Source organism: Phyllostomus discolor, chromosome 1 (assembly GCF_004126475.2).
Source record: "Phyllostomus discolor isolate MPI-MPIP mPhyDis1 chromosome 1, mPhyDis1.pri.v3, whole genome shotgun sequence".
Taxonomy (NCBI): domain Eukaryota; kingdom Metazoa; phylum Chordata; class Mammalia; order Chiroptera; family Phyllostomidae; genus Phyllostomus; species Phyllostomus discolor.
Genome location: NC_040903.2, coordinates 468,494 through 604,888, shown reverse-complemented (window position 1 = coordinate 604,888; position 136,395 = coordinate 468,494). Strand labels below are relative to the sequence as shown.

At 68.1% G+C, this 136,395-nt stretch overlaps 3 protein-coding genes across 5 annotated transcripts; 1 reads left to right on the top strand and 2 right to left on the bottom strand.

Moving 5' to 3' along the window:
• Window positions 1–70,421: 70,421 nt before the first annotated feature.
• NKX1-1 (NK1 homeobox 1) lies at window positions 70,422–73,920 on the top strand. The gene is made up of 2 exons (XM_028503771.2): window positions 70,422–70,884; window positions 72,839–73,920. The coding sequence occupies exons 1-2, from the start codon at window positions 70,422–70,424 to the stop codon at window positions 73,699–73,701; spliced, it is 1,326 nt and encodes a 441-aa protein (XP_028359572.1). The 3' UTR covers window positions 73,702–73,920.
• Window positions 73,921–81,693: 7,773 nt separating this feature from the next.
• UVSSA (UV stimulated scaffold protein A) lies at window positions 81,694–103,470 on the bottom strand. Of its 2 annotated transcripts, XM_028503856.2 has the most exons (14): window positions 103,332–103,470; window positions 102,516–102,615; window positions 101,078–101,408; window positions 99,928–100,048; window positions 98,872–99,234; window positions 97,868–97,980; window positions 97,652–97,780; window positions 92,005–92,110; window positions 87,428–87,572; window positions 86,923–87,048; window positions 86,257–86,440; window positions 85,705–85,816; window positions 83,186–83,360; window positions 81,694–81,889 (listed from the first exon to the last, which is right to left on the bottom strand). In XM_028503856.2, exons 1-14 carry the CDS (start codon window positions 103,390–103,392, stop codon window positions 81,796–81,798), a joined length of 2,160 nt encoding a protein of 719 aa, XP_028359657.2. In that variant the 5' UTR covers window positions 103,393–103,470; the 3' UTR covers window positions 81,694–81,795. The 2 variants fall into 2 exon arrangements, with proteins under 2 accessions (XP_028359657.2, XP_035873809.1); XM_036017916.1 differs by lacking the exon at window positions 97,652–97,780.
• Window positions 103,471–109,573: 6,103 nt separating this feature from the next.
• Window positions 109,574–127,431, bottom strand: MAEA (macrophage erythroblast attacher, E3 ubiquitin ligase). 2 transcript variants are annotated; one of them, XM_028503850.1, is made up of 10 exons: window positions 127,245–127,431; window positions 119,576–119,758; window positions 117,516–117,719; window positions 116,343–116,465; window positions 115,679–115,792; window positions 113,518–113,594; window positions 112,637–112,745; window positions 111,133–111,266; window positions 110,337–110,532; window positions 109,574–110,219 (listed from the first exon to the last, which is right to left on the bottom strand). In XM_028503850.1, the coding sequence occupies exons 1-10, from the start codon at window positions 127,311–127,313 to the stop codon at window positions 110,124–110,126; spliced, it is 1,305 nt and encodes a 434-aa protein (XP_028359651.1). In that variant the 5' UTR covers window positions 127,314–127,431; the 3' UTR covers window positions 109,574–110,123. The 2 variants fall into 2 exon arrangements, with proteins under 2 accessions (XP_028359651.1, XP_028359652.1); XM_028503851.2 differs by lacking the exon at window positions 115,679–115,792 and having other exon boundaries at window positions 127,245–127,374.
• Between the last annotated feature and the right edge of the window lie 8,964 nt (window positions 127,432–136,395).

The window sequence follows — 136,395 nt, the reverse complement described above, 5'->3', positions numbered from 1 at the left end:
AAGTCGTCACAGGGACACGCTGGCCACTCGCGCCTGCTGCGGCTGCGTCCCCGCAAAGTCCGCTCTGATTGATGGCCTCACGCGCCTCGGGCCGGAGGCCCACGGCGCCTGCCTTCGAGAGCAGCTCCGAGAAGCCGAGAAGCCGGGGCTCTGCTCGCTCTCGGCCCAGGCCTCCGCCCACCCCCGACCCCGTTGCCCTGGGCGCCGAGTTCCCGGGACGCCAGGGCTGACAGTCGGGCCAGGTGTGCCGGGGCGGGTGGCTCCGTTTCTGCGCGGACAGAGTGTGGAAGTGCTTTCCGGGTCTGGGAAGGAGCCGGCACAGGTGTGTGTGGGGCCGCCCACCCTCCACCAGCTGCGTCCGCGGGGGTGGGGCGAGGGCCAGGCGCCCCCCAGCCCCACCCCCGCTTCTCAGCCCCCAAGACCGCGAGCGCGGCGAGGCCGCCGGGAGTTCAGCAGCAGTGCGCCGTGGGCACGCCGGGCCAGGGGGCCGAGCGCCTCTGCCCCCGGGCCGTGTTCGGATGTGCTGGGCCTCCGGGCGCGCCTGCGGGGTCCAGGCTGGGGCCACGCAGGGAGCCTCGGGAGACACGGGCGTCACAGCAGCCCCGCGTGGGAGGGAGACCGAGCCTCACCCGGCCCAGTCGTCTGTCGCGGGGCACGCCGCCATTTCCGGGGCACGCCGCCATTTCCTGCGCCCGCCCGGCACCGGGAGCCGCGGGGCCGTGAGCTGCGTCCCCCCAGAGCTGGCCGTGTGGGGCTGCCCCAGTGGAGGGGTGCGGTGTCCCGGTGTCCCGGAGCCCCCGGAGCCGCCCCCGCCTCACCCGGGCCGTTCGCAGCAGGGAGCGTTTGCAGGACGGCTCGTTTGGGGTCGAAAAGGAAAAGGCCTGGGGAGGCGAGGGGTCCGCTCTGAGAATTTCCAAGTCGTCTCGAGGACACGAGCTTCTTGAGGAGAAGAAGCAGGAGCTTGTGTTACGAAGCAGAAGGTCACGGGCTGTCAGCCTGGGAGTGGGCCAGGGAGGCTCCGTAATGTCCCCACGGTGTCCGGGAGGGTGACAGAGGAGCGGATGGGCCCCGTCCCCTTCGCAGCCCGGGCTGGGTGGCTCCCTGGGCAGCCCCCGGGGCCTGCAGCGGCCCCATGTCCGTCCGCACGGGAGCCCACGGACGCACAGCCCAGAGTGTGTTTGCCCCTGGGGACGACCTTCCCCAGAATGGGGCAGCCACCTCCCTGCACCCATGCTGGGGTGCCACTGGCGGGGGTAAAACTGTGACCCCCCACCCCCCGGTCAGGCAGAACACTCACCCGGGGCCAGGACACAGGTGTGGCCACAGGGGACCATCCTGGGGCTGGGGCACAGGGTCTGGAGGCCACCAGGCCAGTCTGGTCCTGGGTGACTGTCACCAGCAGGCCAGGAGCAGGCCCCTGCGTGGGGACCACAGCACTGGCCACACCGAACGTGGCGGGTGCTGGTGGGAGGGCATCGTGGGGCCACGCAGCCCCATGGGGCATGGGGGGCACCTGCCCAGGCCGTCGCCCTCTGCACCCCGTCCCCACAGTTGGGTGAGGACTAGTCCGTGGTCAGGTGGCTGGCCTGACGGCGGGGGCGCCACCCCCTCACTGTGCTGGTCTGGGGGGAGCCACAGCTGGGCGGGTGGGTGGCTTGACCCCAGGAAACTCGTCTCCGGACCCCAGGGGCTGACGCGGGAGCCGGGTGGGTGGGCCACCCCCCCCCCCAAGGGTAGTGAGGAGGTCTGGCCCCGCCTCTCCCCCGGGTCCTGGTGGCGGCACCCTGGCCGTCCTGGGCTTGTAGGCGCCTGTCCTTGGTCCCTGTGCCTCTGCATGCAGGTGTCCCCTCCCCGTGAGGACACCACAGTGCTGGCTTGGGGGCTCTCCCTAATGGCCTCATCTTTGCTCGATCACCGGCCCAGACCCTGTTTCCAAATAAGGTCACGTAAGGCATCGGGGTGTCAGCACTTTGGGGGGTACAACCCTCAACCCACCACAGATGCCATTCCAAGTTTTTAAAAACATTTTATTGTGAACTGATTGGACAGAAGGTTTAAAGAGCGTGGGGACATTCCATGCACCCCTCGCCCCATCCCCCACCTGACACCTGTGTGAGTACCTGCGGACGGACGCCTGAGAGAGGCTGCGGTTCAGGCAGCTGAACCTCGGACCTCCCTCGGGTCCCTGCCGGTGTCCTGCGTGGGGCAGGCCCTCAGACCTGCCTCATCCTTCGTGACCTTGAGTCGTTTGAAGGTCAAGTGTTGTGTAGAGTGCCCCACGATTTGGGCTGGTCCAACATTTCCTAATGACTGGCCGTCCATCCTTCCATGTACCCACCCACGCACCCACCCATTCTCTCATCCTTCCCCCCACCCACCCACTCATCCACTCACCCACACATCTTTCCTTCTACCCATCCACTCACTCATCCATGCGCCCACTAATCCCTTCACCTGCCTACCCATCGGTCCAACCACACACCCACCCTCCTGCCGCCTGGGTCTGGGGGGAGTCAGCCTCTCCCGCTAGGTGCCCCTGGTCCAGCTGGAACACACAGGCGTGGGGCCCAGTGGGGTGGGAGTGGGTGTGGGGGGGCCTGGCCCACATCCCAGGCCTGAAGCAAGCACAAGTGCGTTTGCCCCATTTGGTTGTGTCACTTGTCACAAGAGGGTCCTGCACAAAGCCCAAACAGGAAGCACTGTGGGAAGAAATGACGTCATCCGGGTCTAAAGAGCTGGATTTTGCCAACGGGAGGAAGAGGAGAAAAGCAGCCCCGGGGAGAGGCCTGCGGAGGTGAGCCAGCCTGAGGTGCGTTCGGGAGGGCGGGGCCAGGTACCCGGTGATGGGGGCAGGGCGAGTGGCCGGCAGCCCAGGACTCGGTGGGGTGGGTTCGGAGCCTCCTCCGGAGGGCGGGGGCCGGGGCAGCCGCGGGCTCCTGCTCCGGGGAGCTGAGAAGACTCGCGGGGAGAGGCTCGCAGAGGGAGCCCAGTGCGGGCAGAGAGGTGAGGGGCCCACAGGTGAGGGGGCAGAGTCAGTCAGCGGAGAGAGGGTGGGGCTGGCCACAGGTGGGGAGGGGAGGGAGGATGGGACTTAACCCCGCCCCTCCTGTCGCGCCCCGCCCCGCCAGGGGCCCGGCCTGTAGGCCCCGCCCTCTTGGCGGCCCAGAGCCCCGCCCCCTCTCCTGCTGTTGCTCCCGCGCAAGCTGCCCTCGAACTGGGCAGCAGCACTGCCCCCAGCAACCACAGGTGGCCCACGGCCCGTCGGTGGCTGCAAGTGTGGCTGTCCCCGCAGGGGCCTGGGACTCAGCCGCGACGGGAACGAAGCACTGACTCCCGCTGCCGATGGATGAACCTTGAACCTGGAAGACACTCCGGCTGGTCAGGCGAAAGGCACCCCAAGCACCCGGGGTGTGGCCTGACACTGTGGGAACCGGGGACAGGCAAACCCCCGGGGCGGAGGGTCACGGGAGGGAGGCGCGTGTGGCGGCTGCTGGCGGGAGCGGAGGGATGTGGGTCAGAGAGGGCGGGGCGCGCTGAGTGTGCGGAGCGTAGGTGGAGGCGGTCCGTTTTCAGGTGCGCCGATGGTCGAATTAAAAAGCAAAGAAGTGGCCCTGGCTTCTGTGGCTCAGTGGATTTAGTGTCGGCCTGCGAACCAAAGAGTCGCAGGTTCGAATCCCAGCCAGGGAACAGGCCTGGGTTGTGGGTCAGGTCCCCAGTAGGGGTGCTAGAGAGGCAACCACACATCGATGTTTCTCCCCCTTTCTTTCTCCCTCCCCTCCCCCCCTAAAAATACATAGATAAAATCTTTTTTAAAAAGGGCCCGCAGGAGGCGTGGGCTGAGGACGGCTGTGTACACTCTGTCCTGGTCTTGGGCAGGGCCGGCTGTCCCAGGTGACTCTGGGTGCCCCTCCTGTGGCCTGTACCCCCTGGGGTCGGGGTGGCTGAGCTTTAACTGTATCTTCCCCCCAGTGAGGGGGAGGGCTGTGGAGTTAAGGGGCCTGGGTGCAGCCAACCGCCCTTAGGGAGCACCCCTGCCCAGCTGCCCAGCTGACAGGGCCCTCTGGCCTGAGCGGCTGCCACACCCACAGAGACACAGTCAGGGTCCGAGTGACCTTGGACCCAGGTCTGGCAGGCTGGACACAGACCCCCAGCGGTGGCCCATAGTCAGGGGTTGTGGCCCTTGCAGTGCAAGCCACAGACCCCCAGTGTCCTGCTGGCAGGACCCTCAGCATATCAGGGAACTCAGATGGACCCCAGGCTACTTCCTTTGTGGGTAACCTGCAGGAAGGACCCCCAAATCCATCAGGGCAGAGGAGTGGGGCTGCCCTGCCAGCAGGGCGTGCCGGGACATGGGGCGGGTGGGGCATCCAGGCCCAGGGGGAGCCCCACAGCGGCAGTGGGGTGACAGGGGGGGTCCTGTACACGCACTGCCTCCGCCAGCATGGTGGGTCTGCCCCCACACCGAGGTGCCCCTGCAGCTCGTCCCTGTCCTCCCAGGGACAACAGGGATCCTTTGTTGCGGGGTGCGGCGGGGCTGGGGACAGCCCCTTCACGAGTCCTGGGTTGGTGGCCAGGCGGGGGAGGGGGCTCGGGGAGCCCGAGACTCAGTTTCCACAGGTGAAAAAGGCAGATTGCCAGCGTGGCCCACTCTTGCAAATTTGTTTTGGTGGTGAAAGGAGAGAGGGGTGAGGCTGTGCGGGGCCAGCTGCTGCTCCCTGTCAGCCAGCGCTCACCCCGGTGGCAGCAGGTGGGGAACCGGGGCCCCAGGTCTGTGTGCAGGAGGCCAGATGGCGCCACACGGGGCCAGGATGCACCCCCTGGGCCGCCAGGGTCTCCTGGCTGCACAGCGGCGTTGACCCTCCCCTGCCTGTAGGCCAGGGAGAAGGGACAACCGGGGGACCTCTGCAGGGAGCAGGGCTGCCTCTGCTGGAGGCTCCAGGCTGGGCGCTCCAGGAGAGATGGGCCAGGGGGCGCGGGCCGGGGCTGCCTGTGGCTGCCCTGTGCCGCCCGCCCGCCCGGCGCGGAAGCCTGGAGGCAGGAGGGATAATGGGCCGCCCGGAAGCCTTCCTGGGCCGGTCCCGGGCTGGCCTCCCGTGCCCCCCGCCGCGTAATGGAGCTCTGACGGGACTGAGCCCGCGCTGAGCTAATCGAAGCTGAAAAGGTGGAATCAGCGTGCGTCGTATCCTCTTGCCGCCTTCATCAATCCCGCTAACTGGGTTTGAGCGGCGCGCGGCGAACGCCGGGGAAGGGAAATTAATATGTAGGACATCTGAGGCCTGACGGCCGCGGGGCCGCCCCGGGCGCTCGGGCAGGGCGGCCTCCGGGCCTCGCCGCCGCGCCACCCTGGCCTGGGGAGGCCACCGCCTGTGCCCCCACCCTGCTCATCAATTCAATTACTGGGGCTGATACATATTCAGGCCGCAGGCCGAAGGGGGGGGGAGAGGCCAGACAAAGGCGTCTGTATTTACCCAATAATAAGTTTCATTTGGAGTCGGTTTGAAAACAATCCCCCGTCACATTTGTCCCTGTCAGATCACATTATTCACAAATGAAGTTCACAAAGTATCAATTCAATTTCAATGAGGCGCCGCGGCAGGGCTCCGCGCGCCGGGAGGCGCTGGGGGGGAGGGGGCTAGGGCGCACGGCGGCAGAGGTAATCACAGGCGGGCGCCACGGCAACACTTTCCATTTCACCCCTTTCGTGCACATCTGTTCCTGGATAATCCCATTTTCTACACTTCCAAATCACTGGAGACGCGCGCGCGGGCGGGGGCGGTGCTCCGGGCGCTGGCCAGCCTCCCGCCCTCCTCCTCGGCCTGCAGCGCTCCCAGGGGCCCTAGCACAGCTTCCACCTTCAGGCAGCCCCACCTGTATCCACCCTCCGGGAGCCCCGCCCCTTACCTGAGCCCAGCCCAGCCTCCTTGGTAGACTGTGGGGTGGCGGGGGCGGGGGCGGCGCCAAGGATGCCTCAGCTTCCCGCAGGCAGTTCTCCGCCCCACCCTGCGAAGCCGACAAGGCCCTTACCTGCCCCCAGCCTAGATGTGCCCGTCCAGGCCACGCCCCTCCGCCCCAGCCCCAGCCCCAGCCTCCCCGGAGACCCTCCAGGCCCCTTGGCCCGCCCATCTCCTGCCCCTCCCCGCCTCTGGGGAGATGCATGGCCCCTCCTCACAATCCCGAAGCCCACTGGGCGCTCCCTGGGGCTCAGGGCGGTGGGTGAGCCCTGGTCTGGTCGGCCTCGGCTCCAAGTGCCCGCATGTGGAGTCAGGTTCTGCCCTCCACAGCCCACGGGGTCTGGCAAAGGAGGCAGCCACCACTCCCGAGAGACTGGCCACACAACATGCCTCCGGGCCTGGGTCCCCGGGTCTTCGCCCGAGCCCCAAACAAACGAGCCCCAGGGGGCTCTGTGAGCCAGATGTCAGAGACCTGCGCAGGACCTAGGACTAAGACCTCCAGAGCCTGGGGCCCGGAGCTGGTGGTGGGCGGGGCCAGGAGCCGGTGGGCAGGGCCAGGAGGGATAAGTGGGAACCGAGTGGGAGGGTGGAGCCAGGGTGGGAGGGTGGAGCCAGGGCGGGTGGGCGGGGCCAGGAGGGATAAGTAGGAACAGGGTGGGAGGGTGGAGCCAGGGTGGGAGGGCGGGGCCAGGGGAGACCTGACTGCCGCCCTGTAGGGCAGCTCCGGGCCACGCCTGGGGGCTGTGATGCCCACGCGGGGCTCCTCTGAGGCTTCTGGCTGCAGGCCAGGGTCTCGCAGGGCAGGAAGGAGGGGAGCTGGCCCCCGGCCTGCAAACTCCTGCAGCTGGCACACTGTGCGTGCTGGCCAGGCATTCAGGGGCTTGTGCGCTGCGGGCGGACAGACGCCAGCCCGTGTGTGGCACTCGTGTGCCCTGTGCTCTTCACGGCAGCCCTCGCGGACGGCCGGCACCCGGAGCGGCTGCAGCGGGGGCTGGGTCCCCGCAGGGCTGGCAGCGCTCTCTGCCTTCCCGCCTTGGACATTAGCTCCCTGCCGGGCGAGGAATGGCTTCATGCTCCGGAATCGGAGGCGCGCGGCAAGCACGCTGATTGATTTTACACTCGGAGGGCCCCGGGGCTGGGGCCGGCCACCTGTGGGACGTGGGGCTCCGGGACCTCGTCCCTCTGTGTCTCTGTCTGTGGGCGGGGCCGGGTCTCAGAATGAGGAGGGCCTCCCTGTTCTTTCCTCAGTGTTTTCAGCAAGAGCTGCACGTCTCTTCGCTTCCGCAGTGTGTCCACCTTGCCACGCCGAGAGCCCAGGAGGTTCCGGGAACTGAGCCTGGGGAGGGTCCTGGGGAGTCAGGGGCTGCTGGACACAGCCCCTCAGCACCTGCCAGCAGGTGCTCATGAGAGGCGGGCCTGGCTGCCTGCACTGAGTGGAGGCCGGGTGCGTCCCTCTGGGGGTGCACACAGGCCTGGGGTCCCAGCAGCCCCTCCCTCACCAGAATCCCACCGGGCGCGGGAGCGTGAGGAATGGGGTTCCAGGAGACATTCTGCACGATCTCCAGTGGGCGGTGGTGGCAGGCAGGACCCCAAGCACCCGTCTAAGGTGCTGGGACTGGGTGATGGGGGGTGGAGCAGAGGCCCTGACGCTCGCTGGCCTGGCTCAACGCCGGCGACGCTCTGGGCCTTGGCCCTGTGGCCCTGGCGGCTGCCCCATCACCCTCCCTTTTGCTTCCTTTCTGGGTTCTCCTGGCGACGCATCCTCAGGGAGGGGGGCCAGCAGCCCCCAGAGAGGCCTGGGCAGACGCTCTCCCTGCTTCCCCCGCCCCAGCCGGACCGTCACTGGCACTCGGCTCCTTGATATATGAGCCCGGGGCCCGAGAGTGCTGTAAAATGAGGGATCGTGATGGGCTTTAAAGTGATTACGGTGACGCCCCGGGAGCAGAGTGCGTGGTCCTGGCAGTCCATTTACTGCTGAAAAACCGCGCCGCCCCAGGCGCTGCCGAGCCGTGGCGGAGGAAAGGCCGGGCCGGGCCGGGCCGAGGCCTCCGTCCAGGGGCGCTGAGCAGAAGTGATGCGCGGCTTGGTCCCTGTCATCTTTTCTGGGGGGGGGAAACGGCATTTCTTCAAACCAGAGGAGGCCAGAACACACGGTGAAGCCTGCCTCACCAGTGCGGGGGCCTCCAGCCGGGCCTGGAGTGAGCACGGGCCCCACGCACGCACGTGTGTGCACAGTGCGCCTGTGCGTTCACACATGTCCACACTTGCACAGACGCAGAGCACACACACGAACACACAAGTGCACGTGGCCCAAGCCCCGCCTTCCCGCCCTGAGGAGGACACCCAGCGAATCCCCCGTCTGACTGAGCACGCCCTGCCCCTGCCGCACACACCTGGGCCGGGGCTCACACCTGGGGCAGCCGGCAGACCCACGCCGGGGAGGCCGGCTGGGGTCCCTCCAGGCCTGTGCTCCCTGGTGCAGGCACCTTGGGGCCTCCCGGCGTCCTGGGGTCCTCAACACTCTTCCACGTGCTCAGCAGCACCGAGAACAATCCCTCCCCTTTCCAAAAGCCTGGGGCTCCATGCGGGGCCCCGAGTGCTCTCTGCTGGGGAGTGGAGACCCCACCCATCAGGGGTGATGCAGTGGGTCCTGCCCCCCAGGCCTCTGCTTAGGCGCTGGGCCCCGGGGACACAGCCACGGGGAGAGGCTGCTGGGCTCACAGCCACCGGCAGTGGGGCTGCCGGGGGGGTGGGAGGGGGCCGCAGAAGGTGCAGTTCAGGAGGCTTCCTGGAGGCGGTGGCACAGAGCTGGCCCCAGTGCTTGCTCCGCAGGCCCGCCCCCCTGCGTTGGTCTGTGCTCCCACTGGGCAGTTTGCCCCGAGGCCGGGAAACAGTGCGGCTGCTCCTCAATTCCAGGCACCAAGAAATGGGGTGGGGGCAGGGCAGCCCTGGAGGGTCCGGGCCTGTTGCCCTGCCCCACCTGCTGCACTGGACCAGGACAAGGCCACGGAGCTGCCAGGGCCAGCCGGGTCCTGGGCCGTCCTGGCCTGTGTGCCCGCTGGACACCGGCAACGTGGAGATGTATCGAATTCAGCTTAGCAACCCAGGCATGAATGCCGGCCTTTAAAGAGAAACTTATCTGTAATTAAAATCATGCACAAGTTTTAGAAAGAGTCTGTTTACAACTGGGGAGAAAGCTGATTGTGAAAATGAATAGGCTTCCGTTGGGGCCGCGTGTGTTTAATTCAGAAATAAATCCCCCCGCGGGAGGCGCCGCCGCCTCTCCCTCCGGGCTTCTGGGCCGGCGGCCGCGTGGCGCGGCGGCTGGTGTCGGCGACGCCGACCTTATCGGGCTGCCATCGCAGGCGCAGGCCGGCCTCGGGCTCCCGGGTGGCTGGAGAAGTTGCCGCAAATTCCGCTCCTCCGCGCGCGAGCAATAAATTAGCCCAGTTACAATCAGGACGCGCCGGTTCCCGGCTTACGCTTCCTGCGAGCAGATGGCGGCCTCGGCGCGCCCGATGCAGGCGGCGTCCGTCAGCAGCCTCGGGATTTAGGGGCAGGAACGGTCCCTGCGGAAGAGACGCCGCCCAGACGCGGCGGCAATAAGACGTGATTTACGCCCACGCGGCGGCCGCGCGGTGATTTAGGACTCAGGCGGCTGCCGCCTGTTAATTGGAAGAGCGGCTAATGGATAATCTGGGGCGGCCGCATGAGGAGCCTGTCCAGCCGCCACATCTGCATGACCCTCCCCGCCGTTCTTCTGGCCGTGCCGGACGCCCGGCTGGTGGGAATTGAACTGTTTCCCTGGTATTGATTGCAATTAAGAGCACGAACATGAGCCCGAAGATATGGGGTTCGGGGCAGGAGCATTCGCCCCGACCTGCCCCTGTCTCTGGACTGGCAGGAGCCCTGTCCTTCCTGTCTCCCTGGTGAGCACCCCAGGGAGAGCCACCCCAGACCCCATGGTCCACTGTGGGCAGGGTGGCCTGGGGGTGGGGCTGCTGCAGGGCACAGGGGCTGCCGCTCCAGGTCCCCACCCAGTGGGTGTCCAGCAGGGGCGCCTGGTTGCTTCACCGGGGACACACGGGCTTGTCCACACGACCAGGGGCCTCGGAGCGTGTGGAGCACAGAGGTGGTGGGTGCTGTGGGGCAGCGCACGGGCCCCGCTGTCACCGGGGCCTGGTCGAGAGCCAGCTGGTCAGAGCCAGCCTGCGGCGAGGTGCAGTCAGTGGGGCCTGCGAGGCAACACCGTGACCCCAGCTCCCTCTGGGTGTGTCCCACAGACCGGGGGGTGGTGGGCTTCCCCTGCTCCAGCACTCGGACCCTCTCGGCTGGCACCCCATCTCCCTCTGTCCTCCTGGGTGTCCCAGCCCCGACCCTGTGACCCTGTCCCTGGGGCCGGCGTGTCCAAGGGCCTTGCTGTGATAGCAGCTGTTCAGCAGGAGCCACGTTTGTGGCTGTGCCTCCACCCCGCCCCCACCGCCCCCGAGTGCTCCTCAGTGATGAGTGCTGTGGTCCAGGTCCCGGGCCTCTGGCTGGCACATCCCTGTATTCCTGGGCCTGTCCCCACTCCACCACCCCTCCTGGCAGGTGCAGCTGTCTCCGCACGTGTCCAAGGCAGGTCTGCCGCTGCTACACGTGGCTGGTGACCCCTGACTGCAGGGTGGGGTGGCCCAGACGGGGCTGGGAAGGCAGCGCCCACCCGTGGATTGTCCCAGATTTGCAGGTGGGGGCAGCCCCCTGCCTGACGCCCCTGGGGCCTGACGGCCACTGCTCTCCAGCCTGTGGCTTTCATGGCCTTTGCCCTTGTCAGCTCCTGCTGACCCCACAGCCCATCCTGCCTGTCACGAGGCCACTGCAGTCCCCTGTCCCCTAGGAAGGACCAGTCTGTGGCTGCTGGTGTCTGAGCACTAGGGGGCAGCGTGGCAGCAAGACCATGGCAGGGGGCGGAACACACGGCAGCCCCTTGACCCCCAGGCCCTGACCGGGGCTTCTCGGACCCCACCCGACCTTGTGTGCCGTGATCTGGCCCCTGACTGAGCTCCCCAGTAGGGCCAGGAACAGTAAATGGGCACTTCCTGTCGCCCAAACCTCGACACACACACCCACCATGACCTGGAGGTGCTGGGAGGTGACTGGGCCCGAGGCACAGCTGGCCCAGTGACCCCGTTGTCCACTTCCAACTTCTTCCCCAGAGACAGGACTTTGACCCCAGGCCACGCCCTCTCAGGGGTGGCCTCTGCCCTCATCCTGCCCATGGGCATCGAGCAGGGAGTCACCTGGCAGGCAGTGGCCACCTCTATTGGTTTTATGGCCACAGAGAAACACACAGTCATTTTCAGGCGAATTAAAGGGGCGAATGTGGCAGGGAAGGATCCCTGTGGCCTCAAGGGGACACGTCACTTCTCAAACAAGAGTCCGAAAGCAGCGGCCTCGGAGGACGTCCCTCCAGGGAGGACGGACACCCGGGAGGGCAGGACACCCACACCCTGCGCTGGCAGTGTGCAGGCGCTCAGAGGGATGGCGCTCCCTGGTCCGCAGCAAAGACACACAGTTCCACCCAAAGCACCACAGGCAGGACAGGCGGCCGGTCGGGGAGCGTCTGAGCATACGGCCAGGTGCTCGGAACCGGAAGCGGGTGGGACGCGGTGTCCTGTGAGGTCGCCTGTGTGTACCTGCGGGACTGGGACCCCTCCGAGCAGGGCTTTCTGACTTTGCAAGGCACAGCCTTTCCTGAACGTCAGATATTCACGATTACAGGGGCCGGTGGCAAGCCTGCTGTGCAGCGCTGGCCTACTTCCAGGGTGTGGGTGCAGGGTGTGGGTACTCTTCCCGAGGTGACCTGGAGCACCAACTAGACGCCATCAACACAGACAGGGAGCGATGGTAGAGCGAGCTCTCCCTGGCCCCAGCACTGGGCTCCTGCCTCCGGCAGGGAGCAGCCGGGACCCCGTAAACCACTGGTGCCGCGTGGATCGTCCGAGCAGGTTGGACAACGACCTGGGGTGACTACAGAGCCAAACCTAGCGCGCTCCCGGCAGGTCCCGCCCCGGAGCACGTCACGGCAGCACAGGCGGGCGTTTACTGGAGACACGCACTCGGACAGCGGAGCAGCGCCGCCCGCGGTGGCGCCAAAGCAGAAGGTCCGCGGGGGCCGCCAGCCCCAGGAATCCCACCCAAGGAGAGAGTCTCCGGATGAGCGGAGCGATCGCTCGCCCACGCAGCTCCATGGCTCGGCTTCCGGAGCTCGGTGCTGAGCGCAGCAGGTGGACGCAGGCCCTCCCTGGGTTTCCCTTGGTGGGCGTGTCCCCGGCGGCTGAGCGAGGCGCGCGCTCGGAAGTCAGGGGGGTGGCCTCCTCCGGAGGCGGGGCCAGCGGGCTGCTGACGTGCTGTGGCCGGGCCCGGAGGGGGACGCACGCACACACGCACGCACGCACACACGCACGCGTCATGTCGTGTGACTCGGTGGCACGTTCACGTTCTACGCGCCTGTCTGCACGTGCGCTCCGGGGGAAAGTCCGGGTGTTCGACACGTTGCGGAGATTTCAACACGCCCACGCCCACCACTCAAGCGGGAAACGAAGAGGGCAGTTCCATTCGCGACCGCAAAGGCAGAGCCGCACACTCGGGGACGACCTTGACCGCCGTGTATGGAAAACAGCAAAGCTCGCCTGGGAGCGGCCGAGGAAGACGCAGCGGAAAGACCCTCACGTCCAGGTCCTGGAAGAGCAAGGCTCGTTCGGCGACAGCAGTCCCCAAAGTGGTTTACAGATTCCGCGCGACGCTACCCAAACTCCAGCACGTGTCCCTACGGAAATGAGGAAGCGCATCCTAGATCTCGAGGGACCGGAGTAGCCAAAATAATCCTGAAACAGAGCAAAACCGGAGGCCTCACCTCCTGGTTTCAAGACTGTCCACGCAGCCCAGGGTGGCCCTGGCGTAAGGGTGGCGCGGAGACCCCGGGAGGGAACAGCCCGTCCAGAGGCGAACACTTGTGTGCGGTCACGTGACTTCCAACAAGGACGCCGCGGCCACTCAGTGGGACGGTGCTGGGAACCGGGATTCCTCTGCAGGGGAAGAGGGTGGACCCTTACCTAGTGCCACATGCAAAAAAATGACCTCAACATGGGTGGAGGAGCTACATGTGAAACCCCAATCAATCAGACCCTTAGACGAAAACATGGGGCAAATGTTCACGCCATCGGATCCGGCCGAGACTTCCTGGATATGCCACCGAAGACACAGGCACCAAAGGAAAAACAGGCAAATTGGGCCTCGTGAAAACCTCAACCTTTTGTGCCTCGAAGGGCACAGAATGGGAGAATATATTTGCAAGGGGCACCCTTGAAATTATCTTTGGAGGGTGTGCCAGCGTAGCACAGGCTTCCCCTGCCTGCACTACAGGCGAGTGTTCCAGAAACCTGTCTGCACCAGTGTACCAGCTGGTGCTGTTGTGAGAGGCTGCGTTCGGCTTCAGTGAATTGTTCTGAAGACTCAGTGTGTTTGCCTGTTTCAGGATGGGGGGTTTACAAGTGCGCCTGCCCACACGGTGCTGAGTGTTCAACGGTTTTTGACCGAAAGGGCTGAACCCCAGTGCCCCTCCCTCCCTATTCACCCGATCTCGCCTCAAGCAACTCTTTTCTGTTGTTGTTTCCCTGGATGAAGAAAGTTCTCAAAGGGAAACGTTTTGCCAATGTGGATGAGGTGAACCAAAACGGCAGAAGCACTAAAAGGCATCAACATTGACGAGTTCGAAACCCTTCTGAGCAGCGGGAAAAGCACCTCGATAGGTGCATTGCACCCAGTGGAGAGTTCTTTGAAGATGACTGAAGTTTAAACATATAAGAGTAAATGCACCATTTTTTATGAATAAATTCTGTCTTGGGGGGATCCCCCCTCACATCCGATAAGGGGTTAATGTCCCGAACACACAGAGAATTCCCAGACCCAAACAACTCGATTACAACGGGCCAAGGGTCTGAAAAGACGTGTCCTCAAAGGTGGTTTCTGAATGAGCAGCAAGCCCAGCAGAGGATGCTCAGCATCCCGGTCATCGGGGACACAAGTCAAAACCTCAGGGCGGGCCCCCTCCTGCCGGTCAGAACAGCGGCCATCGGAAGGACAAGACACCGTTGGTGTCACGAGGACGGAGAAGCGGGCGCCCCGGGCGCGGCACAGACGTGGGTGTGGTGTCACCCTCGGGGTCTGGGAGGCGGGCGAGGGGCCAGCGGATAACAAAGGGGTGGCTTCAGCCCAAACTGCAGAGGTCCCGAGGGAGACACCCTGAGGGACCCCCACGTCCCGCCCCGGGGGGCTGCTGTGTGCAGGCCGGGTGCAGCCGTGGGAGCCGGCCTCCAGGGCGGGCGGCAGGCTGCAGACAGAGGGCGCGGCCTGAGGAGGAGCAGCGAGAAGGCTCCCGCCCGGGGCCTGGCGAGGACGCCCCTGCGAGGGACGGGCTGCCGGCCTCTTCCTTCGCCGACCGGGGCAGAGGCCTGGACGGGGTCCCACGGGGAGGGCTGCCAGCTGTCCGCCGCTGGGTAGCTGGCCCACTGGCCAGCGCCGCCCTCCACAGGGAGTCCGGGTGACCTTGCGGCTGGGCCAGCATGGGTTTAGGTGGGCAGTGCCAGGCCTGGGGGCACAGGGCTGGCGCATCTGCCTCTGGGTCCAGCTCTGCGGCCGCCTCTCACGTCTCCCACACCAGCCTCCTCCCTGCCATCCGCCACAGGACCCTGACCTGTAACCCCGTTACCTCCTCCATCCTCTGTCCCCTCATGTAGCACCCGCCCCCACCATGGTCTCCCTGGCCCTTACCCTGTCCTCTGTGATTCTGTCGCTAAATCCTGCCTCGCTCTAGGTTCCCTGTCATGGCCCCTTCCTCCAGGGAGCCCACCAGGTGGTCTCTGGCAGCCCATCTGGAAGCTCTTTGCTCCCTCAGCCTCACTGAGCTCGGGACAGGGAGGAGGTCCCAGGAGTCTGGCCGGTGCAGAGAAACGGTTGAATCGGACCCCCAAGACGTGAGCTCCTTGCAGGAAGCGAGAGTGAGCCCTGGCATTGGTCCAGGCCCACGTGCGGCGGGGAGAGGGGCAGAGCCTGGCTGCCCTGGAGACTCCTGGGCCCAACGCTTTGGGAGGGGCTGGCGCAGTGCCCCAGGCCGAGGGTGCAAGGAAGAACAGGGAGACCGGGACACGATGGTCCACGATGGGGAGACCAGGGCCTTGCTTATGTGGGGCTGGGGCCGCCCTCAGCCAGGGCTCGCAGGTGAGGAAGGACAGGGTGCCGGCGGTTCTCCCTGGGGAGGAGGAGCTGCCCCTGCTGATTGGTGGAAACTGCAGCCCCGCCCCCTTGCCGAGGCTTCCCCTGGCCCATGAGGTCGGTGGACAGGTGGGCTCAGGGTCTCCCCCAGGACCAGGGTCTGGGGGCCCTGCTTCTCTCCGCTCTCCCTCTCTGCTGGACCTGAGGGCCTTGGGGGCCGCTGGGGGTGGAGGTATCTTCGCAGACGGTGGACCCAAACGTGTCTCTGGGCCCCGGGCCCCGGGCCCCAGTGGTGGCCGTTGGCTTGGGCAGGGACACTCGGGGCAGGGCTGCGTCCTGGGGTCCAGACCCCCTCCCGCCTCTCCTGATGCAGTGTCCACCCTTGCCATAGTGGCCCCTAGGGCCAGGGCCTGGGCCTCCTCCTGCCGGGCACCCATGGGGTCAGGTGGGCTCCCCGTGGACAGACAGGCGAGGCACACTGGAGGGGCTGCGTGGCCCCCACCCCGGGGGGCGCATTCTGGCACCGGCACTGGCCCTGCGTTAACTTTTAATTTAGAGTCTCCCGGCAAAGCACAATGGACTTTCGACATACAAATATTAAAAATTAAATTTCCCGAGTTCATTATCTGATAATTAGAACTAAATAACATCTTAACTGAGAGGCCAGCCCACACAGATCAAGTCAGTTCCATTTAAGATTCCATTAGAGCGGTGTCGAGGCGGTAAGTAATGGACCATAAAATTTAATTTGGAAATGATCTCGCCGTGATGGAGCGATAGCGCTCACAAAGGAGGCGGCGGCCGGCCCGCGGGCGGGTGCGGCGGGCGCGGCGCGCAGGGGCCGAGCCGCTGCCCGGAGGAACCCGTGCTCAGCGCCGGCGCCTCCCTTCCCCGACGCTGCGGCATCTGAAAGTCAGAACTTGCCGGCGCAGCTCCGTGTGATCACCAAGATCCCCTTACTGCGGTCTCTCTGCCCACGCGGGAAGGAGAGGCCGCCGGGGCGTCTCCCAGCTCGTTTACGGGTGAGGTGGTCCGTGCCCATCATCACTCGGCGACTCCGTCCGCCGCCTGGAGGCCGCCGCCTGGAGGCCGCCGCCCTGCGGCCCTGGCGGCGGAAGGAGCAAGTGTGCGCCCCGGCGGCTGGGGGAGGAGAGGGCACCTCCGGGACTGTGTGAAATTCGGACTGGCCTGGCGTCCCCCCCAACCCGGGCGGTCACGCCTCAGGGGACCCAGGCACGGGGTCTGCTGCGGCAAGCGGCTCGGCCACCATTTCACCAGAGGTGTCCTCTGGCTGCCCAGCCACCCCGCCACCCCCAGGCCCCAGGCCCGAGAGGGAGGGATCCAGGCTGCACGCAGGCTGGGCAGTCTCCCCGAAGAGTGACCACAGACAGGGGGCGTGGGGCGCCAAACACCAACAGCCCTTTGGTGGGACTCGCAACGGGGTGACCCCGCAGTCAGTCACGTGGAGCTGAACCCTGACCCCTGTCACGGGCTGTGTCCTTCCTCCACTCGCCCTTCCTGTCCCAGCAGGCTTCTGAGGGCGTGGGCAAGGCTCCGGGGCGGGGGGAGGAGGAGCGGGCAGCGGTGGAGGCCACGGGGCCCTGCTGGCGTCCAGGCCAGGCCTGGGGCTCCCTTCTGTGGGGATCGTCGGGGTCCTGGGTCCCAGCTCAGCCACGCTGACCGCCGCTGTCTGTCACCGCGGCTCCGCAGGCGCCTGCTCTAGAGGAACACCGCCCCTCCCCCACGTGACCCCGTGCTGTGGGTGCTTCGGATGGGGGGTGGCCACCCCCAGATGCTGCCGTCCTGGCCCCTCAGACACCAGGACGGATGCGGGAAGGTCACTGTGGCGAGAAGCGGCCACGAGAGTCGTGAGGTTCCCAGTCGCCCAGGCTTTTGGGGCTGCAGGCTGGGGGGTGGTGGGGGGACTCCCAGCCTCAGGGACCCCCGGGGTGAGCACAGCGGCAAGGGTGAGGGGGCCAGGGAGGCTCCCCTGATCCCGGCCTCTCTCCACCACCAGGCCCAGCTGTGGCCGGGTGGGCAGCAGCCCCCCTGCCTGCCAGGCCCCAGAAACTGTCTAAAATTAATTCCTGTCCCTGGCAGGCTCAGGTGACCCACGGAGGTGCGGGGCCTCCCTGGCTCTCCAGGCAGCCGGCTCCGCGCCTTATCTCGCCAGCACCCTCATTTGTTACTTGGCGCTGCATACACCCACTCCCATTATTTCTGTGGCTCTGGCACTAACAGCCCTGCCCCTAATGAAAGCCGCTTTAGTGGAGGGTGGCCGCGCTGACCCGCCGGAGATTAGCTGTGTGCGCTGTTATTGCTACATGTGTAATTGTATAATTGATTTTAAAATTTACTCCGGGGTCCCCACATCATAAAGGAAGCAGCCCATTAGGGGGAGAAATATAATTAATATATCTCTACCATTTCTACCCCAGGGAGGGAGCAAGGCGCTGGGGAGGGGCCGCTGGGCGGGGGCCGGGGCCCACCGCTGCCTTGTCCAGGGGCCGGGTCTGCATCTTGGGTTTGGGGAGGGGTCCTGCACGGGCCTCCCCTCCCCTCTCTTCAGGAGTCCCCCCTGGGGCTGCCCCACAACTGGCTCCCAGGTGGACCTGGGGCTTGAGCGCATGTGGCTGCCTCATGGAGACCGAGTAGGGTGGGGGGGGCGGGGCACCTGGGCCCCCTCCAGCAAGCAGGGGCCGCCAGAGCGGGTGGGAACCACAGCTACTTCCAGGGAGCCGCTGTCGCGCACTGAGGTCCCGCCCCTGGCTGGCCCTCTGCCCCCCCCACCTCAAGCCTATGCTGGGGCCGCCCCCACAGGCCCGGTGACCCTGCCCCCTGCTGAGTTTCATTCTGGGGCTCCTCAGGGGGCCTCCTGCTCCGGGCGCCTAAGGGTGGGGGGGGGACAAGGGTGTACACAGGAGACTGCTCTGGAGCCCCGGACGGACCCTGGGGCGGAGTCTGGTTCCGAGACCACCCTGCTCCACCTCCCGCAGACCCAGGTCTCTGCCGTCAGGGCTCCACCACGGGTGCAGACCCCTGGGGCCACCCTGCTTGCCCCCTGCCCTGCCTGGACCCTGCACACCATGCGGAGGGGCCGCCCCCCCGCCCCCCAAGCCTGCACCCCTGCAGCCTTCACGAGTGATCCAGACGAGCAGGCGCCAGCAGGCTGGGTCGTGGCAGACACAGGGGAGCTGGAGGCATGGCCCCAGGTAGGGTGAGAGGGGGCTGGGGGAGGGGGCTGGCCTGGCTCCAAGCCCAGGACCCTACAGGCCCCAGGGGCCCCAGTTCTGTTCTTTTCTATTCAGACACCGGTGCCGAGGTGGGACTCACGCACCCTTTCAAAGGCTCACACACCTCGGTGACTTTCAGGAGGGTCGGCGTGCGGCCTGCACCACGGTCAGGTCCAGAGCATTGTTCTCACCCAAGACAGCAGCCCTGCCCCCTCCGGCCCTCGCCCCCCAGGGGACGGGAACCCCCACACCGGGACCCCACCCAGCCCCTTGCTGGGCAGGCTGCCTCGGCCCTCATCTCACCCCAGGGCTCCGGGCGGGGGGACTCGCCAGATGAGCCTGGGAATGGCACGTTCCCAGGACACTGACGGGACGGAGGCTGCGCAGCCTGGGAAGACGCATGGGCAGAGGGCGCCAGCCCGTCAGCCGCTCACTCACGGAGACGGAGAGGCGCCGCGAGAGATTGTTCTGCGTAAAAAATGGGCCGGCGACTTGCAAATATGTTTTTAGAAGCAATTTTATTACGAACTGTCCCATCGGGCAGCGCCTGGGAAATTATGGGATGCTTTGTTCATTCCTCAGAGACCCAGGCTGCCGCGGGGGACGGGAGGGGGAACTTCCCCAGAGGAGGGGGAGGGCCGGCCAGGTGTGCGGGGGCTCCTCTGGGGCTGGGGACCCTCACGGCCAGGGGCCAGGCGGGTGTGACTGGGCTCTGGGTCCCTGGCAAACCCTCCTCTTGGGTGGGGGACAGGGTGTGGGCCGGCCCTGTGGGCAGGGAATGGCCCAGCTGTCAGTAGGCCCCAGGGCAGCACATGGCACCTCGACTGTTGGGGCCTGACCTGTTCCCGTCCACCAGCCAGACCTCTGCCCAGAAACGCCGGGCCTCTGGCCTCCGGAGGAGTGGAAGGAGGAGGGGGTCATTGTCCACAGCTCACGGAGACTTTGGGGGCACGCAGGCCCTGTGGTGAGAGGCGGACACAAGAACCCATTACCACCATCACCACCACCATCTTCACCACCACCACCACCACCACCATCATCACCACCACCACCACCACCGTCACCACCATCATCACTGTTTTCACCACCGTCACCACCACCACCATCTTCACCACCACCATCACCACCACCACATCATTGATTTCACCACCACAACCATCACCACCACCACCATCACCACCACCACCACCACCACCACCACCACCACCACCACCTTCTCTTCCTGGCCCACGGCACTGCTCACAGCTGCGGTCTGAATCAGCCCAGCCCAACAGGACGAGGACAGGTTGGCCTCACACCGGTTGGAGCAGCCAGCTGGGGCCACCCAGCCGGCAGAGGGCAAAGCCGGGGCTGGAGGCCAAGTCTGTCCAAGTCCAGTTGCAAGATAGCTGTCCGCTGGCCCACCATCCCCACAGGGCTCTTTGGCTCGGGGGTGAAGGGAAGGGCCGTGCAGCTCCACTCAGGGCAGAGAGGTGGGGAGGGTGGGCTTGGCGGGGGGCTTCCTTCCCAGGCTCCCCCAGAGCTCCAGAGCACCGCCGCCCGACTCCACCGCAGCAGCCCGGCTCTGGGAGCAGGGGCCTGAGCAGCTGCAGCGCCCATGGGCTCTCTTCGTCCGGATGTCCTGGCTTCAACACGCTCACTGTTCGGGTCCAGTGATGCCGATGGTGCCACCGCCGCGGCCAGGGAGAGAGGTTGGCAGGGCGTACGGTCCGAGGCAGGAACTCGGGGAGGAAGAGGGAGAGGGACCGTTCCGGCCTTGTCTCTGTGCCTGGGAGGGGCCTGGGACTCCGTTCCTGTGCGGGGCCGGTCCACCAGGCCTGGGGACTCGGTGCTACCAGGGGCGCCTGGCTCCCTCAGCGGGCGCCCGTGTCAGCTCAGCCTCACCCCGGCCTCCCGGGCCCGGGAGCACGGGCTCCCGTGGGGCAGCCCTCACACTCCCAGCCGGGACCGGGCCGACAGACTGGACAGATGAGTGTTTTCCTCCCAGGGGCTGAAACAGCCGTGGTGGCCAGTGGGGGCTGGGCCCCAGGGTGGACCCCCCCCCCCACCCCCCCGCTGCCAGCATGCTCCAGGCTCCAGGGTGAGGCCTGGGGTATGCGGCCCCCTGGCACGGTGCAGCTGGACTTAATCCCCGTGGAGGGGCAGGTGGCGGAGTGACCGTGTGTGGTGCAGTGCGAAGGCCCCCGTCACTGTCTCCACGTCTCCGGGCTCCAGTGCCTGGTCCGGGCTCCGGTGGCTCAGGAGCTGTGGCCGCTGTGACCCCCCTGAGCACCCCCACCCAGCGCGGCCCCACCCCGCCCTTAGCCCCCTGCTGTCTCCTGGAGCACCATCTGAGGTCACGGCATTTCCGCTCCTCCCAGACCCTGGAGGCCTGATGGCCGCGTGAAAGCGACTCCCACCTCGTGCCCTTTAACCGGGCCTCTCGCTGATAACACTTCATTAACCCGCCCAGGAGAGAGATCAAATGAAGAGCGCGTCCCGAGGCGGCCACGGGCATCCGCGCCGTCATTCCAATTAACCGCCGGCCAGAGGGCTGCACGGCGAGGGCTTCTCCATGCCAGTCCCCTGCGCCGGCCGCGCGCCCGCTGACCCACTGCCCTCCCGCCTGGGCGGCCCCTCTCAGGGTCCCACACGCGTGGGCCCCTCAAGGCCGATAAGACTGCCCATTAAAGGAGCCGCTTGCTTGCAATTAACGGCTTTATTTAGGGCTTTTTTTCCCCTTCGAAGAGCAATTACATTTCCGCAGCCTTTGGAGGAGCAAACGACCTGGAGCGAGGCACCTTATAAATCAGGCTGGGGGGCGGCTCCCGCTGTGGCAGGTGCCCGGCGGACATGCCGCGCCCTCCCCGCCGCTGTGCCCGGGGAAGCCGCCATCGCTGGCCCTGCCCTGGGCGGCCTGGGCTGGTCGGTTCCTGGCCGGTTCCGAGCAGCGGCGTCCAGAGCCACCCGCCCCTCCCTTCCTGACCCTCCCCTCCCCTCCCCCGCGCCCCCTTCCAGCTCCCAGTGCCCCTTCCCTGAGCTCCCTCCCACTCCCCCCGCCCCCCCGCCCCCTAGAGCTCAGCGGAGGCGCAGGGGTGGGGAGTAGGTGGGGAGAAGACCTCCCCCCCAGGACGCATTCCAGCCGGGGCCTGGGCGCCCTGGGGCCCGTCCACACGGTCTGGTTCCCTCCGTGAGGACGTCAGGGCAGCAAGGCCGCGACGGCTCATGGGGACAGTTCCCGTCCGGGCTGCGGACAGGGGTCAGCAACTAGGGGTGGTGATAGTTATACAACCTGTGATATACGAAAGAATCTCAGCGCTGCACGCTTTAAAACGGCGAGTTTTATGTTACATGAATTATATCTCAATTTTTTTAAAACAGGGAAAACAACATCTCCTACAACTTAATACTAAGAAGACAAACAACCCAATTAAAAATGGGCGAAAGATTTGAGTGGGCATTTTTTTTTTCACCAAAGAAGATGCAGGGATGGCAAATGAGCCCAAGAGAAGATCCCCCCGCCCCCCCATCCGGCTCCCCCCGCCCACCGCGGTCCTCGGGGATGCGCAGGTCCAGGGCACGCCGGAGCCCGCACGCCGGGGAGGCGGAGGAACGTCAGAAGGCGGAGGAACGTCAGAAGGCGGAGGAACGTCAGAAGGCGGAGGCGCAGGGCGTGGGCAGTTCTCCCCGCCCGGGGCTCTGGCAGCAGTGGCTCACGGCTGGGCTGATCCTGCAAAAACGCGCCTGCAGACCCAGCCACTCCGCTCGGAGCTGTTTGCCCAGGAGAGGAGCGCTCGTCCGCACGGACACTTGTGCACGACTAGGCATGCGCCGCCGTATCACCCGTGCCATTGCGCCCATCCGCCTGTCCCCTGCGCACCGTGGGTGGCCCTCGGCGGGAATAAGGCGCACCTGGTCCTCACAGCCGCCACCTGGGTTGCTCTCAAGGTGGTGGTGCCGAGGGGAAGGGTCAGAGGGGAGATGCGTTTGTGTGAAATGCCAGAAAGGGCAGTAACCTGCAGTGGCCCTCGGGCTGGGGCGGCCGGGGACGGGGCGGGCTGCAGGGGCGGACAGCTGACCCTGCCGCGTGGCCCCATGAGACCCGATGCGGTCACCCTGTGCAGTTTGTTGTGGGCCAGCCTGCAGCCTGCCTGGGGCCATCTCTGCCCGAGTCCCTGGACGGCTGGCCACTGGGCCTCCGCAGAAGGCCCGGCCTTCTCCCACCAGAGCCCCCAGACCACTAGCTGCCAGGCGCCCAGGGAAGCGCCGCACACCCTGAAGGTGTGGGCAGCAGACCCCGGAGGAGGGTGGGAGGACGCAGGGAGGCGGGAGCAGGCAGGCCGGCCCTGGTGGCATCACATTCCCACCGGACTCCTGGCTGTGGGGTCTGACTGTCTGTCCTTCCTCCAGTGCCAGCGACTCAGTGCGGGGCTGGCTCCGAGCCTCAGCTGGAACCTGGGCAAAGCCGCTGCCACCAGAGGGCGGAGTCCTGTGGACCTCAAGGTGCCCCAGCGGTGCCCCCACGCGGGTTGGGTGGAGAGGGAGACCCGGAGGCCCTGAGCAGGGGCCCTAAATGGAGCCCCTTCCTCCTCCACCCCATCTGCCCAGCACCCACCCACCGGGAAGGGGCACAGAGGTGGAACCTGGGCGAGCGCCCCGGGGTGGGCCCGCTGGGTGGGCCCGCCTGCGCCCGCCAGGCTGCCCCCCCCCCAGCTGCCCACCCAGTGCGCCCGGATGGAGAACCGAGACACAGAGTGTGGAGAATCGGACTGACAGCGCCACACGGGGAGCTTGTTGAATGAGCGGGCGGCCAGCTCCGAGGGAAATTTACATTTATATAGAACATTTCACTGGGGCCGCAGCGGGCAGGCCCTGGCCCGCAGCCACCCCACCCGGCCCGCCAGCCGCTGGAGACACTGCTCGCTTGGAGCCTGGCAGGGCCCGTGGGCAGAGCAGGGGCCACCAGCCCAGGCTGGGCCTGGGATGGGGTAAAGTGACCCCAGCAAGCCCCCAGGCCCTTCGCCCGCCCCCCCCCCCAGGCCAGCCTAGCCACAGCCCTGACCCCCAACTGCCCCGGGGGTGTGCCCTTTCCTCGCTCGAGGCCTGGGTGCATGACACGCTGGCCCGTCCAGCCAGGGCGGGGGGTCCGGGGGAGGAGGCCCTGGAGAAGCCAAGCCCACGGGGCCCCGATCTGGGACTTCAGCCTCCTGGACAGAGAGACCAGGTTCTGGTGTTTCCGCCTCGGGCCGTGGGGCTGGGCTCCGGGCCGAGCTGACTGAGAGGGGTCTCCGCAGTGAAGAGCAGACAAGCGACCCTTTTTTTAAAGAATAATTTTATTTTTATTTTTTTTAAAGATTGTATCTACCTACCTTTAGAGAGGGAAGGGAGGGAGAAAGAGAGAGAGAGAGAAACATCAATGTGCGGTTGCTGGGGGCCATGGCCTGCAACCCAGGCATGTGCCCTGACTGGGAATCGAACCTGCGATGCTTTGGTTCGCCAGCCAGGGTGACAAGCAACCCTTTTGACAGGTCCTGTGGCTCTGGCCTGGGAAGACTCAAGGGAAACCGGCTCAGTAATGACACGCTGTGGCGAGGGGCTGAGGTGAGAGGGCAGGCGGGCTGGCCGGGGAGGAGCGTGGAGAGACAGCCCCCAGGGACGGGCTCCGTGGGGTGCAGGCGCGGGGAGAGAAGGCCCAGGGCCAGCGGGACGACAAGACAGTGTTTCGGCTCCCCAGCGGGGGGTGGGGGTGGCTCAAACTGGGCAGACTGAGCCTCAAGTTCACTAGCGCCTGGGCGTCGGGCCCAGGCAGCAGCCACAGGTGAGGCCGAGGCATAGGACGGTGGGAACAGCTGCAGGTGACCTGTCAGGGCAGGGTGCCGGAGGTGCCGACCCGGTGCAGGTGTGGTGCTGGTGACGGTTTCCGCCGGCTCCTCACACAGCCTGGCACAGGATCTCGGGGGGATAAAAGGCTACTGTCCACGGAGAAAAGCTCTTAAAAATGAAAAAGACCAGCCACATCGTGGGAGACAACACAGCCACGGAAGCTGCTTCTGAGACTCAGGGGGCTGTGTTCTGGGGCGATACCAGCCCCCCAGCTGTGGGGCGTCTGGGGGGCAAGGCGGCCCCTCCTAGCCAGGTTTCCTGGAGGGTGGTCACTGGGCCTCTGCTTTGCATGGGGACTCAGGGGGCCTTTGGCAGGAAGCTGTCCCTCCCTGGGAGCCAGCCCTGCTCCTGAGGGTGGCCCCAGGCATGGGGAGGCACCCCGGCCAGCTCTGCGAGCTCTGCAGATGTTTTAAACAAAACCCACTGCACTGGACCAAGAGAAGAGGGAGCCTGCGCACCTCTGGGCCTGGCGCCCGGGGGATGTCCATCCATTTCTCCAGGACGGGGCCACTAGTGCCCCCCAGAGGGCACAGGGCACACGTGCATCACCTCCCAGAACAACTTCGGGGGAGGCGCTAGGAGGCGCGCGGTACTGACCCAGAAGCACGTGGCGTTTACAGTCTGTACCTGGAGGGAGAGGGTGGAGGGCGGGTCCTGCCTGGCCGTGTCCTCTTGAAGAGGCAGAACCTGGGGTCCTACCAGCCCCCCAGGGCCCAGATGGGAGAAGTGGGGAAAAAAAGAGGGGTTGTCCTAAAACGTGATCCTGGGACCGTCCCATGAACCCCACCAGGCCCAGCGGGGCCCTCGTCTGACCCCCCTGGGTGAACAGGTGGAGCCGCAGGCACCTCGGGGAGCAGCAGCCGCCTCCCCCACGGGCCCTGCTCGATTTTTGTGCCGCCTTCGCGTTATCAATCTCCCTGCTCCTTTCAAGACAAATGCGGCGTCAGGCCGGGCGCCCGGACCCCCATTCATCACCATTTAATGTGTATTAAAGCACACTCACCTCTGATTGCGAAAACAAACACAAAAGCTGCGCCCATCACGGGCAGCAACAGGCGGGGCAGGCGGCTGTGGTAGGCGCGGGCTCCCCTCTCGCAGCCTCGCCGCCCACGGCCGCCGCGGCGCCAGCACGTGGGGGGTGTGCCCCATCCTCAGGCCGCCTGTCCCCGACTCTGTGCCCTAACCAGGTACAGAGAGGACACGGAGGCACAGAGGGGCGTGTGGCCAGCCAGTGAGCCCCGCAGAGACCGGCGCCCCGTGCACACCCCCGGCAGCGCCCCGCTGGACACCTGCCCCAGCCGACCAGGGCTGTCTGCTGAGGCCGTGCTGATACGGGTGTCCGGGTTTAGGGACCTTTGTGCAGCGGGGCCACCAGCTCGGCGCAGAGCGCCGCCAGCCCCGAGACCCGTGCCTCACGTTAGGGGTGGGGAAACGTAGGCACGTCGTGACGGAGCTGCGTCGGAGCCTGGGCGCTTCCGCCCGGAGAAACGCGCGGGGTCCCGGGAGACCTGGACACCCAGGTGTGAGTTTCAGCGGGAGGCCGCGGGGCGAGCAGAACCCTTCGGCTGGCGCAGACTCGCTGCGGCGGCCGGTAAACGGGGGGTGCTGTCAGGGTGGCCAGCGGTGGAGCCAGGAGCCTGGGACGCGGCCAGTACCGCACCCCCCCCCCCCCCCCAACACACAGGTGGAGAGACCGAGGCCTCAGGACAGCGACAGCCCCGGTCCCTGGTCCCAGGCTACCCCCACCCCCCAGTCTCTGCCACCATCTCTGCCGCCCTGTGCACTCCCCCTCCCATCCCATAATAAGCCCGAGCCCCTGGGGGTGGAGCCCCGTGGCAGCCCCGGCAGTGGGGGCTGCGGGGACGCGGTGGGAGGGGCAGGGTGCGGGCTCGGGCCACTAAATCAGTCCACGCCTGTCACCAGTCGGGGCTGCGGGAGCCGCCCGAGCGGAAATAACAAATGGCTGTCATTGTGGAGCCAAAACCTGTGATTATAATTATCACATCCTCGGTGACCTTGCGTAAACTTTAATCCCTCTCCAATGGAGCATTTAAATAGCCTTCGCCGCGCACCGCAGAGCCCCCGCTGCCCGCGCGCCCCCGGCGGCTCCCAGGGGGCAGGGCCGCCTCCGGAACTCCCGCCTGCATCGGCTCTCACTGCTCTGGGCGGGAGCTGGGGCTGCTGCGGACCCACCCTGGCTCCCCGCCCTCACAGAGGCCAGTGGGAGGGGGTACTCTGTGTCCTGGGGCCGTCGCTGGAGACAGGAAGTCACAGGACAACCTGCCTGAGGCGGGGGCACCAGAGGAAGCCTGGGGGACGGCCTGAGACGGGATCCCCAGGAGTGGGGACCAGCTCGGTGGGGCCAGGGGCGGCGGGGGAGGGGGCACGGCACACCCACGAGGAAGCAGGACAGGGTTAGGAGGAAAGCCGGCACCCCACCAACCCTGGCCTGCCCTGGAGAGGGGACGAGTGTGGGGGGCAGATGTGTGAGTGGAGGACCTCACGTGCACACATGCACAGTAACACATGTGCACAGGCATGCGAGCACACACCGATGCACACTTGCACGGGCATGTGCGAGCACACGTGTGTACAAATTCACCTGCATTCACACGTGTTTGTGCTCATGTACCCGCCCATGCACACCCATGTGCATGCACAGTCATGCTGGTCACGCTGGCTCTTTGGGACAAACCGGATGTGGTAGCTCAGTTCTGGGTGGACAGGGGGCCGTCCGGGGTGGGGGGAAGCATGCGGACACAGTGGGGAGCAGGGTTGGGGGCCGCCGTCAGTGGGTGGGGAGGCAGTGAGGGGACTTGCGGGCCCGGGACTGAGCCCCGAGAAGCCCCCGTGGGAGGAGGCGGGTGGCCAGGAGGGGAGCACACTCCGGGTAGGGAGGGCCAGGCTGGAGGGGGTGTGTCCCAGGGGTCAGAGGCCATGAGGCAGGATGTGGGGGTGGCAGAGGAGGTCTTGCAGGACAGGGCTGAGCAGTGACCCCCTAGGTCAGGGGTTGCCGCAGGGGCTGGCGGGAGGGGGTGGTGCCGGTGGAGACCACCCTCCTCAGGGGACAGGGGCGGCGGGGGAGGGGTGAGGCCCCTGCAGGAGGGTCCATGTCACCGGCACAGGGAAGGACGTGGCTCTGGGAGTGGGGAGGGTGGGGAGGGCGGCTGGAAGGTGGCCTGAGAGCTGGACTCGGTGCAGACCACCAGGCGCCGGCCCGTCGGGATGCTGAGGGGGCCGTGTGGGCGCTGGAGGGCCTCGGGCGCCTGGGTGAGCGAGAGTGGCCCCCTGGGGTGCACAGGGCTGATGCTGCTGGGGGGGGCAGTCTCGCCGGCCCCGCCCTCCTCAGCCGGGCCTCAGTTTCCCCACCAGCCCCTGTGGGGTGGGGCCTCGGAGTCCAGCTGTGACGAGCAGGGACATGCCTCCGGTTCGAGGGCCGGGACCTCAATTACCACCGCAGACGCGGAAATGTCAGTGGTGTCTGCCGCGCCAGCCGCAGAGCTCGGGCGGCCGCCCGGCCCGGAACGAGTCTCTCGGAAATCCCATAATTGCCGCTGCCACCCGGTCACCCTTGACCGGCGTCTCCACTCCCAGGTGCCGCGAGGCCCTCCCCCTCCACGCCCTCCCCTGCCCCTGGGGACTGCGTGCAGCAGCTCTGGGGCAGCAGGTCCACGGGGCCGACACCCCCTCTCCGCAGGGATGCGGTGGGGCCGGCCTGCACACAGTAGGGCGCCATGCCAGTCAGTTCTCCCCATCACCCCACATGGTTCTGGAGCCTCTGAAACTTCCCTGGAGAAACCAAGGGGGGGAGGTGACAGGAGGGGTCACCACAGGGGCGGTGACCCCAGAGGGCAGAGGCGCCGGCACCGGGGCTGGAAGGTGAGCGTGTTTGGCGCTGGGGACCCTGGAGAGCGGCCGTCACGGGCATGTGCATGACAGCCAGGCTGTGTCCCCTCCCTCACGGCCTGCCCTCGCCCCCGGGTGCCACACGGATGCCTGCACCCCAGGGCCGGGCGTGGGCAGGGGGCTGTGCCCAGCGGCTGGGGGCGGAGAGGCCCTGACAGGAGATGGAACACCCACGTCGCAGGCTTGGGGGACAGGGACGGGGGCAACCCAGCAGGCCCAGACAGGGGTCGCCCACCCTTCCTTCTCCCAACCCACCCACAGTCACCCGCCCTCCCCTCATGCACCATGGACTCGCTTTCCATCCACTCGTCCCCCCTCCACTCACCCATTCCAGGGGGTGTACCCACCCACCCCTTCAGAGTCCCTCCCTCCCGTGCACCCCCACCCCCACGCCCCATCCATCTCCGTACGTCTGAGCGGCCATCCCCCGGCCACCATTGATGTGTCAACTGCCCACCCACCTGGTTCATCTGTCAGTCCGCTGGCCCTTCTGTGTGACAGCCTGGCGCCTGAGAGCTGGCGTGGCCCTCCCTGGGCGCCCCTGCCACCCTGGGTCGCCTACACATGCGTGGGGGCAGGTGTGCAGGTGGCTGCAGGTCGCCCCGTTTCTCAGTGAGTGAATGGGTACGGACGGCAGCTGGGATGTGCAGGCGGGTTAGGGAGAGAAGAGGCTGGGGGGAGGGGAGTGATCCTGAAGCAACAGTTTTGACTGAGAGAGAGAGGAAGCAGGTTTGCTAGGCCGTGCGGAGAAGCCCCTCGAAGTTGTGGTCACAGGTTTGTCCATCCAAGTGGTCGGCCCGGCTGTGTGTTTGTGTGTGGCTGCGTTCACTGCTGGAGTGTGTCCACACATTGACCCGTTTATCGTCCACCCACCATCATCCACCCACCCACCATCCACCACCCACCATGGACCACCCACCCACCATCCACCTGTCCATCCATCCATCATCCATCCATCCCCCATCCATCCATCCATCCACCATCCACCACCCACCATGGACCATCCACCCACCATCCACCCACCATCCATCCCCCACCCACCATCCACCACCCACCATGGACCATCCACCCACCATCCACCCACCATCCATCCCCCACCCATCCATCCATCATCCATCCATCCATCCATCCCCCATCCATCCATCCACCCACATCCATCCACCATCCATCCACCATCCATCCACCATCCACCCACCACCCACCATCCACCATCCATCCACCATCCATCCATCCACCCACATCCATCCACCATCCATCCATCCATCCACCATCCATCCACCATCCATCCACCATCCACCCACCATCCATCCATCCATCCATCCATCCATCTATCCACCATCCACCATCCATCCACCCATCCACCATCCATCCACCCATCCACCATCCATCCATCCACCCATCCATCTGTCCATCCATCCATCCACCCACCATCCATCCGTCCATCCACCATCTACCCACCATCCATCCACCATCCACCCACCCTCCACCCATCCATCCACAATCCGTCCATCTGTCCATCTCCCCTAACCCTGTGCATCCTCACATCCACCCCACGTCCATCCATCCGTCCATCCACTTACCCTCCCTCCTACCCACCCTCCCTCCCTCCCAGTCACAGCTGCCTCGCCCACTGTCCCTCCTTGGGAATGGTCTGAGAAGCGGGACGCTGTTCTCAGCCGCAAAGAGGGTGGAAGTCCAGGGAGAAGAGCGGGAGAAGCCTGTGAGCAGGGCGGCGGCCTCTCTGCCCCCCTGCAGCGGCTGGAGCTCGAAGCCCCGCCCCCCCGGCCCCCCTCCCCCCCCACCTTGCACGCTCGCTCAGGCGGCATCCCGGCGGGCCCCGAGCGGGGCAGCGAGTGGGCCCCTCCCTTCTCCCCACCCCCCTCTGGGGTCTCCCCTGTTCCAGACCAGACTCCACCCCACGCACGCACGCCTCATGATCGGTAGAAAGGGGAGACAAGGTGAGAGCCGCCCGGTCTTGACGGTGCGGTGCCGCGAGGCTCGGGCAGGCCTGGAGCCCCCGGCAGCTCACGCACGGCTCACGTGCACCCACACACTCACCCGTTTGTCATCCAGCCAACCGTCCGGCAGTCAGTGGCCCTTGGGAGGCCGGGCTGCCTCCGGCCGGGGGTAGAGGTGCGGGCCGGGCGCAGCCCCAGCACGGGGCGTCTGTCTGCACATGCGTGACCAGGGCCGGCACTCCACGCTCTCCCCTCCCCGGTCTGCTCCGAGCTCTGCGCCCGCTTGACCGACTCGTGTGGAGTTCAGAGGGCGAGGCCGCGCTCGCCGGGGTGTCTTCCCAGCTCCAGGCCTCCTGGAGGCCCAGCGACGGTGGCCGTGTGGGCCCGGACCCTCCCCTCAGTGGCCCCTGCTGCCCCTTCCGGGTGTGAGCACCACACAAGGTGAGCCCAGAGCTGGGGGCTCCGGCAGTCCTCCCGCTGTCCTGGGGGGACGGCCACCCGCTGACCACCACATCCTGCCCCAGGCCCAGGCTCCGTGGAGAGGGTGGTCAGAGGCATGTGGACACGGGGGCTTGCTCAGCAGGGCCCCGGCCCCGCCCCGGCCCCAGAGACACCCAGCCCCCCTCAGCCAGCCTGGGAGACACCATGCGCTGCCCTCCAAGGACAGGTCTCCCTGGGACCGAGAACCCCAGGCGGGCCGTCGGCCAAAGCCTCAGGGCGGCCCAGGCGGGGATCCCTGCACCTGGGGATCCCTGCATCCGGGACAGCGGGTGCCTCGCTCCCGTAGGGGCACCGCCCTTTGTCGGTGGCGCCATTCCATCTCCCAGGCTTCCGACTCTGGTGTCCCGACAGTCCCCGTCCAGTTGTCCACTCCCCTCGCCCACACCTAGGGGGGCCTGCCGCCAGCGCAGTCCCCTGGGCTGGCACCCCCCATGTGGCTGTGCCCCCGTGGGGGGTCCACAGGGCACCCCAGCGCCCAGAGAGGCCATTCTGAGTGAACCACTGTGGGGGTAGTTCTCGGGGACGGTCCCCCTGCCGGACACGGAAGCAGGACAGCCCCTGACCCCCACTGCCCCTCGCGGTGGCTGTCCCTGCAGGGCCCCTCACTGGCTCCCACCACAGCCCCTGCGGGAGAGACCTGTCTCCTGGCAACAGGAACGGAGGTTCCGGTCCCAGCCGAACAGCACCCAGCAGCGCCCGCCCTGCGCCCGCCCCCGCCCTGGGGCAAGGAGAGGCAGAAGCCGAGAGGCAGCCTTGTGGCAGCGCTGGGGGCGCTGGGGCCTGTGGAGTGGAGCTTTCTGAGGCCATGGGTGGGGTCAGGGGAGGCCTCCTGGAAGGAGGGACCTCCTGGGGCATAGGCGGCCCTGGGCCGGGAGAAGGCAGAGTGGCCGTTCCGTGCACCGTGCGCCCCTCCCCCACGTCCCCGCGGGACTCCCTGCTCCGGAAGACCTTCCTGGGAGTCAGGCCCTGTGTCCACGAGGCACCAGCTGGCCTCCACCCCTGGAGCTCTCCGGGTAGGCTGCCACCTTTAGGTGGAGAAAGGACCTGCCCCCCCCCCCCCGTACCCACCCCCCGACCTTGAACAGGGCAGGGTGGAGGGCAGAGTCCAGGAGAACCAGCACCCACAGGGTCCCTGGCGTGATGCCTCGGTGCCCCTGCCCCACCTGAGCAGAAGTCCCACCCCCAGGGCTCCTTGGGGACCCCCGACAGGCCCCCGCGTGGAGGGGCAGGAGCCCTCGGGGGAAGGCGGGCTGGGGTGCATGCCAGCCCAGGCAGGGGGCTCGGTGGGCAGAAGCCCGCTGCAGGCCCAGGGCCCTCCTTACAGTCCAGTCGCGCTCAGTTGCGCTCGGCTGCCGCGGGGAAGGCGACGCAGCCGCACGGGGAGGCAGCGCGGGACACAGAATAAATCTCGTAATGAAATTACTCTCCCAGCCCGACACCCTCTGCATGTGCAATGCGGCTCCGGCTTGCCAGTGAGACAAGGGAGGGCCCGTTGGAGAGCCCGGCCCCGCGGGCGCCCCCTGCAGGGCTCCCTCGGGAAGTGCGGACGGGCAATGGGGACAGTGTGGAGCCCGCCCCAAGGCCAGTTCTGCCGCAGCCTCCCGGCGGCCACAGGCGGGGCGGGGGACCTGCAGGATAAGGACAGGCCAAGGCCCCGCACCTGGCAGATCAGGCGTCTCAGAGGGGCTGGGCCCCAGATCCCAGCCCCCAGCCGTGAGTGACGGAGCCGGGGCTGCTGTGGCATGGAGGACCCCCTTGGAGAGGGAGGCAGGGAGAAAGGGAGGAGGTGGGTTCAGTTCTTCACTCCGCCGGTACCCTCCCTCGTTGCTCCATTTGACTTCATCCCCCTCTGCCTGAATTCCAGTGCCGCCTCTACAGCCTGCCTCTAACTCCCACGGGCTGGGCCAATCACACTCCTGATCCTGGAAGAAGGGGCGGGGCCTTGATCAGAGGAGCCTGCTTCCAGGGGGGACAGTGAGAGGCCAGCAAGGCCCAGAGACAGAGAATGTGGCCCAGGCTCCTGACGCTGCAAGTGACGGGGACCCCAACTCACAAAGCAGCGAGGGGAATGCTCGCTACGTAGCCAAAGGGGCCAAGGATACCTGCTTCAGGCACGGTTTGATCCAGCAGCTCAAAGGGCATGAGTGAATAGCAGGTTTCCCCTGCCCTTTGGGCTGCCTCCAGGGGCCTTTCAGAGGGAGGGCTGAAGTGGGGAGGCCCGGCTTCACCCCCGTTGTTGAGTTGCTGGGGCCTGCGATGGGCCCCACAGGGCACAGAGGGCTGGGCAGAGGGCAAGTCCAGCCTGAGTTGTGCAGTGGCACTGCTGATGGGCCGAATCTCCCTGCTCCCAGCTGCATGGGGCCAGCAGGAGGGAGTGAGGCTGCCCTTTGAGACCACAAGGTCACGGGAGCCAAACCTTTGGGAGGTCAGGGGTCGTGTGGCAGGTGGACGATGGGGCCCCGTCCCTGGCAGCGGCTTGCTGCTGGTGCCCACAGGCCACTCAGCCTCACTGGGCCTCAGTTTCCCCTCAGCAGAGCACACCCCTGTCAGGGTGTAAGATGGAGGGCATGGACCAGCTCCTGGGAACCAGCAGGGGTCCCGGGTGAGCCGTGGGGGTGGGTCATGGTGGCCCAGAACCCAGCCGTACTTGGGCTGGGGGCACTCTGAGCCGGACCCTCCTCAGGCCCTCGGCATCCCCACACAGCCAGGACACAGCCTCCAGCAGCTGGACGAAGCTCGCTTGGGCCCTGCGTGGCCACGTGGACCAGAGCCACAGGCTGACCTGTCCATTGAAGGAGACCCCTGGGCTCGCTGGTGGCCGGGGGAGACCCCCAGTCTGCTCCCCCATGCCAGCTCCCAGCCGCCCAGGGGGAGCCGTGAGCCCAGACCCTCGCTCGGGAACTCCTGCGCAAGTTCATTACCTTCTGCGACACGATAAGCCCGCCTTGCTGCAGGAGGGACAGGCCTGCGCGATTATGAATCACCGGGTGCGCTCGCGCGTCCGTCTCCCCGGAACCGGGCGGGAGAAGTTAATTATTCCTGTGGGCCCAGATAGGGCACGGCACCATCCACGCGCCCGGCCGGGGTCCGAGCCCCGGGCGCCCCCAGGCCCAGCCCCCAGGGACCGCCCCGCCCCGCCCCGCCCCCCGGCACCCCGCTAGGGGAACAGGTTAGTGGGAATCGGCCCCGCGGAGGGGAGTGGGCGGGGCGCGGCTCTCTGAGTGGCCGGCGGGGCCATCAGTAACCTGAAGGGAGCTCAGCAATCTTTTTCTCCCCCAATTGCCCACCGCAGCCTATATTACAAATACATAAATCATAATGTTTCAACAAAAGCAAAATTTAATTTTCTCCTTTCAGCTGTTATCTGGGCCGGGTGGTATATGGCAGGCTCCGCCGGGCTCATTCATTACCGCCGCTGAATGGATAATGGCAGCCCCGGCGATTGTAGCCAGCTTTGTTCGGGCTCTGAATGTGCGCGCGGCCCGCGGCGGCCCAATCTCCCCGCATCTGTAATAGATACACAGGACTCTATTATTCCTTGCCAGAGCAAAATTAAATAGTTGCGTGTGTGCGCGCGGGCGGGGGCCGGGGCTGCCGGAGGTGGGAGGGGGTCTCCCGAGGAGGCCTGCGGGCCACCGCCGCCGCCGCCGCCGCGCCTCCCCCGCCCCACAAAGGGCCCTCGCCTGCCGCGCGCGTGGGCAGCCGGGGTGCAGGCAGGGGGGGGGGGGGCTGCCCTCTCGAACTGCAGGCACGCGGGGAGCAGTTTTGGCTCCAAAGTCGGGACCCAGCCCCCATCTCCCGGCCTGGCGCGCGCCCACACCCACCGGGACGGGCCCATTTCGCAGACCCGGGTCCCAGGGCCGGAGCTGCGTGGGTCAGTGCTGACATCCAGGTCGGGGCCTCTCTTGGGCCTCTGGGAGCACAGCCTGCCGGGGTGGGGGTGTCACAGGCTTCCTGGCCCTGGGGCTCAGGGTCCCTGAGACGAGAGGGGGCCTCTCACACCTGCCCACCTGCGATCGGCCACACCCCTCCCTGACGGGGGAGCCGCCCCCACCTTGCAGCTGGCAGACACACACCCATCTCTCCAGGATGGTCCCCCCACCCATGTCCACATCGTGGGGTTTTCAGGGGCTGCTCTGGTCCCCCTGTCCTGGGGAGCCAGCAGGTCACTGGCCTGAAGTCCCTGGTGAGGAGCCCACTCCTTGCCCCAGGAGCCAGAGTACTGACTACACCCATGCCCAGCACGGGTCCAGGGCCCCCCCGGGAGTCCCAGCACCCAGCACCCAGCTCCTTCCTGCAAGTGCCCAGGTGGCTGGGGAGCAGGGGCGGGAAGACCTGCTGAGAACCCTCAGAAGGGGATTCCCGAGACCCTTTCTGAACAGATTATTGCTGTTTCCCCGGGGGCTGTGCCTTCCCCAGTCCCTCCTCCCACAGCAGCCACACCCCCAGGGCAGCCGCTGGGGCGGGGGTGGGGTCCTGGGGGAGCCCCCTCTGCCCTGCGCAGCCTCCTGCCCACCCTGCCCAGGGAGGGGGGTGCTGGCCGCCTGAAGCCACCGGAGGAAGGGTGCAGGCTGCAGGGGCTCCCACTCGTGCAGCGGGCACTCCCTGCCGTGTTCCCCGCGGGGACCTGCAGCAACCCTGGGAAAGCGGGGACGGTGCAAAGGTCAGGCAGCAGGCGGCTCCCCGTTTAACCTTCGAGAGGAGTCTCCCTCCTGCCCACCACGGCGTCCAGAGAAGGGGCCCTGGCCAGTGTCTGAGCGGCAGCCGTGGGTGCTGAGGATGCAGCACCCACAGACCCTGGAGCTGAGGACCCCCCCCCCCCAGGGGCAGGACCACCCTGCCCGACGTCCAGAGCTGAGGCCCTGATGGCCCGGGTGAGGCCCGGCCTCCCCTGTTGCTGGGTCGCCCTCACTGTAGGGCCCTGGCTGACCATCGGCTCTGGCCACAGGGAGGGGGGAGTGCAGGGCCCTCACCACCCCCCTCAGCCAGCTGCACAGCCCCAGGAGAGGGAGAAGCCCCTGGGGGTGGAGCCTGAGCGGCCCCCGTTTCCAGTCACGTCCCTCCAACCTTCCCACTTTGCCCCTGAACGACCCCTGAACTTTGCCCCTGAACAACCCCTGAGCCAGTTGATTAAGCTTCTGGTCACATTTGGCTGTTAGAGCTCAGTCCGGCTCAGGCCTCCGTCACAAACCCGGTTTCTGGTTTGTCCCGCTGCCCAGGGCAGAGCTGAGTGGGTTCTCCCCTCCCCCAGCTCCCTTGTCAGTCACCCCACTTCCTCACTGAGCACCTACTGTGCCGCCTGGCACTTCACCGGGCACGGAAGGGGCAGCAGGGAGCGGGGGTGACCAGCCCACCCACACGGGGCTGGCGTCCCAGGCCCAGGATGACCGACGCTCGTGGCCACGGAGGAACCTTGAAGTGAGAAGGTGAGGCCGGCTGGGGGAGGCAGCAGGGAGGGGACTGCAAGGGGGGGAGGGAGGGAGCAGCACTCCCAGCAGAGGGAGCAGCCAGTGCAAAGGCCCTGAGGCCAGCACCGCGTGCTTGGCTTGGGACCGTGAGGAGACCAAGTGTCAGACAGGGGCGAGGGGGCCAAGGCCGTGGGAGGGCTCTGGCCTGCCTGCCGTGGAAGGAAGCTCCCGGGAGGTTTGAGGGGGCAAGAGGGCCTGCTGTGTGTGTTGAAGGGGCGACCAGCGTGGGGGGCGGGCTTCCAGAGCCTGGGTGCAGAGAACAGTCCCCCTGGTGAGCGGCTGAGAGGTGATGGGCTGTGTGTGGGGGGAGGGGGGGCACGGTCGGCTCCTGAGTGGGCTGTGGGCAGAGCACGAGAGAGGCATTGGGATGGCTCAAGGTCGAGACCCGAGTGGCTGGGAGGGGCGGGACAGCAGCCACTGGATTCCTCGATGGTGACGTTCTCTCGGGCGCCCAGGCAGAGATGGAGCCGCCGTGGCAGAGACGGAAGGAAGTGAGGGCGTCACCGTGTGCAGGTGGGGTCCAGGCACGTGAACTGAGAACTCACCGGGGGCCTGAGGGGGTGAGAGTGGAGTAGCCTGGACCAGGCAGGTGGCCACCAAGGGTGAGAGGAAGCTGCCGAGGGGTGAGGAGTGTCCCCCAAGGAAGGAGGGGTGCTGGGGGTGGGGGAGGAACCTCGGTTGTAACACACAGAGGCCCCTGGGGACTTAGGGAGAGTGAGTTCAGGGGCACAGGGGGGAAGGAAACCCGAGTGAGTGGATTTAAAAGGAATAGGGGTCCCAGCTGGTGTGGTTCAGTGAATCAAGCACCGGCCTGTGAGCGGAGAGGTCGGCGGTTTGATTCCCAGTCACGGCACATGCCTGGGTCCCCTGTAGGGGGCGCGCGAGAGGCAGCTGATCAACGTTTCTCTCCCCCTGTCTCCGTCCCTTCCCCACTCTCTAAAAGTAAATAAATACACAAATAAATAAAGCGACGTTGGAGCGGAGCACAGACGGCGGGACCGTCTGGTGGCCCGCCTTAGGAAGTCTCCCAGAAGACTCCCGGCCGAGATGCGTGGGGCGCGGGGCAGGGGGCACAGAGCTCTCGAGGGGTGGGGAAAGGAACAGGATTTCAAGCAATAAGGACCAAACGTCCCCAGATTTGGTGGGAGCTATAAGCCGACAGGCCCGAAAAGCTCAGCCCCGAGCGCATGTCATCAAGAGTGGCGCTAGAGGGAAAGTCGAGCCTCAGCCAGCGGGAAAACGCACTGGGAGCGAAGGCGCGAAGCGGCGGCTCCTCCCGGAAAGAGTGGCCGGAAGAGCGGGAGCCACGTCTCCACCGAGGGGAAGAGGAGACGCCGCCCCGGAGCTCCCCGGAGCTCCCCCGCGGTGCAGACGGCTCTCGGACCCGAGCGGAGCGAGCGGATCCGCGCTGCCACGCGCTGGGGAGGCTGGCCGACTCCCGCCGCCGGGGAGCCGCATGGGACCCGCGAATTGACGGCGCCTCCCGGGCGGAAGGAGGGCGAGGCCGGGTCTGCGAAGGAACCGGGGGCACCGGAAACGGTGGCTGTGGCCGCGCCCGTGACCGCTCCCAGCGAAGCTCCAGAAATGCCCCCGCCAGCGACTTTTGCGACAGGTCTCCGTAGGGTGCGTGGCACGGGCTGCGCACAGCGCAGACACCGGGCCCAGGGGGCCGGGCAGGGTCCTTGCTGGCTGGGAAAGTATTTGGGTCGTGCAGAGGGCTCTGGAGGGCACCCGCTGGAGCAAGACCGCGAGGAACGCTCGCTAATAAACAAGACAAGGGGACGACGGAGTCCTAGCGGTATCCCGGGACAGGCGGAAGGCAGCAGAGGAGGGGCGGCGACGGACCCCGCGCAGCCGCCTTGCGTCACAGTCGGTGCGCGGGAAACGCAGAGGCTGCCGGGCCCACAGAACCACCGAGTCCCGGCGCTCCCGACACGGGCCCGCCGTGAACGGAACAACGCAGATGGAGGGTCGCGGGTGGGAAGGATAAGGAGACCACACGAGAGCGGGAGGGGCCGCGGCAGCGCCTGGCAAAGCGGCTCCCGGAGCCGGGCGTCACCAGGGCGAAGCGGCCGTTGCCTGCCATGAAAGTCGGTCGGGGAGAACACGGCGGGGCGCTCCTGCCTGTGTGGCACCTGACTCCACGGCTGCAGGACGCACGGAGCAGGCCCTGCGGCCTCCCGGGCACGCGCGGGCCGATCCACCGGCGGCCGGACAGGCAGAGGGGAGGCAGCCCGGCTGCGGGAGGCTGGGCGGCCAGCGGCGAAGTGGCCGGTAGCACAATCCAGCGTCTTCCAGTGCACGGGACTGTGTCCCGAAAGTCCGCGTTCTGGGCTGTAAAACCGTCTCCGTGAATGTGAAAGAATTTGGGTCATGCAAGGGATGTCACCTGACCACCGTGGAACTAAACTGAGAACAAAACCAGAAAGGCGCCTAGAGAATTCCTAAGTATTTGGAAACTAGAAAACGTGTTTCTGAATATCCTCTGAGCCACAGGACCAATCAAAATGGGAATAGTAACGTGTCTTTAATTGTGTGAAGACAAAAATGTGACAGAAAGGCCGGATGGAGCGATAGGGCGCCCAGCACCCCCGGCAGAGCAAAACAAACCAGAGGCCCTGCCTCAGCGCCCCAGCTGCCCGGAGGAGCCGGGGGGTGGGGGGCGGGGAATAGAACTCAAAGTGAAAAGAAGAAAGAGCAACACTTGCGGGAGCTCAGTAGGCTGGCAGGACCTCGCTCGGGAGCAAGGTTCAGCTGCGTCTTGGCAAACCAGCAACAGGAAGCGAAATCACGGCGTTTCCGCCGCCTTCGCCGCGGGGCCTCCCAGCCGTGACCGTACCCAGCTCTGCGGCAGCGACGCCTGTGGCCTCCCTCCCGTCCCGGCCTGGTTCCACGTGGTGGGTGTGCCCTGGCCGCAAGGAGTGACCTTCCCACCGAAACGCGGAGTGTGAGGGTGGGGCCGTGGATGGAGGGGTGCCGGCCCAGACCCCCTGGACCCGGTGAGGTGAGGCTGCCCGAGGGCTCTGTCCTGGGGGCACCAGGAGTCGCTGGCGGGGCCCCAGAGGGGGAACAAGGTCAGGTCGCCTTTCCGGCAGGAGTCTGTGTCCCGGCCGAGGGAGGGTAGGCCCCAGGAGTGGGGGCAGGGGGAGACCCTGACACCCGGGAGGCAGGAAGGACCCCAGTGGCAGGTCCGAGCCTGGGCCAGGCTCCCCAGAGGAGGAAGGGGGGAGGGGAGGGCCCGAGTCAGTGCTGGGCTTGCGTTTGGGGTGTCTGGGAGGCCACAGGTGGAGGCCCCAGATGGACGGTGGGTCTCGGCCGGGGGTGACGTCTCCTCGGCTGGTGGCAGGGCCCAGCCGGCCCAGAGAACACTGGGAGAGGACAGGCCAGCCAGGAACCCATGGGTGGCAGTCCTCGAGCCCCGGGAGGACAGTGAGGGTGTCCCTGGACATCCCCACCCTCCTCTGCAGGGCTGGCCGCCGCCCTGATGAAGCTGTGGTCCCATCTCCATGGCGGTTCGAGCCCCGTGGAGCCATGTCCAGAGCAGGCAGGTCAGGTAGGGCCCAGCTGGGATTTCTGGGGCGCGCGACCTGAGCGGGGTGGGGGGCTTCCTGGCCTGGCTCGCCTGCCCGACGTCCAGCCGGGACCCCGGGGCATTTCTGGAGGACATAGCAGGTGCCCCCTCAGCGGGCCCACGGGCCCGGGAGACGGTCCAGGGGGTGGCCGGGCGGGGAGGCCGCCGGAGCAGGAGGGTTGCCGAGTGGCACCGGGAGGCAGCCTGGCGCCGCACTTTTAATTTGTGACTAATTTGTTGCACAATGAGGTTGCAATTTTCTAATTGTGATTGCCATTTTAATTTTACTCATGGTTGTGCAGCCAACAGTGTATAGTCCGGTAATTAAAATTAATTGTACCTTCACCTGCATATTTCTATTAGGCTGCTAAATTTACTCTGAAAGCTCAATGGCTTTGTTCCCTGAAAGGTGCCACGCTCATTCCTGCCACACTTGGTGAGTGCCCACCGCAGGGGCCGGGCTCTGCCGGCCCTCCGCCCGGCCAGCCGGGCGGCCGAGATCGGGGGCTTCCCGGGGCTTACGGACCTAACAGTCACCGAGCCACCGGTGACTAGCTGGCCCCAGTTGCATGTGGGGATTCCAGGGGAAGTTTTGGGAACCCACGTGGGCTTTCTGCGCCACGTGAAGCCCACAGATGCCTCTCACGGTGCGTGCCGGACACCCGGTCCCCAGCGTGGGCGTCCCGGAGGCCTTGGAGCCGGGGCAGGGAGGCCCCCTCTGGACTCCAGGTGCCAGACCTCGGCATCAGGGGTCACCAGGCAGGCCCCCTTCCCAGCAGCCTCCAGGGGTCTCCTGTGCCCGTCGGGGGCGACCCCGCCCTGGCTGCACCCTGACAGCACAGGCTCAGCCCCTCAGACGCACCCTCCCGGGACCCCAGGCCCATGTCTGTCTGGGAAGGGCCGCCGGGGCGGAGCCGAGAGTCTTCAGTCTGACTGAGCGGGAGGTCGTTGCCCCGCTGTCCCCCTCCCGGAGGCCACACTCCGTCCCCGGAGGGTCAGCTGCTGTCCTTCCTCTCCTGTGAGGAGCACATGGACCCTGCCTGGGCCGGGAGGAAAGGGGAACACCCGGTCGGCACCTGCTCGGTGGTCCCGTGAAGGAGTGCCTCTCTGCCCCCACCCTCTCACTGCCCATCCCTCCCTCCCTCTGTCTGTCTGTCCACCCACCATCCCCCATCCCCCCACCCCTCCCTCCAGCGCCCCCTCCCCCGCCCCCCACCCTGTGGGCGGGAGTGCCTGCCCCGAGTCAGCCCCGGGCACAGACCAGGGGCAGCCCCGGGAGGACAGCCGAGGCCCCCAGGCTGTTTGCATCCTCGGGGAGCACAGCGGGGGTTGGGTCACAGACCTGTGTTAGGTGGCAGGTCCTGCTGGTGGCACTGGGGGGGACAGCTCGGGGGAGGGGCTGTGCCGGGATCTGGGAGAGCCTCCCGGAGCAGAGGCCGGGGGCGGGGCGGGGCGGCTGGCCTCTCTGGCGGGTGGGACAGGCCCCGGCTGCCCCCACGCGCCCCCCACGCCGACTGCCAGGGTGTGTCCTAGCTGACGACGTGGCCAGTCCCCCTGCTCCACACGTGACGGGGCTCCGGTCTCCCGTGGCCCAAGGCCAGCCCTCAACGAGGCCCTTGGGGCCCCAGCAGCTCTGGCCTCCCCCGCACAACCCGCACCCTCCACCTGACGCCCCCCGCTCCTCCGTCCCGGCCTCGGCCTCCCCTGTCCTTGCCCCAGTTCTCACCTACGGGTCTTCTCCCCCAGGAAGCCCCCCCCGGCAGCTCCGCAGGGTAGCAGTGCCCGCGGCGCAGGCCTCTGAGAGGGAGCAGCTGGCAGGAACTCCCACCCCTGGCCACCCCCGCCCCCCGCAGGAAGCCCTGCCCCAGGGCTCTGTCCCTGTCCCGGCAGCGTGGCCCCTTCCGTGGCCCGGCGCTGCCCCCCAGGGCCCACCTCAGCTGCACACATGCTACCCCCACAGCCAGCCCCCTCTCCCCACAGCCCAGACCTGCACTCCAGCCCCTCCATGCCCCTGGCACTCAGGCTGCAAGGCAGGGTGCCCCCTGAGCCTGTCCCTCGCCCTCCGCCCTGCGCCTCCAAGGCCAACTCGGGGGCCTTTAGTCCGCACACCTGGCGGGGCCCCGGCGCTCTTGCTGGGTCGGCGGAGGGCTCCCTCTGCACGGTCTCCTGCCGCCCCAGCCCCACCGCCCCGCCGCCCCCCTCTGCAGCCAGAGGGGTCTCAGCAGGAGCCAGCTAGGCCTGTCCCCCACTCCCTGTCTCACTGCTCTGAGGTCCCGCCTCCCCCCACCGGCCCACTCTGGCGCAGGACCTCTGGGGCAGCCCCTTCTGTGGGGCCAGTGCCCCGGGGCGGGAGCAGGGGCCCCCGGGGGATACACACACGGAGCACCTCACGTGAGCCCCCACTGCTGTGGGCGCTGGGGGCCTGGAGGGGCAGGGCCGGTCTACTGGGGAGACACAGTGGCTGCTGGGGACAGAGAGCTGGGGTGGGGGTCTCCGGGCAGGGGGGTCTCCGGACAAGGGGGCCTCCTGCCCATGAAGTGGGGGAGGAGCCAGGATATGGGGGGGGGGCTGGAGACCTGGTCTGGGGCATCTGCAGGGAGTCCATCTGGGCAGCCAGGGCCTGGGCCGGAGGAGCAGCATGAGAGGGCAGGCGCCGGCCGGGAGAGGGCGTAAGCTGACCAGGCCCCTGGCTTCTGTGCGGGAATAGTGTGGGGCGAAGAGCAACTCGGGGTTAAATGGGGTTAAACAGGCCGCTGACCAGAGAGCAGCCCCAGAGAGACCCTGGGTGGAGCCAGGAGGCGCTGCTGGCAACAGCTGGGGCCTGGTGGGCAGGGCCCCCGGGCTGGGGCTGGGGGGAGGGGGAGGCCGAACTGGGGAGCCCTGAGGACAGGAGGCGCCACGGGCCTTGGGGGCTGGAGCCTGGAGCTCCAGAAGGGGCCCCAGAACCCGTCCCGGCACCCCAACACCTGCAGGTCATGCCTTGGACTCTGGCCAGGGGCAGGCTGGCCGCCCCTCACCATCACCACCGAGGTCCCCAGAGCAGCCTGGGGCCTCATCCTGCGCCCCTCCCTACCCCCCTCTAGCCCCGCCCCCCAGGGCACAGCCAGCCGGGGCCCAGTGGGATGCGGGGACCGCTGACGCCCGTCAGACCCGATAAGGGCACGGGCCCCGCCGACCCTGCGAGTGCATTAATCTTCCCCAAATTAAAATCTGCCGCGCGGCATTTAAGACCGAGGCCACCACGGTTCAGCGCGGTGTGACCGCCGGTTCTGATAGCCGCGGCGTGGGAGGGGCCGACGGAGATGGATGGCCGGGGCTGAGGGGACACAGGCCGCCCTCGCTGCCCCTTCCCCCAGCCGGTCTGGTGGCCTCGCGCCTGGGGGGACCCTGTGGGGGTCCGGGGCGGCAGAGGGCCTGCCCAGCCAGCCGGCGCCCCCCGGCCCCCCCCCCAGTGGCTCAGCGCCCCGGTGCGTCCGGACACACTGGTGGCCGAGTTGGGAAGGAGGCTGTGGCTGTCCCCTTCGCCGGGTGGCCTCTCCCAGCAGCGTGGCCCAAGCACTTGTCCTGAGCGCAGGCGGCTCTGGGCCGGGGCCCCTCAGGGGTCTCTTCCCCCTGGGTCCAGGCCCTGGGAAGGGGGGGCCGGCTCAGCATCCCAGGCCCAGGCCCAGGCATGCACCCGCCCTGCGGCCCCCAGCACAGCTCGGCAGCCTCCCGTCTGGGTGAGGTGAGCCGGGTGCTGGTCCCAGGGGGCCAGGGCCTGGCAGGGCCCCCGGCGGGCAGCCTGCTGGGAAACCCCCAGGCTTTGCCTGACCCTGGTCACGGGGACCCGCCTCTCCTCCCAGCTGGCCCCGCCCTTACCTCAAGGTCAGGTCAGAGCCCCTCCTCCACGGAGCCCCCCTCTTGGCCCCCGGAGCCCAGCACCCACCGACCCATAGTGGCCCTTCCCCGTTGCCCCTGCTGTCCTCCACCCACAGCGGCCTTGGCCTTGGCCAGACCCTCCAGGTGCTGCGTCAGCCCCTTCAGCATCAAGGCCGGGCTGGTGGGAGCTTCTTCAAGTGCAGGGCGAGGCCCGGGGGCAGGTGGCAGGTGGCGCACCCCACCTCCAGAGGAGGCGGAAGCCCTGGCCTGGAGTCTGGCCGCGGGTCTGAGAGAACCATCCCTGAGGGCTTCCTGGAGGAGGGGGCTGGGAGGGACTGGCCTGGGCATGGTGCAGAGGCACGAGCCCTGAGTAGGGCTAGCGAGGGGAGGCGGTGCCAGTGCCAGGCCGGGATGGGGCCCCGGGGGGGACCCAGGATGCGGGCGGACCTGGCAAGGCCCCCAGAGGCAGCCGGCATCCGGCCAGCAGGCGTGTCGTGGGCGGCTTCCCCCTTTCCCGACCGAGTTCAGGCCAGCGAGACGCACAGCAGCATCGCCCGCCGGCCGCCGCCTCCCCGAGCAGCCATGAAATTGATATTTAAAACTAATTGTACGGCGCCCTCGGGGCAGCCGGACAGCGGCCACGTGCATCCCATCTCGCCTTGGGCCCTGTCCGTGACCCCGGCTGGGAGATTAGGGGGCTGAGGCATCGGGGCTTATCTCCAGTGGACAGTGGTGCCCCGCCCCCGCCGGCCGGCTGCAGGCCCCTCTCCCGGCCGCCCGCCCGCGGCACCGCGCTGCCCCTTCCGCGGAGAGTGGCCCTCGATCTCATAACATCCAATTACCAGCCCGACCGCGGTCCGGCGCTCGGATCAAATCGCTCAGTCGCCGTGAGGAGCCTGAGCAGGTCAATCTCAGCCGGTTAGACACGGTGTCCGCCGCCAGGCCGCCCGCCCCGCAGAGGGCGGGGGTCCGAGCTGCCCTGGTCTGAGGGTGCGGGGCGTGGGCTCAGGGCCGGGGCCTCCAGGAGGGTCCCTGGGGCTGCCCAGTGGCTCCCCAGCCGCTCCGCCATCCAGCCACAGCGGCCTCCCCCCAGGGTCCCCGTCCACCCAGAGCCCGGGGTTGCAGCTCACATGCCGAGAGTCTGCGAGTGCGGTCAGTCAGGATGAGGCCGCGCGTGAGCCGGCCTGGCCCTCCGTCCAGGGACGGCGTCATCGTGAGGAGAGAGAAGGCACCTGCAGGGAGCAGGTGGCCGTGCGAAGACAAGGTGTTGGCCGGAAGGAGCACCACGGACGACCGTTGGCCCCCCGGCAGCGGGAGGGGCAGGCGGGGCGTCCCCAGGGCCACCAGAGTGGCCGAGGCCCGGCCGACGCCTGAGTCCAGACCCTGCGAGAGCCGTCTGCCGTCACCCCGCCGGGTGCTGGCACTCGTCATGGAGGCCGCGGGAGTCAGATGGTGCGTGGGCCAGGGAGCTCAGGTCCTGCACCTCCCGCTCCCAGGCCCCCCCCCCGTTCCTCCCGTGGCCCACCTGCTCCCCACACCCTGCTGTTCTGGGGCCCCTGCCGGCGCCCCACCTCCTGGCACAGCCACCTCCTCTGCCCAGCCTTGGTCCCAGCCATGTCACCGAGCACACGCTGTGCCCCGAGGGGCCCCCCGTGCCGGGGGTCTCTGCAGAACCAGGCAGCGGGGCTCCCTGGAGCCCCTCCTACCTGCTGCTGCGCCTCAGGGACCTGGGGCCCCACACCTGCCCCCTCAGCAGCTGCCCCTGTCTGGAGAGGACGCGGGGCAGAGGGCACAGTGCTGAGGGCACAGTGCTAAGGGCCAGACGCAGACCGGCCACACCTCAGCCCCTCCGAGCCTCAGGGTCTGCGGCTGTGCGGTGGGCGGCCTGCAGTTCACCACCCAGTGAGCGCGGGGCAGGAGGGCGCAGTAACTGCCCCTGGCCGCCAGGCACCTGGCCACCCGAAATGCCCACCCACGGGGGCTGCTGGGAGGATTAAGTGAGGAGACGGGAGGAAGCCCCCTCAGCCCGGCCCCTGCTCCCAGCCCCGGCCGGCACTCAGCGGACACCCTCCCCAGGCCCGGGGGTGGCCGCCCCCCCGGGGCCTCCTGCGGGGCCCTGCAGCCTCAGCCTGTGGTGGACAGCGCCACCGGCACCTGTGCGCTGCTGTCCCCCTGCCCCTGGGCCCCACGTGGGGGGTCACGCACTGCCCTGGCCCACAGGCCTCGGTGTCCACCCAGACAGCGAGTGGCTCACAGCTGATCATACCACCAGGTTGTTAAAGCTCTGCAGCCGTTTAGCTGAGTGGCAACCCTGTGAGGGCAGCGAGGCGGGCATCACCGCCGTCACCACCGTCACTACCGTCACCACCATCATCACCACCATCACCACCATCATCACCACCATCACCACCATCATCACCATCCTCACCACCATCACCATCCTCATCATCGCCACCATCCTTGCCACCAACCTCCTCACCATCACCACCACCACCATGGCCATCACCATCCTCACCATCACCCTCACCATCATCACCACCATCACCACCATCATCATCCTCACCATCAGCTCCTTAACTGTCTCTTCATCGTCTTCACTGTCCCCATCGTCATCCAGGATCTGTTTCTAGCTGCAGAGTCCAAGGTTGGCAACGTCAGACGACTTGCCCAAAGCCCCCCGCCCCGTGGACGGAGGAGCCTCAAACCGGCCCGGCCTCCAACATGCCGGGCGCCCCCGTCCCAGGCGGAGCGCCCCCACAGCCGTGCCGTGGCCGGCCCCCCGCCGCCCTCCCGGGGCCCGGCTTGCTGACCCCTGGCCAGCGCCACTCGGGACGCCCGTCCCCTGCTCACGCCCTCAGCCGTGCCCTGCGAGACCAGAGGACCCCGTCCCATAATGCCCAATAAATAACCTGGATTTAATTGAATTAATATCGACAGCGTGTAATTGCTCCTTGCTGCTCCAGCCCGCCGCGGAGGGGCGGCGGGGGGGCAGCGCGGGGAGGTTATTGCTTTAAAAAAATGCCCTCAGCCCCGAGCAGCGACTCGGCCGTATTATTATAGGAGTAATGAGGGCGGCTGATTTGATCTCTCCTTCCACAATAGGGCAGCAGGGCCGCTCCATAAACAGCCAAAGTCCTTTGTCCCTGTGGGCTGTTTGTGGGTAATTAAAATCAATAGGGTCTTCCTCCCAGACCTCCTTAGCTGCTCCAGCGCAGGGCCGGCTGCCGGGCGTCAGGCAGGCGCACGCACGCGGTCCAGCGAGAGCCCTCCTGGTTGGGGCCCTTCCTGCGAGCCCGGGAGCCGGGAGCTGTGCAGCAGGGCAGCAGGTGGGCCCCGGGAGCTGGTGGCGAGGCCGGTGTTGATGACACGGCCCCGAAACCAGGGGTCCCCCAGCTGGGGGGCTTCCTTGGGCTCGGGGCCGATAGGAGGCTCAGGAGGGTGCTCGGCGCTCCGGCCCAGACACCTGCCTCCCCCGTGCCGCGTGCCTTTTACGGGCCCATGAGTGCTCTCAGGGCCTCCGTTCCCCTCCTGGCACCTGCCTGGCAGTCCCCACGTACCCTGTGCCCGTCCCACACGCCCACGCCCGGGCACACGCTTCCCCCCCACCCAGGCGCGCACACGTCTGTGGTTTGAGGCTGAGGGGCAGCCACCCCATGGATTCGCCTGTGGACTCGCCCTGCCCCCATTCTTCAGTCCTGCTCCGGGCAGTGGCCTGGTCGCTGGGCAGAGAGCGGCGCTGCCTCTGGGCGCCTGTGCTGCGGGAGTGGCCGTGGCTCCCCGGGGCCGAGCTGGCACATCAGAGGGAGCGACTGCCCAGTCCAGCGTGGGGGCAACTCGGCCACTCGGACAGGGCGGGAGTGAGGAGCTCGCTGGCGGCAGTGGTGGCGGAGGCCAGGTGCCCCGGCCCCTCTCCGGACGGAGGCTCCGACGGGTCCTGGAGGTTGAGGAGGGCGTGTGGGCGGGCAGGGGTGGGCCGATGCCCCAGGGTGGGGGGCATGCAGAGTAGGGGTCACCCCAGGGTTGGGGGTGCACAGGCTGCTGGCCACTTGGATGGGAGCTGGCTCTGTGCTGTCCATCTCGTTTCCCTGACTCAGGGGAGCCTTCAGGTCAGGCTGGCTCCAGGGCACCGCCCTTGCGCTTGCTGCCTGTGAGCTCGCTGTGGGGGGCCCCTTAGGCATCTGTCCACCAAGCACAGCTGCTGTTGCGGGGAGGGACCCGGACACAGAGGGAGCCCGCTCTCTGCAGAGAACCCCCTGGGGTTCTAGAAACTTCCTCCTGCAAAGCCCGTCCAACCTGAACCCCGGGCCCACTCCGGCAGCCCCTCACCCAGGCTGTGCAGCCCAGTCCCTGCCCTCCGGGAGCCGGAAGTCCGCTGGGGAGCAGGGCCGCGGGCAGAGACAGCGCCGGTGGAGGCGGACAGCGGCCCGGGACCAGCGGGCAGGGGGAGGAGGGGCCAGAGGTGACGCTGAGCTGTGGCCCCGAAGGCCCAGAGGCCAGAGTGCCGCTGAGGTCTGCACGGCCAGAGCAGGAGGAGCCCCGGGGAGAGGAGGGGGCGGGTCCAGCCGGGGAGGGCTCCATGGGCCCATCTCCTGGCCGATGCCTGAACCCACCGGCCCGTGGAAGTCGGGGTCCCGTAGCACAGGGTGGGCTGACGCAGTGGCCCCGCAGGGACCCCCGGGAATCACTGCCCGGCCCCCCGCCGGCTCCCAGGCCTCCCTGCGGCAAGCCGGCTTGGGCCCCACACAAGTGTTTGGAACAAGGACAGAGACACGTGTGGGACAGCGACGAGAACACGGCTCACGATCGCCAGACACGGCCCAGAAAACCAGCACGAACACGGCCCCGACACACAGCCACCGGCACCGCCCACAACCAGCACAACCGGCCACCGGCACACGGACCGCCCGCCGCCTGGCACCACAGCTGCCAGTGTACAAACGCTCACACACACACGAGCACACGTGTGCCCTCACACACATGCACACCCGAGTGCACGCACAGGAGCACACACTTGCTCGCGCTCACGCTCAGCCCGCTGCCACTGCGTCGTGTGCAGGAGCCGCACTCACGCCCCCACCCCCCCGATGCCGGCCGGCGCATGGATGGTGGGGAGACGCCCGGGCTGGCCGCGCACAGACAGGCCACCCTGGGCGGGAGACGTGGGCAGTGCCGGGTCGTGCGTGGAGGCTCATCCCCCTGACCACCCAGATGGCCCTCCCTAAAGCTGGGGGCCCACACGCCGGGGGGTCCTGGGCCCAGCTATGTCCCTCTGTCTACACAGGCTGCTCTGAGGCACAGTCACCTGCCCCCCCAGCACAGGCCAGGGCCACGCCTCCTGCACGGGGATTAGCCACGCGGCGGACTCACCCTCCTCCCCTCTCCTGGCACAGGCCTCGTGCCAGGTGCTGGGCTGGGTGGCTGCTCTCACACCGCCGCCCCTGGGGGGGCCACCTGTCCCTGCCTCTGTGGCTCCTCTGCTGACCCCCAGCTGCCCTGCAACAGGGGCTTCGCAGCCCCTCCCTCCATGCCCAGGGCTGGGAGCACCCCCGTCCCCTCGCTCCCAGGACTGGAGCCTCCAGAGCTTTCCGTCCTCCTGACACCAGTTAGGGGGCTGCCCCCCCGGGGCGGCTCCCCCGGGCTGCAGAGGTCTTGAGCACCCAGGGGGGTCCCCCAGAGCCAGCTGGGGCCCAGGCCTGTCCAGCAGGTGCCTGCCCAGGTGCTGGGCCAGCCTGGGTGCGGCCTCCCGGGAGCAGACGTCCTTTTCCCCCATCCTTGAACTCCAGGACGGTCTCGGACGAAGCCCGGTGGGCCCAGGGGCAGCCGCCAAGGTGTCCGCTGGGCGCGCCCCAGACCGGCCGCCCCAGACCAGCCGCCCCGTGTGTGTTCTCCAGGGCCCGGGGCAGATGGGCCGGACGGGGGCAGCTGGTCTGGGGGCAGCTGACCCTGCCGGCCAGCTGCCCTGGAGGTTTCCCGAGCTGGCCCCCCCCTACCCCCCGGGAGCCGAGCCCCGCCCGGTCGGGCCAGCGCGGCGAGGGGGGCGGCCGCCCTCATGCTTTATCCCCTGACAGTATCCATCTCTCCAAATTGATTTTTGATATCCATAGTGACCTGGAAGGGAGACGTGGCGATCACTCTCGGAAAGTGGAAAACAATATTATCGCCACAAATATGAATTACTGGCCGCCAGGTTAAATCTGCTGCTCGGTGAATTATGTGACCCCGGCGCTCCTGTAATTCCTGGGAGTTTTATGGAGTCGGGAGAGGCCTGTGGACGCTGACAAGCACTTAACCGCCAGAGCCGGCCCCCAACAACTCGCGGGGCGCTTGATTTAGCCGCGGGGCACCGCCGCGGGCGGCTCCGTTCTGCCTGGGGAGCCGGGATGACGGGCGGGCGCCGCTGGGGTCACGGACCTCATTTGTCGGTGCTGTCGTCACTCTCGGGGCTGCGGACGCGCATGCCCTGCCGGAGCGGGCAGCGCCGGGCCGTGCTCGGTGCTCCGGGGCCTGGGCGGGCACCTGCCCTGTGGAGGGGCCGGTGGGGAGCAGCGTGGGGCAGGCCGAGTGGCTGCACGCCCTGCGGGGGGGGAGGGCCCAGGGAGGGTCACAGCGCGAGGCCAGCGGCGTGTCCTCCAGACCCAGAGGGTGAGGGCGGGGGGTGGGGCGGAGGCTCGGGGCTGCACCCTGTTCTCAGGCACCTCTGACCCCTCGGGGGGGGGGCAGGGTGGGGGGCGGGGAGGGTCAGTCCGGGAGCTGGTTTGGGGGAAGTCCTTGGTGGCACCCTGCTCCTCCACACAGGCGCCTCGGGCCGGCCCGGCCCTGCCCTGGACCGGGGTCTGGGCACAGGGGCGCTGAGGGACCCCCAGGCCGAGCTGCCAGGGCCCTGGCCTGTGGGAGGTGCCCCTCCAGGAGGCCTCGGCCGCTCCCCAGGGACCTGCTGGCCCGGGTCCCTGCACGGAAGGGCCTGGAAAGCGGCTTCCAGTGGGATGTCAGCCTTTGCCCCTGTAGCCCTGGGTGGCCCCAGCCTTCGACGGCCCTGGGGGACACGCTGGAAGCAGCCGGCTGAGGTCTCTGCAGTCCCCAGAAGTCGGTGCCTCGGTCCCAGGACACCGAGGGGGTGGCCCTCAGTCCTGGGCCCCCTCCAGCTGCCCACAGGGTGTGGGGAACTCAGCGGCCATTGCAGCTGCAGGTGTGGGTCCCAGGAGGCCACGGCAGGGTCAGGGGTCCGGCCTGGAGCTGCTGCCGCCGCTGTCCCCCTGCATCGGAGGGAGGGCCGGAGCCGGCCGCACAGTGTGGGGGGGGGGGGCTGAGGCTGCAGAGCAGGACGGGACGGGGTGCCCGCTGAGCGGGACCAACAACACAAATGTCATTTAATTTACATGACAAAGTGGCACCATTATTGCGAGCTGACAGAATGCCGCTGGGGCAATTTCCGAAAATTATTTAAACAATGTAATGAGTTAAATGTCAGTGCTGGCTAATTATGTTTATGCTAATTGTTAATTAGCCCTATAATGGAGACAGTCTTAATTAACAATAGTTACGAGTGCGGGGGGTGGGCTCCCTGAGCGCCGCCCGCCCACTCCAGACCCCGGCCTGTCAGCCGCCTCTGGCGGGAGCCCAGGCGGCCCTGGCCCTGGGCCTGCCTGCCAGCCGCCCACCCGGAGCAGGAGGCCGCCGCCCGCCTCCCCACCTGCCCGCCTCCGCCCCTTCCCGCCGCCTCTGCAGGTCTTGCCCACAACCTGCTGGGAGGAACCCAGTCCCCCACCCCCCATCGGGCTCTGTCCACTGCCCTCGGGACAGCCAGGAGGGCCCCTGCTCACCCCCTCAGGGAGCCTCCCCTCCAGAGTGTGCATGTCGGAGGGTCTCCTGGCTGGAGGGCCAGGCGGCAGGGGTCCTGTGGGACCCGCTCCTGGGGAGCGAGGAGAAGCCCCAGCCCTGCCCAGGCTTCTGCTCGGACGTCTGGGCAACCGGGCGGGAAGGGGGCTCGGCCACTCCCATGGCCGTGGGGGCAGGGCTGCTGGGCTGCCCCCCACCCCGACCAGGGTCAATGGGGCCCCTGGGGCTGACACTGGGCCAGGGCATGTGGTGGGCAGCCAGGGGTTGCCGTCCTGACGGTGGGACCAACCCTGAGACTCGCATTGTCACCTGTGCCTTGTGACCTCCGCCAGGTCACCCTGTCCCTGAGCCCGAGAAGGCCGACTTCCTTCCTGCATGTGGATGCGCCACGGCCCTGGACTAGGGACCGGGTCCGAAGACAGCAGCCAGAACACGAGGAACCCCCAGGCAGAGCCGTGTCCCCACCCGTCCGGCTGCAGGGCGGACACCGGGGTGGGGGGGTCACCAGCCTCTGGTTTGACTGGACGGGGCCAGGCCTGCGGCGGCTGAGGCCTCGGTGGGGGCAGCAAAGCAGCGGGAGGCAACATCTCCTCTGGCCACACCCCCGCCCCCCCCACCCCTCTGCTTCCCTCCCCCTCGCCCCGCATGTCCCACACACACGGGCGCTCACTCCGCCCGAGCAGGGCTGCACTCCAGTCGCCAGGCCTGGCGCCCCGGCTCCGGAGGAGACGACACCCCGACCAGGGCTCGCTGGCCCCCGGAGGGTGCGGGGCTCCCCCTCAAAGACGAGGCGAAGCAACACGAGGGGCGGCCAGACCAGGACAGAGCCGGCCCTGACAACGTGAGGCAGAGACGGAGGCTCAGACAGACAGACGGAGACTGAGAGACAGAATAAACAGAGGCAGAAGGACCTTGGCCAGGAAAATGTTGCCACAGAAGAGACAAACATGTGAGCAAACAGTTCTCTACAAAAAGCAACGGATCGCCCTGGCAGGTGTGGCTCAGTGGACTGCGCACCGGCCTGCGAACCAGAGTCTCCAGTTCGATTCCCAGTCGGGGCACACACCTGGGTTGCAGGCCAGGTCCCCAGCAGGGGGCGTGCGAGAGGCAACCACACATAGGTGTTTTTCTCTCTGTCTTTCTTCCTCCTTTCTCCTCTCTAAAAATAAATAAATACCTCTCTAGGGACTTCTGGAGGTGTAGGTAGACACACTGTGTCTCCTCGCACGACCAAAAGAAGGACAACGACAAATTTAAAAACAAAAAACAACCAGAACTGACAGAAAATCCAACTATGGGAGCCCGACAACCAAGGAGTTAAAGAAGGAACATTCACTCAGACCAGTGGGAGGGGTGGGGAAGGGCAGCCGGGTGGAGAGGGCGTGCAGCGAGGCAGAGGCTGGAGGACCCGGGGGAGGACCTGGTGAGGCAGCAGCCGGTGGACCTGGCGGTCCCACGCTCACACGCAGATAAACCAGGAGGAACAACTGGGGAGCAAGACAGACCCACAACCCAGGGCTCCAGCACCAGGAAATGAAGCCTCAAACCTCTGACTGAAAACACCTGTGGGGGTGGAGGTGGGAGAAACTCCCAGCCACACAGGTGAGCTCATTGGAGAGACCCACAGGGTTCTAGAATGTACACAAACCCGCCCACCTGGGAATCAGCACCAGGAGGGCCCAATTTGCTTGTGGGCAGCAGGGGAAGTTGCTGAAACTGGCCGAGAGCAGAGCAAGCACCACTGTTCCCTCTCAGACCCCTCCCCCACATACGGCGTCACAACACAGAAATGTGGGTTGCCCCACCTGGCGAACACCTAAGGCTCTGCCCCTTACTACATAACAGGTGGGCTGAGACAAAAAAAAAAAAAAGTCCCAAATGAAAGAATAGATCAAAACTCCAGAAAGACATAGAGATAGCCAACCTATCAGATGCAGAGTTCAAAACACGGGTAATCAGGATGCTCACAGAACTGGCTGAGTATGGTCCCCAAACAGAGGAAAAAGTGAAGGCAATGCTAAGTGAAATAAAGGAAAATGCACAGGGAACCAACAGTGATGGGAAGGAAACTGGGACTCAAATCAACGGTGTGGGACCAGAAGGAAGAAATAAACATTCAACCAGAGCAGAATGAAGAAACAAGAATTTAAAAATAGGAGGAGAGGCTTAGGAACCTCCAGGACATCTTTAAACGTTCCAACATCCGAGTCATAGGGGTGCCAGAGGAAGAAGAGGAAGAGCAAGAAACTGAAAACTTATTTGAACAAATAATGAAGGAGAAATTCCCCCATTCTGGCAAAGGAAATAGACTTCCAGGAAGTCCGGGAAGCTCAGAGAGTCCCAAAGAAGTTGGACCCAAGAAGGAACACACCAAGGCACATCATTATTAAGTTACCCAAGATCAAAGCCAGGGAGAGAATCTTAAAAGCAGCAAGAGAAAAGGGAACAGTTACCTACAAAGGAGTTCCCATCAGATTGTCAGCTGACTTCTCAAAAGAGACCTTGCAGGAAAGGAAGGGCTGGAAAGAAGTATTCCAGGTCATGAAAGGCCAGGACCTACATCCAAGATTGCTCTGTCCAGCAAAGCCTTCATTTAGAATGGAAGGGCAGATAAAGTGCTTCTCAGATAAGGTCAAGTTCAAGGAGTTCATTATCACCCAGCCCTTATTACATGAAATGTTAAAGAGACTTCTCTGAGAAAAAGAAGATAAAAAATATGAATAGTAAAGTGACAACACACACAACTACCAACAACTGAACCTAAAACAAAAACAAAAACAAAACGAACTAAGCAAACAACTAGAACAGGAACAGAATCACAGAAATGGAGATCACCTGGAGGGTTATTAGTAGGGCAGGGGGAGGGGGGAAGGTACAGGGAATAAGGAGCACAAATAATAGGTAGAAAATAGACGGGAGGAGGGTAAGAATAGTGTGGGAAATGTAGAAGCCAAAGAACTTACATGTATGACCCGTGGACATGAACTGAAGGGGGGAATGTGGGTGGGAGGAGGATGCAGGGCGGAGGGGAATAAACGGGGGGAAATGGGACAACTTTAATAGTACAACCAATAAAATGTATTTAAAAAATAAATGTAACACAATAGGGAAACTGAAAATAAAATGATGGGAAAAAACAAATAAAATATAAATAAATAAATAAATAAATTTTTAGAATAAGCAATGGATTTGCAGATAAAATGGCCTTTGGGAGGGTGACTGGAGAATTCAAAATGGAAATACAGAAGTCAAGAAATAAGCCCCGGCTGCTGCGGCTCAGTGGACTGAGTGCCAGCCTGAGAGCCAAAGGGTGGCCAGTTCAATTCCCAGTCAGGGCACATGCCCGGGTGGTGGGCCAGGTCCCCAGTAGGGGGCACATGAGAGGCAACCAAACCTAGATGTTTCTCTCCCTCTCTTTGTCCCTCCCTTCCCCTCTCTCTAAAAGTAAAATAAATAAAATCTTTTTTAAAAACTCAAGAAATAAACGAGACCCCAGAAAGAAATGACGGGAGCTGTCGGGTCTCAGGGAAGACGGGAGGGAGAAGGCTAGGAGCGTCACAGCTGCTGCCCGACAGGTCCGGGCAGCGAGGGGTGTGTCGGGGGCGGCGAGGGGGCCGGCCACGCACAGACGCGGCCGGGGCGTGGGGGCTGCTTCTGAGAAAACCCACGGAGTGAGCAGGGGGGGAGCGCGAGAGCTGCTGGTGGGAGAGACAAGTGGAGGACACCCACCACACGCCCAGCGGGCGCCGCCGGGGGCCGAGCCAAACCCACACGGCGAGACAAAAATTCCAAGGAGTTTTTACGCTCCAAGAAACTGCTGCTGGAGAAACCGGCCTTTGAAAGCCCACCCTGGTTCCTAGAAAAAACTGACACCGGTCAGTCAGCACCGAGAAACTGGACTTGAAAAGGAAGGCCCGTGGCTTCTAAGGCAAAAAGGGAAAAGAAACAACCAGGTCGCCTCCTGGGGGGGCGGGGGGAAGCCGCCGAGGCCAGAGCCACCATCCGACGTCGCCAGGCCGCGCAGGCATCGCCCCAGACGCCCCGGAAGACGGGGCACCCAGAAACGGCCGCTCTGAAGCGCCGACGCCCTTTCGGGGGCAGCGAGTGCCCCCAGGCTCGGTCCCCTGAGCCCGGGAGGGGCCGACCGAATCCCACCCCAAACCTCGGAGAGAGGCGCCGAGCACGTGGGGAAGGACCGGGGGACCTTCCGCAGCCTCTGCCCCTCCCCGAGGGAGGCGGGGAGGGTGTCTGCCCACGGGGACGGCGCCTCCTGTCCGGCTGGGCGGGTCACGGTGGGGAACAAACAGGACCATCCCGGGGACGAGTGTGACGAAGGGGACGATGGTGGTGAAGGTGGTGGTGGTAGTGGTGATGGTGGTGAAGGTGATGATGACGATGGTGGTGATGATGATGAAGGTGACAGTGATGAAGGTGATGGTGGTGATGATGGTGGTGACAATGATGATGGTGGTGAAGGTGATGATGATGGTGGTGATGATGAAGGTGAAGGTGATGATGGTGGTAATGATGGTGGTGATGATGAAGATGACAGTGATGATGATGAAGGTGACAGTGATGAAGGTGACAGTGATGATGATGAAGGTGACAGTGATGAAGGTGAAGGTGATGATGATGGTGGTGATGATGAAGGTGAAGGTGATGATGGTGATGGTAATGATGGTGGTGATGATGAAGATGACAGTGATGATGATGAAGGTGACAGTGATGAAGGTGACAGTGATGATGGGGGCACCGTCGCCGGGCAGGACGCAGACGAAGAGCCAAACCCGCAGCTGCGGGGGCGGTGAGGAGTGTGAGTCTCACACGCAGCGTGAGGACGTCATCTGCCCAAACGCTGTTCATCCGGTGATTCTTCCTCCGACAGAGGTGGCGCGAACCGCCCCTCCCTGCCCCCCCGGAGGTGCAATGACAGGGGCCGCACCCCGCCCCCACCTCCCTGGGCTCGGGCTCTCCCCACACAGTGGGCCGGGCTGTGTTGAGGGTGAGGGTGGTCGGGTTTCTTGGGGGCACGCAGGAGGGCTGGGTGGGCGGGTGCAGAGGGCGGAGGGCCAGGCGGGGTGGTCCCCTCCACAGGGCTCTCAGCCTGGGTCCCTCCCCGCCGGCGCGGGCCCGGCTCCGAGGGCGGGCGGCTTCGTCGGACAAACGCACTCACACAGTCCAGGGTGGGCAGGGCCGTCCACCCTGGTGCCTGGAGAGGAACTGGGGACGCGGTTGCCCTGGTGAGAACACCCAGGGCTCCAGTGGCCCCGAGACCTCCACCCGAGGCCCCTGGGAGCTGCAGGGGTGCCTCTGTGGAGGCCGGTGTCCCGGCCCACCTGCACCAGTCGGGTGGGGCCATTAGGCCCCCGATTCCAGCTGTGGGAGGCCTGCGACCCCACCTCAGCCAGCCAGAGCCGAACATGGGCAGCGGTCAGGGAGGACACGGCTTGTGAATCGCACCGTCGGAGCAGGCCCACCTGCCGGCCAGTGCCACTGCGGCAGGCTGCGGTGGGGGCCAGATCCTGGCTACCACACCCGGGGTCCCCCTCGGGCCAAGCACCCACTTCCGTTCGCTCGTTCTTCAGGGCGGTGCCCAGCCCACACTGGGGGGTTGGGGGGCTGCCCCGCCTCGCAGGAGCCCCTGTTGCTCTCGTCCGCCCCTGGGGCCCCCCCAGACACACCCGGAGCCCCTGCAGGGGGCTGGGGCTGGCTCCCGGGTGCTAGGTCCCTGCCCCTCCCACACGGTGCTCTGGTCTCCCCGCCCCCTCCACCCCCCAGCCCAGGAGGCAGGTTTGGGACGGGTGTGGCCTCAGCTCTGAGACCCCACTGGGCCCAGGAAGCTTCTAGAACTGAGCGTCCCTGGGTGCCCCTCCCTCCTGCCAGGGTGGGCCGGGTGTCGGGCTCAGCCCTGCCCCCGGACTGCGGGCCTCGTGTGCACAGGCGGCTCCGTGACCCTGGCAGTGACGGTTCTGAGCTCGTGCGGCAGGTCGGGTGCGCCCAGCCCCCGGCGCAGGACTCGGAGCAGGAGGCCAGCAGCGCACGGGGCCTGCCCCCGACCTCGGGGGCCACGACACCCCCGGCCGGGCTTCCCGCCGCCCCTGCCCTCCGAGCAGAGCCCCCCCCCCACGTGCCCCCCTGCGTCTGTGGCGGCCACCCTGAGCCCCCGGCCCCTGCCTCCCGCATCCAGGCTGCGGTGTGGGCGTTGGGCTCACTCACGGGGAGCAGGCCCCTGGTGGAGGCCGGGGTCTTTGGTAAGCCCCACCCCCACCCCATCCGGGCAAAGCCCGAAGTCCCACTCGGGGCTCTGACCCAGCTCCCTGCAGCCAGCGGGCCCCCGGCCCCCGGCCCCTCCAGGGGACACCCCACACACACACACACACAGCTCTCCCAGGCTTCCGGAGGACACCGCGACCCGGACCGCCGCCCGCCCCCACCTGGTGATGTGTGCACAAGGTGCTCCCCTCGCCGGGCGGCCCTCCGGGGGGGGCCCCCAGCCCCAGCACAGCCATCAGGAGGGGCATCACGGCCACCCTCCTGGCCGCCACCTGTGGAGGACCCAGCTCTCTGGGCCCCTGCTTGGGCGCCCAGACTGACCCAGGGCTGGCCTGACAGGAGGGCGGGAGGCCGGACGCAGGCCCGGAGGCCTGGGGAGCTGCTGGCCGGCTCAGCGGGCAGGAGGTGGCGGGAGGGCCGTGTTTCCCCCTCACTCTGACAGTCACTTGCAGCCTCGAAGGGGACTCAGAGCCCCCATAGAGCCGCGGCCCTGTCCCCGGGGCCTTGTCCGACCCTGGGGCCTGGGACGAAAATGCCGTGTGGGTGGGGCCTCCCATTCCCGTCTCCCCGGCTGGACAGAGACATCCCGCACAGGCAGCCAGGCAGCCCACCCATGGGTGCTGGTTCCCGGGGGTGCGTGCCCTGCCCTCTGCCCTGGGTGGGCGGAGCCAAATCCCAGGGCCCCAGACACCCAGAGGCCTTGCGCCCCAGGGAGTCCCTGGTGCCGGCAGCCAGAGCGGCTGGGCTCTCTGGGGCCGCAGGGAGCCGCCGTCTGCCCAGACCACGCAGGGGCACGCCCGGCGGGCTGCAGGGAGGCCCCTGGGTGCCGTCCCACAGGAGGGCTGGGTGGTCCCTCCCCCTCAACGAGCCATTTGTTCTGCACGGCGACCGTGATGGGGCACCCGACCTGGGCCCGACGCGCCCCACGGGCAGGTGCTGGTGCAAGGGGCCCCATCTGTCACGGGTGGAGGGAGCCCAGGCCTCCGGGAAGGGCAGCGTCTAGCAGGAGGTCAGGCTGTCCCTCAGGGGGAGGAGCCGAGTGGCCACTGGGGACATGGGGGGACAGTGAGGCCACAGAGAGGCGGGGGGGAGGGGCCTGACTCACCTGCATCCCAGCAGGAGGGGAGGCCGGCTGGGCTGGGACTCGGGGGGGGGGGGGGGGGGGGGGAGGGTGGGCGGCAGGGGCGCCCAGGGACACTCGGGCACCATCTGCAGCTCGGAGCAGGACCAGGGCGTCCGGCCTGGAGGTGACGTGTGGGGGCGGGGCGGACGGCTGTCAGGGGACCCGGGAGTCTGTCTGGGTGGGCAGCTGGGAGGAGGCTCTGGGCTGCAGGACACCCAGGGGGCCTGATCCGTGAGCCATGGGGGTGCGTGGGCCCGGAGCCCCGGGAAGCGGTCGGCCCCGGGAAGTCGGCAGGTGGAGGAGGGCGGAGACGGGCAGGAGTGGGGGCCCCAGACGCTGGGGTTGGAGGAGGAACGCCCCACCCGCAGCCCGAGTCGCCACAAAAGGGCCGGCAGCGCCCGGGGGCAGGAAGACAGCCCCAGGCCCCAGGCTCAGACCCTCCTGGAGCGCAGTCCCTGAGTGGGGCCCACCCCAACCCCGGGTCACCCCTGAGCACTGGGGCTACCGCCCCGGGCCCCCCATCCCCCCGTGGGTCCTGGCCACCCCGGCTGGAGGCTGCCCAGGCTGCGCCGGGCCCTGGAGGGAACAGACCCAGAGCCAGGGGCCTGCGAGGGGCTGGGCATGTGCTGGCCCGTCTGCTGCGTGTGCACTCGGGCCTGGCCCGTCGCCAGGGGCTGCTCGGGGCCCCAGGCCTTGGCCGGGAGCCCAGCAGAGGCTCTGCCACTGCAGGGGGTGGCCACACCACCCACAGACCGCTGGCCGCACAGGACTGACGTGTCCCCATCGACTCCACGTGGCCTCCCCATCAGTCAGGCCTTCGTCCTGACCTCTGTCAGTCACTGTCCCTCCTGTGACCGTTGCAAAACCGGAGCCACGCGCCCCCACCTCGCTGTGGGCTCAGGACCCCGTGGGCCCCTCCCCTGTCCTGCAGCCCCCAAGGCTCCGAGGCACAGACGCCGTGTGCGGCGGGAGCACGGACAAGGTCTGGCTGGGAGCCGGCGGCAGGCTCTGGGAGACCCCCCAAACGAAGACCCTGGGAGAGCCAGCGCGGGGTCCTTGGGGGGCCTGCGGAAAACAACACCTTTGCCCTGAACAGAGGGCCCGGGAGGACCCCGAGTCCCTTGGCCCCGCCCTGCACACCTGCGGGTTCCCTCCGTCCACACCCGGAACGGGTCCGTCAGCAGAGCAGGCCCGCGGCCTGGACAGCGCAGGGCCGGCTGTGCGGGGCCGGGCCCAGGGCTGTGTCCAGGTGGCCACGGTTCCAGCGCCCGGGCAGGTCACGCCTGGTGGTTCAGGGGCAGCTCTGTGTGGGGACGCGGGCAGCCGGTGGCTGCCGCTACACTGGGCTCCCCACTGCGCCAGGCCAGCACCCTCGCCCCCACGCCCCCCCCCTCCCGGGGTCGCCTGTGCACGGAGAGACTCGTTCCCCGGGTTTCCCTCCCGCCTGCGGGTGACCTGCTCCCCGTCGGGGCCCCTCAGGGGACGGGACTCACCCCTGCCCAGCCCCCGCAGGGCCGCACCTGGGTGCCGGATCCCATCCGCTTTACAGTCACAGACGTCTGGGCGGAGTCCCTCTTTTCCTGCTCATTTCTTCACAGCGCCTGCGAGGGCTGAAGAGAACGCTCCAGGCCCTGCCCAGGGGCTCGGGACGGACGAGGGTTCGGTCGGGGCACCAGCACCGTGGGGGCTCTCGCACACCCGGGGCCCGGGGGTCGGCACGGTGCCGGGCGAGCCGCGGGTCCCATGGGGGGTCTCGGGGACCCAGGAAACGCTCTGGACCCGGAGCAGACAGAACCCAGAACCACGGCAACCGAAAGCGCGTGTGTGGGGGGGGGCGGCCACGCAGCACGAGGGGGGCCACAGAGCGTTGCCTGGCAGGTCGGGAGAGAAGAAAGGTCACGCCAACACCTGAGCTTCCCTCTCGGGAGACGGGGCAACCGGGCCCGAGGGGGGGGGGCGGCAGAGCCGCGGCCCGGTTGAGACCAAAACCCAACCCCCAGAGGAGGTCGGCGACGCCAGGGGCTGGCTCTTCGGAAAAGGCCGTGGGACGGTGACTCTCCGGTCAGCTGACAAAGAAAAAAGGCGAGAGAGAGAGAAGGCGCGAATCCCAGCGACGGGGTTTGGGGGGGTCTGTCAGTGAAGCCCACGGGCCGGGGAGGGCGGCTCCGGGCACAGACCGGCCACCGCGCGGGGAGGGCCGGCCCCCGGGCTGCGAGGCGCACCCGAGCCCACCCGGGAGGAGCTGGCGGCCGCTGCCCCTCTGGAGCCCGAGGCAGCGGCGTCCACACTAGCGACCTCCCCAAGGGGAGCTCCAGCCCAGGAGTTCCGCGGGCAAACTCCACGCCAGCTCCGAGAGGGTGGGAGAGCTCACCCTTCCCAGCTCCTTTTCCTCCCCGGCTGCAGATGGACAGAACGGGGTGCACGGTGCTAGCCGGGCCCTGGTGGAGCCCCTCACACGCAGAACGGGGACGCCGTGACCGAGCGGGGTCCGCTCAGGCTGCCGAGCGCTCAGCATGGCCACGCCGTGGCTGCTGCCCCACCCGCAGGAGCACTCGGACGGCCGCCGCTCTCGGGGGAGGACCAGATGCAACGCCCGTCCGTGTGTGACAAAAACTCCCCCCAAAAAACCAAACTAGAAACAGGAGGTGACATCCTGAGCCCCGAGCCCCGGGCCGAGCCGTGGGGGACAGTGACTTGGTCCACACACGGCGTCAGCCCACCTGTTTCCTCTGGGTCTGCTCTCCCCCCCCCACTACCCCCCACCCCCCGCCTGTTCTTTAACCCCAAACACTTGCAGGACTTGACCTGGGAGGATGCGGGGAGGTGGCAGGCGAGGCGCTGGGCACGTCGCCGCGGGCGACGGCAGACTCCCAGCGCCGGGGCCTGGAGCCAACCTCGCCCGGCCGCGTCCGTGTGGGTTGGAAACCGCTCCTAAGAAAGGGGGTTTCCGCTCCCTCACAGCTGAGTAGCCCGGAGCCGGGCAAGGGACAAGGGCCACGGGCGGGCCCTAAAAAATAAAAACCGCGTGGCCGGGGTTCACGTGGGAGCATTTTCCTAGGCAGACGCCCACAGGACCCCAGCGACCCCCCCGCCTGGGGGACCCTGTGCCTCCTTCCGCCCACAGGGTGGGGGGGGGGCGTGAAGCATCGGGCACGGACGAGCCCCTCGAGGTGCCCAGTCCAGAGTCACCGGAGCCGCGTGGCCGTGACCCGGGCCTCAGGCTGCCGTGTGCGCGGCCGTGACAGCTGGGGGCCGTCTGCCTCGTCCCGGCACAGCCTCCGACGGGACGGGGGGGGCTGGGGGGGAGGCGGTGCCACAGAAAACCGGGTGAGGGGCCGGGCGGACGGGCGGCCCACCCCATGCTGTGGGATACGGGCGTGTTCTGGCTTCTTTGCACTTTTGCACGACACGGACTGCCCCACCATCAGGAAGACGTGGCCCGGGGGCACTAATGGGGGTCCGTCCCGTGAGCCGCCATGGGGCAGGGGGGGTGGGAGCCCAGGGTCCCCCCCCGCCGACGCCGGGCTCCCCCAGGCTTCCCTGCACACGGCACCCTGAGCTGTGCCCAGACCCTGAGTCTCGGCCGCTGGGCGGGCAGTGACCCCACACCCACCTGGGAAGGGCCCGGAGGCCTCGGGGGCGGCTGGTTGGCGAGGCGGCACCAGGTGCCCCCGAGCGTCACGCCCACGAGCGCATCAGCACCCCGGCGTCCAGCAGCCCCCGGGAACACGGCCGTCTCCGCCGGCCCGTGCCAGAGGCGACACTTCCCTTCTCGGACACGTTCTGTCCTCGGGGAAGGAAACCAGCACCGCCCGCGGGGAAGGCGGGAGCGACGGCTGGTGTCCTCCGACCGCATCAGCGCGGTTTAACCGCTCTCTGCCCCGGGGCCACTTCAGACCGGGGCTCCCGCCTGCACCCCTCGCCCCACCAGCGCGCCCGCCGAGCCCCCAGCACGGGTGCGGCCGGGAAGTGCACGAACCACCAGGAAAACTCCGCTCCTGGCCGTGGTCTGGGGTCCACAAGCCCCATTGGGGTCCGAGTTCATGCATTTTTAACGGGAACCGTCTCCGGGAGGAGAGGCGTGGCCTCCTGCCCGGGCAGCGGGGGGGGGGGGGCCCGAGTCCCCCCGGGCTCACTCAGGGTCCGTGGCTCCCACTCGGGGTCGGGGACAGCGCAGGGCGCCCCTCCCAGAGCCCAGGTCCGGCGCGGCGTCTGGGGCAGCCCGTGCTCACTGGGGAGAAGCGGCCCGGGTGGAGTCGGAAGTTTCCGTCCGGCTCCGTGACCCCCTGGACCACAGCCGCTGCCTGGGGCGCAGACCCAGCGCCCGGGCCTCCCGCTCACCCCCGTGAGGGGGCACTGCCACTGACTCCCACAGCGCCGGGGCCGCAGGGAGGGGCCCGCCAGGAGCTGGTGCAATCAGTGTTCATCTTCCCCCGGGGCAGGGGGCCAGGCCCTGGGGACACGGGGACCAGAGGGGGCCACGTGGGCGAAGGCCTGGGAGCTGGCTTGCAGGGAAGGGGGGGGGCACCCGGGCTGGAGAGGCCTCAGGACATCCGGAGAGGCCGAGGTCCCCCAGTGTCGAGGGCCCCAAGACCACCAGGCAGGCAGACAGCTCGCAGCCACCGCCGGCCAGCTCCAGGCCACCCTGAGCACTGAGGCCCACCTGCCGGCCCTCTGTCCCCGGTGGTGGGGGAGGGGCTGCCCCCCAAGTGCTGCCTCCTGCAGCAGGACCTGGGAGCGGCTGCCAGGGTCGGCGTGCCCACCCACGCCTGGGCGGCCCTCACCCCAGGCCACGCTGGCGTCGTGTGCTGGCCGACGACCGCTCTGGCCGGCCACCAGCAAGTGAGCCAACTGTGTGCCTGGGGATAGTCCCAGGGGACAGTCCCAGAGGACCGGCTGAGACAGGCCCCCGGGGAGGAGCCGCTGGAGCAGAGCAATGGGCGTCTGTGGCGGGGGGGGGGATGTGCCCAGGACACGGGGACAGAGGGGCGGCCGGGGCGAGGGCCGCGGGCAGGAGCCGGCCGGGCTGACATCACAGAGGCGGGCAGGCCGCCTGGCGGGGGTGCGGCCAGCCCAGGGGGAGGCGGGGGCTCTCAGACCCGAGCCACAGGCTTGGGTTTCATCCTCTGCGTGGGGGGACGCTGGAGGGGCATGAGGGGGGGCCTGGGAGGCCTGGGCAGCGGGGACCCCCACTTCAGACAGAGGAGGGGAAGCAGGTCGGGTGGGTCAGAACGGGCACCGGGCGCCCAGCGGGACGGGCACACTCCCTGCCGCCCCCAGCTGCACAGCAGGCCCCGCCTGGACCCACAGGCCCCACTCCCTCCCGGGCGGCCGCCGCAGGGCCGGGCCGGGGCCCATGCTGGTGGGCGGGCGGGCAGCCGGGTCCCGGGCCTGCTCGCCAGGCCTCTCGGCACCTGTCCCCAGATTAGATTTCTCCTTTCTCATTACCGCCGTAATAGGTCCTTCAGACCTCATTCCAGCCCGAGATACTATCTGACCCGTATAATTAATTAATTATAGCCCAAATATTATAGATTATTAAAAATAGCATAACTAATAGTGTAATATCTCAAGCTGTCGACTTTAATAGTCAACATTGTCTTCGCCGTGCTTATCAGCCCGGGACACCCGGTGAGAATATTGATTCCGGGTAATTTTAGCCGTCATCTGCCATCCTGACGGGGGGCTGTCAGGTCCTCACCCGAGCCGGGGCTCATTTGAAATCGTTAAACCGCCGCGTGGCTCACAGGGGGTCTTACTGTTCCCTTTTCTCTCCCTCCAACATGTTCCGCCAGCAGAAAGGGGGGTAAACAGAGGCGGGGAAGGGGCGAGGGGGGCGCTCGCTCTCGGGGCCCGGGGACGGCTGACTGATGTGTCTCTTGCCCCGGGGACCCTGGGCTGGGCGCCCCCTCCCCAAGCCGCCTTTCCCGGGAGGGTCCCGGCACAGCAGTGCGGGGGGAGGGGCTGAGGGACGGGCCGGGGCTCAGCATCACACACAGAGAGGACGCTCGCAGGCTGCACCCCAGTGTCCCCTGAAACCCTCCCGGAGGCCTGAGGGGCACAGGCTGCCCGGACGCAGGGTTGGACCCCAGCTGGGTGCACGGCCCCACACACTAGTACACCCAGACACGCTCCCACACGCAGGGACACACATCACCCACACGCATGGACTGAAACAGGGGACGCTGGGACACACGAGGAAACACACGTGGACACAGACACACACAGGAGCCCACACTGGCCGCGTGTCAGCGCGCTGTCACACGCACGGGCGTCAACACGCCCTGGCCTGCGCGCGGAGGGGCAGCGCGCACCCCCTGAGCGTCTGGGCTCCTGCCAGGGACTTAGGTGCCGGGCGGGGGGGGGGGGTCGCGACCACTCCCCCCCAGGAGGGAGCTTCAGGCAGGTGCGGGGGTAGGGGTGTTGCCGTTCTGACCGGAGAGGAGGGGTGTGAAACCACGGGTCTCCCCACCCCGCATCGCAGCTCACGTGAGCGCGCAGCGGCCCTAAGCTTTCGCCCCGCCCCCCCCCCCCAGCAAGGCCCGGCGAACACGCCCCCCCCCCCCCCCCCCGCCCCGTACGTGTACCGCCATGGGCGCGCGCTGTCCGCCACCCCAGGGACATGCCCTACACCCACCGCCCTCCCCGCTCTGCCCCCACCCCACGCAGGACACCCCTCGGGGGCACACGTTTCCCTGATCCCCCCGGGGGCGGTCAGGGCAGCGAGGCAGCCGCGCGCGCCAGAATCGCTCCTGCGAGGCGCCCCCGAGCTCCGCTCAACCTTCTAATTATGATTCATGCGGGTGATAGTAATAATTTAATAATCAGGGAGCTGCGGAAGAGGCATTAACCTCAATTAAGCTCATTACGCGGCACGACCCAGCCCCCCACCAGGCGCCCTCCCGACCCCCAGCGGGCCCTGAGGGCGCGCTTGGGACTGCGGCCTGCGCGGCGCGGGCGAGGACCGCTTCATCGACGGAGCACCACCGTGTGCCCGCTCTGGGCCGCCTGCACCCTCGGGGGTTCCACTCTCGCAGCCCCCTACTCCCCACCTCCCACCCCCACCTCCTCCCGAGCCGCCCGGGCCCTCTCTCGCCTCCCCACACGCCCACACCCCTCGCCTCGTCTGCCTCCCCGCCTGGCTCAGGGTTCCTGTCCCCCCTCTCTCTGGGGGCGGGTAGCTGCCCTTCCCCTGAGGGCACACCCGCCCCGCACGGGCCCCCTGTCAGGGAGGCACCCTGAGGCGGACGCGCTGGCTCCTGAGTGACACCCAGGACGGGGCGTGGGGCCGCGGGGTGGGCGGGCCGGCACCCGGCTGGACGGCCTCCCCGCTTCAGTTTACCCACCCCGAAGGCGCTGATTCCGCTGCGCACTGGCCTCTGGTCAGGGACCCCTCTGGAACCAGCGCGCCCCGGGCAGCCCCGAGGCGGGGGTCGGGGCCCTGTGCGCGCGGCGCCCTCGGCCTCGCTCCGCGGTGCGGGCTGTTGGGTTTTGTTTTCAGTTTAAAGGGTTTAGACGCCTCGCCCTGAGCCGGGCGCCGCGCGCTGTGCTTTTCGTCTCTGAACCGCGACGCTTCCAAACAGGAGAATTTTAAAACCCGGGCGGCGAAATCTCGTACAAATCCGCGTGCGGGAGCCGCCGCGGTCCCGGGCGGCCCCGGTGAGCCAGGGCTGCGCCTCGCGCGCTGGGCCTCGTTCTCCTCCGCGGCGACCCGGGGTTTGGGGAAGGGAGCGGGGACGCGCGCAGAGGTCGGGGGCGGCGGGTAGAGTTGGGTCGCTGTCCGCGGTGCTGCCGGGGCGCCGTCCCGGGCGCTGTCCGCGGTCCTGCAGGCGCCCGCCGGGGCCGGGCATCGCTTTCCCGCGGCCGCGGGGCTCTGTGGCAGTCCGCAGCCCGTGTTCCCTCTCTTATCTGGGGTTCTGAGTGCGGGGCACCCTTTCTCAGGGGGTAAGGTGCCCCCGGGGGGGCGCGCCTTTCAGAAGGTGAACGAAGAAGCCACCGAGCAGAAAAGGTCACTTTCCAAACGGTGCGCAGCGCAGCGGGGCGGAGGGGAGGGAGGAGGGGGCACAGGGGCCTTCGGTCCCCTTCTCCGCCTGCGTCCTGCCCACGGGGGCGCCTGCTCATTCACGGACGGCCGATGTCAGCAGCGCCGCCCAGACCGGGCCGGGGTGGAGCCCTGATTTTCGGGTGCCGACGGAGGCCTCTGCCCTGCGCCTTTCACAGCGCTGTTGGAGGGGCTCCGGGGGCTCTGGGTGGGGTGCAGCTTGCGTGGAGCAAAAGCATACAAATACTCTGGGGGCATTTATCCACGTGCCCCCGGAGACCCCTGAACTCTGCTGCCCCCGCGGCTTGTGCGGGGACGCCCTGCAGCATTAAGAGAAAAGAGAGACGCCCGCCCACAGGGCCTTGGAAGTCCCGCGGAACCCCGCCCCCAGCTGACAGATGCCAGGCCCAGGGGGGCCGTAGGCACGCGGCGAGTCAGGGACGGGGCGGGGAGGTGCCCCCCCATCTCCTCTCCCCGAACTTCTCGCAGCCCGGACGCTGGGGAGGGGACACGGCCCAGCGCGCAGGCGGCCCAGCTTCCCCAGCCGCTCTCCTCCCGGCTCCGCTCCGAGGCCTGGTACCGCCTGTCCCCGCCCCAGATTCCTGGGCTCGTCCGGGGCCGGTTCCCGCCCCCACCCTCCCCTCCCAGCCCTCCGGCGACCTCAGCTCGCCCTGGCGCACGTGCAGTGGGCGGGGCTTAGCAGTGAAGAGGGCTTGCTGCCCCCCGGCCGGCAGAGGCCGCACCGCCCCCCCGCACTGCTCTCACCTGGCAGGCCCACCTGGGGCCCTGCGGGGACGCGGGCGGCCGGGCCACAACCCGGTGTGGCAGACGGGCAGAGCTGGCCGAGACGAGGGCTAAGGGGCAGTCGGTCGTGACTGGGGGCGGAGGACGTCTTCGCGGTCCCAGACGCTCCGGCTGAAGTTTGCGGGAGGGAGGGGCGGTCTCGGGGGATTGGGAGGAGGGAGGCCGCGCCCTGCCTGACTCGGGCTGCTCCTTAGGGGGCTGGCGGGGGTGGTGCGCTGGGATCTCCCTGAGCCCCCTGCACACCCGGCGCCCCCTTCCCACCGGAAACCGACCCGAGGTCCCTTCTGTAGCTCTGGGGTCCCGCCCCACGCCTCCCTGCCCCCACAGCAGACTTGGGTACCGCGCCGCAGGGCGGGGAGGAGAGGCGGGAGGCCAAGCAGGGGCCTCTGGGCACCTCCAGACGCCGGGCGGACGCGGCGCTTCTCCGCGCCGCACTGGGCGCTGAGGCCGCAGCCTCTCTCCCCGGGTGCGGAGTCTGCCTGCAGCGCGCATTTGTCCGGGTTGGCGGGGGGGGGTCGAGTGGCCGTGGGCCAGGGCCTGTCCCTTCATCCTACACATTGGACTCAGTGTGCCGGCGCCGTCTGCTGCGTTTCAGCGACGCGCGCCACACAGGGCACCGCCTGAGCGTGATGCCGAACGTGCGTCCCGTTCCGGGTCGGTGAGAGTCGTGCCAGGCAGGCCCGTTTCTCTTCCTCCCGCGCAGGCAGGCACCCAGCGCGCACGTGGGCGCGAGGGGCGACTGGCGTGGGGGCCGTGGAGGCAGCCTGCAGTTTGAGGGCACGTGTGAGGGACGGGGTGCTGGGCCACACGGAGGCCACCCAGGGCCAGGCCCGGGGTGCGCACTGGGACCACCCGCCTTGGTGGGGCAGCGGAGCGGCAGCTCCGGGACCCCGCGGCACAGAGCGGGCGGCGGCTGCAGGGTGCGAGTGCCGCTGGGCCGCACGCCGCACGGCGCGCCTGGGCGATCCTGAATGAACGCGTGCCTGCGTGTGGCGGTGCTGGTGAATGAGCGTGTGCGAGTGTGTGTGAACGGTGAGCACATCTCTATTCAAACTTGGCTGGGGGAGGGGCGGAGAGCGCCCGGGAGCCCTCCAGGAAGGTGGGGGCGGGAAGGAGATAATTACCTCCCCGAGATGAGAGATTATCCGCCCTCCTTCCCCCAGAGGTGATTTATAATTTAAAGATAAAGAATAATCAAGTCCTGGCGAGGAAGGACACAGTGTTGTGGGTCTGATTAGAATCTCGGACGGACCGGCACGCGGGGGAGGGGCCGGGCTGGGGGAGGGGCCGCCTGGCCTCCCCCCCAGTCCCAGCCTCCCTGAGGCTCAGCATGTCCGAGCGTGGCCCAAATTACAGCCCATCGGCCCCCCATTATTCCTCCCAACTTTTAATTTCTGCTTCCAAAGGATCATTGCCCGCGGTAATTGCAAAGGACCCGTCCTTGTGCGCCGAGCAGGCTCCGGGGACCGCAGTGTGAGGCGGCGCGCACACCGCTCGTGCGCACGCCCGCGCCCATCCCCGCCGTCACACACAGCCGCACACGCTCTGGACACTCGTGCGCGGCTCCCACCTGGGTCCCACCGGCGGCCGGGGTGCTCGTGGGGCCGGAGGAGGGGGGTCGGGTGCCCGCAGTCCCCCGAGGGCTCAGAGCCTGCGGCGCGGCCCTGGCGGCTGTGGATAAACGTGCACAAATAAAGGCCCAGGCGGCGGGCGTCCTGCTTCCTCCGCCCGGGGAAGGGGGTTCGCCGCCACGCTCCCCCTTACTTGAAGGGCACAGACGTCTGAGCAGGTCGTCCGCTGTGCGTCCGACGCTTGGGTCCCCTTTTTGGGGGCGGGGCGGGGGCGCGAGGCCCGCCCTGCCTTCCCGATCATCGACGTTGCTCCCAAAGGGGGACCCTGGGGGCCGTCGGCCCCGCCCCCTCGGAGGCGCCAGGCCGGGCCCTAATTTGACGCCGCGAAGGGGGAGGCAGAGGGAGGAGGTGGAGGGGCAAGACCCTGGTCAAGGGAGACCCCGAGACAGGAGAAGAGCGACCGAGAGAGGCGGGACCGACCTCTGATGGCACAGCTGGGCGGGGGCTGAGGACGCGGCGAGGACCCCACTCCTCGCCCCAGCCGCCGAGGGGCGCCGGAGCCTCGGGCGCCCACGGAGCGCAGGGGCCCCGCGCGCCGGCATGTCCCAGGCAACTCCGAGCGCTCGCCCGACCGCGCGCCCCGGGGCCTCGGCAGCCCCTCCGCCGCCGATTGATCCCGCAATTATTTAAAAGCCCGGCTGTCTCCTCCCCCTGAGCCCGGGGGCGGGAGTGCCGTTTCCGGACGAGCGGAGGCGCAGAAACACGCCGCTGGCCGCGACCGCCGCTCGCGGACCGCACTCCTGCTCCAGGCTGCGCATCTGTCTGTCCGGCCGGGACTCCGTCCGTGTGTCCCGCGAGAGGCCCGCCTCCTCTGCCCGGGACCGTTCGCAGCCAATTAGGCGCGCGCGCTAACGAGGGCGGCGGAGCCCCGCGGCCGCCTGCGAGCGCACGTGTGTGCGGCGTGTGGGCGCGTAGGCGCCGCCGGCGGGGCCGCCATAAATGCGCGGACCGGGCGCGGCGGGCGCCTGAGGCGGCGGCGGCAGCGCCGGGCAGCACTGGCCAGCACCGGCCGAGCGCGGGGCGCGGGGCGCGTCGCGGAGATCAGGCTGAGCAGCGGCGGCCTGCGCGAGACTGTGCGGCCGCGCACGGGCCGCCAGGGATGGGAGCCCAGTAGCCAGCGGGTCCCGAGCGGCCGGATTGGCGGGAGGCCGGCATGAGCGCGAGCGGCCCGGCGGCTCCCGGGGACGGCCCCGCTCTGCCGCCGGTACCGCCGCCGGCACCCGGCCCGGGGCCCGCACCGCCCGCACCCGCCGCCGCCGCCCGGGACACCATGGACGGGCGCGCCGAGCTGCCTGCCTTCCCCCGGGCCGGAGCCCCGCCGCTGGCTGCCGGTGACACGGCGCCCGCGGCGCCCGAGGGAGCTGGGGTGGCCCGCCCTGCCCCACCGCCGCGCCCCACCTCTTTCTCGGTGCTGGACATCCTGGACCCCAACAAGTTCAACAGCAGAAGACGCCGCTGTGTGCTGCTGGGCCCCGTGGCGCCCAGCGCGTGCGCCCCGGCCCCGTGCGCCCCGGTCCCCGCCGCCACGGGGCGTCCGCCGCGCGCAGAGGAGCTGGAGCGCCGCGCCCTCGCCGCGGCGGGAGGAGCTGGAACCGCCACCGGAGCCGAGCCAGCGCGTGAGTAGGACACGGCCGGCGCCGGGCGGCGGGGGCAGGGGACGGGCGGTGCTCTGCGTTTACGTTCCGGGACGCCCTCCTCAAGCCTGGCGGGCCGGGGCCAAAGCGCAGCGTAAAGTTCGCAGCGCGCGGGGCCGCCCCAGCCGGCCCTCGGCCTCCGTCCGACCCGGACTCTGGGGCCCGCACGCGACCGAGCCTCCCGGATGGCTCTGTGGGGCTGGCCCGGGGCCGCGGGGCTCCAAGGCCGGCCGGGGTTTGGCCACCGCGCGTGCTCACAGTGGAGGGTTCGGTGGTGCTGGAGGAATCGAGGGCGCGCTGGCGCTGGCTGGTGACCTCCCTACCCCCACCGCAGCCGCCTGAGGCCTCCTTCCCTCCTTTTTTTTTTTTTTTTAAACAAATCAGACTAATTGTGACAAAACGCTGGTTATCTCTGGAAAAACAATTAAATCCCTTCGATTACAGTTAAGGGGAAATGTGCTTAGCGGCGGAAAGCGGCTGGTAATGGGGCGGCCCGCGCCCCGGCCGGGTCGATATCCCATTACGGCAGCGTGCATATCTCTTTCAAGCACCTTGCGAAGCCTCCCCCCAAACATCTAAATTATAGGGTCAAAATTCGGATAATTACTCGATTAAAACCTATTACACTTATTAGGGGCCGCTATTGATCGGGAATTGCATTCGACCAGCTCCTGATTGCTTTTGTGCCCCCTCCCCAGGCCCTCCCTCCTCCCGACTTCCTGGCCCCTCGGCTGCCCGGGACCAGGGCTCGGGGAGGGTCTCGGGGCAGGGGGGCCTGCGGCACCCGCGCTGGCTCCTCCAGGTGCTGGTCCTCCTGGAGGGGCTCCGTCCTGCCGTCCACCTGGCCGGGGCTCTGAGTGTCTCCGCTCGGACGCAGTGCCCGTCCCAGGCGGAAGGCCAGGCTCTGGCTGGTGCGGAGAGGGGGCCGGTGGGGACCCCTCCTCCTCGTCCCACGTGGGGACAGGGCAGGGGCTGGACGCACAGGGGCTCTTGGGGTGCCCTGCTTCTGCCAGCGGGGTGGGGGGTGCTGGGCACCTGCTCTGCTGCCTCCACAGCTTCTCCGGTTGCCCTGCAGGAACCCACCAGGGCTGGATTAATTCGTGGTTTATCCCCTGGCCTCTGGGTGCCCACCCGGTCCCGCAGCAGACTGGGTGCCCGGCGGAGGGGCACCCCAAAGGGCCGCTGCCCTGGTTTCTCTCCTGGTTGCAGAACCACTTGTGGGGGTGGGGGCTGCCCAGACCACTCCCAGGCGCTGCCCAGGTCGGACGCCTTCCCCCAAATGCCCGGGGCTCCAAACGCAGCCACCGCGGGTCCTCTGCTCGGAGGACCCCGCTGTGGCTCCGCCTGGGCCTCTGAGGACCCCCACCCCAGCCCCAGCCAGGGTGTCAGCGGTGGGCAGCTGCGTTCTGGGGCCGGAGGCTTGAGGCTGACCTGGGGCCTGGGCAGGCGGCTTTGGTCCCCGGATTTGCCCTCCCTGCGGCCTGCTCTGGCTCACGCCTGCAGCGGGCCCCGGGGCTCTTAAATGCCAGGTAATTGCCTGGCCCCGCGCCCTGCGTAATTAGAGGGTGATATAGGCTGGAATAAATTAAATGGCCCTTAACTAGTTTGTACATTACACAAAATGAGTTTAATTAAGTTTGTATCTGCCCCACGGTTCGATCTGAGCTTCGGCTCCGCCGAAAAGTCCGCAGGTCCCGCTCCGGCAAAGGCGCGGGGCTCCGGGGCGCGGCGGGAGCGCGGGCGGAGGACAGGAGCGCGGGGAAGGAGGACGAAGGCTCAGGGGGCAGGGAGGGAGGCGAATGGACGAAAGAAGCAACGAAACGGGGAAGGGGAAGGGGGAGCACCGCGGGGGGCCGCGGGGACGGCGGGAGCGGCGGGGGAGCGAGCAGGGAAGGAGGGCGCGAGTCTAACTGTCCTGTCCGGTCCCCGCCCGCAGACGCCGGCGACCCCTACCAGGCGGACGAGGCCGAGGCCAACGGCTACAGCAGCGGCGGCCGCAGCCCGAGCGCGGACAGCGGGGAGGAGGCTCCGGACAACGAGGACCAGGCGCCCGAGCCGGGGGCGGCGCGCAGCGCGGAGGAGGCGCGAGGAGGCGGGGGCGGCCTCGCGGCCCGCGGGTCGGGCTGCCCAGGTGCGGTGGAGGCCGAGGAGGCGCCTGGCACCGTCGACGAGGCCGCGGCGCCCGGCCCCCGGGGAAACTCACCCGGAGCCCAGGCCCCGCCGGGGGCCTCAGCGGGGACACCGGCGCCGGGGGGCGCGGGGACGACCCCGCAGGGCACGGCCGGGTCCACCAAGCCCAAGCGCAAGCGCACGGGCTCCGACTCCAAGTCCGGGAAGCCGCGGCGCGCGCGCACCGCCTTCACGTACGAGCAGCTCGTGGCGCTTGAGAACAAGTTCAAGGCGACGCGCTACCTGTCGGTGTGCGAGCGCCTCAACCTGGCGCTGTCGCTCAGCCTCACCGAGACGCAGGTGAAGATCTGGTTCCAGAACCGCCGCACCAAGTGGAAGAAGCAGAACCCGGGCGCCGACACCAGCGCCCCGACCGGCGGCGGCGGGGGCCCGGGGCCCGGCGCAGGGCCGGGAGCGGGGCTGCCCGGCGGCCTCAGCCCCCTCAGCCCGTCGCCGCCCATGGGCGCGCCGCTCGCCATGCACGGCCCGGCGGGGTACCCGGCGCACGGCCCCGGCGGCCTGGTGTGCGCCGCGCAGCTGCCCTTCCTGTCGAGCCCCGCGGTGCTGTCGCCCTTCGTGCTGGGCTCGCAGACCTACGGCGCGCCCGCCTTCTACGCCCCGCACCTCTGAGCGCGGCCCGGGTGGCCGCTTGGTGAGGTGCGGCCGCTGACTGTACAGCCGGTTGCCACGGAAGAGTTTTAAATTTATAAACGACTGTCCGCGTCGGGCCGCCCCGCTTGGAAGCACTTTGCCGAACTTGTTCAATCAATAAACCGCAGGAGGCCGCGCCCGCGTCCCTCCGGCTCCGGCGCCGCCCGCGCCCGGTCCTCCTGGCTGCCCTTCCTTGGGGACTTCGGTGCGACCCAGACGCCCGCGGGGGGTTCGCTTGGGAGTGGGGCTCGGGTCCCAGGTTCCCCGCGGGTCGGCGTCCCGCGGCCAAAGTCTCCCGGCGGAACCCGTGCGCTTGGGGCGGCGGGCGCGGAGGTTCCCCGGCGGTGCGTGCTCAGGCTCCTGGCCGGGACCCTCCCCCACGGCCCCGGAGCCCGGGGACGGCCCCTGCCCCGCTCTGCGCAGCCTCAGGGCACTCTCGGGGCGAGTCCGGACGCCCAGGGAGACGGAGCCGCGCAGGGTCGGGCACGAACCCCTCACCCCCGCGGCGCCTGAGCACCGCCGGGTCAGGGCGGCTCGGCCGTGCGCATCCGCCTGCCGGCCCCGAAGCGGGAGCTCCAGACGCTCCCGGTGGAGGGAAACTGGGGCCCGCAGGGGTGCAGACCCCCAGCCAGACTCCAAGTCCGCGGCCAGCAGTCCGGGGCTCCAGGGCGGCCGCTCTCCTTGAAAGATCCGAGTGGCTTCTGGGGCGCGGGCGCCGGTGCTGAGGGGGAGCCAGTGCGCGGGCTGGAGAGGACACTGCGTGCGGGGTGTGCGCCTGCCCTGGCCTTGGGGCCCGAGTCGCGCGGTGGAGGGACCCCGCCGCGCTGGGTCTGCTCGTCCTCCCCAGGGTGGGGGCCTGGCCCCGAAGCAGGATGACCCTGGGGTGGAGGGGGGTCCCTGAGGGGAGTGGCAGAGAGTGCCTGCACCCCTCCTTCGCCTGGGGGTGGCCAGTGAGGGGCAGCCCTGGTCGCGAGGAGACGCCCTGCTCTAGCTCCTCCACCAGCACGGCCGGGCCACTGGCCCCTCAGGCTGCCCCCCCTTCAGTCCCAGCCCCTCCCAGAGCCGCCCGCACCCCTGACCTCCAGGTCCACCGCGCTGGGTGCTACAGGGCCGAAAGCCCAGAGGCCCGACTTGCCCAGCTTCCCAGAGCCCAGCACCCGACACCACCCCACTGGTGGGGGGCAGGAGGGGGTGCAGGCAGGGCAGGACGCCCCCAGACCCACACTGAGACCGGGCTTCCAGGGTGTAGGCCGCTGACCGAGGAGCCCCAGGGAACTCCAGAACTCTCCAGAAGGCCCGCGGCCGAGTGTAACACCGTCAGTGTGCTGAGCACTCTGAGAGGGGCGCGAGGGGCGCAGAGCCGCAAGCCGGCACCACCTCCAGGAGCTGAGGGCAAGGCCAGGGTGGGGTGCCCGTCAGCGCCCAGAAGGGGCCAGTCTGCTCCCAAGGGGCCCTGGCTCCCCGGAGCCGCCCCTGGCAGAGCCCGGCTGGGCGTGCACAGGGTGCCAACCCAGCCCCTGCGCGGTCTCGGGTCTCGGCGGAGCAGCAGCGCCCCACCCCCTCCTCTGCCACACCTGCACCCACCACACCTGCCCGGTCCCTCACCACTCCCCACCACAGAGGCCGGAAAGGGGGGGTTTCAGACACAGGTACTCGCTCTGGCCTTCTCCCTGTCCCCTGCACCCGCCAAGCCCGGGGAGCTGCCAAGGCCACCCAGAACACAGCAGCCACACCTGTGGACCCTCCGGCGTCAGCCCTGCCTGTGGAACATGTGCAGGGCGGCCTGGAGGCCACGAAGCCAGGGCTGCAACGCTCTCCCCCCAGCCCCTCTCCTCCAGTCACGTGCCCTGCCCCCCCCCCCCGCCCTCCCCACACCCTGAGCAGGCCCCTCTCCGGCCCGAAGGCCCTGCCGGGGGCGGCTCTGGGGCCAGCTGGCTCCTGCTGGCCCTCGCAGGGACAGGCCCGCATCGGCCCACCTGAGTCCCCCGGTGGCCCCCGGGTTCCGAGCTGTGGCTACGGGCACGATGCACGGGGAGAGCTGGTCCGGGAGGCCGTGGGGCTCCATGCAAGCGGCCCCCACCCTGTGCCGTCCGGGCTCCGCCCTGGCTCTCCAGCTCACCGTCCTGCTGGGCGCCCAGCGTCCACGGTGCACCCATGGGGGGCGGCTCTGGCTACTTCCCCAGCCCCAGGCTGGCCCCACCTCTCATGCACCCACTGGGCTTGGCGCCACCCCCACCCCCACCAGCCCGGGGCCCAGGGGTTCCTGCGTCTGACTCGGGGTCACAGCCCCCCAGGGCCTGCCCTGGGCGCCGAGACAGAGGTGACCCCTGAGCCCTCTACATGGTCCCACTTTGGTGTCGGCGTCTGGAGGGGCCTCCCAGAGCTCCCAGGGCTCGTCCTGGCCCAGTGGCCACCCCACCGTCCCGGTCTTACTCGTGCAGGTCCCCCAGCAGAGACCCAGCGCGGAGGGCGCCTCCAGCTGACCAGTGAGGCCGGTGCCTGAACAAGGCCTCCTGGGGCGCCCGCCCCTTGGGGACCCACCGCCAGCCCTCAGCCCCCTGCCCCGGAGTTGGTTAGCAATGTCTGGGGCTGCAGGAAGAGAGACTCCACATGAAGTGTTGGATGGAGTTTATTTTCTCTCGTGTGAGCTCATTCTGGTCGCTGGTGGCTCTGCACAACGGCGACACCTTCGCAGAGTCCTCGGGGACCCAGCTGGGTCCTGCTGGGTCCCCCCCCCCGCCCCCACGGGCTGGGCCTCATCCTCAGAGACCCAGGGGTAGGGCCTGGCGCCAGCCATCACATCGAGCTTCCAGGCAGCACCCAGAACGGGGAGAGGAACCTGCCCTTTTCCTGACACAGCCAGCTGCTCACACGTCATTGGTCACTTTGGTCACATGGCCACTGCCAGCCTGAGGAAGCTGGGAAACGTAGTCTTTCAGCTGCTGAAGTGTTGTTCCCAGTCAAAAGGGGAGAATGGGCGTGGGACCTGCCACCCCTGCAAAGAGCCCTTGCCGCTTGGCCCTGGCAGGGCTCCTGGCGTCGGTTTCACCGGGCTTGTCCTGCCCCTGCCCCCCCCCCCCCCCCCCACGGGCATGCAGGGGCCCTGGGGCCAATCCAGCCATGGCCGCACCCTCAGGTGGGCCCCTGCTGTCTGAGCTGGCTTCTCTCCCCGCACCCAGCACCCCACACCCTTGTGGGGCCCCTCTGCACCCCCCCACTTCTCCTCCTCCAAACCACGGGGACCCTGGGGTCACAGCCCCTCAAGGGCCCCTGACTGTGGCCAGGGTGAGTCGAGGGCCAGGCTGCTGTCCCCCAGCGGGGACCACGGCCACCACCACCACCGGGCCCTGGGCCTGGCCCTGCCCCAGCAGGAGGCTCTCCGGGCTGTCCTCCCCACACGCAGCAGTGCCCTGCTGTCCCTCTGCCATCACCTGCCCCGGCCACTTGTCACGTGTCCCCTGCTCCTGGGCAGCTGGCCTGAACGGTCACACCCAGCACCCCAGGGTGGCACCCAGGACCGGTGCGGAGTCCCCAGGTCTCCGTCTTGGGAACCCTGAGAGTCACATGCCACCAGGAAAGGCCACACAGTGAAGAGAAAGGCCCCAGCCCTGGGGGGAGAGAAGAGACCCCCGAGTAGGGGGGCGCCTGCTCCCAGTGGGGCACCCACCGTGGGGCGGGCGGAGGGCAGTGAGGGGCTGGGTGCTGGCTGGGCAGGCCAGTCTCCGGGATGTGGGGAGCGGCACGAGGGGAGGACAGGGGTCCTGGGGGTCTCACTCCAGGGCCCCCCCGCCACAGGCGGGCAGCACTCCAGGTGCCGGGTCCTGCCCCCCCTTGTGTCCCGTGTGGCAGCCCCTCTGCAGCAGCCATGTCCCCGCACCCCAGCCCACCCCCCCGGGGCTGAGGACAGGCTGGGGCCCGGGGGTGGGGCCGCACCAAACTCGTCCACTGGCCAGGACCCCCAGGCCGCCTCACCCCTGCCTGGCTCACGGGGACCCAGAGCACAGCTGGACAAGTACGGGTGGGGAAGGGGAGGGAAGGGAAGGGGCACCGAGGACACCGCCAGCACGGGTGCAGCCTCCGGCACGTCCCCTGGGCCTGAGGGAAGGGGCCCCCCAGCGCCCGTCACCGGACACCCTGCACCCACCTGCCAGCCACGCAGGCCAGCCCCACGCCCGCTCTCCACAAGCCCCCCCACCCCCCCGCCGGCCAGACACCCCCAGACCCACAGGCTGGTCTCGAACAGACGCCCACGGAGGCTCACTGGAAGACACGGTGCAAAGGGCACCGGCAACAAACCCTCCCTGAGTCAGGCTTCGCAGGGACACCCCACCCCCGCTCGCCGGCGCTCCGGCCGCACCTCCAGACGCACAGAAAGGAAGAGGTCGCTGTCACGGTGACACACGGCCCACAGCCACCGCGGCTCAGACCGCGCAGTGACACACAGCAGGCAGAGCGGGGGGGGGGGGGCGCTCAGAAGCATAAGCGCTGCCCGGGGGACTCTGGCGGGAGGTCGAGGTGGAGCTCAAACCTGCTGAAACGTGAGGGCCTGAACAAACGGTGGGGACAGACCATCGGAAGGAAAGAACTAGATTCCCCAGGTAACATTGTATGTTAAAACAAAGGGGATGTAGATCAGTGATTTAAATATAAGGATGAAAACTGTGAAAGCGCAGAAGAAAACATGGGAGGATTTTTAATAGAATCTTGGGGGAGAAACACGAGCCTCGGGAGGCGTGGGAGGCCGACTACAGTAACTGCACAGGGAGTCTGCAAAGCAAACGGCAACGTGAGGGAGATCGGAAGACAAAACGAGGAAATACTTGCAATGCACCTTGTGGAGACAGTTTTTTCTTTAAAAAAAAGATTTTATTTATTTTTAGAGAGGGGAAGAGAGGGAGAGAAACATCAGCATGTGCTTGCCTCTCGCACGCCCCCTACTGGGGACCTGGCTCAGAACCCAGGCATGTGCCCTGACTGGGAATCGAACCAGCAACCCTTTGGTTTGCAGGCTGGCACTCAATCCACTGAGACACACCAGCCGGGGTTAGTTTTCTTAATAATAAAGAGCTGCTACAATTTAATAAGAAATAAACAAGACAACAGAAAATAAACACAGGAAAAGAAAAACAAATTTCACTTTAAGAGATATTTTGGTTACCCACTAAACCATGAGACTGCACTTTGTCACATCGCTTAGCGAATGTGCAACGCGGTGAACCCGCTGCGGGTGGGGCGGCGAGCACACTGGCCGGCAGCTGGTGGGAGCGCCGGCCGCCACCACTCCGGAGAGCGCCTCTGGAGCTGCCCCCCCCACCCTGATGCACACACGCACAGCCCCCCTGGCTCCTTGGCCCCAGGGTGACGTCTCTGCGGGAGAGGACTCGGCCACAGACGCCCGCGGCGGGACGCCTGGGCACGGCGGTGGGCGGGGCGAGTCCCCGCCGGGGCCCCACCCACAGAGCGGACGGACGTTGTGCAGCCACAGGAGCGGCTCCTCCAGCTGCGAGGGCCGGACCTCAGGGACCCGCCCCCCCCCCAACGCACAGCAAACCCGACCCCGGCCACTTCTCCAGAGCTCCGGGGTTAACCCGAGGCGCGTCCCAGCCCGGGGAGTGGGTGTGTGTGTCCCGGGAAGGCCGCCGCGCCCAGCCAGCGCGGGCTCTCAGTCCGCCCGCAGGGCCAGCAGCTCCCGGCTGCTGGGGGGGTGCCGGGGCGGGACGCCCCCAGAAGCCTCATCGTCAGAGCGGCCGCTACGTGGCTCATCTGACTGCCGCTGGGAAAACCCCACTCGCGAGGCTTGTCTTCGTTTGGCTCCACGCGGCCGGCTCCGGGCGGGTCTGTAGAAGACGGATGACGCGGCCGCCAGCGGCGGTCCCAGCCGGGGCGAAGGAGAGGCTGGACAGGGACCTCCCAGCACCGCGGAGACGCTGAGCACTCCGCCCTGGCTGCCCTGTACGCTGCACGCAGGCCGGGGGGCAGGGCTGGTGACCCCGGGGCTGAGGCTGAAGGTGCCCCACCCCACCCCACGGCTTGTTGGCACAGCACCGCGAGACTCCGGGGGCCAGAGCCTGCGAGGACTGCTCCGGCCAGTGTCAGCCGGCCACCAGGCCCACCAAGCGGACCTCGGGGTGCGTGTGACAGAGGACACAGGCCTCACAGAGCGCATCCAGACCCTGCACAGGCGGACAGCAGCTGCAGCAAGTTCTGGGCAGCGGTGGGTCCGACCTCCAGAGCCGCTGCCTCCGGTACTTAAAAAGTCCCATGGACCACAGACGCTGAGACACACGAGGAGAGAGGGAGCAGGCCTGTCCACGGGAAACCAGGGGCCCACAGCGGCTGCGGGGCTGGTCAGTGGGGACTCGGGCCAGTCCCTGGGAAGATGTGCCTCCGGAGAGCTGCAGGAGACCGCGTCTGGGGAGCTTGAGTGTGAGAGCGGCGTTCCGCCACGTGGGGAGGACCAGCAGAGGGACGAGCTGGGGGAGGGAACCCAGCGGGAGGTCCGCACCGAGAAGCACAAGACCCGAGGCGACGACTCCCCGGAGGGTGGAGGGGCCTGCAGCGGGCGGGAGGAAGAACCCGGGCCTCGGAGACGGGCCGCCAGGCCCAGTCTGGGGCACTGGGGGAGGACCATGGAAAGCGGAGAGGGTCTCGGAGACCAGGGGACACCGCCCACAGCGCTGACGCCCACCACGGCAGCACCTGGGGCGTGGGGGGGGGGTGAAGAGGTGGGCGGACCCCTTCGGGAAGTAATGGCCAGGGACCCTCCACACTGCCCTCGAGGGGCCGACACACCCGCAGGACACACGGGAGAGGACCGGCCCTGGGTGCTTCCCAGCAGCCCGTCCAGGGGCAGCCGGCACCCCTGCCCCCACCCCCTCCAGGGGCCGGGGCCGACACTTCTCCAAAGACTCGCCCTGGCCAGGGGCTCGGGGCATCGTCCTGTGCACCCGGAGTCTGGGAGTTCGAGTCCCGGTCTGGGCGCATACGAGAGGCGACCGACTGACGTTTCTCACTCACGTCGATGCGCTCTCTCTCTGCCCCTTCCTCTCCCCCTAAATCGACAAACGTGTCCTTGGGGGAGGAGTTAAGACACAGGGAGATGCTCAGCACCTGTAGTCCTCAGGACGTGCAAATTGAAACCCCGAGGAGACAGCACCTCGCGCCACCCAGGCAGCGGCAGTGGGAGGACGGGCGCTCACAGGCACCCAGAGGGGCCGAGTGGGCGTGGTGGGGAGGGGGACGGGGCACGGCCACTGCGGGGAGCAGGGCGGCGGCTCCCGAGGTTAGACAGAGCTGCCACGTGACCCAGCCACTCCGCTCCTCGTTACACGCCCACGCGAAGTGAAAACACGTCCACGCAGAAACGGGCACACGGGTGTTCCGGCCACGTCGCCCCCGACAGCCGGGACGTGCCGACCTCCGCGAGCAGCTGGGGGGGGGGACGGAGCGGGCCACGCGATGGAGCGTGGTGGGGTGCACAGGGCAACGAGGGGGATGGCGTCCCGGCCCACGCTGCCCCTCGGGAGGGCCCCGGGGCCCGGGCACTGTCGAGAAGCCAGACTCAAAGGCCGGTTCGGCTCCACACAGCACCGAGACCCGCACGCACGGGGAGCTCAGACACAGACGGGCTCAGGGGGCCTGGGCAGGGCCGGGCAGCGTGCGGGCTGGGGGGGGGCCCCCGCACCGGACACGTGCCTGCCCCCCAAGCTGCCCACTGCGTGCGCCACGGCTCCCTTGGGTGGCTTCCTGAGCGGAGGGAGGGAGTCGGCGAGGGACACAGCCGTCCCCGGGCGGTCTGAGCAGGAAGCAGGACCCGGCACAGCGGGCGGTCCGCGTCCCCTGGCGTCGGCGTTGAGAGAGCATTCACACAACGGTGTGGGTTTCCCTCGGTTTCCTGAGTGGTCGGCCCAGAAGGCTGCTGGGGGATAAGGGTCGGGGCCACGCGCACCCTGAATCTCCATCACGCACAGGGCACGGAGGCCACCCGAACCCACGTGCGTGGCGCCCCTCGGCGCACTGGCGGGCCACAGGGGGGCTGGCGGGCCTGGGCACCTCGGCGCAGGGGCCCCGCCTCTAGCTCAGAGCGTAGTTGAACTGGTTTGCGAACTTCCTGTGCTTCCTCCGGTCCATCTGGTCCAGGGCTGTGCTCACCCGCCGCATGGCCGCCCTGCAGGGAGAGGAGAGCAGAGCAGGGCAGGGCGTGACCGGGGGCCAGGTCTCGGGCTCCGGGACCACGGCCTGGCGCCGGTCCTGGGCAGCCGGGAACCACAGGGGGCAGCCCGAGCCCGAGGCGGCCCAGCCGGGGCCAGCTGCACCGTCCACGGGCACCCCTGCCCAGCTGGGGGTGGGGGTGGGGTGGGCGCAGGCCGTGACGTGAGGGCACGGCACTTGGACTCTGCCCGGCTCTGCGGGCCACACTCGGTGCCCTGCGTCTGGGCCTCGGGGAGACACGTGGGGGCGCACAGCACAAACAGGGGCGCAGAGCCCGCGGGCGCCCGGCCACGCTGACGGCAGCGTCTGGACTTGGTGGGGCCGTGCCCAGGAGGCAGCCACCCCCCCACCCCCCCGGGAGAGCTCCAGGCCACACAGCGGCTTTAGGGAGCCGGCCCTGGGCCCCACTCGGACAACACAGGGAAGCCGCGCCCCAGGCACGGCGCCCAGGGTGTCCTGGGGCTGGGGCCCAGCGTCCTCTGGACCCCAAAGGCCAGGCCAGGCGGCAGAGACCAGCGGGGGGCTCCACGTGGGCACCAGAAGCTGCCCACCTGCCCAGCTGCACTCAGGCCGACACAGAGCAGCGCCGGCCAGGAGACAGGAAGGACCCCCCTGCCCAGCACGCCGAGCTGAGCACCCTGCAGGGGCCCAGGGGGAGGCCCGCCGCATGGGCCTGCGAGGTCCTGGGGGATCCGGCCTCCTGCGGCTTCCGGGCACAAACGCCCTCGGTGCTTCCTGGCAGCACCTGGAATGTGGTGGGAGCCTCGGGCTGACCACAGCCGCAGGGCGGGCAGCAGGGCTGCTGGCCCGGCTACTCGGACCCTGCCCAGGCCCCGCCCACCGGGCTGGTCCAGCTGGGCCAGGAGATGCCCGCCCACTGGCCCTGAGAGCAGCACGCGGAGGGCCCGCCGTCCCAGTGGCACTGGCAGAGCGCCCTGGGCTGAGACCCACGCGGTGACCCCTGTCCTGCTGGCCTGGAGGACAGCTGGCCCCCCTGAAGTCGCCATGTGGACACCCCTGGGCCTGACCACGAGGGCCCTGCACAGCTGGAGCCCCAGGGCCCCTCCTTCCTGGATGCCGTGCGCCAGGCCCTGCTCCTGAGGGCCCGCCGTCCCTCCACCAACCGGGACACCTGTCCGTGCCCTGGGGGCGGGGGGTCACGGGGCAGGGTGCAGCAGGGGGCGCCCGCAGGCCGTGGGACGCTGGCGGTCTGGTCGCACCCCCAGACCCGGGCTCCGCAAGGGGCTCTCACTTGGCGAAGACCTTCCTGGCGATGCGTGCGCGGGCGGTGTCGGCCTGCTGCTTCAGGTTGGTGAGGCCGGGGCGCCGCCTCCTCCCGCCTCTGCCTCTCCCGCGGGCCCCGGACGAGCCGAGGTCCACGCCCACGGCCGCCTCCACGTCTCTCATCAGCTCAGGGTCCCGCCAGTCTGCAGAGAGACCCGAGACTCCAGAAAACGCCTGGTGCCCACAAGGGCGCCTCCCCCGGGCCCCCACCCCGTCCTGACGAGGGCCACCTGGCCCACCCACCACGGCAGCGGGGGGCGGGGAGGCCTGCTGGCCAGCCCTCACCGCCGCCGCCCCGGCGCTGCCCACGCAGGCCGGACTGGGCCCCACCAGACCCCCAGCTGTGGCCTCTTGACCCCCCTGCTGCCCAGGGGTGCGGCCCCACCGGGGGTCAGGGTGGGCGGGGCTAGGTTCGTAGGAGTCCCGAGGTGACCTGGCCCAGGTCCCAGCAACGAGTGTGCCCTTCGCCCAAAGGCCCCGCTGCCCCTGTGTGCGTCCCGCCTGGCCAGGCCACGAGGGGCAGCAGGCGGCTCGGGGGAGAGAACGTCCCCAGCCACAGGCCAGGCCGTGTGCTCACACGCAGGACCAACGAGAACTCCGTCGGAGGGGGTCTCTGGCCCAGGGCGGGGGCAGCGTGGGGGCCAGAGGCCGAGGCCCCAGCCCGCCAGGCCCTGCTCTGCGTCCCCAGTGGAGGCTGGTGCACTCCAGAAGGCCCCGGGGGTCCCCGAGACGCAGCCTCGGACCACCCGGCTGGCCAGGGAAGCCACCAGGCCCCTGGAGACCCGGCTCTGGGAGGGTGCGGGACACCCGCTGTGCGCACACGGAGCCCCACAGGCCGTGCACACGGAGCCCCACGGGCCGCGCGCAGGGCACGCCGGGCGGGGAGGAGCCGTGCGCCTCCCACAGACAGATGGCGTGGCCTCCCCGAGCCGATTTTTTGGAGTGAGGGAGAGCCGGGCGGCCCGGCTCAGATACAGAGACGATTAATCCAAGATTAAGGAAAACTGTCTGAACAGTTTATCTCCCGGTAATAAGAAGGCGTCACAGTTTAGGGCCCAGCGAACGGAGTGATTGTCTCAACACAACGGGAAGATGCGGGACGGAATGAGCATCTCAGGAAAACGAAGGAGCAATTTAAAAGCCTCTGAGGAAAATCAATAGGTGCCGGGGCGTGCGGCCTCCCTGCCGCCGGCCGGGGCTCGCGGCATTGTCGCAGAGGGGAGCGCCGGGAGGGAAAATTGCCCCGCGGGCGAGGGGGGCGCGATCGATACGCAGTTAGTGGGGAGATCCTATTTCACATCTGACTGGCCAGCGCGGCCGCGGCCGCACCTGTTGTTAACAAGTCGCCGCGGGCGGGGCCCAGACGCTCCCGGGGCTGACAGGAGGAGCAGGCACTCAATCTGCCCCGAGCTCGCGGCGGCAGGGGAGGCCGCGGCCTGCGGGTCGGCCCGAGGGTCAGCCTCCGGCCCCAGGCAGGGCCGCCCGGTGCCCACCCGGGGGTCAGGCGGAAGCCTCGCCTTCGCCTCCGAAGACGGAGAGGAAGGCCCCACCGGTGCTGGCCGCATGCTGCCGCTGGCCTCGGGGCTCTGCAGGGGGGACCCGGCCCCCAGGGCTCCCACGTGCTGCCCAGCCGGTGCCGCCGCTCCTGCAGGGCACCCCTCGGCCCCACCATCCGAGCCCCCAAGGGTGGGGGGGGGGCGCTGCTAGTCCCCCCGGGCACAGGTGCTGTGCGGTGAAGCCCCCGGCCGCCCGCAGGACGACAGGGAGGGGCTGCAGCCCACCGGCCATCTGATGGGGCGCTGGCCAGGAAACGGGGCCCTGGCTGACAGGAGCCCCACGGAGCCCCTGGAGACCCAGCGCCGTCGGCGGCCCCTGCCTGCCTCCCAGGCACGCAGGCACCACACGCGTCACACACACTCGAGGCCCGTGCACAGAACGTGCCCGCGCACACCACGCACACACAGCACGGCCCTGGGAGGGGGCAGGGCTTGGGGAGGGCCAGAGCCCGGGCAGAAACAAGTTTCCTCTAAGACTCAGCCAATTAGCTTTTCTCGCCTCGATTTCTTTTTTTAATTTATTTACTTACTGAGAGAAGAGGAGGAGACAGAGGGAGAGAAACATCCATGTGTGGTTGTCTCTTACACGCTCCCTAATGGGGACCTGGCCTGCAACCCAGGCCTGTGCCCTGACCGAGAACCGAACCGGCGACCCTTTGGTTCTCAGGCTGGTGCTCAATCCACTGAGCCACACCAGCCAGAGCTTCTTGACTCGATTTCTTCATCTGCTTAAGAACTCGGCTCAGCACCCAGATCCCACCAAACCAGCCGTGACAGGGGTTCCGGTGGTGGCTGTGCCCACACCTCCCACCGGGAGCACCCAAGAGACCCCACGGGCAATGCGGCCCCTGGGTGACCCTGCGGGAGCGGCAGGGAGTCAGACAGACACACGGAGCCCCCTGGGGGCCGCCCCCCTGGCCCCGGTGCCTACCTGGGCGCTGGGCCTGCCTCTGCAGCTGCTGCCTCTGCTCCCGAGCCCTGTCCTCCGGGCAGAGGGGCCGTCCCGCGTCATCTCTGGGGACGATCTTGCCGTGGAACGGGCACTGTGGCAAAGCCCAGTGGCTGTCATTGTCTGCGTCTCTGCTGCCTCGTGCTGCCCCCCCCCCCCAGAAGAAGGGCCCTGGGGCGTCGCCCTCTCGGAGTCGGGGGGGGGGGGGGCCTGGTGCCTGAGTCTGTTTGGCCAAAGTGACCACCCTCCCCGGCCCAGCGCCCAGCGCAGAGCCGGCAGGGTGTGTGTGGTGGGGGGAGAGGGGGAACGAGGAACGAGGAACGTGGGAGGGTCCTGCCTGGAGGGCTCCTGGCTGGGGCGGGGCCCTCCAGCCCAGCAGCCAAAGGGCTGCCGCAGCCAGGACAGGCACACCCAGGGTGGCGCCGCCCCACACCCGGGGCCTGGAGCCCAGCCCACCCTCAGGGGACCGGGCCCTGCCCAGCGGCCAAGGCAGCTGCCCCTCCAGCCCTGCAGCCCCCGCCCGGGGCCCCGCACCTTCAGCCGGTCCTGGCGCTCGCAGAGCTGGCCGTTGGGCTTTGGGGCTCGGCACCGGTGCCGCACGGGCTCGAACCGCCCCGCAAAGGTGATGCGGCGGCTGTGCAGCCCCTCGGAGGCCGCGGCGCTGGCCGCCTCCTCGTCCACCTCGCGGGGCCTCCAGAAGCGGTGCTGCGACTCGGCCCTGCGGCGGGCCAGGCCGTCAGGGGTGGCGCCGGGTGCGCCGGGCGCTGCCGGGGGCGGGCCCGGACCGGCAGCCATGGGGCAGGCGCCACCCATCCTGCGCCTGGTCACAGGCTTCGTGCGACGGGTGAGGGGGCACCACCGCCCCGGCCCTGGAGGACACGCGCCCCCTGGGCTGCGGTGCCACAGAGAACACAGGCCAGCAGGCCGGGGCGGTGCTCCAGAAGCTCCTGGCAGAGCCCAGGCCCAGCCCCGGGGACGGGGGACAGCCGGGGCACAGACAGGGGCGGCGGGGGCTGAATGGGCCCGAAGGGGGGGGCGCCCCGTGCCCCGGCGCCGGCTGCCTGGGAGGCGGCCCGGGACGTCTCCCCAGGGAGCGGCAGAGCCGGGCCCCCGCCCAGCTGCGCGTCCACCAGGCGGAGGCGGGGAGCAGGGTGGCCTCGCGCCCCTGGATGCACGCCCACCGGGTGTGCCCACACTCACTTGATGACCTTCACGGCTGTGGGCGGCTCCTGGCCCCAGGTGCACAGGTCCACCCCGAAGGGCAGGACGGGCGCCCGGGCACGCTCTGCGGCCAGCTTCCCGGCCTCCTCGGGCCCCAGCGGTGCCCTGCAGGGGCCACGGGGACAGAGCGGGACACGCTGACTCTGGGACCCTGGTTTGGGACCCCGGGTCAGCGTGCGGGACCGACGACCCCCCGCCCCCGTCGGGCTCTGGGGCAGCGCCGAGGCCCCGTGGTCAGTCGGGCACCACTGCCCCCAGGGACTGGTGCGGGGCACTGGCCCGGGTGCTCCAACGTCCACCCCTCCCACCCCAGAGCCTCAGGCCCTCCCCCGCCTGCTCCCGCTCGCCCTTGCCTGGGCACCGGGGCCGGCAGGGTTAGCCCGGCCCGGGGGCACCTCCGGGGCTGCCCTTAAGGAGCCACGCAGCCTCGGGAGACTGGGGAGGCAGGCCGTGGCCTGGGCGGAGGTGAGGGACCAGGACTCACCTGGGGCTCGGGCACGGGGCTGGGCTCACGGGGCCGCGGAGCCAGTGAGGCTGGGCGGCCGCAGAGGTGGGGTCGCTTGCCTCCTCGTCCATCCTCGCCCTCTTCCTCGCCTGCAAGTCCTGCGAGGCCGGGTCCGTCTCCGGCCCTGAAACACAGTTGTCTCCTCCTGGGCACTGCCCCCCAGACAGACACTGGGGGCACTGTGCTCTGAACCCCAGAGGGAGGGAAGGGGGTGACCAAAGGGTGAGGATGCAGCCCTCACATCTGTGAGCCACTCCCCTCAGCGGCCCACGGCTGCAGTCCGCCAAGGGCCTGCCCCCACCCGCCAGCCTAAGCCGCCGCGCCGGCAGCAGCGCGCCCACCCCCCACAGGACGCGGCTAGAGCCCCCCTTGGGCCAGGGTCCGCCCTCCTGTCCCGGGCACACAAGGGCGGCGCCTCCTGGTCCGCTGGCCGGTGGCGCCGCACCAGCACCCAGGTGGGCGCCCAGCCTGTACCCAGGAGCCAGGTCCCCATCTGGTGCCGGGAGCGTGCACGTGTGACAAACCACGGAGATCAACGGTGGGGGCAGACACGTGGAGCCTGCCTGGAAAAGCCCAGCCACTGTGAACGTGACGAGAGCAGTTTGCGTGACGCCGATGTCACCCGGCCGCCAAGGACAGTGGGCCGGAGTGCGCGAGCGTGTGAACAGTGACGCCCCCGGCTGCAGCTCTGGGCAGCCGGTGACCGGCAGCTTCGTCACGGGCACACGTCCGCTCACGCCTCGAGTCCCGTGTGGAGTTCTTGGGTGGACCGTCACATCGCCCAGGGGACTCGGCCCCCTACAGCCCCGAGCGGGCGCCCTGGGACTTCTGGCTTTTCCCAAAACCGAAATCACCTTCGGAAGGGCAGAGACTTCAGACCGCCGATGAGATTCAGGGGAGCGCACACGACGGGGCGGCTGACGGCGGCGGGGAGGACCGTGCGAGGTCCTCCCCCGACGGGGACCGGGGTGTCGCCGCCCCGTGCGCAGCATTTCCGGCGTCCGAGCGTCTCCCTCAGTCAGCGCCGCCTTGTCCCAGCGCGTGGCGCGGCCGGGGGCCTGGGGAGCGCGCCTCTCCAGTCAGCAAGGACACCGTCTGAGCAAAAGTCTTTATTTTCTTACCCTATTGAATGGCCCTTTTTAAAGCCAGCGGAAGAGAAGCTAATCTAGCAAGTAAAGGACGGAGACCGGTAAAAAACAAGACGGCCAATCAACAAGCACGGAGAACCACTGACCCCCTGCGGGCCAACCTGAAACCTGGGGACCGGTGACCGGGGGGACGAAGACCGGGTACAAGACGGGCCCCCCACGCTCAAAGCCCCTGCACCCTGCGGCCTGCACGAGGCCCTCCGCGGACCGTGGGCCAGCGGGGTGGGGACGCAGGGTAAGGAGAGGTTCCCTCTGCAGACAGGACCCGGAGGAGCCGAGGTCGGAGCTGCCGTCAGCGTGAGCGCCTGCTTGGTCACAGGGAGGGACCAGGGGACGGTGGGGGGTGCCAGCCCTCGGGTGCGATCCTGGCCTCAGAGCCCACCGGGGCCCCCACCCAGCAGCACGGCTGACGAGGAGGCCGGGCGAGGAGGCCGCCACAGCCCCCCCTGGAGCCCCGCCCTGCCCCGGCCTCGGAGGGTCCCGGCAGCGCTGGCCGGGAGAAGCCTGATGGGCCGAGGCACAGGGGTGCTTCCCCCAGGCCCAGCCCCCAGGGGGTGGAGGGGCTGCAGGGAGGACACTGCCAGGCCAGGCTGCCAGAAGGGTCACCTCTGCCTCGGGCCGAGGCTCCCCAGCAGGGCCAGCCGGGCAGGCTCACGGACCGGGCGGGGACGGCAGACTGCAGCAGCGCTCCGCCTGCAGGGACACCCACAGGCTTGGGGCACCTGGCCTGCCGCAAGGCCAGCACCGGGCGCACGTGGCCCACGAGCCTCTCACGGCAGCCGGCAGCCCGCCTGGTCCCAGGAGACCTCCCAGCCCTGCCCTCTGCCATGTGAGCGGGGGTCCACCCCCACTGCTTGGGGTCTCGCGCTGAAAGCAGGGGACACAGGGCAGAGCCACATGGAGGTGACCAGGTCCACCTCTGGCCACCGGAGGGCATGGCTGCGAGCCCCGGGGTGCTGTGAGCCCCGGGGTGCCCTGGGCAGGAGGCCGGGGTCCCCACCCGGCTCCGTCGTCAACACAGCATCCCAGGCCCCGCCGGCAAGAGCGCGCACACGCCCGCCCGGGACGCCCGGGAGGGAGCGGCTGGCCAGCGCGCGCCGGTGTCCGGTGTTCGGACGGACACGCGAGAGCCGGACATCAACGCGAGGGCCCCGAGCTACGAGGACGAAACGCACTCCTCGTCGATCTGTCGTTTCAGACACCGGAGAGGCGGGCGAGCGGGCGCCTTAGGGCAGGGTGGACGCTCGGGCCTGAGCACGTGCCTCCGCTCCCACGTTGCGGTGGGAGACCGGTCCCACCGGCACCCTGGCCGGGGGGAGGCCGGGGGGGGACTGAGGGGAGCAGACGCGGCCCTCAGGGAGGACTTGGCTCGGAGAGCGGGGGCCCGCGGGCCCACCGGGCGTCTGGTCAGGCCCAGGTCTCGGTGCGAACTGACTCCCGCGGCCCGAGCCCCCCGTTCCTGCTCCCATGGACCAGGGGGCCGCGGCCGCGGGGAGCACGGGGCTGGTGGGGCGGGGCGATCGATGGCGGGAAATGGAGCGGATGGGGCTGGCCCGGAGTTAGCCTCCCGCCTGACACCATCGATCGCACGGAGCGAGCGGCCTTGTAATTAAAATGTAAATTTGAGAGAGAGACGGCGCCTGACAGACGCCAGGGTTCAGGGGGGACAAGAGCCCCTCTGAAAACTCAGAGGTGAGAGCACTCGGCCCAGCCCCCGGCCGCCGGCATGGCGGGGCAGGGCCCCTTGGCGAGAACTGCCTGGGGCCACGGCCCATGGCCCCCCCAAGAGAGGAGATGGGCCCCGGCCCCCCCTCGGTGACCGGGCCTCAGAGCAAACCCAGGGCAGAGGGCGGGGGGACGGGGCGCGGTGCCTCTGGACCAGGACCCCCACCAGGACCTCCGCACAGGGCCCGGGAACCCCGCTCTGGACCCCGGGCTGCCGGTGCTCTCCACGGCCCGCCTGCCCGCAGCTGTCAAAGGACACTGGTGACCGGCCTGGGGCCCGGACCGCCCCCGCCCCCCGGCCCCCGCCCCTCCAGGCGCAGACGGACCGCCGTGAGCTGCCCAGAGCAGAGGGCCGACGCCTGCCCAAGGGCCGCGGGGTCTCTGCTGCCCGCATGAGGCGTCAACAGTCAGGCAGGCATCACCCGCCGCAGGAGCGTGGACGGCGGGTGACGGCCACAGGCTGTGGCCCGGCCAGAGCCCAGCCCCGGGGGAGCACAGAGGGACCCCTGCCCTCCGCGGGGGCCCAGTCAGGAGGAGGGGCCGCTGGGCCAGGTGCTGCAGAGACTGGGCAGTGTGGCCAGGGGCCCAGTGGGCTGTCCCCTGCAGTCCCGCCCCCTGCCCACCGCGCCAGCCGGGGCACAGGCTGGCAGTCAGTGTGCCAGGGTATGGCTTCAGCCCTCTGCCTCCGAGGCGCCTCGTGGGTGTTGGGTGTGGGGTGAGGCTCAGGCCCGAGGTCGGGCTGGGACTGGCAGCAGGTGTGGCCCGGCGGTAAAACGGGGGCCTGTGTGTGCATGCCGCGGTGGGGACCCCCAGGGCAGCCGCCACCCGGGGAGGGGACGGTCACACAGGGCAGGCAGGGACCAGACGCACGGAGGGGCGGGAGGCCCGCCTGCTGACCTGGAGTGGCGCCCCTGGCGGGCGCCGTCTCCACACGCGAGCGTCCACCCCAGCCCTCCCACAGGCTCGCCCTCCAGCTGCGCCCCCCCTGCACCCGCCACGTCTGCTCCCCCCAGCAGCCACGGGCCTGGATGGGGGAGCCTGAGCCCCGCCCCCAGAGGGCCCCAGCCCGGGTGCTGACGTGGCGCGTGGACGGCCTGCGGAGGCTGAACCGTCTGGACGGCAGAGACCGGGGGCCACGCCAGGCCCGGAGCCCTCGCCCCCTGTGGCCAGACCCCGGGGCTGCGAGCCCTCGAGTGGTATGGGGGGTGCTGCCTTGCTGGTGACACCCCCGGGAAGCAGCCATCGGGGATCCCGGGCCTGGAGACTGTGGGCGCCTCCCCATCCCGGGAGGCAGTGCCCACAGCAGGCCCCCGCGCTGCCCTAGGGACCACAGCCCAGCCCTGCGCTCACGCCCCAGGGCCGGGACCTCAGGCTCCCCAGTAGGGCGGCCCCGCGTCACAGCGGGTGGTCAGCGCAGGGGCCCTGTGCGGTCCTCCGTGGCCATCGGTGGCCCCCGCACTAACTGGCGGCAGGAATCCGCTGGGGCGGCCTCGGCAGGCCCCGGGCACGACCTCAGAGTGCCAGGTGCCAGGGAGAGCAGCGCCCGCACCACCAGCGGCCACCGTGACCTGCAGGGCCTCCCGGGCCGAGCTTGGCCACCCCCCCACCCCCGATCGGAGCTGTAGGTCCCACCCCTGAGGACACAGCCCAGGGACCCTCCCCCAGTGCCCCCCCCCTACTCACCGCCCTTGGGCCACAGGTGCTCGGGGACACAGGCCTCGTAGCCCTCCTTCTCGGGGACTTCCACGAAGTCGTCCTCGTCCTCGTCCTCGTCCCCCGGGGCTGCCGCCTGCGGGGACACCCCAGAACCTGCGTGGGCACAGCCGCCAGAGGCTGGAGGTCCCTGCACCCCAGTGGGGCGGGTCCTCCAGGCCGGGGCGTCAGCGTCGCCGGCTGAGCGTGCTGGCCTGCCCCCCACCGACCCCCGCGTCCCTGACCCCAGCAGCCCCGCGTGCCCCCCTCGGCGCCCGGGGCCCGACCCCGACCTGCGCCCTCCCAGCCGCCGAGCCTCGCCCTGCCTGGGGCCCGCGCCGCTCCAAAGCCGCACAGAGCAGGGTTCACGCCGGAAAGTCCCGGCCCCTGACATGCCCCCTTCCAGGCCCCGCCTCAGCTCAGCCCCTGGGCCACGCCCCACTCCGGCCTCGGGCGTGCTGACGGGACCACAGCCCTTGTGGAGCGTCCTGTCCCTCGGACAAGGTCACCTCCCCAGCCCGGGTCGGTGTGCGGGGGTCGCCAACGCTGCCCTGGAGGCGGTGCCCTCTGCCCTCCGCACGGGGGAGACCCAGGCCCCCCACCCTCTCTCTGGGCAGCACTGGCTCAGTGGGAGCAACAGCGCCCCTCGGGGGTCTGCGGCCCTCCCAGAAGAGGTCACCAACTACGTGGCCAACGGCCACGCACACACACCAGTGTGCCACAGACCCCAGGACCGGGCGTCCACGGCCAGCCCCACTCGGAAAACCCTCCGGGGCCGGCTCAGCCTCCGCCTCGCCCTGCCCCTCCCCGCTCAGGAGCGACCCCCCCCACCCCGGGACCCGTCCTTCCCCAGAGGGTCGCAGCAGGGGGCACCCAGAAGGCCCTGCCCCTGCCAGCCGGTGCTGTTCCTCGCTTCCGGCCTTCGCAGGCCAGGCGAGTGGCACACCCACCTCACCGCCGCCAACCGCAGCCCACCTGACGGAAGGGCCCGGAGGGGAGGCCCTGTCTGAGAAGCGCCCGCAACGGGGCGTCGGGGTGTCAGAGGCAAACTCGGAGACGAGGCCTCCAACACGGGCCCTGACACCCCCCGACAGCCTCGAGGACCGCAGCGGGGCGCCCGCACGGCTGCCCCCGGCCAGGGCGTCTCACCGGCCAACCGTGCCGGGCGTGGGGGCACCTGCGGGGTGGGCGCCGCCGCCCCCGAGGCCTAATCAGATGCAAATGCACTTTGTTTGGGTTCAGCCCGCAGCCCTGCGCCTGGAGGCGCGGGGACATTAATCACGGGAAACTGTAATTTTTGTTATCAGTCTAACACTGATCAAAAGGGAAGCCTGTCTCCGTCGCTGACCTGTGAAACGTCCCAATTATGCTCTTTGGAAACGACAGGGGCACTTAACTCCCGAGCCGAGCAAATGACGACGATCAATCACGTTTGAATAACAATGAGCCGCGGACCTGAAAATTATTTTTGTGCAGAGTCTCCCCAGGAATTTATGGAAGGTGGAGAGCGGCCCAAGGCTTCCGGCCGCGCGGCCCGGCCTGCGCAGCGTGCACGCCCCGGGCCGGGCAGAATTTATGCGTTTTAATTTTCTGAGCGGGGGACGAGGACCGGCCGGTGCTACAATGCAGAACAGGGACGCGGGCTTTAAACACGGGGTCGTTTCCATCAAACACCGGGGCGCGCTGCTCCCACCGCCGAACCTCCTGGGGACGCCCGTTCAGTTCTCGCTTCCTGAAACGCGCTCGGAGCCGAGTTGACTGCGGGGACCACGCCCCCTCCGGCGCCCCGACCGGAAGTGGGCGTCCCCCCTGACCCCCGACCCCGGGCCCTCCGTCCGCGAGTCCGCGCGGGGACCGGCGGGCAGCACCTGAGTGTGGGAGGGGCCGCGCCCTCCACAGGCACTGGGCCCGCAGGAACCACCTTCCCTCCTCGTGCCCCACGGCCAGCCCCCGGGAAGGCCCTGCCTGCCGACCGGGACCTGGCTCCGCGTCCACGGGCCGCCCTGGCGCCGGCTGCCGAAGACACGGCTCGAGGCCCACGGGCTCCTGCCGCCCACCCAGGGTCAGGGGACGGGGCTGGGCTCCAGAGGGGCTGCGTGTCAGGGGGTCCCCGGCAGTCACCGCTGCCCAGACAAGTCTGCAGCCCCTGCACGGGCCGCCCACCAGGCGCCCGCCAGGCGGGACTGTCCCCAGGACCTCAGAAACGGCACAGCCGGGGACACTGAGGCCCAGCCCTGAGCTCCTGGGGGCCAGCCCAGTGGTTCAAGGCAGCGTGGTGGCAACCTCCCACAAGGTCAGAGGGCAGGGGTGGGGTCAGAAGCCGGCACTGAGCCAGCGGCAGGGAGGCGCTGGGGACATGGAGTGGGGACAAGGACACCCCAGGTCCCCAGGAAGGAGGCCACAGCCCACGGAGGCCCCCTCCTGGCGGCACTGCAAGCGGACCTGGCCGCCTCGTCCGGGGGCCTTGAGGCCACGCCGGGCCCTGCGCCCATCGCCCCCACCCACGGGTGCAGCTGTGGCAGCCGGCCCGCCCCGCACAGAAGCCCGCCCGACACGCAGTCGCTGCAGGCGGCGGGGGGCCGGGGCGGGAGAGGGGGTGCCGAAGAGCGGATTCTCGCCGGAGCTAAGAGGATTTAGAAAAATGAGCCTCCGCAACCGTAATTAAACAGGCAGTAAAACGGCTAAAACACACAGCACCGTCCGTGTACGGGCGTCGGGCAGCGGGTCACTAATTATCTGAGCCGGCCGGGGAGCGCCGCCCGCCAGCATGCACCCGCGATGCAGCTGCGGCCGTTAAATAAATTTCGTGCGATCTAATTAACTCGGCGCGCAGTCTCAATTACTTTTCACCGGAGCCGCCGCCGCCGCCGCCGCCGCCCGGGTTGCGAGCGCCCCTCCACCGGGAGGCCGGGCCTCGCCAGAGGCGCGGCGCCCACCTGCGTTTGTCTCGGGCCTGACGGCTGCGCCTCCCACGCCCCTTCTCTCTCTCAGACTAAAAATTAAACGTGCTCAGCTGTGGTGGCCGCGTCCGGCGGCTATTTATATGCTAATGGCCTCCCTGAAGGCCGTGCAAATCGCCGGCCGGAGCCCCATCTCGGGGCATCTCCCCGCGCCTTCCCCCTGGAGGGCCCAGGACCACCACGGCGGCGGGCCCCTGAGCGGCCGGGGCTGCGCTGGAGGCGAGTCTGAGTCGTGGGTGCCGCCCCTGGAGGGCTGTCCCTCCCCCTCCCGGCCCGACGGCACCGGGCACCGCAGCAGGCGGGAGCTTCGTCTAGCCTGCCCCTGGGTCTGGGCGGGCAGCGGGCAGGCGGGTAAGGGTGCGCCCCTGACCCAGGAGACAACACGGGGTGGGGGGGGGCCTGCAGAGGAAGCCCTGGCCAGGGGTCACGCACCCTCTGCTCGGCCCGGGCTGCTCCAGGCGCCCGGGAGGCAGGGCTCAGCCCCAGGACGCTGTGGGGGGCAGCCTGCGGGGTGGCCCCTTCTTGGGAGGAAGACAAGGCCTGCACGACAGCCCTGACTCCGCGCCCCCACCTGTCGCACAGCCCCCCCCCCTCGCCGCCCCAGGGAGCAGCTGGGGAACTCGAGGGAGGACACGGGGTGGTGGGGGGGGGGGTCTGGAGCACCGGCGCCCTGGGAAAGCGAGGGGACTCGGCCCTGTCACAGCAGGGCAGGGAGCTGGCGGGCGGGCGGGCGGGGGAGGCCCGGCCGAGGCGCCCCAGGCCTCACGGGAGCGCCTACAGACCCCGCTCTGCTCTGGGCGCCCCCCTGAACCCGGCTCGGCCTTCAGCGTGATGGAGGGGCCGCGTCGCCAGGCAGGTTGTTTACTGGGCCTGCCGCGTCCAAGGTCCCCGCGTCGCTGATTTAGCTTCCCTGCCTCCCGGGAGCCTGACGCGCCCGACATTTCATCCCCCGTGTCTCCCGCTCTGTCCTTTCCGCCTGCAGCGCGCCGGGCCCCTAGGGCCGGCACAGAGTGCGTGGCCTGGCCCCACAGCCACCAGCAGACGCGGGAAACCCGGCGTGGGGTTGGCGGGTGGGCGGGGCGAGGTTGCTGGGAAGGCCGGGCGGCTGCTGCGCCCACGGGTGCTGGGCGGGGACAAGGGCAGCCCCCCCGCTCCCCCCGTGGGTGATTCTGCCGCTCAGACGGGTGAGCCGCACTGGAAAAGAACCCGCTGCTGACAGCACGAACGGACTGATGCTTGAGGTTGTCTTCCTCTGACTTACTGGGTGGTGAGGGACGACTGTTCTGTCAGTCACACAACACTCGGCGGTCTCAGCCGCACAGCCAAGCAGCAGGCAGTCCAGGAGCGCCCACAGGACGTCCCCCAGCGGGGCGGGCGCGGGGTCTCCCCACCAGCTTCCTACGGACCCAGGCAGACCGACCCCCGCCGGCCCCCAGGTGGATGTGCGAGCCCCTGCAGGAAGCCGCAGTGAGACCTGCTGAAGCAGCTTAGACTTCTCCAAGGACAGAGCACCTGCGTCGGACGGCACACGGTCCGCCGGAACCCGCAGCAGCAGCAGAGGCGGAAAGTCAAAAGAGAAAGCGGCCGCTGTCCCGTGGGGGCTGCCGGCCGCACAGTCCCAGGCAGCCCGGCGCCGACCTTCAGGGGACAGGCCACGGCCCCACCGGCCCTGGGCCAGGGGTCGCTGGAGCCCGAGCACGTACCCCGTCTCGGTCCCAGGTCTGTGTGCCGCCTGCCCAGTCAGCACGGACTCAGCCGGTTCTCTGCGCAGCGGGGCCCCAGCTGGGCGGGGAGAGCCCAGGCCGGGGACGGAGCCCCCAGGCCTTTCTCGGGAAAACCTGGAGCGAGCGCGGTCTCCGAGGACCCCCCCCCCCCCCCCGCCCAGTAGCAGCACCACCTCAACCAGCTCCTGGAGCAGTGTCTCAGCCCCCCCCCAACCCACTTCCTCCCGGGGAGGCTGAGCCGGGCCTTCCCGCCGGCTCCCCCCCCCCCCCCCCCCCCCGCCCCAGCAGCCCCGCGCAGCCCCCACACTGCACGCACGGGGCCGGCCTGAGTCCACCCGCCATCCCCAGGTCAGTCTCCACCCGGCTGGGCCTCCCGCCCTCCTCGCAGGCGGTGGCGTCTCGCCAACCTGCCAGCCCGGAGAGGCCCCTCGGGGTGGCCAGGCCTGGATGCCGCCCACTTCCCGCCCCGCCGGTCGCCCCCCAGATGCCCTGGGGGCAGCAGCAAGGCAGCCACCGGCAAGAGGTCCCATCACACAGGAGCTCGGAGGTGACAAGATGCGGGCGGCGGGGCCTGTGAGGGACTAGGGAGCCCATGGCCGCACAGGCAGACCCGCCCGGCTCACCGCACAGGCCCCGGGCCCAGCCACGAGCCCAGCCACGAGCCCGGCCCCCGCCAGCCTGCTGTGAGTGTCCCTCACTGGCTTGGGTTTGGAAGGAGAAAGACAAGGTCGCCCCCTGCTGGTCCCCAGGGGCTGCGCACCTGCAGAGTCGAGGAGGGACCCAACGCTCAGAAGCCGCCCTGGGGACCCGGGGCCTCCCTGTCCCAGTCCCTCACCCCTGGGGAGGCCCTGGGCTGGGCCTCGCCCTCCGTGCCAGGCCCTCGTGAGGAAGGAACAGGGTGCTTCAGGGCCCACGGCTCCCACCTAGAGGCTGAGCTCGGCCCACGGCACGCACCTCCCTGCCGGGCAGCCCCGCAGGCTCGATGTCCAGCTCCTGGGACCTCCGCAGGGCCGCCTCCAGGTCTGCCTTCAGGCCGATGGCGGCCTCTAAGTGGCCACGGTGCGTCCCCGCACGGGTGAAGAGCTGCCGGCAAGAGGGTCCATCACCTGGCGGGCCAGCCCCCGCCCCCAGCACCCCACTGGGCCCCCCAGCCCTCCCCACGCGCCTCACCTGGACCCAGGAGCACACGGCGGGCAGGAACTTGTTCCGGATGAGCTTCAGCATGTCCTGGGCCGACTGGATGACAGCGCAGTTGTCCTCGTCCGCCCGCACCCTCAGGCCGTCTGCACAGGGCGCGCGGGGTCACCAGAGGGCCCAGGGCCCAGGCAGGTCACCCGCAGTCCCGCCTGCCCCGCCCCAGGCACCCGGGGCCCCGACCCTCAGGTCCCAGGACGAGACTCACTGCCCCACAACTCCAGTGAAGATGGCTCCAGCCTGACCCCGACACCCCGCCGCTCCGGGCCGAGGCCTCCGTGGCTCCTCGGGGACAGACCGGCCGGCCTGTCCCTCAAGCCGCCCTCAGGGGGCCCCTAACCCTGGCCCCCACCCGGGCCGGCAGCCCCACCGCCTGCACTGGGCCGGCCCTGCTCCCAGCTCCTAGCTCCCAGCCACAGGCCGGCAGTTCCTGAGCCTCGCGGGGCTCTGGGCACTGAGGGGGGCGGGGACGGGCAGGATGCCCTGCAGCTACGAGCTGGCTGCCCACCCCCCCGGCCTGAGGACACACAGTGGGGGGGGGCAACCCCACCCACACCCACACCCAACGGGGATGGCAGCTGCCCGTGAGGAAGCGGCGCCCGGGGGGCGGGGCGCATGGAGCTCAGCCTCTGGGCCGGGCCGCCGGGGCCGCCTGGGGCTCGGAGAGCCGCGCCCCGAGTCTCTACAGACGTGGCAGGAACCCACGTCGCTCCCGGGCAGAGCGGGTGCTGCCCGAGCCCTGGGGCCACTCCCCGACCCTGGGGGCTGGGCAGTGCCCGCAGCCGCCCCAGGAGTCTCCGGGGCACTGGGCTCCCCCACCCGCCTCCTCACCTGCAGGTCACCACGAGGGGCGCAGGGCGGGGCCTGGGGACCCCACCCCAGCCTGAGGAGCCCCCGCCCCACCCGCGGCCCCGGGGAGTGTCCCGAGGGCTGTGGCCCGGGAGGCCAGGTGCAGTGGCGGCCGTGGGGGGCCGCGTCACCTGGGCGGAGCTCCAGGTCCAGCGTGTACTTGTGGGAGCCCAGCCCGTGGTGCCGCAGGAACTCCTCCGGGTCGCTGTCATCGCTGTCGTCCTCGTCCTCCTCCTCCTCCTCTTCGTCCTCCGAGGGGGCCCCGGTGCAGGCCAGGCGCGGCCCCTCCCCGCCGGGGGCCCCGGCAGGGCGAGCGCAGTCGGGCAGGGTCTTGCTGCAGCACGGCTGCTCCCCGTCTCCAGGGTCGGCGGTGCCAGCGGGGCGGGCCGTGGCGGGGGGGGCGGCCCCCGGGCAGGGCCCCAGGTCGAAGGGCAGCAGCAGCCGGAAGCAGCTGTCTGCCTCCACCAGGCAGCCCCGGATCTCTTCGGACATCTCTGCGAAGACCACGAAGTGGCCTGCTGGGCGCTTCCCGGACAGCTCCACCTCCCAAGGCGGGAGGGCCCCGGACACGGCAGCGTGTCCGAGGGAGGCCTCCCCCAGCAGGGCCCACGTCCTGGCCCTGAAGGTCAGCGGAGGCTTGGTGGCTGCTGGAGGGACAGCCTGGCCGCTGCAGCTGTGGGGCCGGCCCGCCCACATGCCGGTGCCCCCAGGGCCGCCTCAGTGCCCCTGTGAGCACCACTCGGGGCGAGCTGCCACGGGCAGGACGCGTGGGAGGGCAGGGCCAGCGAGGGCCAGGGGGACACACGTCCCGTCCTCCAGCCCCAGCGCACCTGCACCACCCCCCACTGGGCCTCTCCCACCCGGGGCCCCGCACCCCACTCTGTGCCCCCTGCACGGCCTGGCCACTCCCTGGTCCTCACACCCCGGCGCCAGAGAGCAAACGCTGGAGTCTGGGGGAGGGGCTGCAAGAGCGAGAAAGGCCAGGGAAACGCAGGGGTGAAGAAGCTCAGACCAGAGCGGCCCCAGGCCCCGTGTCTCTCCTCCCCAGCCTGGCCAGCCGAGCCCCCAAGGGTGCGGGCGAGGCGAGGGCGCCGACCAGGAGCGGCTCCTGGGGCAGGGAGGGCCCTCGCCCCAGCCGGCGCGTCCCGCTGCGGCCCCGCGCCTCCAGCCAGGCCCCAGCACCTCACCCTGCATCTCTCGCACGGCCTGCTCGGACCTTTGCCGGTAGATGCGGTCCAGGCGCCTCTGCCTCTCCTCCTCCCGCTTCCTCTCCGCCGGCGTCCGGGCGTCCACGTCCTGAAAGTCCACCTGAGCGGGGCAGACAAAGGCCAGGGCGCAGGCCCGGGCTTCAGGCTTGGTCCCCGGCTGGCAGCACAGGAGAGGCAGCTGGTTGGTGTTTCCCTCTCGTGCCGGTGTGTGTGTGTGTGTGTGTGCGTGTCTCCCCCCGCCTTCCCCTCTCTCTAAAAATAAATACACTTAAGGGTTTTTTAAAAATCAATTTAAAAAATGGCCTGGCTGGTACGGCTCCATGGACTGAGCCTGGCCTGCCAACCGAAGTCACCAGCTCGATCCCTGGGCCTGGGCTGCAGGCCAGGCCCCGAGACGGGGGCGTGCGCGAGGCAACCAGCCGATGTTTCTCTCCCTCTCTCTCTCCCTTCCTTCCCCCTCTCTAAGACCAAATAAAGTCTCAACAAACAAACAAAAGGAAAAAAAACGGCCAAAGAGGAGACCCGGCAGCCCCCGCACACGGCCCGACCTCGGGGGTGTCTCCAGTTCGGTGCCGGACGCACTGGCTTCCAGGGAGCCGCTGGCCTGCGGGTTGGGTCCCTGGGGACAGCACGGCCAGCAGCACCCCGACAAGGGGTGATGGGGAGCCCCGGCCCCAGCTGCTGCAGCAGAAGGGTGCTGGCTCCGACCAGCAGGCAGGGCAGGGCTGGCCGCACCCCGGGGCCTGAGCACACCTCTGAGCACACACAGGCCCTGGGAGTGCAGCGGGGGTGGCAGCACCCCCCGGGCTGGGCGCAGAGACAGGTGGGGGGCCCGGGTGACCACAAAGTCTGCGGGTGGTCCCCAGAGAGCGGGAGGTCACCGCCGAGAAGGGCGGTGTCTGAGAAGCTGAGTCCACTGCTCTGTGTCTCACTGGCCCACCCAGGAGCCAGGCCCACAGGGCTCAGCTCCACACCTCCCCCCCAGGACAAGCTTCCAGCTTCCCCCTTCTGCGGAGCCTGGCCCCACCTGCTGGTGACTCGCAGGCCTGCTTGGTCTGCAGCCCTGGCCCAGCAGCGGAGTGTCCAGGTACGCCCATCCACAGAGACACCCCTGCCAAGGCCCACCCACCTGCTGGCTGTGTTTCAAGAAGTGGTAGCCCAAGGCGAGCTTCTTATAGGCCGCGCCAAACTTCTCATTCCAGCCCTGGACAGCCAGGGTGACGGCCTGCTTCAGCCTCCGGGCCACCTCCTGGGGCGGCGGCAGGGGCTTCCTGTGGTCAGTGCCCAGGGTAAGCTCCAGGAACTCCTGGAAGTTGGACACGACCAGCACCCTGAACAGGTGCGACCGGCCGAAGAGCTCGCCCACGATCTGGAAGGCGGAGAGGCGGACCTCGGCGTGCTCCCGGCTCAGCTGGGCCATCAGCAGGTGGTAGGCGCGGCTCAGCTGCTCCTCCGACGACCTGCAGAGGCCAGCGGTCCTCACCAAGTGCCGACGCTTGGGGACACGGCAGTTAAACGCCGTGTGCGGACAGTATTCATGGGGGCAGGGACGCGCACCCTCTGCCAGGTCCCACTCGCCCCTTCGAGGGCCACGCCCGGTCCCTGCCTGCGTCTGTGAAACCCACAAGCCAAGGAGGTGGGGCAGGCCCTGGCCAGGTGGGTCGGTGGGTTGGAGCATCATCTCGTGCACCCAAAGGTCCCGGGTTCGACCCCTGGCCGGGCACCTATGAGAGGCAACCCATGTTTCTCTCTCTTCCCTTCCCCTTCCTCTCTTTCTAAAGTGAATAAACCTATTCTCAGGTGAGAATTTAAAAAGTGGTTTTTATGTTTTAAAATAGTAGACGTCAAAGGTCATACTTCACGCCACGTGAAGACTAGATGAGGCCTCAGGGCCGGTGCCCGAGAAGCCTCCTGAGGCGGCCCTGCCGCCCGCTCTCACCCCCCGGCCTGCTCGGCGGCGCCCCCCGCAGACTGCGAGCCGCCCCTGCCCCGGGAGCCACCGCTGCCAAGGGTTTTCTGGGCCTACAGGGAGACGCGGTCTCCGGCTTTGTAAACCCAGGCTAAGACCAATGCTCCCGGGGTCTGAGGGGCTCTCAAGAGACCCCAGCCCCCCTGTGTGCAGCGGGAGAAGGGCGGGGTGGGCAGACAGGTCCTGCTGCGCTGAGGGGCCACCCACCCACCCACCGGGGATGTCCCATTTCCCACCATCACAAGTTCCAACAGGAGAGAGAGAAACGTGGACTCATCTCTGAGTCACATGTGTGCGCTGACACACACAAAGGGGGTGCTCTGTCCCTGACACAGGGGAGCGGACAAAGACACAACCAGCCACAGCCCTCACGTGTGCCCCCAACACCACCCCCCACCCTGGGGCCACAGCCCCGGGACACCCCAGCACCAGGGGTACGGTGCTGGGTGTGTGCTTTGGGGGCTCTCGCCCAGCAGGCGCGGGTGGGCAGGGCGAGGTGCACGCAGGCGTGGCCTGGGGGAAGCCTCACACACCACCCAGGCAGCACAGACTCGCTGGGCCAGCCTGTCGCCGTGGACTGCTGAACCCTGAGGCGTACTTGCAGATTTTCTTCAGCTCCTTCATCTTCTCCGCGTTCAGCTGCGGCTCTCCCGAGGTCGTGAGGTCCTCGACCAGCTCTGACAGTCTTTGGTCCATGTCTAAAAACACACGAGGCGGAGCTGCTCAGGGGTCACCTCGCGCTTCCCAGTTCCCAGTCCTACTGCCCACGGTGCCCCGAGCTGGAGGTGGGGCGCCGAGGACGGGGCCCTGGGCCCCGGCCCGCGTGGGGTGGCCTGCTGGAAGCTGAGCTCTAACCATTCACGGTGACGGTCCGGGCGAGGCGGACTCGCCGCCCCGGGGGGTCACCGGGAAAAGGGCACCGGGGGAACGCTAACGGCGGCGCTCTCCGATCGCGGCGGAGTGGGCGCGGCGGCGGCGGCAGCTGCGTTTCCAAACGCGCGCGTTAGAGGAGAGACCGTGGCGTCTTCGTGCACGTGAGCTTTCCCCCCGCGGGACTGTGTCCCCTTCTCCCTCGCCGGCACCGCTGAGCCCAGACGCACGGGGCTCCGCCTCCGGGGAGGGAGCTGCCAGCCGCGGACCTCCTAAGGGGACCGGACTGGCGCTAGGGAGCCCCCTGGGGGCCAGGTGCGGGGCTGGCAGGGCGCGGCCGGCCGCCGGAGCCGAGGCGGGGCGGGCTGCGGACTCGGCCTCACTAGCTGGAAGGAGGGGCCGGCCGGGCAGGTGTGCGCGGGGAGGGGGAGGCGGAGGGGGAGGTGGAGGGGGCGTCCCGAGGACGGGCCTGCGGCCCCGCCCCTGCGGCCCCCAAGGCGGAACTCGCACCCCCCGCCCAACACTGCGGCCACCCACAACCTACCGCGCCAACAGGTCGCTCGCTTCGCCCCGCCCCTTCCGGCCGACGCCCCGCCCCCTGCCATGTGCCCCAGGTCGCTGCAGTCATTGGCTCGCCCTGGCTCCGGCGGCACGCCGAGGTCAGTGAGGCTCTAACCGCTTCTATCGCCCGACGAAGCCGCTCTCACGTTATCCCCGCCTCTTCCGGCGGAGGGCCCGCCTCCCACTAGTTCCCTCTAGCTCGCAGCCAATGGTTGGCCCGGACGCTGGAGACGGGCGAGGCGGAGGTCTGCGCGGACACGCAGGCGCGCTCCCGGCGGGGGCGGGGCGGGGTGCAGCGTCCCGGGAGGAGGACGTGCGAGAAAAAGGGAGCCGGAGGGCGCAACGTGTTCTTAAAGGAGCCGCGGGCGCGGCCGTCGGCAGGTTCTGGCCCGGGGAGTGCAGCCGGGTGTGCGCGACACGGCCACCAGGAGGCTCGAGGTCCCCGGGCCCTGTTCTGCGATCACACGGCTGGGTCGGTTGGGAGCGGGCGCGTGTTTCTGCTGGCGAGCACGGAGCCACTGTCCCCGCTGCCTGGAGGGGCTGAGACGGGACGGGCGCTGCCCCTGGGGAGCGGGCGGTCCCATGGGACCCGACGTGGAGGTGGAAAGGGGCGGGCAGGCGGAAGGTCTGCAGCCCGCAGGGAGGGGCGGGATGGCCCGGTCCCTGACCCCCAAAGATGTGAGCCCGCGGGACCATTACAGGCACCGCTTCCGGGCCATGCATCCTGGGGCATCCGGGGCCACGTCCCCTCGGGGATCCACCTCTGCATGTGGGCCGCCCTCCCCGGCCCTCGACCCTCCCTGGGCTCATCTTTCCCCAGGAAGCCCCTCGCCCATGCACATGTCCAGGTGTGCGCACCCCAGTCTCCCGCCCGTGTCCTCGGAGGCTGGGTGGGTCTGTGTGTGAGAGCGCACCCTTGATTTTGAGTTGCTCCCAGTGCAGCCTGGGAACCGGGACACCCAGATAATAGAGCCCCAGACCCAGACCCGCGGTCCAGCTGCACTGGGCCTGTGCACCCAGGTGTTTCCCAGGCAGCCCGACCTGGCCATCACCTACCTGCTCTCCAGGGCTGCACCCTCCGAGGCTCTCTCGGAGGGGTCACCCTCACACCGGGCACAGCCAGGCCCCTGCGCCCATCACTGTAGGGCCCAAGGGGTCCTCAGGACAAGACCTGGAGTCCCCCCTCTGCCCTTCCCTTGCGCTCTGTCCTGGGCCACCTTGTCGCCTGCCTCGGCTGCACCCCTCCAGGTTCTGCCTCTGCCTTTCCCACGGGAAGCCCTGCCTGCGCCCAGGGCCTCGGGCCTCTCCTGGCCTTCTGCCCCGTACTCGAGCAGCAGACTGGGAGTTTCCTGCGGCAGCGGAACGGGACGAGAGCACCGAGGTTGGAGGCCACATGGAGGCGTGGGCATGTGTGTCCACAGCATCACTGTCCTGAGTGGCCAACGGTGGGAACACCCCAATGTCTGTCGACAGGTGGACAACACACTGTGTCTCCTTCGCCCTAAAAACATCACCACAAATGAGAGAAGCCAGACAAGAGACCAGGTATCCTGGCTGCACTTGCACGAAACGTCCAGAAAGACAAGTCCCCAGGCACAGATGTGGACGAGGGTGTGTGAGGGCAGGAGGGCGGGGCGAGCCCTCGCCGCTGGGCAGGGGGCCCTTTGTGGGCTGACCCACAGCGAGAGGTGGTGGCCGCACCACCCGGCGGTCACGGCACTGAAACCCAGAGTGTATGTTTGGAAAGGGTGGCTTCTGCGGCGTGTGAGTCACACCTTGAAAAGGCTGCCATTAAACAGAAGCGGTCGGTGCCCCCAGCGCCAGCCGCCCCGCGCCTGTCCAGGCCTGCAGTTGCTCCAGCAGCACCTTCGTTCTCCCGTCCTGATAAAACCCTCCTGTCCGTTGTCACTCTCCAACCTGTTGCCTCTGGCTCCTCTTCTGCATCAGAATCCCTGGAGAGAGCTGTGCGGCTGCCCTTTCCTCATGGTCTCCCCACTGTGCCGGCGTCCGCCCCATTGCCCCTGCCTTCGTGTGGCTCAGCGTCTCCTGTGCACACACCTGCACAGCCTCCTCTCGGCCTCCCTCCCGCCCCACGCCCAGTCCACTCTGAAACCTGACAGCCCCACTCCCAGCATGCTCGCGATGGGAGCCCCTCCCACCACACTATTGCCACCACCAGGTCGCAGCCACCACCCCCAGTGGGCCCCATTTCAGCCTTTGCCCTTGCAGTCCGTTCTTCAGCCTCCAGAGTGACCCCTAAAGCCTAAGGTCAGATCCCAGGACCCTTTCGCCCCTGCCCTGGCTCCCGTCCCAGAGAACACGAAACCTTTCACACTATGCACAGGGCCTCCCTGGCCCCCAAAAGCGATTCTTTGAAGTGACCTGTAAAATCGATGAGCCCTCGGCTGGACTGAGCAGTAGGAAGAGAAGTGGCAGAGGCCCCGGGTCGGGGGACATCGGGGTGTGCTGCAGACAGCTCACCTGCCAAGCTCTGCCCATCGACACGGGCCACATGGCCCCGTGCAAAGGGCCACCCAGAGCCGCCTCAGAACTCGAGGGCTGGCGAGCCAGGCCACCACCACAGGGACTTCCGCAGGTGCAGGGAAGCACATCTGACAGTTCTGGCGTCCGTCCTCGGGAAGAGGGAATGAGGAGTGGTTGTTCTCATCCCGACGGAGCACAGGTCCCACAACCTGCCAAAACGTGGTCTGCCAGACACCAGCGACTGGGTGACCTCAGCAGTCCCCCCTCCGCACACCAGGCCTGTGGGCAGCTGCGGGTGGCAGGAGTCAGAAAGGGTGTAGACAGGAGCAGGGGCCCTGCAGAGTTTGTCTATAAGTCCGGGATGCTCTAAATTTTACCAAGACGCCACTAGCCAGACACGTGAGTTTAGTGAAGCCACGGGACACGGTCAACATACAAAGTCAGTTACACGTCACCTACCACACAGGAACACGCTGTCCGGTTAAACTCAAAAATCACGTTTGCAACAGCCGTAACAATCACAACGTGCCTAGGGGTAACTGTGTGCCCCAAAACTGGAGTGTGGGTGGCGGCGTGGGGTGGCCCCGTGTCCATGGATTGGGGCGCTGGGGGCTGTCAGTGCTCTGTTCTCCGTTGTTTTGCTGGGTGTCTTTTTAGGGAGGGGGAAACACAGGGAGGGAGACATCCATCCATCAGATGCCTCTCATGCGCACCCTAGCTGTGAGCTGAACCCCACAACCCCGGCACGTGCCCTGACCGGGAGTCAACCGGCTACCTTCCGCCTTGCAGGACGACACCCAGCCCCCGAACCACGCCAGTCAGGGCCACTCGAGACTCAGTCCGTTACGGGCCCAGTTGTGAGGCCCCGCCCTGCATGACTGTATATGGAGGTGGTTGTGGTTAAGTGAGGTCACAAGGGCAGAGCTCCACTGCCACAGGCCTGCTGCTCAGGGCTCCTCCTGAGAAGAAGGGTGGGTGTCCTCCTTCGCCCCAGGGAGAGGGGCCTGGCCAGGAACCAGCTGCTGGCACCTCGGTCTTGGGCTTCCGGCCCCAGAACCGAGGAACGACCTTTCGGTTGTGAAGGCTGAACAGACTGACCGTCCCACCCAGAGGTGCAGCTTCAGGAAGATCGTAGTTGGAATCCCAGCACTTTTTAAAAAACAGACTTTTACAAGCCGATTCTAACCTTTATGTGGAAAAGCCGAAACAACTTTGAAAAAGTAGGAAGTGTCACAAAAAAGACATACTCCTCCCCCCGTTCAAGACTGGCCTCAGAGCTGCAACAGCCAGCATCCTGGGGGGCTGGGGGGAGGGGCGTGGCACCATTCAGCGCTGGCACGGAACGGGGCACCCAGCGACAGACCCAGGAGGTCCAGCCGGGGTCTGGTTAACGAGGACTCCAGTGAATGACGACTTTTCGCTCCACGCAGGAGGGCGCCGCGGTGGGTCCCAGGCCTAAACGTGAGAGCGAAGCCCAGCCCTCCCGGGAGACGGGAGGGTTAGTAGCACCTTGACCTGCAGCGGGCACGCACTTCTCAGAGCACAGAAAGGCACTGGACAGTGGAGAATCGACGCACTCGACTGAGATGAAAGCCTCTGCCCATCGAAGGAACAGCCCACGAAGTGTGAGAGGCCCTGGCGCCAGACCTGCCCAGAGCACCTCGAGGGTCCTGCAGAACAAGGGGCAGTCCGTGCTGTGCTGAGCGGCAGGCAGACAGGCAGGTGGTCGGAGCAGCTCGCCAGGAAGAGCCAGGAGTCGCCAGCGGTCAGGAGCCGGCAGCCCCCGCCCCAGCGCGCCGGCCACACACCGAGGTGGGCACGGCAGCACCGTGGGCGGACAGGGCGCGGCCCGGGGGCCTCCCAGGCGGCTGCCGCTCTGGAGGAACATGGGCCTCGTGCAGGTGGACGCACAGTGACGCCGTGCCGGGGAGGGCCTGCCGGACGAGAGCCCAGAGAAGGGAGGGCACTGTCCAGAGATGCCCAGCAGCACCCACTGCAGGCGGGACTTGGACACAGACCAGACGTCCGTCACGAAGAGGCTGGACGAGTGGCGTGGGGTTGGTTACGGGACGGTCACCACTAAGCCAGGCGTGGGTGGCCAGGTGCGTGGGACGGCCCTGGGCCTTACCCGGTGACCTGTCGGCGCCCGGCAGAGCAGAGCTCTAGGACAGGGACTGACCGGTCATTGCCGGCCGGGGTGGCGCGTGGCCAGTCTGGGGGAGTCTCGGTGACGCTTTAGAGGTCTGGGAAGGCTGCAGCTGGGCTCGGGGGCACCACACTCCTCAGGACTTGCCGAGCTGCTTAGGGCCTGTGTTGGTGTGTGTGTCCACACCGCAGTCAGAACCCCGAGTGAGCCGAGAGGAGGGTGCCCAGCCACCGAGCATGTGCCGCAGGCAGCCTCCCACGCCTGGTGGGGAGCCCGGAACCTTGCCCTGGCCAGCTGTGTCCGGTGCCCCTGCAGATGAGTGTGTGAGCCACGCCCACCACTGGCAGAGCGGACGGCCACTGTGCTTTCGCCCCGTAGGCACTGCCCAGCAGGAGAGGACTGGCTCAGACCACCAGGCCCACTGTCAGGAGCCACTCTGCCACTCTGTGTCCACCAGGTGCAAAAACTGGCTGAACCATTGTGACAATGGCCGGTCCCTGTGGGGACGCCGACAGGGAAGGCCCTGGGCTCCTTGGGCTGGACAGGTCTGGGGGCTGCAGGCCTGCACACCTGCTATTTACTTTGGTAAGAAGGTAAGCAAAGGACAGGCCGGGGAGGAGCTCCACGTGGCCATCAGAGGCCCACCCCCAGCAGCCCTGCCACCCCCGCCTGACCAGCAGCCCCACGGGCACGCGTGGCACACAGAACAGGCTGTGGCACGGGCCGGCCCCAGGGGGCCTGCGTGTGCGAGTCCATTCTCAACACGGCAACGGCCTTGCTGACATGCTGTGCTCCCCCAGGCAGGGTGGCGACAGCCCACAGGCTGTGGCCCCTGGCACGTGGTCCCGGGCAAGGTTTGGGCAGCGAGGACGGCCAGCGCCTCCTGTGGGCCGGGGCGGGGGGCAGCAGCCGAGGAGCAGGAGGTGCAGTCAGTGGAGGGAGGCTAGGGGCTGGGGGGGCCCCTGGGGAGACCACCCGCAGCTTTAGCAGGGACCCACACTGGTGCCAGCGGGGCTGGGCGGGGCTGGCTCTCCCGAAGCCCCAGGGTCCTGCAGCAGCCAGGCGCGTGGTCTCCGGCTGGGTCTGCGCCCGCTCTCAGGCCACGGCAACGGAAGGCACACAAACCAGAAGGGATTTGTCAAAGCAAGCTGGGCGGCTCCTGGGGGCCGATGCAGAGGGCAGGGGCCCTTCACCAGGGGAGCACCCCCCCTGAGCCCCCGTGCAGCTGCGCTCTGCAGCCCCCCAGGTCCCTGGTGTGTGCTGACTGGGGCAGGCTGGGGGCTGCGTGGCCGGACACTAGGTCCCGCCAAGCACCCTCTCGATAGGAGCACGGGTCCAAGGAGGCCTTGCCTACAGCGGGAAGGGGCAGGGCCACGCTTTGCTCCTGACCAGCAGGTGCTCTTGGAGGGCGGGGAGGGCCCTGCTGGTGGCCCAGCACCTGGATGGATGCACGGCTCAGCAGGGCACAAGGTCTCCTGACACACCGAGGACCCAGCAGCCACGGAAGGGGCCCCGCCCTCTGCACTGGGCATAAACGGTGTGACAGCAGACACCGAGGTGTCAGAATGCACAGCAGCTTCCGCCTCACACGACAAGGAGAAATAGAAAACCCTTTTATTAACATGTTTTACATGTACAGTTTATTCGCTAAGCAACATCCACATGCAGAACTGAGCACTAAGTACAAACCTCTACGGACGGCGGTGTCGGCTACGGCGGCTCCCTGGATCCCGGGTCCTGGCGGCCACGCGGCCGTGCTGCTCGTTGGGGCCAGCAGTGGCGTGTGCAGCTGAGTGACAGGACCCCACAGGCCGTGCAGGGGGGAGGTGGTGGGCGGGGGAAGGCGGCTGACCCGGCCTGGCTGCCACCGCTCCCAGCCCCAGCCCCCAGGCAGGACACACCCGTCCCCCAGGGCCGCCACCAGTCACGGGGAGGAGCCGTCTCCGAAACACTCCCGAGTCCCCCTCGGTGTCAAGTCCTTCCTGAAGCGCCAGCTAGCCGGCTCACATCACAAAACCCTACGGTCGAAACAGCCTCCAAGCAGAAGCCTGTCCACACGCCATCCTCTGCCCCGAGTGTCTGCGCCGCCCACGGATCTTTGGTCGCAAAAACAGGAACACCGCCGCGGCGGGCGCGGGCGCGGGCCTACATGATGTATACCTTCTCGGCTTGCGAGAAGTGGAAGACCTCTTTGGTTCTCGGGCAGACCACCTTGTCGTCTTGGCGGATGGAGAGCAGAGACTGGGAAGCAAGAGCGGGAGGCGTCAGGCCCGCCCACCAGGAAACGGGCCGCCCCCGCTGCCGCAGGCACGTCGCCCCGCCCCGCCCCCCGAGGCCCGGCCCCGCCCCCGGGCTCACGTTGTAGCCGTAGACGTAGCCGTTGGGCAGCATCATGGGCGGGTTGTTCTCGTTCATCACGTCGCCCGAGATCTTGCAGACCAGGCGGGAGTTGGCGCAGTGGGCCATGGGCAGCGGCTGCGCCAGCCTGTTCAGGGAGCGGCTGCACACGGGGCAGTCGGGGCTCTTGGAGCTGCCGTCCTCCTTGTAGCACTGCCTGTGTCTCGGGTCAAGGAAGCGTCGCGGGGTCACAGGCTCCAGGGCGAGGCCAGGGGACGGAGACCCCTCCCCACCACGCAAGCCCCAAGCGGAAAACAAGCCGAGTTTCTCTCCCAAGGCAGAGAAGGCCCTGTGTCTGGCAGGAAACCGGCGGGCAGAGCCCCCCAGCCAGGCCCCGCCCCAGCACGAGCGCGCAGAGGGCAAGCACACTAGCCAACCCCGCCCACCGGCCCGCCCACCCACCGCGACACAGGCGAGAGCCCTGCGAGCCGGGGCTCCTCGGTGCACCCAGGAGGCCGCGAGCTACGAGCCGGCTCTTCCTCTCAAGAGCGGGCTGGGGGCTGCCCCGTCCCATCACGGGCCAGGCCTGCAGGCCACCAGTGACAGGAGGCACACAGCCCTGACGGGGCCCCAGAGGGGACCCCCACAGGACACTGGGGGGGGGACCCAGAGGCCCCGGAGCAGAGCGGCAGCTCTCTGGCCCCAGGGCAGCCGCTGCTCCGCAGGGCTCTCGGAGCCCCACGGGAGGGCCACTCGGGACGGTCCCCGCTCCGGCTGCGGTCCACAGGCGTGCGGCAGGGTGAGCCCGGAAGGATACGGAGTCTTTATGGCCGAGAGGCCGGCCTGCAAGGTGAGGGTGAACACGGAGTTGTTCCCCAGCTGGTGCAGCCGGTAGTTGTCGTACCGGAACTGCTGGATCAGCATCCGCCACCGCGCCGGGTCCAGCAGGTCCTACAAGGGGAGGCGGAGGCTGGGATGGCACACGGGCCCGCTCCCTCTGAGCCGAGACTCCTGGAGGGCACCCGTGGGCTGCACCCGTCACCCGGCTGGCCAGGGCTCCAGGAAAAGGGCAGGCTGGCTCCCGGGCCCTGCTGCCCTGGGGGGGGCGGGGGGGAGAAGGGGAGGCAGCGCCTGCCTGTGAAGGGCCACCACAAGGCTCCCGGGCGACACCCCCACCCTGAGCCAGAGGTTCAGCCGTTCTCATGTTGGTCACAAACCTCCCCTGGAGCAGCTCAGGAACCACATGCCACCCGCTGCCCTCGAGGGGCTCAGTGGGCACGGGCAGGGGGGGGGAGGGTCTGGGGCCTTTGGGAGGCAGTCCAGCCAGGGGGTGCAGCCCCATGCCAGATCAGAGCTCCCGGGGCCTCCCCGATCTCCCTGACGTGCAGCGACCACAGGCCCCACCCCCAGGAGGGCGGTACGCGTGCCCTGCCGCTCACAGCTGCAGTGAGAGCAGCCGCAGTGAGCAGAGGGCGTGCATGCAGAGGGCACTGCTGGGCACAGGCACACGCCTGGCGGCGGCCGGGCGGGGGGCAGCCTGGAGGGGGGAGGGCTCGAGGGGAGGGGAACGCGGTCTCCAGGGGACTGTGCAAATGCGGATGGGAAAGGCCAGCGGTGGCCGAGTCAGGACGAGGGACCAGTTCCTGGACACTGGAGGGACAGCAAGTCACGACAGGACGGCGCCCCCGTGGCGCCCACAGGCACTGGAGGGAGGGTCTGGGAGCTGAAGGTGCAGCCCCTTCCCCAGCCTTCACAGTCCAGCGCGGCAGCAGACCAAGGACTGGGGGAGGGAGCCGCTCCCGGACAGGAAGCAGAGTGTCGGGGCGCGGGAGGGCGCTCGGAGGGTGGGCGCAGCCCAGCGACCCCGCCCAGGGGACGGGCCCGCGGGACCAGCACTGCCCGGCGGGCGGCCGGGGGGGGGGGGGGGGGGGGGGGGGGGGGGGGGTGCAGAGGCCGCCGCTTGGTCGTCAGGCAGAACGTCTTCCTGGGCACGCGGAGAGGGCCCTGGGGCGATGCAGGCACCAGCGGGTTGGGTTGGGGGGCTGCCCTCAGGTTTCACAGGCGACCACCCCACCCGGCCGGCCTCGGCCACAAGGGAAGGGCCTGAGCGCACCTGCGTCAAGAGCCCTGCGCCCGGGGCCGGCCTCCCAGCGACAGCTGGGCTCTGGGAGGCCCGGGGGAGGGGCCGTGCTGGCCAGGCCCACACAGAGAGCTCTCCTGGCCCACGCCCTCAGCAGCAAAGGGGGACCACACCGGGAGAAGGCCCGTCGGGCGCGGCGGTCCCAGGCTGAGTGTGTGAGGGCCACGTGGCCACCAGTTACCTTGTAGGGGGAGATGTGCGTGTCAGGCGGGAAGGCCAGCATGCCCATGACCTGGCGGACCTCGTCCAGCTGGCTGCCTTCAGCCTGACTGAAGTGCTTCCGGGCGTGTCTGGAAAAAGCGTTGTGGTTCCTCTGAGTCAGCATTTCCCCCTTAAGGATCTGAGTTCGTTCCACACTCAGCGACCTGCACGGGGGCTCGGCTCCCAGGGGCCAGACCCCCCACCCGGACGCTTGGAAGGGGAGCTCAATCCGACACCCCCCGAGGACAGGGGCGAGGACCCCGGGCTGCGGCAGGCCCGGCACCCCACACCCAGCGCCGGGCATGTGCCCGGCCCCCAGGGACTGGACAGCGCAGCCCTCCTAGTCTGCGGTGGCCGCCCACCCGACCCCCGGAGACCCCAGGCACACAGCAGAGCCGCTGGGCTACGGGGCACCGGGCTCCTGGGCCTGCATGCCCGCCCCCTTCCCAAAGGCGCCCCCGTCACCAGGGAACCCTGCCCTGACAGGAGCCCTGGGTGAACCCTCTGCGGGAGAGCCAGCCCCCGTCGCCATCCTTCTGCCTGGACCGCCAGGCCTGCCCCGGGGACGGTCCCAGGAGGCCCTGGACGCTCTGCGTGCCGTCACCACTCCCTCCCATGCCCTCAGGGGAGGGCCAGCCACCGGCCTACGGGGCCCTGGGGCCCAGCGGAGGGCCCGGCGTGTGGGGGCGCTCCCGAGATGAGGAGCCGCAGCCCCTCCCACGAGGAAGGAGAGAGCTCAGGGCCCCCTGGCTCCCCCCTCATGCCCTCCCCCTGGGGCGGGTGGTCAGCGTGGCCTGGGACTCTGGACTGAGGGGCCCGTCCCCGGCCCCCGGAACAGCAGGCCCACCCGCCTCCGCGCACCTCACGGCGTCCAGCCTCTTGTTCTGCCGGACGAGCTCGATGAACTCCTGGATCCTCAGGCTGAACTCCAGGCAGCTCTGGGGGCAGAGATGGGACGCAGGCTCGGATGGTGGCCCCCCCAGCCATGACCCCGCCGACCCCACGGACGACCCCATGGACGCCGTGCATGCAGGGCCTGCGAAGGAGGCTCAGAGCCACCGGGGCACCCTGACCCCGGCCCGAACCGCGGGCTGTGGCCTGCCGGCTCCCGCGTCTGCAGGCCCGGCCCCTCCTGGTGAAGCGCGGCCGGAGCAGCACTGCCACCCACGGGGCCGGCTGGGCGACCCTCACAGGGGTGACCTTGGGGCAGAAACAGGCAATCCCGTGTGTGCGGCACAACAGCTCAAGGGAAGCAGGTGGCCGAGGGCCCCCTGCCCCAAGCCCTTCTCCAGGCTGCACCTTGCCGGGCCCTCGCCGCCGCCGGCCTCCGAGTCACGGAGTCCAAGTCCCACCCGCCCCAACCTCCCGTCGGCCCACCAGGACAGGGGCTGCACGGGGAGGCAGGCCCATCCCCGAGCTGCGGCCTGGCCCCTGGGGGGAAGAGGGGCCAGCAGGTGAGGCACTCGAACACCGGGGAGGACAGTGCAGGGAGAGAGGACGGCCGGTCCCAAGGCCCTGGGGGACGGCCAGCACGGTGGCCGCACGGGAGGTTGAGGCGCTCTGCGCACCACCCGCAGGTGCTCCGGACAGGCACCCGAACACTCACTTGGGGGTCGCAGTGACCTGGAGCCTGCTTGGGCTAAACCGCCGTGGCCGGGGCAGGGGAGGAGGCAGGCACTGTGCCCGCAGACGGGAACCGCGCTGCCCGCACAAGCAGCCGCCGGCCGCGACCCCTCTCAGTGGCTTCAGGCGGCACTCGGCACGCCGGCCACACGCAGGGCCTGTGGCTCCAGCACCACAGCGCCCAGCCCCACGGGGTGCGGACGGAGACCACCCACACGCCCACACTCGACACCCACCAACCACGCGTGCGTCTGCTTCTCCCGCCCGGGCCCCCCACCGCACGCGGCCCCACCGCCAGCAGTGCCCGCCCCCGAGCCAGACAAGGGGGGGTGCGCCTGCCGCTGCATGCTCCCTGCTGCAGGCAAAGGTGCAGGCGCTTACCTGGCGCCCGCACGTCCACACCACAGGCGCTCACAGCCAGGCGGGCCCCCGCCTGTGCCTCCCCCCACCTCCACGCGGGGTGGACCTTCCCCAGGCCCAATCCGCCTGCCTCCCAGGCGTCCGTCTCAAAGCGGCAGAGCCCCTGGGAGGGCGCTGCGGGGACGCCCAGGTCACAGCCCCGATGCTGGCGTGTCTGTGCGCTGTGGTGGCCTCTGCCCCACCCGCTGCACCTCCAGACACAGCAGGTCCGAGCCCCGACCTGGCGGCACCCTGCCGACACGGCGCCACCGTCCTCGGTGGTCAGAGCCCGCTGGCGCAGAGGTCGAGGACCGGCTGCAGGCCGCGCACAGATGACCGCCTGTGCCCGGAAGCACCGCGGTTAGGTGACCGAGAAGCTCGGAACGCCGACCACGCCCTGCACTGCCTGTGACTTGCAGGGACACACAGCACGTCACGGGTCCCTGCGCGCACACCCTCACCTGCCCGGAGACCCCAGGCAACGCCCTGGACTCAGCCTCGGCACAACCGCCCCCTTCAGATGCCCCTTCTGACCTCCTGAAACCACGCCTCCGGGTTTCTTCCCTCCTCTCTGTGTCCCGGCGGGCGAGATCCCGCCGGCCCGGGCGTGGCCTTCCCAGGCGCCTTTCCCCTCCCAGTCTGCGTGCGGGGCTGTGCGCCAGCTCACGCGCGCGCACACACACACACACTGTCATCTGGCACGCACACTGCCGAGTCACTAGGGCATCTTCCAAGCCCACTCTCCGGTGGCTACATTCTCTCGAGGTCAGCGGCCTTCGGCGGGTCCAGCCTCGCCCGCCTGCCCGCACGTGGCTGCCGGGCCCCGGCCGAGCGCACCCGAGTGGGCGCGCCCTCGCCAAGCAGCCGTGGGTCCGGGAGGCAACGGGCTTGCAGAGACGCCTGCCGAGACAGGAAGCCCATTTCCTTCCGACCCGCTCCCGCTCTGCGAGCAGCACGCCGGCCGGGGGCTGGGGCGGGGGGCGGGGCGGGAGTTACGTACCAATTCTGGCTTTCCTTTTAGGGTTTCCATACCAAGATCCTCACTTTCCTTAGGGGAGCCACTGGCCACTCTACTTTTCCGTCCCGGCTTCGCGTCATGCTCGCTTTGGCGGCCCTGAGTGGCAGAGAGTGTCACCCTTGGCTGGTCACCATGTGCACACGACAAACGCAACCAGGGAGGGTTAGAGGCGCTCGGTTCAGAAAACAGACAGCGGAGTTTTCTAACGGAGGCGGGAGGGTTAGCGCACGCTGCATGTTCCTGTAAGCCCCCAGTGCCGACACCGCTCCCCGGGCAGGTTCGGACTCCGGTTGCGCGGAGGAGTCCCCTTCCAAAGCCGCTTGCGGGTCTCAGAGAGCCGTGCCCGAGACCACCCCGGCCCGACGCTCGGCGCCAGGCAGGCCAGCACCAGGCTCCGCCCAGGGCTCCCCGCACCCCGTGATGATGCGGAGGCAGGACGGCCCAGCGCCCAGCCCCTCAAGCGCTTACATGAGGTCACCGCCTCGCTGCCACGGAGCGTGATGCTTAGAACATCGGCCCAAGACCTAGCGCAGAAAGGGGCGCGCCACCCAAAACGCCCCAGACCCAGCAACCCGGCCGAGGCCCCGCACGGAAGGCCTCCTCCGCAGCAGCAGGCGGCAGAGCCCCGCCCCCCGGGGCGGCGCACCTTCATCTTGCGCAGCCGGGACTTGTTGTCGTGGCACCAGGCCAGGCAGGTGGCCGTCTCGCGCCTCTCCAGGGACTCCTCCACCTCCTTGGCCGTCAGGAACATCTCGATGTTCACCAAGTCCTGCGGAAGGAAGCGGTGCGCGCTCAGCGCACAGGACCCGGCTCCCCGGAGCCTCTGCCCCCCCAGCCCCCTCCGCAGCGCCCGCAGGGACCACTCTGACCTCGGCCGTGCACCCCGGCCAGTCAGCTCCCGTGGGCGCAGAGAGCTCTGTACGTGGCCAGGCCGGGCTGCAGGGGCCAGCCCAGCAGAACCTGGGTTGGCGCGCACCGGACCCTGCCCCCACACACGGACACCTGGACACGCCAGCACCCCCTCCCCCGCTCTGCGCAGTGTGTCCCTCTGAGGACTCATTTATACTTGAAATGTCTGACGTGGGGTGACCAGGGTGCGTGGGTGGGGCCGCGGCTGCTGAGCCTACGGGTCCCAGCAGAGCCGGGCGCCCAGAACGCCCAGCCGGCAAGGAGGCGCCCCGCCGCCGGCTCGAGACCACCAGTGCGCCGCCGCCAGGGAAGGCGGGAGCCGCGGGAGGGAGGCGGAGCTTCGGCGGCACCTCTCTCCTCCCTCTGGGCTCAGACAACACCCACCAGGAAAGGCCCTCGGCTCTCGGGGGAACCCCAGGGACTCTGGGTGCGGGCAGTGTCCTGCACGGGGACTGGCTCAGCACCGGGCCCGGCCCAGCCCAGGTGGGAGCCACACGCGGGTGCAGCCCCAGAAGGGGCGGGGTCAGGGTGGGGGCTCCCTGCGGGCCGGGTCTCCACGGGCGGCACAGGGCAGGACCGCTCTCACGGAACAAGTTCCTTCTGTGGATGTGGGTCACAGACACCACCTCGGATCGGGACAGGGACAGTGTGGGGACAGGGACGCTCGCCGCTTGGGGCAGCTGTGACCGAGGGCGAGAGCAAGCCGCTCCCGTGTCGGCTCCGCCGGAGCCGCAGAAAACATCAGCGCAGCCTTCCCTGCCACAGGCCCGCCCCAGCAGCCCCAGCCCGCAGGTGGGGGCGGGGCAGGCAGCACTCCTGCCTGGAACTCGCCGGGGCTCCCGGGGCCCTCAGCAGCTCCAGGGCGGGGCTGCGGCCCGCGAGCACGCCCCTGCCCGCCCGCCCGGCGCACCTCGATGCCGCTCTGCCGCGCCAGCTTCACGGCCGTGTTGTAGTAGCCGCAGCGCAGCAGGTGCTCCACCATCATGCGGTCCATGCGCTTCCGCTTCCACAGGCTGGCGGCCGCCGGCTGGTCGCTGCTGTGCTCCTTGAGGTGCTCGATGCGGCGCTTGCACAGCTTGGCGCTCTCGTCCTCGGCCTGGATGGACTCCACCGCCTGAGAACAGGGGCCCAGAGCGCGCTCAGGCCGAGCCTTCCCCACGGCCACGCCTTCCCCACGGCCACGCCCGCCGCCCCAGGCCCTGCACCCCTCCGCGGTGGCTGCTGGCTCGGGTGTTCTGCTGCCCTGCGGCCACCTGGGTCTGCTTTTCAGGTTACAGCTTCTTACTCAAATCTCTTTCAACCCTCACCTGAGGACGCGTTGACTGATTTTAGGAGGATCGGAAGAGGGGGGTGGAGAGGGAGGGAGAGACAGAGACACACGGGTGGGCTGCCTCCCTCATGCGCCTGCACCAGGAACCCACGCGGGACGGCCCCTCAGCCAAGGTGGGCACTCTGGCCGGACGGACCCCCACCCCGGTGCACAGGATGGCGCTCTGACCACGGGGCCACCTGGCCAGGCATCACTAAACCTTTCGTCGTTATAAGCTGATCTGTTGTGATACTTTTTTCATTAAAGTCAGTTTTTTTCGAAAAAAGCACAGCCAGACAGTGACGCCCCCCCCCCCCCCCCCCCGACCGAGGCAGGGCCCGTGGGCCCGCTCTCCACTCTCCGCCACGGCACCCGGCTCTGGCTCCCAGCTGCCGGCACCAGGGCAGCTGCTGGGGTGCCTGCCGCTCTTCCAGGGTGGCTTTTCCTCACGCCGACTCCACTGCTTCCGTGTGCAGAGCCCGTGCGGGCTTGCTCTTGTTCCCCGTCCTGGCCATGCACGGGCCCTGCTCCCTGCACCGCCCCTGCGCCCACCTGTCCGCCCGCCCCCCAGCAGACATGGGCAAACACGCGTGGCTCCGACCCTCCTGGGTTTCCGGCTCCTCGTCCGGCGCTTGCCCCCGGCACACGCCCTCGGGCCTGCCGGACAGCTCGCCGACCCCCACCGCGGCCGTCTCTGGCAGAAGTGCCAGAGCGTCCGCTATGAGCAAGCACCTGAGGTTTCCACTCCTTGAGTTTCACCTGGTTCTTTCTACGCGGAGTCCCTGCCGTGCTTCCTGTCTGCCTGCACTTGCCAACGTGGGTTCACCCCGAAGCACAGCGTGGACGATGGTCTCTGACAACCTGTCTCTGAGGTCTGCGCGCCTGGGCCCCGAGCACGGGTCACTGGGTGCACGCCACAGACCCGCGTCCGCTGCCTGGCGCCGGGAGGCCCCCCGGCCGGGCCCACTCCCACAGCCTGAAGGGCTGCAGTGCTGTGTCGGGGCGTCCGCAGGGTGCCCTCACCTGAGGGGCAGTGCTGCGGGGTCCCTGCAGTGGGCCCTGGAGGGGCCCCCATGAGCCTGGCGTGGCCGGCGCACCCTCTCTGGCTCCTCTGTGACCCCTGCCTTCCCGGTGACTCCTGTCTCCTCAGCAGCTCTTTGAAACGCTCAGGGAGGCACGTCCGACTCTCGTGCCTCTGCCCCGGCCGGTGGCTCTGGTGACCGCAGCACCGTCCCGTGCAGCCCACGTGACACTGCAGGTCCCATTCCCAGTCGGGGTGCATGCGGGAGGTGTCCGACTGACCTTCTCTCGCCCTCCTGTCCCCTCTCTAAGACCAGCACACACGTCCCCAGCTAAGGATTCTTAAAAACAAGTAAAAGGTCACATGTTGGGTTGTTTCCAGCGAGCACACTGGTGCAGACACCCCATCTACCATTCCCAGAAGCAGCAGACCAACGTGCAACCACCCCGAGGCCCGTGGGGGCCCGGCCCACTGGGAGAGACACGGGGCGGGGCTGCCAGCAGCCAGACGGGGACAGCTGTCAGGCACGGCCCCCCACCGGCCCTGCCCACGGCCCCCCGGACGGCCTGACCCCAGTCGGTCTCAGGTCCCGCAGGCGATGACGGTCCACCCTCGGGACCGCCAGGCGGCCGGCACCAACCTTCCTCTTGAGGACGCTGAGCTTCTCCACCACGCCATCCAGCAGGCTGACCACGGAGTCCACGGCCGGGCAGCTGCTCAGGGTCTTCTCCAGCTCGGCCACCACCATCGTGACGTGGCTCGTCTCTCGGTCGATGTTCTTCTGTGCGGCCCGGAAGCGTTTGTTCAGCGTCTCGTAGGGCACCTGGAGGGGGGAGGCGAGGCGGAGGGGGTGGCGGGCCCCACATGGCACGGCCCAGGGTCCCGGTTCTCTAACACACATATGTCCCCCCCAAAACCTGACTGGGACCCGCGGAGCCCGGCGCGGGTGCTGGGCCACCCGTGTTGCCGGGTGACGGGACCAACACGGAAACGCACGCTGTCCCCGACCCGCAGGGCGGACCCCGCACGGCGCCGATGCCCGGCGAGCGCCTCGGCCGGGCGCGGCGTCCAGTCCCGCTTTTCTCCAAACGGCAGCAGGGCATCGCCAGTACCCAGCCCCCAAAACTTGTATTATAAGATACAGTTTAACTTTTCAATGTTTTTTGAATCCTCACCCGAGGACATCTTTGTTGATCTTAGAGAGAGAAGGAAGTGGGGGGGTGGGGGGGGCCGAGAACGAGAGAGAAGCATCCGTCAGTCGCCGCGGGTACGTGTCCCAGCGCGGGGGCAATCCTGCTGCCTGGGTTGTGCCCTGACTGGGGACTGAGCCCGAGACCTTCTGGTCTAGGGCCGTCTCTCCAGCCGACTGGTAACAAAGATAAAAAGCCACCCAGCCAGGGCTTTTCCACCTTCCATGGAAGAAACCGGTTCAGATCCAGTGCACACGTGGGGTGCAGGTAACCGGAACTTCGGTGTGCGTGGGGGCCAGGGTCCCCGGCGCCCGCCCTGGGGTGTGGCGGCGCCGCCCACACCCCACAGCTGCACACACTCCGTCACCTCAGTGCCCCCTGCGCCTCCACGCAACTCCCTCCCAGTGGCCCGGACCTGCGCTGCCTGCCTCCACCCCTCCCAGGCAAGACCTCCCCCGCCAACCCCCAGGGCCCACGCCCTCTGCCTGCTCCCCAGGGCTGAGGCCCAGTCCCCACCGGTCTGGCTGGAGCCCAGGACCTGAGGAATGAATGCCCTGGGCTCGACGACAGGGTCCATGGGTGGGGTGCAACCAACACCCACTCCCCGGAGGGGCTCCTAGAGGTCACGTGCCGCGCTCCGGTGAACAGAGCGCGCCGAGCCCAGCCGTGGGGCAGCCTCTGGTGCCCACTGCCCCCGGCCTCCCGCCCCCAGGGCACCAGGCCGGTGGGCCTCCCGGCCCCTCCCACACCCGCCTGCTGCGGTGCTGCTACCACGGCTCCTGCCCAGGCTCCTCCTCCCCAGAAGCTGCCGCCAAAGGGAGGGGCGGAACTCCCGAAACGCCGAGGACCCCGAACCACACTAAGCCGCCGCTCGAGAACCAGGGAGAGCTCTGGATCCCTCGGATGCTCAGGGACAGACCCCTGGGAGGAAGACTGGCCCAGAGACCGGCCTCGGTGGAGCCTGACGCTCCCGCCCGCGCGGAGCGGGAGACGCGACCACCGACAGCGAGGAAGGCAGGGAGGGAGGCGGCTGAAGACGCGGAGGAAGACCGATGACGTCAGCCGACGTCAGCCGGAACGGGGACGCAGGGCTCGGCCTGAACAAACAAGGACGACGCGACTAGAAAGGTGACCGACTGGGGGATTTTTCTGAGAAGTAAACAGAAATCTGCCCCGAGGAGCATGGGCCGCACAGCCGGCAGCAGACGAGGACGACCACGCGGAACTCGAGGCCCCGAGACGCGCCGGAGCCGCCCAGAGGGGTGAGGCGGCCGGGAGCAGAGGAGCGCGTGCCTCCACCGCACTCCCGCGGTCGGTCGGCACGCGGGGCGGTCGGTCGGCACGCGGGGCGCCCGGGAGCTGGCCCAGCCCGAGCGCCGGAGGGAGCCGCAGGCATGGGCCTCAGACCGGCGTCGCCGCCCCCTGGTGACATGCACCGCGGTGCCGGGCGCCGCCGTCTCGGGGAGGCGCCAGCGCACACCTGCGAGGACGGATGGCCGGTCCACAGCAAGAGCGAGCGCGGGAGGGACGCGGGGTCGGGGCCTTGAGCGGGGACTGCGGACAGCAGCCGCAGTGGGAACAGGAGGGGCCTCACCGGTGGGCGGGTGCAACCTCTCCCGGGGGGCACGGCAGGCGCACCCTCGAGAGGCGGCGGGGCGAGGGCACGACCCCAGCGCAGCTGGAAACCTGCGTGCACGTGGGTCTGCCCTCCACGTGGCGGATTCCCAACCTCAGAGCGGAAGCCTGTTTCCGAGCAGTGGCTGGTCAGACCGTGGGTGTGACACCCAAGGGCACGAAGGGCCAACTGTGTGTGTGTGTGCTGGAAACAGACACAAGGAAGTTCCGACCCGCCTCGCTGGGGGGCCGCCGCACCCCAGAGCACAGACGACGGTCTCAGAGAGACGTGTGCACCCCACGCCCACCGCAGCACCCTTCGCAGGGGCTGGCACACCGGGCAGCCCCAGTGTCCAGCTGCAGGCGGAAGGGTAAGGACGAGCGGTCGCACACGGGGGCGTGGCTCAGCCTCGAAACGCAGGCCGCGGCGGGACGTGCCGGCGAACACGGGGGAGGTCGGCCAGACACAGGAGGCGCCCCCCCAGCTCCTGCCAACACCCCACCCTGATGTGACCGAGCCTCTGGGCGGCGGCCGAGTCACAAGGGAGCAGCCTCTCGCACGCACGGGACCAGGGCCCTTCACCGGGGCTGGGGGGCTCTCACCTCCCGCCAGGTCAGCCCTGCACTTGGGAGAGGCCTCCCCGCGTCCCGACCCCGGGGCGGCCGGCCGCCAGGACCGAGGCCGGTCCCTGGTCCTTCACGACAGCCTGAGCCGACGCGCATCGCAGTTTGGTTCTGGGCGCCGTGCTTCCCGCGGGAATTCCAGGAGCGGCCGGCCAGTCTCCGCGGAAGCGCCAGCTACAGGTTACGCCCGGACTGCGCCGGACCTGGAGGTCAGTTTGGGAAGCACTGTTGTCTCGACAGCGAGTCTCGGCCCCTACACACATTTGCATTCTTGGGCCACTGCACACAACATCGTTTTCTTGACTCCCTTCTTGACTTCCACTCATCTGACACGCGGAGCCGACCTCCCGCTTGTCGGTTCTCACCGGGACGCCTGTCCTCCTTGGGATTCCCCACGTGCGAGAGCGTTTCGTCCACAGACACTCTGCCCCACCCCCTTCGCTTTCTCAAAGGTCTCACTCACTCGCCGTGGAAGACAGAGGGCGGGAGGGCGGGCGGGAGTCCGAGGAGCGCCGACGCAAGAGAGAGACGCTGACCGACCGCCTCTCGCACGCCCCCCGCCCCCCCCCCCCCCCGGGGACCTGGCCCGCGACCCGGGCAGGCAGGGCTGCCTCTTCTCTCCATCTCCCTCCTGCCCCACCGCCCTGGTCAGACCCCTCGGGACAGCGCTGGACGGCGGTGAGGGACGAGATCCTCACAGTGCGCCTGGCCTCAGCGGGAGCCTGGCGCCGGCCGTGGGCTTCCGCAGACGCCCCCACCAGGGCAGGGAAGGACGCTCCCGCTCCATGCACACGAGCGCGCGCGCGCGCGTGTGGGGGGGAGTTTCCACCACGCGGTGGCGTGCTGTCGGGCCTGCTTCCCGGGCTGCGTGGGTCCCAGCACCCGCACTCGCTCGTGCAGAGCGAGGTTGGTGGCTCTCAGATCCCCGTGTCTGGCTCTGGTGTCAGGGGACATGGACTCGCAGACGAGTGGGGAAATGCCACTTTCTTATTTTCTTATTTTTTTTCTTTTTTGGAGAGCATGTCTAGGGTCCCTATCAAGTCTTCTTCAAGCACGGAACAGAACTCACCCGTGAAGCCACGGGGCTCGGGCTCTTCTCCGTGCGGTTCTGGGGCTCCCGGTAACTGCCACGGGCCTGCTCACTCACCCCCTCCACCCGCACACCACCCAGCGGTTCCACGGGACCCGACCCGTCTCCCTCCCTCCCTCCCGTCTCGCGGGCGCCTGCGTCCGACGCGCCACACGGGGGCGGCCTTGGGTCTTCCTCGTCAGCTCGAACTCAGCTCCTTCCGGCCCACGGGAGTGTTCAAGTCTGTCCCTGGCTTCTCAACTCCGGCTCCGCCTTACCTGCTCCACCAGAGGCTCGCGTCTGCTGGGCTTGGGCTGCCCCGGTTTCCCCTGGTAGCTGGGGCGCGCTGCAGCCGCAGGAGGACGCCCGCTTGCTCCCGCAGGGAGCCGACGCCGTCTCCGCTGCGCTGCGCTGCGCTACGGCGGCTCACGAAGACGCCCTCCCGTCGTCGCAGCTGAGCGGGAGCTGCCCCCCCCGCCCCCACACAGCCCCCCACGCCGCCGCCTGCCTCGGCGAGCGCGTCTCTGCCGCGTCACCAGGACTAGCCGTGGGTTTCCTGGCGGTGTGTGCTGACGGAGAGACGGATTTTCACTTGTCACCGTCGTTCTCGGCCACTTCCGCCAGCACCGGAAGGAAGGGTTTTCCCAACCGCGCGCGGACTCGGATCTTTCACAACTCAGAAACGCCCGAAGGTTTCTCAACGCCTATCGCAAAGCCACCTTATCAAGCACGGGCATCCAGCCCTGTGGGGTCTCTGGGCCCCACTGGAAGAAGAGGAGTTGTCTTGGGCCACACATTAAACACGCAAACACTAACAAAAACAAAAACAACCTCCAAATGTTCTAAGTGCACTTACAGCCTGGCGCTAGGCTGCACCCACAGCGGTTCTGGGCTGTGGGGGGGGGCCCCCCGGGCCGCTCGCCCCCCTCAAGTGCAGGCGCCCACGCCTCCGAGTCCTCGAGCGCTGCCCCGGGGAACTGCCGTGGGCCTGGGGCCGGCTCCCAGCAGCGGGGCTCCGTGCTGCCCCGAGTGGGCCTTTCCGGGCGGAGCACGCACTCTGTGGGAGGCTCCCCTCGTGCAGGAGTGGGTCAGACCCCCCCATTTTAAATAGGCCCCTTGAGAAATTACACGCTTCTGGTCGCCTTCAAGGGGGGCGTCAGGACCAGCCCCTCCACACTGTCCTCTCCGGACTCCCACAGACACCTCATCCAGCCCCGGCCCCCGGAGAGAGGGCAGTGACGGCAGAGCAGGAGGAGTGGCACCTCCCGAGTCAGCCGGCGCGCACGCAGCTCGGAGCTGGCCGCCACCAGCGCGAAGGAGGCCCGTGTGCCCTCCCCTGGGCCTGCCGCCCAGTGCCTGGGACAGCTCACGGACCAGACACGGGGTGGGGGGCAGGGAGAGGACTGGCTGTGGCCCAGGAGGGGCCACCAGAGCCCCTCGAGGGGGAAACCGAGGCAGCAGAGCACCAAGGGCTGGAGCTGCAGCGCGGAGGGGGGAGGCCCGAGCACAAGTGACTGTGGGGGCGGGTAGATCAAGCCCAGCCAAGTGAGGGGCCAGGCGAGGCGGCGGCGGGTGGGAGCAGGAGGGGCGGCAAGACCACCGGCCCGGCCAGCCGGCGCTCTGCAGGCCCCGCCGCCATGGAAGGCTCGCTCCCGGCGCGGGCCCCGTGCGTAGCTGCTCCGATGGTGGGCGACTCCTCTCCTCAGAAAGCTCTCAGGACGTGCGCTCCAGGCCTGAGACTCTACACTGTACGTCACGCCTGAAATGCCCCACGGGCATTGCCCGCCCACCGCGCCCTCGCCCGGCCCAGCAGCTTCGCCCGGAACCCGAGGGCAGCGCCGGTCACGTGGTCCTGCTCACACACCCTCACGGGTGCTGGCTACCCCTGTGCTCGAGGCCACCGTCTCCCTCGCCAGCCACCCGCCCCAGCTGCCCTGCCACCGTGGCACCCGTCACGAGCCCAGAGCCCTGCAGGCCCAGCCTCAGGAACGCCCCAGGTCACGTCGACAGGGCTGGGGTCTGCGACACTTCAGCACGGCCTGCACGGCTCCCCCACGCACAACTCCAGTGCTGCCCACGGACGCCACCCCAGGTGTCCCACACACTCGCCTCGACCTCACCTCGGCCACTGGGGTTTCCCCGACTCGGCATCTGTTTGAGAGCCGTGCCTTGACCACAACCAGGAGCAGCGAGCGGGAGTCAGTCCTCCCTCGACCCGGTCGGCGCTACCCAGGAAGGCCCAGGCACACGCCACCGAGGGCCCTGTCCGTGCGGCCATACATCCGACACAGGGGGCCGTGCAGGCCCAGCTCTCCGGAGGAGGAGGAGGCATTGGCCCCGCACGCACAGCTGGTGCTCTGGGAGGCATGCGGGCAGGGGTGCCGCATGGCGAGGGCCCGACAAGGCGGGAGCCCGAGGAGGCAGTGGTGTCGGCGGGCAGCACGGCCCCTCTGGAGGCGCCCCTGACTCCGAAAGTCACCCCCCCCCGCCCAGGAGGAGGACATTGAGCCCCACATTGACCAGCACCGCCCCAAAGAGGTCCCGCGATGGGCGCCTGCTCCAGGGCCCGTCCTGTGTCAGTGAGCAGGACGCCCGCCCCTGGGCCAACACCGCTGCAGGGCTGCCTGGCTCCAGCCGTGTCTTCTGATGCGGTCTCCGTCCCCCTCCCACCCTCAGGTGGCACCGAGCTCCCAGCGCCCATGCCTGGCAGGAGGAAACACCTGGGAGCTGGGGGTCTGCCAGCAAGTGGTGACCGGGGGCAGGACTGGCAGCAACCCGGCCACACTGCACCCACCACCACGGGTCACCGCGAGCGTGGGCGGGGCGTGGGGCCCCCAGGGAAGGAATCCAGACCACTACTGCCCAGCCAGGGCTCTCCCTGGAATATTATGACCTTGACCTTTGAAGGTATTTACTCCCAAGTGCTTCATGCTAGTCAATCAGCCTCAAACCCTTCACCGATCCAGTAAGCAGCAAGGGCAGGCCCTCCCACTGGGAACACCAATTTCACCCTAATGGAATGCGGCTTGGCCAAGTGACCATCCAAGGTCACCCAACCGGTAACCAAGTGGCAAGGGCTGTATTTCAGGTTTGGTGACACACCGCAAAATGGGCTCCCATTAGACCATCGGGGCTCTCCTTTGCTTACCACGTCCCTAATTAGTGACTGGGAGGCGCACACCTGACACGGAGCTTCCGGAGGGCAGCTGGCCACCCATCGTCGGGCCCTCAGGCTGGGCGCCCGCGACCCCAACTCGCCCCGTTACCAGCCTGCCCCACGCCAGGTCTGCCAGAGGGGCAACGCAGGCTGCTGGAGTCGCAGGGACCACACTCCGGCCCCGGAGGGCGAGGGCGGCGCCGGGCAGACGCGCTCCCCGCCCTGCCACGAAGCCCTCGCAGGCCGGGCGGGCAGGGCAGCCACGGCCACTCCCCACACCTCGCCACACCCGCCGGGCCAGGCCCGCGTCCCCGCCGTCCCGGGAAGCCCGGTCCCCCGGACCTCACAGTCATGGACCTCGCGAGCCAACACCCGCAGACCCCGCCCCGCAGACCCCCACACCCGCAGGCCCCACGGTCCCCGGCAGCCGGACCCCGCACACGCGGCAACTCGCAGGCCCCAGACTCCGGCCCCGGCCCCGGGAGCCCGCCCCCCGCCCCGGACCTCACAGACCCGCACGCCCCGACCCCCACCCGCAGACCCCACGGACCCGGGGAGCCCGGCCCCCAGACCCCGCCCGGCGCCCCGGGCTGCAGCCCGCCCCCGGCAGCCCGCCGGCCCCAGCCAGGCGCGGTCGCGCCGCCCGCAGACCCACCTTAAGGGTGGGGTACTCCTGCACCTTCAGGGTCATGGACAGCTGAGCAGCCGACTCCTGCACCGCCATCTTGAGTCGGCCAAAACATTAGCGGGCGGAGGAGAAGCGCCGCGCGGCACGCCGGGTAGTGGCGTCACGGGCCGGGCGGCCGGGCGGGTGGGTGGGGCGACACGTCTGCACCAATCGTGTCCGCCCACTGGCCTGGCGGCGGAAGAAGGCGCGGCCGCGGCGTGCGTGCCGAGAGGCATTGGACGCGACCAATCACCGCTGGTCTCCCTCTGGTCCAGCCAATCCGTGGCAAGACCAGATGGGCGGTTCCCTCCTTGAACTCAGGGCGGGGCAGGGTGGCCTCGTGGCCCGGGATTGCCCCCGGCTGTCCCGCTGCCCTGGTCAGTGCGCTGGCCTCCCTGAGCCCGTAGGGGTAGGATGGGTGGGGGACGCAATCGGACAGCTGCGGCCGGTGGGCCTGCGACCTGGGAGGGGCGCGGGTATGGGGACGACCGGGTTACTGCGGAGCCGCGCTTGTAGGCTGTAACCCTTCGTGGCAGGGACCCCCGGTGGCAGGAACTCCTCGTGGCACTAGTGGGTCCTTAGCCCGAGTGTCTCCTCTGGCAACGTGGCCAAACGTCTGCAGGCCAGCGGCCGCTGGGCCCCATTTCCAGATTAAAAGCTGCTTAGGTCCACATGTGGATCCCGGGCTTCCTATCGGAAGAGGTCAGGGGGGTCTTTAAAACCAATTTACAGGAAAAGCGGCTCCAGAAGCAGAACGGGAGGCGGGGGCAAGGCTCTGGCAACCCCCGGTGCTGGAGTCCGGTTTCAACAATTTTACAATCTTTTTTATAAAAATACTTTATTTATTTATTTTCAGAGAGAGGGAAAGGGAGGGAGGAAGAGGACACATCTATCCGTTGCCTCTCTTCTGCACCCACGGGCGGGGGTGGGGGCGGTGCGGGTTAGCAAGCTGGAATCCAGGTGTGTGCCGGACAGGGATGCCCGGAATCAACCGGGACCTTCGCTTTGCGAAGGACGCCCGAACAACCGAGCGCCGCGGTCAGGGCAACGATCTCACATTCTTATACTTTCGAATATAGCTGGCCCCGTTTTAAAAATAGCAAACAAATTAGATTTCATTAGTTAGATTTTCACATTAGACCATGTCTTATGTTTCACATTTCACGCTCACTTCTGAAACAACAACAACAACAACAACAAATTTAGTGTTGGAACAAAACCCTTAAGGCGACACAAGTGAAGTTGCCTCCCCAGAGTGGGAACCGCTGGGACTCTGCAAAGCCCCCATGCCCGGCGGCCGCCCGGCCTGGACACACCAGCTTCCTCGCTCGCACCTGATGGTGGCCACAGGCGCGGATTCTCCAGGATCACCAGAAGCGCTTACAGCCTTCTTCCTTCTGGTGAACAGACCACGTGGCGTGTACCCACCGATATCGGAAGTGTGCAAAAGTGAGAAGGGTGCAGAGGGAGCCCCGTGTCAGGGGACATTTGGAACACAGTGTTGGTGTGACTAGAAAAAGGCAGTTAGGCTCCAGTTTTTTAAACCTTCACCAAGGAGAACAGGGATGTCACCAGCTGAGACTGATCAGCTCATCAAACCACAGATCATCGGAACTGTAGCATTCCTGCCCGGGAGTTCTGCAAAGCTGTCTTTTATTTCAAGCACAAAAACTAAACCTGAAATGAGCACATGCAGCTTTGGGAAACTATATTATTTAACCTTGTTTTCAAATTTCAGACGTTTATAAATAAAATGCTTAGCCTTCTAAGTGGCCAATAAAATAGATCCTGAAGTTACGTGACCACACCTGTGCCAACAGGATTCTGCAATTCGATCATTCAGGCCTCAGGTCTTCTCTCCAGGTTCACAGAACTGGATGTTTTTTAAACTGAAAAACATCTGACATGTACTGTGTGAGTTTTGGGTGTACAGAGTATTGTTCTGACGCACTATGTCACAACACGCCTGCCACTGTAGTCATGTACCTGGACATTGACAGTGGCCATTTGGCTGGAGCCCAAGAGGCTGGGCTGGGCTGCAAGAACTCGGTGTGGAGTGCTCGCAGAGCTCCCACCCTGGTGGAGGAGCAGGTGGGTCCCAGGGCCCATGGCTGCCATTTGGCATAGTTTTAAAAATGAGTAAGTATCATATGCTTGGTGCACAAATAACTGACATTCTACACTAAAAATATTCCCAATTCTGTAGATAAAACAATGTTTTTAAGCCCATAATACTGTACTCCAAGAAGTCAAGATGAGGGTTAACTTGTGTGACAGTTCCACACGAGAAGTAACAAGTCACAGGCTTAGGTGTGAGCGGAAGGCACGTGAGTGAAGGCCGCCTTGCACACACGATGCCGTGAAGCAGGCAGCGCTGTGGGTGCAGCCACCGGGCCGCCCGTCTGCACTGTCAGTCCTTCCTGGCTGCCGCAGAAAGCCCAGCTCGGTTTGGGCCAGGTTTGCTCAGCGTGCAATGCCATCTTCTTGTGGAGACTTCTGCGTGACTTGGTTACCACGATATTATTTTTTAATAAAAATGTATGCTTTGAAGTCTCTATTTTATTAATTTAGTGTGTCATTTCCTCCATTGCCTCGTGGGCCAGGAGTGTCGTTTGTCACAGTTGTTGGCCGACTGGTGGCCTTCGCTCACCCTGCAGCAGAGTGGCTCGTGGGCATCATGGCAACACGTGTCTCACTGTACCAAGGAGAACCCTGGAACTGCCTGTCGCTTGGACACACAAATAAACATGATGGGACATCTTTGCGAGCACGCGTGTCTAGTCCTGGGGAGAGTCTGGGGAGTGAACGTGCAAATCAGTGGCAGTTTGTGGGGAGCCTGCCAACTCCAGCAGAGCCAGCAGAGGCTCCAGGAAACCCAGGGAGACCAGGGTGGGTGGGTGCTGGAGCTCCTGCAGGGGCCCGAGGCACTGCTAGGGAGTGGAGGGCCAACGAGGGCTGACATGGCTCCCAGCGCTGCCCGCTGGGGCTGCTGTGTGGGGGCCGCCTGCTGCTGAGGCTCCTCGGGCAGCTGGCTCAGGGACCTGACCGAAGCCAGCAGAGAGCTGGGCTGGAAGTCACACATCATGCGAGAGGTCCCCAGCATGATGGTGTGTTTGCAAGGATGTGCAAAAGTGGTGACAGAGTGGGGAGCGGTGGCTTACCTGAGCAGAGGACGCTAGAGTGGCTACATAGCTGCCTGACCGCCCCAAAAGGGGACACGTTGCTTCGCACGCTGGCCCAGGAGTTTGTCCCGAGCTCTGGCTGCACTCGCAGGGAAGGAGCACGGACAGCCGGGAGGGGTGCGGCACCTGAACAGGGAGCTGTGTCCTCAGCCTGCGCTCCGGCCTGGGTACCCTCCAACACCTGTTCCTGCCTGCCCCCCGCCCCCTCGCATCCTGGATCCTTTCCAGAGGCCTGGTCCTGCTTCAAAGAAGGGCATGTTTTGCTCCCTATGAGCAAGAGAACTCCCCAGAAGAAAAAAGCCCCCCCGCCGTGACATGCCACCAGGACGTCAGGCTGAGGTTGGTCCTCAGGCGAGGGCCCACCAGCAGCTCGGCACTGGCCAGGCCTTAGCAGTCGGCCACCAACCACTGGCCACCAGGGCCCATGGCTGGCAGAAGCAGCAACCCCCCCTCCCCGCCCTGCTCAGCACCCCTCTGACCTGGAGGGCAGCTCTCCCCCTGGCCTGGCGGCCTTGGGCTTCAAGTGGTTCTTCCTGTCTCGTTTCACCTGTTTGCCAGAGAAACTGAGTCTCGGCGGGGCCAGAGGGGCCACTGGGCCTGGCTCTTCCCTCCCCTGGTGGTGGGATGCTACCTGGAAGCCAGGGACGTGGCTGGGACCCAGGTGGCCAGGAGGCTGGCCTCCCTACCTGCTCCTTCTGGACTGATTCCCTGGGGGACACCTTGGTACTTGGGTGACAGAGGACTGGTATGAAGTGCTCTCCTCTACCACACAGCAGCCTCTTCCAGCCACCTCGCCCGACGGCCACGGGCAGGTGGTGACTCAGAGAACACGGAGGATGCCTTGGGGCTGGACACCCGGTGAGTGTGTGGGTGGGGTCCTGGAAGCCAGGAGCAGGGACGGGCGGCTGCCTGGCGTGAAGCGGGAGGTCCAAGCGGCAGAACTTGGTTTTCAGGCTCCTGTCAGCCAGGGCCCACGACGCTGTGAGCCGTGTCCCGCGTGGCCTCCTCTCGGTAGGCAGGGGGCAGGGGTCCAGGGCACTCGGTTGTTGTCAGCGGCTGCCCTGTGTGGGGCAGGAGATCCAGGGGTAGACCTCGGGCTTGGGGTCCGGGGACCCTGCCCACAGGTGCAGAGCCCGGTGCGATGCCAGAGGCCTGCCCTCCTGGGCTGGCTGAGGGTCCGTTGTACCGGCATTGCCGCGCCCCGTGGGGGCGCCGCGGCAAGCAGCGGGGCCGCAGGGCGTGCGCGGACCCAGGGTCCGCAGAGGACGAGAAAGCGGGGACAACACGGAGGCGGGGCGCAGGGCATGGGCGGGAGCCAGTAGGTCCTCTGAGCCAGCAAGAGAGGTACGGGGAGCAACTCCTACCGGACTCGCGCCCGCGGGCTGCGCCGGCCTTTATACCCGCCCGTCCCCGCGCCTCCCCGTGACGTCGCCCGAGCCCTGCCAATCGCCGGGCCGCTCTCGGGGCCCCGCCCTCACCCCGCCGTGAGGAACCCCTCACGGGGTTCCCTCCTGCGGCGCGCGGAGGTCTGGGGCCTCGGTGCCCGGCGGAGTAGGGGCCTGGCGCTGGCCGGCGGCCCTCCCCTGGGGTATCCGTGGAGATCACGAGCCCCGCGGGGCACGGCAGCTTGCCCGACGTCTGGATCTCGGGAGAGGGACGGGGGGCCGCCTGCGCGGGCTGCGGCAGCCTGGGACGGAGCGGGGGGGATGCTGCGGGAGGCGGAGGCGTGGTTCTCGGGAGGGCCTGGGCGGCCCCGGGCGGCTGCCGCCCCAGCTCAGACAGCCTTCGCTCCGACGGCGCCCGCCACCCGCTCCCCGCGGAGATGCGCGGGAGGACCTCAGACCGGCTCGCTGCCGGGCCGCCACTCCCGCCGCCGTTTCTGACGACCTCTCCATCCGCAGAGGAGTTCCATTCTGGACTCGGACTCGGGCCCGGGCCGCCTGTTGTGCTCCCCAGCGCCGGTGTCTTTCCGCCGGGGCGACTGACGCTGGGGCTGGCCCGTGCGCCTCGTCCTTCCTGAGCGGGTCGGACGGAGGCGCTCCCGGGAACAAGCCCCGGCGGGGCCGGCGGCGGGCTCGTCCCTCTAGTCCTCGCTCGGCCCGCCGGGCTCCAGCCCCCTGGGCCCGAGGAGTGCCTGCCGAGGAGGCGGGCCAGCCCCGGGGCGGTTCGTAGTTCACTAAAGAAGGGTGGGTGGCAGGAACCGGCCACCGCTCTTTGCCCTTGACCTGGTGGGGTGGATATGGGACGTTGGGAGTTGGAGCAGAAATGAGACCCTGAGGAAAGAGGTCACCAGGCCGCCAGGGGCGCTGATGCCCAGGCAGCCCCTGCGGACAGGATGGGTCCATCCGCCCCGAGCCCCCTGGCCCCGCACAGCCCCTTGGGGAGATGATGACCACCTGCACTGAAGCCACTGGGGCCAGGCGTCCCGGTGCGTGAACCTGAAGGCACCCTCGCTGACCCGTTCACTGCCAGAACCACCTAATCACTCCTTGTGCCGATTCCTCCTTCCAGCCGTGAGAGTGTGTTTCCCCGGAGGAGACGCACGCGACGGTGGGTCAGGCACATCTCCGTCCCTCTGTGTCCTCGTGGGCTGCCCCTCGCCCCTCAGAGTCCGTGCCAAACACACGTCATGAATAAACGTGGGAGACGAGTGCAGCGGCTCTGTGTTTTCAGCAGGGTCTGGGGGTTCTCGGGGTGCACTGGCGGGGGGACCAGGGTGGGTGTGTGCTGCGGCTGGATGAGCCCCTCCCTGCACTGGAGCGCCTCAGAGCTGCCAGGCTCAGGGGTCCTCCCAGCTCAGGCCTCCAGGCCCCAATTTCCTGCCAACATGACTTACAGGCCGAGTCGCCATTTCTCCTTTCATAGCTGCCTGGAGTGCCTGGGGGGCGGTTTGGGTGTTTCCTGCGGAGGGAGGCGGTCACCGTTGCCTGGGTGACGGTGCGAGTCCCAGCAGTGGGGCTTCTGGGAGGCCACCCCACCACGCCTTTGGAAGAGCCGGCTCAGGGCTTTTCTTTCTAGTTTTCAGTCCACTATCGCTTAGGGTTTACTCTACCTTTTCTAACTTCCTCAGATGCAGGGGAGCTGACGGACCAGCCTGGCTGTGCCCCAAACGTTCACACAAAGGGTTTCTTCAGTGCTGGGCTCTACCTGGTTGCGTTTTGGGGGGTTTCTTCAGTGCTGGGCTCTACCTGGTTGCGTTTTGGGGGGAGAAAAAGAGGGAGGGAGCATTCACATGCCAGAGAAACATTGATCAGTTGCCTCTTGAACACCCCCAGCCAGGGACCTGGCCCACAGCTCAGGCTTGTGCCCTGAACGGGAATCGAACCAGCAAACTTTCAGTTCGCAGGCAGGCACTCAACCCACAGAGCCCCACCAGCCAGGGCTGGGCTCCAAGGGTTTTACACTCCCCTTCTGACTCCTCCTTTGAAGCACCAGCCAACAGCACTTCGGCTCCACAAGTCCAGATGCTGGGTGACCACCTCTTAGTTTACGGTCATTGAATTTGGTCAGAGCACCCCCTCCACAGAGAATTTTGTCACTTTGTTGGGATTCGGTCTTATAGTCTTGTAACGTCTCCACTGCTGGCAAATACTCCATGTGCTCTCGACATAGTGCATTCTTTAGCTCGGGGTCCAGGGCTTTACACGCCTACTGCGTCATGCTTGCTAACTGTGCCCCTGGTTTCTTGGGAACTCATTTCCAGTGTGCCTTATGCTGTAAGAGCCGTCTGTGAGGGCTGCCTTCCGTGGCTGTGGGTTTGATCGTCTGTTCTTGCAGTTCTGCCAGTGTTGGCTTCCTAGACCCCCAGCTGTGTTTTTGGTGCCTGCACATGCAGTATCTACAAACCTTCCTGGGGAGTAGTCCTGTGGTTAGCTGGTGGCCACTCTGTTCCTAGCCATGCTGTTCGTCTTAAAGTCTCTGTCACCTGCAATGTGACACAGGCTCAATGAAATTGCAACAGTTTTCTTCTGATTGGCAGCTACCCCTGCATCTGTGCTCACTGCTCCAACTGTGTCCTTCCCAGAAGGACACCCGCCACACTCGGCCTGCCCACACCCAGCACTCCTGACATGGCACAGTCTGGCATGCCCAGCCCACCCGCACACACAGTGCACCCAGCCCACTTGCACACACAGTGCGTCCACACACCTACACACAGAATGCACCTGCACACACAGCGCACCTGTACACCTGCACACCCACACACAGTGCACCCACACACACACAGCATACCTGCACACAGAGTGCATCTGCACACACAGCACACCTGTAACCTGGCATGCAGCAGGGTCTGCACGTGACCCACTGCTGGTTCATTCAATGACTCATGTTTCCCACACGTCCCACTGGGTTCTGCCTCTGGCCGGCCCATCCTTCCCCCAGAATCTTGTCCGTATTCGTGCTGCCCCTCTTACTCCATCAGTTCTTCCCCTCGAGAACCACGCGGGTCACAGTCCCCCCCATGATGGACTCACCGACGTTCTCCAGGGAGCACGGGCACTGCCGGTGGCCTGCCAGCCATCCCCACGCCGTGCTGGCTCTCGTGTGCTGTGCGCTTCCTGGCGGCGAGCCCACCCTGGCCGGTGGGTCAGCCGGGGCTGCGTCCAGCTCTGCCCCGTGGTGCCGTGTCTGCTTCTGCCCTGGGCCCAAGTCTGCGGTGAGCTCACCTGCCAGGGGGCGATGGGCCTGGACTGTGGAATCTGAAAACCCTGAGCCGTCATTATGAACTCTCAGCAGATGTGTGTCCGAGCAGGCTGGGCCTATGGCTTCCTTGCCATCCTGCTGTGGACACACATTGCTGCCCGGCTCCTCCTGAGGGTGCCACCCTGTGAGTGGTCTGTCCTCACCCTCGTGGTGTTGGAGTGCACGGCCCTGGGCCACCCTTTGCTCTCGGTCTGTCCTGGCCCCTGCAACAGCCCGCCCTCCCGGGAGCCCTGGTCCGCACCATAAGGCGGCGGCTCACAGCCTTTACTTGTGGGCTCCACAGTGGGCAGTCAGGGCCTGAGTTCACGGTCTGACTAAAAGTCTGCTGGACACCCAGCCATGCGCCATCCCTGTCCCACTCCGCAAGCCCCAGCCCGAGCTGCGGACTGCCTCTCTGGCCAAGCACCCCTGCCCCCGTCTCCCACCTGGGCAGCCTGCAGCCCCGGGCCAGCTGCAGCAGGCACAGTGGCCAGGCCCCTCCACCCCAGCCCTTTCAGCCTGGTGGCCGGCCCTCCGGACCCTGCCGCCTGCCTCTGTGCTGGCCCCTCCTACCGCGGCCTGCCTTCCCCTGGGTTTCCACGCAGGGTCCCTGCCCATGCCACCCATCCCGGCAGCCAGGAACACAACCTGGGCCCCCAGCCTGCAAGCTTGTTGTCCCTCCCCCTCCCCCACTGCAACCCTCTGCCCCCTGCACTCACACAGGCCTCTGAGTTTCCTGCTTCCTTTTCTGGAATGTTCTTTCCCCGGACCTCCACAAGCTGCCCCTTCCCCCTCAGGACTCCATGCCTGTCCCCTCCTCCACACCCCTCTGGGCCCCACTGTTCAGATGTCAGTTCCTGGGCCCCTTCCAGGCCTCCAGGGTCTCCTGTCTGTGTGCCCCACAGGCCCGCAGGGTGTCCGGCGCACCCTCAGGACGCCGTGGGCCTTGTGGTGGTGACAGTGGCAAGTGTACGAGCAGGCCTGGCATCTGAGAGTCGCCAGTGCTGCTTTCGTGGAACCAGAAGCTGCATCCTGAGCTGCCCCTCCATGCCCACCAGTGGCGGGGGTGGTTCTGGGGTGGCCGGGGGCCCCCTCAGGAGCCCCTGAGCGAACCCAGACAAGCGCTGGACAGCTACCGCCGGGGCAGAGTGCTGTCTGGTGCCCCCTCTGAGCCCTGGCTTGTAAACTGTGCAGGTACCTGAGCCACAGAGCACTCAGAGCAACTACAGGTCAAAAGCTCGTTAGTTATCCACAGAGGGAACAGGAAAATGTTT

What these genes read in the sequence shown, in the direction of transcription:
- UVSSA (XM_028503856.2), bottom strand. Translation starts at nt 103,392, where the DNA reads ATGGCAGGGGGCGGGGCGTCGGCCGGAAGGGGCGGGGCGAAGCGAGCG. An exon ending in GAGCTGAAGAAAATCTGCAA is followed by an intron (nt 101,409 to 102,515) that starts GTACGCCTCAGG and finishes TGGCCTCTGCAG; the next exon opens with GTCGTCGGAGGAGCAGCTGA. An exon ending in CCGTGTGCTCCTGGGTCCAG is followed by an intron (nt 97,781 to 97,867) that starts GTGAGGCGCGTG and finishes TCTTGCCGGCAG; the next exon opens with CTCTTCACCCGTGCGGGGAC.
- MAEA (XM_028503850.1), bottom strand. Translation starts at nt 127,313, where the DNA reads ATGGCGGTGCAGGAGTCGGCTGCTCAGCTGTCCATGACCCTGAAGGTG. An exon ending in TAAAAGGAAAGCCAGAATTG is followed by an intron (nt 113,595 to 115,678) that starts GTACGTAACTCC and finishes CTCTGCCCCCAG; the next exon opens with AGCTGCCTGGAGTTCAGCCT. An exon ending in GCTACGTCTACGGCTACAAC is followed by an intron (nt 110,220 to 110,336) that starts GTGAGCCCGGGG and finishes CTTGCTTCCCAG; the next exon opens with TCTCTGCTCTCCATCCGCCA.
- NKX1-1 (XM_028503771.2), top strand. Translation starts at nt 70,422, where the DNA reads ATGAGCGCGAGCGGCCCGGCGGCTCCCGGGGACGGCCCCGCTCTGCCG. An exon ending in CACCGGAGCCGAGCCAGCGC is followed by an intron (nt 70,885 to 72,838) that starts GTGAGTAGGACA and finishes CCCCGCCCGCAG; the next exon opens with ACGCCGGCGACCCCTACCAG.